Below are 143,889 nucleotides of genomic sequence, written 5' to 3'. Positions count from 1 at the left end.
ACAAATCCGACTAGGAACCATGAGGTCGCAGGTTAAATCCCTGGCCTCGCTCAGTGGGTTAAGGATCCGGCGTTGCCACGAACTGTGGTGTAGGTCGCAGATGTGGCTCAGATCTGGCATTGCTGTGGTTCTGGCGTAGGCTGGAGGCTACAGCTCCAATTCGACCCCTAGCCTGGGAACCTCCATATGCTGCGGGTGCAGCCTTAAAAAAAAAAAGAGAGAGAGAAAGAGAGAGAATAAGTACTTTTATTCTCTCAATACACAAAAGTCCAGCAGTTAACAAAAGCACAGTTAGAGGTGTCACCAGGTGTCAACATCAGGGGAGATACCCTAGGAGTAGGTGGGCTTGGCACCCGGCATTGGAGGGTAATGGGTAAGCTACCAGGCCTGGAGTCTGGCTTTCACGCTGCTTCCTGTCTCAACCACCAACAGATGAGCGCCATTCCTGACAATGGTCTGGAAGATGCTGCTTGTAGAAAAGAGCTTAGAGAGTAGGGCCCCAAATTCTGGGTGTTAGGTAAAGTGTATTAACTGGGAGTTTGGCTTAATTGTGTAGCTGAGATCAGAAGGATGAGACCAGGAATTAAAGCACTGCGTAGGGGGTGTATCCAGGCAGAGTGAACTGCAGGTGCAAAGGTTCTAGGGTAAGAGGGACGGTGATGGTCACCAGAGCTGGGAAAAAGCAATACGGAGCCATGGAGCCCATGGAGAAAGAGCAAAGTGTGGCCAGAGGCCGCTGCCCTCACCGAGGGTCACGTATTCCCTTGGCTCTAACTTTTGACAACATTTGGCACATGAACACAGAGGGGGCTCCATGCCATGATGACTCAGTCCAGCTCAGTGGGAGACCATGGCAACGGGATGGAGCAGGTATGGAAGGCGATGATGGTGTCCATGACAGGAAGATCAGGGACCACCTCCACAGCAGACACAAAGAAAGAAAAAGGAGAAGAGCTGAATTTGCAACAAGGAGAAACCAAGGGCAAATGGAAGCAATAAGAAAAAAAGCTTTGCAAATAACTGGCCAGAAAGCAAAGCAGCGCAGCTCAAGAGGAAGAGAAAGCCAAAAAAAGCCTCCCGTTCCTAGAATTTACTCTCTTCTGCCCCATTGGAATCCCCTACTCCAAGAAGGCACCTTGATCCACGCTTCCCGCAGCTCGGGACAACCTTTGCTCAAAATATTTGGTTAACCGTCACCAAACTCACAATGTACTTGCTTCCTAAGCCCACTAGGGGGCCTCCAAGCTCCGGGCCTCAGTCCAGCGGGACACCACTGGCCGCCACTTCCGCTCCTCCGCATCCCAATGCGCACCCCCGATAGTGTTCTAGTTCTTACCGTCCGGCTCCCTTAGATGAATGAACCTACAAGTAAAAAGACCCCACATCTAACAGTGGGGAGAAAGGAGGGCAACAGCAGTAGCCAAGAAGCGGTGGTTCAGTTCTCATAAGAACAAGTGTACTAAAAACCACTGTGATGGTCTGTCGTGATTCGAGGTCTCCAGCGGCGGGGCCATCCGCAAGTGCAAATCCAACATAAGCCATCAGTGAGAAGCCCAAGCTTCCCAATCTTGATGTGTCTTTCAGAGGGGGTAAAAAAATCTACATTTCCACATACCACGTTTCATTAGGTCACTGCTCTCACGACACCAACACAAACAAAACCCCATGCTATTCTAAAGTCTGAGAGGCAAACACATATTTTGAGATTTCAAAGGAATTTATACAAAAATAGTTAGACTACAATGTTTTACCACTTGAACATTAGCTATATGATATACAAATAGGACACTTGTGAGTTTCTTGTACTTTTCCTAAGAAATAACAACCGTGGACCAAGTTTTTAGAAGAAAACTATATTCTTTTAAAGAAAATGAAAATATTCTCAAAGGAAAAACTTAATTTAAGTCAAATCATATGCTTTTGTCGTGGAGCCCAATACACAGTGCTTTTCTGCCAACAAGTGGGCAGGGCGCCCCCTCGCGGTCTCTCTTGTCCGAGACCTGAGGCTGGAATTCTGCCTGAGGTGTTCTTTTCCCGGGGAGGAGGAAGGAGGAGCCAGGGATGGGAAAGACCCAGGCAGGACTAGGGTTAGAAACACCCGTTAGAACCCCGGGGGCCAAACCCCGAAGTGACCACAACGGCCAAAGGCAAGGCTCCTTCGCTGGCTCCACTCCCCAAGGGTGTCATTCCTCACCTCCTCCAGTGACCCCAGCCAAACAAGGCACCCTCCCCACCTACCAATGGGCAAGACGCTTATGAAACAAACACGCGTGCCCTTTGCAAACCCCCGCCTGCCAGACCACACACTGCCCCGCCCCGCCCCGCGCACTCTTGAAAGGAGTCCCAGGTCCCACCTATACAGGGAAACTGGCTCCCGCCCCAGGGCCCGTGGGAGGACGGCGGCCGCCCCCTGCACTCGGTAATGGCCATCTTCTACCCCGAGACCCTCAGCGGGTCTGGGAGCCTGCCCCCGAGGATATGGGGCACAGGGCGGGGTTCCGAAACAGAAGGCTGGTGATGGGGTGGCGGCGGGAGGCAGGCAGAGCCCGGGAGGAAGAAGCGGCTTGAGGAGGCACAAACGGTGAATAAATATTAGTAGCTTCGCCGCGGGGCCAGCCCCTCGGACAGCAGCTCGGTGGCGAGTGGGGGGAGGGGGCGGGGGGGAGCCAGCGGCCGCGCCCGCCGGCACGAAGCCCCGACACTGACCTGCTTCAGCCATCGGCCGCGCGCGCGCGCGCGCAAAAACACACACGCAAGAACACGCGCGCCTGCGCACACACACAAACACGGGCGCCTGCGCGCACAGACGGCCCCAGAGTCTGGCTCCCCGCCCCAGCTCGGAGCTCCAGCTCAGAGCTCCGTGACGTGCACAGCAGGTGAGGGAAGTGGCCCGGGTCGGAGGCGCCGCAGGTGGCAGCGGCGGCACAGCAGGTGGCCCTCCAGGGGGTAGCAGCGGCGTCCATCCTCCCCGCTCAGCTGCAGCCCGCAGTCCTAGGGAAGAACACAGCCCCGGCCGGCCCCGGAGTAAGCAAGGAGGGGGACATCAGAGATTTAGGACCCTGCACCCCTTCCGGAGGATTTCGGCCTTTATTCTTTGGCAGAGGGGGTCAGGAGCCCAATGTGGGACACTGGAGGGTGGGAGAGCCTCCTACACATCCAAAGGAGCCAGCCACGAGGGAGACAGTTGAACACGAGCCTGGAGTCTGGCCGAGAGGGCTGGGCAGTAAATTGGGGTATCAGCAAAAAATGTGATAGGGGTTTTTCTGTTTGTTTGTTTTTGTCTTTTTAGGGCCGCACCCGCAGCATATATATGGAAGTTTCCAGGCCAGGGTTGAATCAGAGCTGGAGCCACTGGCCTAGGTCACAGCCACAGCTGCCAGATCCCAGCCATACCTGTGACCTACACCACAGCTCACGGCAACGCCGGATCCTTAACCCACTGAGGCCAGGAATCAAACCTTCGTCCTCATGGATACTAATCAGATTCATTTCCACAGAGCCAGGATGAGAACTCCAAAATGTGATAGTTTTTTAACAGAACAGCAAGAGTTTCTCTCTCGGTGGGGGGAGGGGCAGATAACTAGAAAAAGAAGAGCACCTGCATCTGAGCTGTGGAAGCTCTAACCTTAAGAGAGGAAAGAAGAGTGGGACTTTATCCAAGATATCAGGGGAAAATAAAAGGAAGACTAAAATCAGCCTGCCCTAAGGGCACAATGTATCATCTTGGAAAGTTGCTGCAGACTTAGGACAGTGACAACTGAGAACAATCTCCTAGTCCCCAGTGGGGATCACTGGTGACCTTGGGAAGAGGGGGAGGTCAAATGCTTGAGCTCAGTGGCCTTAAGAGACAATGGAAGAGAAGAACTGAAGACATCAAGTAAACATTCGATGTCTGAAGGATATTTTATAGGCTAATTTGTTTAACAGGTTATATGACTGGAGTTTGACTTCTGTAAATAACAAAGTGTGAAGGGCAGCCACAGAGGGTGTGGACAACATTTTCTTTCCTTCTGCCCCCACCCAAGGTGGCCCTTTTGGCCACACTCTCACTGCATCCAGGGCTGAACTCCAGCCTGGAAGCTTCAACACTTGTTACCCAAAGGCCCTGAGACCAACACCTGCCCTGCCCCGCCCCACACAGGGGATGGAGCTGGGCTGCTGCTGCGATGGAGCCTCATGTCCCAAGCAACTCAGGTCCCAGGTGTTCTCCATGTCCTGTCCAGCCACAGCCCCCTGACCTGGCCTGCTACTAACCACCACCTGGGGGGTGGGGGCCTGGAGATCTCAGTCCCCATCCAAGGGTCTTCCTGGGGACAGTGGCACCACATCTCATAGCCCCAAGGCTCCAACTGTGATCCGCAGGGCAGCCTGACCTGCTCTTGGACTCAGCATAAGCCCAAGGGGACAAACACCACGGTCCCCAGGACATCAGAGCAGGATGCCCTCCTACTGTTGCTGGGGAAACTGTGGCCCCTCTGCAGCCCATGCCTGCCCCCCATCCTCCTTCCCTGGTCCCCAGCAGGATTCCTGTTCCTACTGGGCCACCTGCCCCATAAAGCCACGTGGTTCCAAGCTGACCCTTGAATCCTATTGAAGATTTCTCACTTGACAGGCCTGCTCTTCCCTGGGGCTCTGAAACCCAACATGCTTTCCTTGGTTTCTCTCCTACCTCTCCAGTCTCTCATTCTAGGCCTTCCATGTGGCTGCTTTGCCTCCGTGCAGCCCCCTGAATGTTGGAGCTCGTTGGGTTCCTCCCTCCACAGCTCTCCCTGGAAGACTCATTTGCTCCCCTGGCTTCAGTGGCCATCTATGTGCCCAAGATGGGACTCCGGCTTCTGGCCACGACCCCAACATTTCCTCCAGAAAGCCTTCCCTAATTTTCCAAGGCCTTGGTGTGCTCTGAAAACTCCCCCCGATAACTTTAATAACCCTGACCCTGTATAAATACGGCCTGAGTGTCGCCACAGTGGCAGCATAGGTCTCAGTTATGGCTGGGATTCAATCCCTGGCCCCAGAACGTCCATATGCCACAGGTGCAGCCATTTAAAAAAAAAAAAACTACTGCCGAGTATTTGTCTCTCCCATGAGGGCAGGGACTGTCTTTATCCTCTGTACATCCACAATGCCCTCACCCTGTAAGTCCTCAGGAAATATTTCATTGGATGAGAAACGAGCCGAGAGCGATCATATCTTGCGGGGGAAGGGAGAGCTCTCACTGGAGGAGGACAGGCAGAACGGGGTAGAACCCACAGCACACCTAAGGAGAGGGGCACCTGTGTGGGAGGGCGACTGCCCCGGCCACATGGGGGCGCAGGCTCACCTCACAGTGATAGCATTCCACATGGTAGTCTCTGTCCATGGACACCACACGGATGGTGGTCTCACAGCCCTGGAGAAAGAGACAGGGTTTGAGGCGAGTTGTGGGGGGGAGGGAGGGCACACACCTATACCACGTGCTCCTGTCACGGGGATGTGCATTCACACCCATGTGAGCACTGACCCGGGCACTTCCACTGGGCGGGCACAGGTGCCACAAATGAATGTGGCATCCTGCCATGGCCGCAGGGCATCACGCGGGGGTCGGTGTGAGTGTGTACTTGCTCTTTTCAGTTCTGTGGAGCCAGGGAAAACCGCTGCCATCCCTGCTTCCCAGGCCCAGCAGGCTGGGATAGAGCCTGCGTGTGTGGGAGACCCAGCGCTGGAGAGAGCTGCGCCACCCAAGGGTGTCTCCTGAACAGACAGCATCCCTTTCTCACCTGTTCCCCCATCACCTCAGCTGCAGAGCTCACAGGCCCAGGGGGCAGTTCTGACATCCATGGGCAATGGAGCTAAGGGGGATGTGGGGCATCCCAGCAGCAGGGGCCACCACTACCCTCTAACTCATGCAGGGACACTTGCACCCAGTATGCACTGGGCATAACATGTCCCTCAGCTGGGAGGGACATGGGGCAGGAGCACCTGCTCATCCCTCCCACTGGGGCCCAAGACCTGGGGCCAACCCGGGCAGGACCGGCAGGGCCGGGTGGGGCCAGGCACCTGATCATCTCCAGGTGAGTGGTTCCTACCTGTGCAGGGAGGATAGGACGGGCACAGGAGGCACACTTTGGTGCAAAAACCCTGGAGGAATAAAGGAAACCAGAAGTGACCAGCTGAAGGGCCAGAGGCCAAGGGCACAAGGACAGGTCCATCCATAGGAGCCCCATGATGTGGCCTGAGCATCAGGCCCCTTTTCCTTGTGTGGACACACTGGGGTAGGAGCAGCCTCTGCCATGCCTTCCTGGCGCTAGCCTTTTGTGTGGCTCCCCAATTCACCTCCACCCCATCACCTCCTGCAGGATGGCTTCAGGTTCTGCCCTGGCCTCTCCCTCATGCTTCCTGCACGTCCTTGCCCCCTAACATCCAGGCTTGGGCCTCCCCTAGCTGAGACCCCTATGAAGCCTGGCTCCACAGTAAGTACCAGAAACCAACATCCAGCACCAGCCCCATGCAAGGCAGCACAGGACCAGAGCTCTGATGAGCCACAGCAAAGGAAAATGGATCACTTTCTTGGGGCAGCAAAAGACTCTGCAGAGACCCCAAGTCCCCATCCCAGGCAGAAAGAGTCCTGGCCTGGCCGTTAGAGCAGAGGGACAGATGCTGGGTGGGACAGCCAAGAGTCCCCACCACCAGGAGGAGGGGGCCCTGGCAAAGGCAGGGGGGGAAGAGGACCATGAGAGAGGGCTCCAGGCAGAGATCCATGCCTCACCCCAACCACCGAGCACCCAGCAGAGCCCAGAGGTGAGCAGGCCAAGACTGCACAGCACACAGAGGCAGGCCAGGAAAATGCTCCCAAGGGAGGCAGAGGACCCACGGGAGTCACACTCGTCCCTGGCACCAGCTACTCACGAGTGGTAATCTCGGACACAGTAGATGTTGTTCTCCACGTCCACAGTGAAGGGTACCCCGTCCAGGCACTCGTTGCACACAGAGCACCGGAAGCAGCCTGGGTGGTAGGACTTCCCAAGGGCCTGAAGGATCTGGGGGTACGAGGCACTGAAGTGTCAGTGCAGGTGGAAGGCTCAGCACTGCCCCCAGAAAACACTCTGGCTCTGAGCCTCTGGCAGGTGGACAACAGGTGAGAGGTTGGGGTGTTCAGACTCCACCCATGTCAGAGGGGCTCCCGGAGCCTGGGGGAGGGTCTCACCATCTCCATGATGAGGTGTCCACACACGCTACACTTGTCAGCCGTTTGCTGGAACCCGGAGTACTGGGAGGGGACACAGGATCCAGGGTGTTACATGACAAAAGGGCACTTGCTGCCCAGCCAACAGCTGCCTCCTGGCCTCGGATCTCCATGTGATTCGGAAGGAGGGTCCCCGCCCCTGTTCCCACCCATGGCAGCAGCCAGGGCACAGCTTTGACTCACCAGGAAGTCCTCCTGGCAGTACACTTTCTCACCCACATTGTAGAATGCCTTCCCGCGAAGCCGTCTCCCTGCAAGGATGAGGGTCGAGAAGTGGGGTTCCTGGACCACTGGAACCAAGAAGGACACCCCTGCTGCCATTCTCGGCACCCTCCTCCAACAGATGAGTTTTAGACAAACTTTTCTTTTTTGGCCGCCCCATGGCATATGGAGTTCCAGGGATCAGATCTGAGCTGTAGTTGCAACCTAAGCCACACCTGCAGCAACGGTGGATCCTTAACCCACTGTGCAGGCCAGAGATCGAACCTTTGTCCCAGCACTCCCAAGACACCACCAAGCCCATTGTGCCACAGTGGGAACTCCAGCAGACAAATTTTCTAATTCCCCTATAATGTTATGTTATTATCATTATACTAACCAATATTTCTTTTTTTTCTTTCTTTTTTTTTGTTTTGTTTTTTTGGTTTTTTGCCATTTCTTGGGCCGCTCCTGCAGCATATGGAGGTTCCCAGGCTAGGAGTCGAATCGGAGCTGTAGCTGCCAGCCTACACCAGAGCCACAGCAACGCCAGATCCAAACCGCGTCTGCAACCTACACCACAGCTCACGGCAACACCGGATCCTTAACCCAATGAGCGAGGCCAGGGATCAAACCTGCAACATCATGGTTCCTAGTTGGATTCGTTAACCACTGAGCCACGACGGGAACTCCCTAACTAGTATTTCTAAAAAATTAACCTGGAGTTCCTGTAGTTCCTGTTGTGGCTTAGCAGAAACCAATCTGACTGGAATCCACGAGGACCCAGGTTCGATCCCGGGCCTCCCTCAGTGGGTTAGGGATCCGGTGTTGCCATGTGCTATAGTATAGGCTGCAGATGAAGTGCAGATCTGGCATTGCTGTGGCTGTGGCTCAGGCCAGTGGCTACAGCTCCAATTTGACCCCTAGCCTGGGAATTTCTATGTGCCGTGCATGCCGCCCTAAAAAAAAAAAAAAATTAAACTGAATATGTTGTTGTCAAAACTGTTGTTAAGAGATTGTCAGAGCAAATATATGAAGACTTGCTTTTCGAATGTAAATTGAAATTGTAATAATTTTTTAAAAATTGCTTTTAGTTCAGTTGAATTCAGAATAGACTTTGCAAATGAGCTTTTTTTTTTTTTTTTTTTTTTTTTTTAGGGCCGCACCAGCAGCATTTGGAGGTTCCCAGGCTAGGGGTTGAATCGGATTTATAGCTGCCAGCCTATACCACAGCCACAGCAACACAGGATCTGAGCTGCATCTTCAACCTACACCACAGCTCACAGCAACGCTAGCTCCTTAACCCACTGAGCAAGGCCAGGGATTGAACCTGCATCCTCATGGATGCTAGTCAGGTTCATTAACTGCTGAGCCACAACGGGAACTCCTCTCATCACCTCTATTCAACATAGTATTGGAAGTCCTAGCCAGAGAAATTAGGCAAGAAAAAGAAATAAAAGGCATCCAAATTGGAAAGGAAGAAGTAAAACTGTCACTATTTGCAGATGACATATTACATATAGAAAACCCTAAAGACTTCATCAAAAACTGCTAGGACTAATAAATGAGCTCAGTAAAGTTGCAGAATACAAAATCAATACACAAAAATCTGATTTAATTTCTTTAAACCATCAGAAAAAAGAAAATAAGAAAACATTCCATTTACAATTGCATCAAAAAGAATAAAACACCTAGGAATAAATTTAACCAAGGAGGTAAAAAGGCTTCTATATTGAAAACTCTAAGACATTAATAAGGGAACTTGAGGATGATACAAATAAATGGAAAGGTATTCTATGCTCATGGATTAAAAGAATCAATATTGTTAAAATGTCCATACTACCCAAAGCAATGCAATTCCTATCAAAAATTCCAGTGGGAAGTTCCTGCCGAGGCTCAGCAGAAATGAACCTGCCTAGTATCCATGAGGTTCAATCCCTGGCCTCAGTCAGTGGGTTAAGGATCTGGCGCTGCCATGAGCTGTAGTGTAGGCCACAGACGTGGCTCAAATCTGGCGATGCTGTGGCTGTGGTGTAGGCCAGTGGCTACAGCTCCGATTCAATCCCTAGCCTGGGAACCTCCATATGCCACAGGTGCAGCCCTAAAAAGACAAAATACATGCATATATACATATATACATACACACACACACACACATATATATATAATTCCAATGGTATTTTACACAGAAATAGAACAATCCTAAAATCTATATGGAAGCACAAAAGACCCCAAACAGCCAAAGCACTCTTGACATAGAAGAACAGAGCTGGAAGCATCATGCTCCCTGATTTCAAACTGTATTACAAAAGCTATAGTAATTAAAAAGTATGCTGTTGGCATACAAACAGACACATTGATCAATGGATCAGAATAGCAAACCCAGATATAAACCCACACATACATGGTCAATTAATTTACAACAAAGGACCTCACACCTGTCAGAATGAGGCAAGAAATCACAAGTGTTGGTAAGGATGTACAGAAAAGGGCACCCTCATTCACTGTTGGTGGGAATGTACATTAATCGAACCACTGTGGAAAATGGTATGGCGCTTCCTCAAAAAATTGAAAATAACCAGTCAGAATGGCCATCATCAAAAAGTCTACAAACAATAAATGCTGGAGAAGGTGTGGAAAAAAGGGAACCCTCCTACACTGTTGGTGGGAACATGCATTGGTGCAACCACTATGGCAAACAGTATGGAGGTTCCTTTAAAAAGTAAATGTAGAACTACCATACGACCCAGCAATCCCACTCCTTAGCATCTATCCAGAGAAAACCTTAATTCAGAAAGGTACATGTGGAGTTCCTGTCATGGCGCAGCAGAAATGAATCCGACTAGGAACCATGAGGTCAAGGGTTTGATCCCTGGCCTCACTCAGTGGGTTAAGGATCTAGTGTTGCTATGGCTGCGGTGTAGGCTGGCAGCTGTATCTCCAATTGGACCCCTAGCCTGGGAACCTCCATATGCCGCAGATACGGCCCTAAAAAAAAGCAAAAAAAAAAAAAGATACATGCACCCCAGTGTTCACTGCAGCACTGTTTACAATAGCCAAGAGGTGGAAGTAACCTAAATGTCAATGGACAGAAGAGTGGCTAAGGAAGATGTGGTGTGTGTATGTATATATATATATATATATATACATATATATATACACACACACATATATATACATATACACATATATATACACACACATACACACACATACACACACACACACACATATATATATATATGATGGAATAGAAAAGAATGAAATGCCATTTGCAGCAACCTGGATGGACCTAGAGACTATCATACTAAGTCAGTCAGGGAAAGACAAATATCATATGATATCACTTTTATGTGGAATCTAATAAAAAAGGATAAAAAAGAACTCATTTACAAAACAGAAACACGTATTTTGAAATCAAGATTCTGGTTACCAAAGGAAAAACTGGCAGGGAAGGATAAACTGGGGGGATGGGATTGGCATATACACACTAATATGTACAGAACAGGTAACTGGCAAGGACCTGCTATGGAGCACAGGAAAATCTACTCAATATGCTGTAATAGGAGTTCCCTTCGTGGCTCAGCGGTTAACAAACCTGACTACTATCCACGAGGACTTGGGTTCAATCCCTGGCCTCCCTCAGTGGGTTAAGGATCTGGCGTTGCCATGAGCTGTGGTGTAGGTTAAGACTTGGCTCAGATCCCACACTGCTGTGGCTGTGGTGTAGACCGGCAGCTGTAGCTCTGATTTGACCCCTAGCCTGGCAACCTCTACATGCCATGGGTGCGGCCCTAAAAAGATAAAAAAAATTCTGAAATCATCTACATGGGAAAAAAAAGAATGGATATATATATATATATATAACTTATTCACTTATTCACTTTGCTGTACTTCTGAAATAAATATAAGTCAACTATATTCCAATAACTCTTTTTATTAAAAATAGAACTGGCAGACCTCGCATCTTGGCTCAGTGGTTAACAAACCCGACTAGAATCCATGAGGTCGTGGGTTAGATCCCTGGCCTTGCTCAGTGGGTTAAGGATCTGGCGTTGCCGTGAGCTGTGGTGTAGGTCACGGACGTGGCTCAGATCACGCACTGCTGTGGCTGTGGTGTGGGCTGGCAGCTGTAGCTCCGATTCGACCCCTAGCCTGGGAACCTCCACATGCAGCCATTGCGGCCCTAAAAGACTAAAAGACCAAACAAAAAACAAAAAAATAGAACTGAACTGGTATATGATCCAGTAACTCCACTTTTGGGTATTTTTCTAAAGAAAATGAAAACACTACTTCACAAAGATTTGTGGGAGTTGCTGTTGTGGCTCAGCAGTAATGAACCCAACTAGTATCCATGAGGATGTGGGTTCAACCCCCAGCCCTGCTAGTGGGTTAAGGATCTGGCTTTGCCATGAGCTGTGGCACAGGTCGCAGACGCAGCTCAGATCACGAGTTGCTGTGGCTGTGGTGTAGGCTGGCAACTGCAGCTCTGATTTAACCCCTAGCCTAGGAACTCCCATAAGCCAAGGGTGCAGCCCTACAGAGCATGCGCGCGTGCACGAAATCTTGCCATTTGCAACCACACGGATGGACCTCAAAGGCATTATGCTAGGTCAAATAAGTCAGACCAAGAAACAAATACACCATATGATCTCTCTTATATGTGTAAACTTTAAAAACAAAAAAAAGGAGTTCCCTTGTGGCAGGTTAAGGATCCAGCTTTGTCACTGCTGTGGCACAGGTGGCAACTGCAGTGTGGGTTTGATCCCCAGCCCAAGAATTTCCACATACCATGGGTGCAGTCAAAACAAACAAACAAGTTCATAGATACAGAGAATGGTTTCATGGTCGCAAGACACAGGGGGTTAGGGATGGGAAAATGGGTGATATGGGAGTTTTTTAGTTTTAAATAAATTGAACAAAAACTTAAAAAGAAAAAGGCATCCTTGTCAAAACCACAGGCCCAGCAGACTAGGCTGCTGCAGTGACAACTGCCAGATCTTCAATTCACTGAGCCACCAGGGAACTCCAATGATCATGTCTTCAGTCAGCACCTGAGAAACACTGGCAGGCTCTCCTGTCGGCGTGCATGTAGGGAAAAATCTTAAACCTTGTACAGTTCCTGAGAACCAGCTTCATGGCTTCAAATGTTCTCATATCAATTCTCCCCAAGCTGATCTACACATTTACTGCCACCCAATCAAGTTCCCAGCACCCATTTTTTGTGTGGAAACTGGTGTGCCAATTTTTTAATTTATATAAAAACACAAAAGAAACAAGAATGGCCAAAATGATCTTGAAAATGATCAACAAAACTAGAAGACTTACACTACTTATTTTAAGACTTACAGAAATCATGACTATAATACTATGGTAAAGAGAGACAAAAAGTAAGTGGAACAGAGCCCAAAAATAGACTCATAAATGCTTCAACAAACATACAAGTAGTAAAGCAAAGTCTTTTCAGCACATGGTGCTGGAACAACTAGATATTCATATGGGGAAAAAAATAAGATTTAATGATTATCTCATACCATACACAAAAATTAACATAAAATGGGCTATCGACCTAAACATCAAAATGAGAAACCTAGGAAGTCCTGTCATGGCTCAGCTCTAACGAACCCAACTAGTATCCATGAGGAAGTAGGTTTGATCCCTGGCCTTGCTCAGTGGGTTAAAGATCCAGCATTGCCGTGAGCTGTGGTGTAGGTCACAGAGAAAGCTCGGATCCTGCCTTGCTGTGGCTGTGGTGTAGGCCGGTGGCTACAGCTCTGATTTGACTCCTAGCCTGGGAACTTCCATATACCACAGATGTCACCCTAAAAAGAAAAAAAACAAAACAAAAACAAAAACCCTGACTATTCACAAAACATTTGAAAAGACCTTGTTAGAAACACAGGCTTTCCCACTGTGGTGCAATGGGATCAACAGTGTCTCTGCTACAGCAGGGACATGGGTTTGATCCCCAGCCCGGCACAGTGGGTTAATGATCTGACATTGCTGAAGCTGTGGCATAGGTCGCAGCTCCAGCTCAAATTCAATCCCTGGCCAGGGGCAGCCAAAAAAGAAGAAAAGAAAGAAACACATGCATACATACACACACACACATAAATAACTTCTGATTTTAAAAATGGACAAAAAGGGAGTTCCCATTGTGGCGCAGTGGTTAACGAATCCGACTAGGAACCATGAGGTTGCGGGTTCGGTCCCTGCCCTTGCTCAGTGGGTTAACGATCCGGCGTTGCCGTGAGCTGTGGTGTAGGTCGCAGACGCGGCTCGGATCCTGCGTTGCTGTGCCTCTGGCGTAGGCCGGTGGCTACAGCTCCGATTCAACCCCTAGCCTGGGAACCTCCATATGCCGCAGGAGCAGCCCAAGAAATAGCAAAAAGACAAAAAAAAAATAAAAAATAAAAAATAAAAAATAAAAAAATAACAAAAAATAAAAAAATAAAAATGGACAAAAAACTTGAACAAACTTCACAAAAGATATATAAATGGCCAAGAAACAGAAAAATGTTCAACCTCATCAGTCATCAGGGAAATGCAAATTAAAACCACTGTGAGACACCACTTCACATCCATTAGAATGGATAAAATTAAAAAAGACTAAAATACCTTAATCAACTAAAATAAAAAAAATTAAGATTAAAGTACCAATTGGTGGCAAATATGTAGAATAAACCAACTCTCTTACATTTCTAGTGAGAGTATAAAATGATACCAGCCCCTTTGGAAAATAGTTTGGCAGTGTCTTATAAAGTTAAACATACACTTAGCCTATGACCCAGAAATTCCATTCCTTGGAATTTACCCAAGAGAAATGAAAACATTTGTCCACAAATGACCTGTACAAGAATGTTCATAGCACAACCTAGTATCTATCTACAGTTAAATGGATAAGCAAACTGTGGTATATTCATAGAACAGAATATCTTATTCAGCAACAAAAAGGAGTGAGCTACTGATGTATGTAACAACACATTTTAAAAAAAAGACATGCTTAGCAGGAAAAGAAAGCCACCTTTTTTTTTTTGTCTTTTTAGGGCTGTACCCGCGGCATATGGAGGTTCCCAGGCTAGGGGTCCAATCAGAGCTGTAGTCGCCAGAGCCACAGCAACTCACAGCAACACCAGATCCTTAACCCACTGGGCAAGGCCAGGGATCGAACCCGCAACCTCATGATTCCTAGTCGGATTCGTTTCCTCCGCTCCAGGACGGGAACACCCAAGAAAGCCACTTTTTAAAAAAGAAATAGTACATACTATATGACTGCATTTATATGAAGTTCTAGAATAGACAAAACTAATCTATGGTGGTAGAAATCAGAGCACTGGGTGGATGCCTATGATAGAGGAACATATGAAGATCAACTGAAAAAAGGCAAGACAGGAATTTCTCAGGGGGGTTAAAATTTTCTGTATCCTTGTTCAGCATGCTATATAAATATACACATTTATCCAAACTCTTTTAACTATATACTTAAGATCTATCTGCTGTACTGCATGTAAATTATACTCAATTAAAAACAAATAAAGAAAAAGTGAATACATCTTGTGCCAGAGTAAAGAGGTGCTCAAAAAGGAGTTCCCACTGTGGTGCAGCAAAAACGAATCTGACTAGGAATCATGAGGTTGCCAGTTCGATCCCTGGTCTCACTCAGAGGGTTAAGGATCTGGTGTTGCTGTAAGTTGTGGTGTAGATTGCAGACACAGCTTGGATCCCAAGTTGCTGTGGCTGTGGTGTAGGCTGGCGGCTACAGCTCTGATTGGACCCCTAGCCTGGGACCCTCCATATGCTGCAGGAGCGGCCCTAAAAAGAAAAAAAAAAAAAATTGAGGTATGGAGTTTCTGCTATGGCACAGTGGGATTGACCAACATCTCTGCAGGGCCAGGATGCAAGTTCAATCCCTGGCCTGGCCTGGCATGGTGGGTTAAAGGATCCAGTGGTCCCACAGCAGCAGCGTAGGTCACCATGAAAGATCAGATCCCTGGTCTGGGATTTCCATATGCTGCGGGGTGGCCAAAAAAGGAAGAAAAAAAAAAATTGAGGTAGATCTGAAAAGAGAAACAAAGAAATGTTTTTTAAAATCCAATCACTGAAATGAAAAACTTGATGAAAGTGTTCAATGCACAATTAAACACAGCTGAAGAGAAAATTCAGTGATCTAGATTCCAGCTTCTGGAAGACAGATCTGAAGAAATTCAACAGAATGCAGCAAAGAGAGACAAGAAAATGGATAATATGAAGGAGAGGCTAAGACACAAACAGAATAGAATTAGAAGCCTAATTTTTTTTTTTTTTGCTTTTTTTTTTTTTTTTTTTGCTTTTCTGGGCCACACCCATGATATATGGAAGTTCCCAGGCTAGGGGTCAAACTGGAGCTGCAGCTACCAGCCTACACCACAATCACAGTAATGCGGGATCTGAGGCAAGTCTGCAACCTACGCCATGGCAACACTGGAGCCCCGACCCGCTGAGCAAAGCCAGGGATCCAACCCTCATCCTCATGGACACTAGTCAGATTTGTTTCTTGCTGTGACAGAGTGGGAACCCCCAAGAAGGCCTAATATTTCTAGTTTGAATTCTAGACATAAATAATAGAAATAATGGCTGAGAAGCAAATTTTTGAAAATAAAATAGCTAGGATTTTTCCCAAATTGATAAAAGACTTCAATTTTCAAATTCAGGAGCCAATACGAACCCCAAGCAGGACAAATAAGAGAAAACCCACACCTACACACATCAAACTATAAAAGAACACCTTAAATTATCTGTACTTTTCTTCTAAGTAATACGTGTAAGTATTTTAAATATCCTGGAAAATAATCCTTGGAAGTTATGTTTATGGCATAGTATATAGTTTCTTTTCTCACATGCTTCATGGAGTCTCCCTATGAATAGAGTTGTTTTTTGTTGTTTTGTTTTCCATGTAGCACATGGAAATTCCTAGGCTAGGGGTTGAATTGGAGCTATAGCTGCCGGCCTCCACTACAGCCACAGCAATGCCAGATCCAAGCTAGCAACCTACACCACAGCTCACAGATCCTTAACCCACTGAGCAAGGCCAGGGACCAAACCGGCATCCTCATGGTTACTACTCAGGTTCACTACCGCTGAGCCACAGTGGGAACTCCATGAATAGTCTTTTAATTCCAATGTAGACAAATCTGGCAATCCCTCTTTTAAGTTTGGCACTTTTTGTGTGGGGAAAAAAAAAACACAAACTTTCTTAACCAGAAGATTGGTAAAGATATGCTTCTTTATTTATTCCTAAAATTGTCCAAGTTTTTCTTTACACCCTTAGGTCTTTGGTCCACCTAGATTTGATTTCAACTTTTTTTATATGGATAACCATTTTTCCCAGAACCATCTGTGATGTCATCTCTATCATCTATCAAGTTTGCACAGGGCAATGGGTCTGTTTCTGGACACTCCGCTCTGTTCCATTGGTCTATTTATCTATCCTTGCTACATGAAATTAACTAATGTAACTATAAAATACATATTGACACATGGTAGTGGAAGTTTCCCCAACTTTTCTTCAAAAGCATCTTGGCTATTACTAGCCTTTTACTTTTCCATTTAAATTTTGGAATTAGTTTGTCAAATTCGTGAAACCTACTTCATTGGAATTACAATGCATTACAGATCAATTTGGAAAAAACTGCCATCTCTACACAACTGAATATACTCATGTTCATGTTACTGAACATGGGTATATTCATGAACATATCCGTGAATACGGTATATTTATTTTTCTTGCCTTACTGCAATGACTAGGACCTCCAATGCAATGTTGAATAAAAGACATGATTGCAGGCTTCATTGTCCTTGCTTCTTCTAAAAGGTCCATTTTTCTTACATTTCACCACTGAGTATGATGTTTGCATAGATTTTTGATAACCAACTTTTATCAAGTTAAGAAAGTCCCCTTTTACTTCTAGTTTGCTAAAAATTTTCATAATGAATAAAAGTTAAATTTTATTGACTGCTTGGTCTTCTCCTATTGAGATGACTGTATAGTTGTTCTTCTTTAATTGTTAATGAAGTAAATTACATTAATGAATTTTCTACTGTGAATCCACTAGTATTCCTCAGATAAGCTCAATTTGGTAATAATGTATTATCTTGATCATACACTGCTGAATTCAGCTCCAGTGGATAAAAGAATGGAATAAAGAAACAGTGCAAGAAAAATTCCCAGAATCGAAGGGCAAGTCTCCAGTCTAATAAAGCTCTGTGTGTGCCCAGCACAACCAATGGCACAATGCCTACACCAAACATAAACAAAGTATCCGAAGCCAGGCTATTGCATTGCACAATTTCAGAAGAACCATTCCTGCTGCATCTACGTAAATGGCACCTCCTGGAACTATGCGGTTCACAGCCTTTTCCAGAGGCCATTACAGTGCAATGAACTGCCCTCTCCCCGAGAGCTCCCAAAAGGAAAACACGGATCATACACGCAAAAATGAGAATCAGAATGGCATCAGTATTTAGCAACAACCATGGTTTCTGGAAAATAAAATTAGGACTTCAAAATGCTTAGTGAAAATTATTTCCAATTTGGAACTCTATTCCCAGTCAAACTATAAATTCTGAGGGTAGAATAAAGGCGCTTTTTCTTTTCGGTTTTTTTTTTTTTTTTTTTTTTTGGCCATGCCCGTGTTATGCAGAAATTCCTGAGACAGGGACTGAACCCATGCCACAGTGACCCAAGCCACAGCAGTGACAACACTGCATCCTTAACCTGCTCAGCCACCAGGGAACTCTTTTTTTTTTTTTTTTTAAAGGCATTTTAGACACACCAGAATTCAGAAAATTTACCTCCCACATGCCCGTTCTTAGATAACTAAAGCAAAATGCTGGAGACACTTCTGTTTGTTTCACAGCTTTGATTCCTCCCTACTTCTTCAAGTTGTGTTCAGTATCCAACCTTATCTCAGACAGCCTGGTATTTTTAAAGGAAACCTGAATCCACTCCCCTTTTCCATGAAAGGGTTGATTAGTCTAAAGATAGTTCTTCTTGGAGTTGCCACCATGGCACAACAGGATTGACAGCGTCTTGGGAGTGTTAGGATGTAGGTTCAATCCTGGGCCTGGCACAGTGGGTTAAGGATCCGGCGTTGCTGCAGGTGTAGCTTAAGTCACAACTGCGGCTCGGATCTGATCCCTGGCCAGGGAACTCCATATGCTGCCAAATGGCCAAAAAAAGAAAAAACAAAAAATAGGGAGTTCCCTTTGTGGCTCAGCGTAAATGAACTGGACTAGCATCCATGAGGATGCAGGTTTAATCCCTGTCCTGGATCAGTGGGTTAAAGACCCAGTGTTGCTGTGAGCTGAAATGTAGGTTGCAGATGCTGCTCGGATCCCACGTTGCTGTGGCTGTGGTGTAGCCCAGCAGGTGAAGCTCCAATTCAACCCCTAGCTTTGGAACTTCCATATGCCATGGGTGGGCCCTAAAAAAAAGCAAAAACAAACAAAAATAATAATAGTAATTCTTCCCTTACTATGATAATGGTTTGGAGACTCGGGCAAGTTAGTCAATCAAATCAGAGAACTCCCCCTACAGGGATTGATTCAGAAACAGATGTTTGCAACGATCTGGCCAATGACATAGGAGATTTTTACTAAAACTAAGTGTTTTCTGGAAAAGAAGCTTCCCCAACCCAAAAACATGACCAGAAGAGATACCCCCTCTTCCTTCAGATTGGTGATGTGCCAGTGGAAGAATCAAGCTACCGCAAACATTTCACCACCATCAGAGAAGCTGCCCTAAGGATAAAGCCAAACCCAAGGGAAACTCTCCCAAGCTATTCATAGGGTCTAAGCCACTAGATAAATCTGAACTTGAAGCCAGCCCTATCTCTGGGCTCCCAATTCATGGAGTCAAGAAATATTCTTAGAATTTAAGCCTCCATAGCAGCTTGTCTGCTACCTGCAGCTGCAAGCTTCTAGGAGACAGCGGATTCAATACAAGGGGTATACATCTCAAGGCAGAGAACGAACACTCCACAGGGTTCCAGGGGGCAACCAGCGCAGCCTAAGGAGAAGCCAAGGGCTCCAAGGGGGAACGCAAATGAATGCCTGCTAGCAGTTCCTTGCTGGCTCAGTGGGTTAAGAATTCAGTGTTGTCACTGCTGTGGCTTGGGTCACTGCTATGGCACAGGTTCGATTCCTGGCCCAGGAACTTCTGCATGGCCACAGGTGTGGCAAAAAAAAAAAAAAAAAAATGCCTGCTAGAATGGAGTATCTGGCTGGGTGGAGGGTGGGAGACTGAAGATATGATTAAAAAGACAATGCAAGGGAGAAAAAAGTGAACAAGGAAAAAATTTGAGGAAACGTAAATAACTATAGAAAAAAAGGAGATACAATCACAGCATAATTCTTAGCTCTGCGGTGACCCATATTTACATAGTCATATAATATATTATAGTGATATAAACCTGGTTTATTGACCAAACCACAGCTTACAATGGCCACACTGAGAAGATGAAAGGAGAGGAGGGAGTATAAGAACCTGCTCCTCATTTGCCACAGCAAAGGTACGTAAATCATTTCTTTTTTTTTTTTTTTGCTATTTCTTGGGCCGCTCCTGCGGCATATGGAGGTTCCCAGGCTAGGGGTCTAATCGGAGCTGTAGCCACCGGCCTACGCCAGAGCCACAGCAACGCTGGATCCAAGCCGCGTCTGCAACCTACACCACAGCTCACAGCAACGCCGGATCGTTAACCCACTGAGCAAGGGCAGGGACTGAACCCGCAACCTCATGGTTCCTAGTCGAATTCGTTAACCACTGCGCCACGATGGGAACTCCGTAAATCATTTCTAAAACTGATACAACAAGAAACAGTGGTGAACACGGAGGTGTCTACTAGAAGAAATTGCAAAAAAAAATACCAAGCAGCAGCCCCGGGAACGGGACCAGAGACAGAAAGATAAGCAGTTTTCTGCTCTTTCAAAAATAGCTTCTCATGGGAGTTGTCAAAAAAGACAAAAAGACAAAAGACAAAAAAAAAAAAAATAGCTTCTCAGGACCATTTGATTTAACACTGTGCATATATTATATTTTTATAAAATAAAATGTTAAAATATTTTGTGTGAAGAAATAAAAGACGTCTCTTCAGGGACAAAGCCTAAAAGAACAGTAGGAAACAAGAGCGCAAACTTATTATTAGGCTGATTGGGTTATAGTTATTTTTTTCTTTTCATGACTTTGTCTAGGTTAAATTATAACATTAATAGTTTATACCATTAAAAAATAGCTTATACCATGTGTAAAATTAGAACAAAAATAATTTTTTTTTTTGTCTTTTTGTTCTTTGAGGGCGGCACCTGCAGCATGTGGAGGTTCCCAGGCTAGGGGTTGAATCGGAGCTGCAGCCACCGGCCTTCGCCAGAGCCACAGCAACGCGGGATCCAAGCCGCGTCTGCAACCTACACCACAGCTCACGGCAATGCCGGATCCTTAACCCACTGAGCAAGGCCAGTGTTCGAACCCACAACCTCATGGTTCCTAGTCGAATTCGTTAACCACTGAGCCACGACAGGAACTCCAAAATAAATTGCAGGGAAAAAAACATTAGCACCCTATCCAGGCAGGCAGAAGGCACATCGGTGGTTCCACAATGTGCCAGGAGAACCAGAAGACATCAGTACCCCGAGCAGGACAGAGGCTCCAAAGCCAAGGGCTAGCGGGGCAGCCTTTCCCCGTGGCCAGCAAAAGTCTCCTCCCTGGCCCCGCCCCTCCCAGCAGATCTCCCCCCAGCCTGGGTCTCTCAAAACAGAGCAGACCAGAGGGAATGGGGCCACAACACATCCTCCTCCACACTCCAGCCTCGTCCCGGGTCTCTGCCTGGGACCTAGGTGCAAGCGGGGGGAGGTCCATGGTGCCAGGGGGACAAGGGAGAGGTTACCTACCACAGGAGTTGCAGGTGAAGCAATCAGTGTGATACAGGCTCCCCATTGCCTGGCACGCCTGCCTTGCTCCGTAGATGCCAAGCCCACACTTGATGCAAATGCCTATGGGAGGAGAGGCAGGAGAGCAGTGATGAGCACCAAGACGGTGGAGCTGAATGGACATGCATCTGATGCCCAGTCCTAACGCTGCCGACCCACCTGGTCTCAGGCAGGCTGCCATCGCTCCGTTACTAACGGCTAAGGTGGGAACGATAAGGGCACCACTGCTTAGCGTCGGCTGCTGCTGTCTGAGGATTGGGAGTTAGCAGAGCACCTCACAAGTCAGAGATAATTGACACTGTCCTCGCCACCCAAATGACGATGCCATGTTTACACCTAGAAAGTTGTTCTGGAGTTCCCATTGTGGCTCAGTGGTTAACGAATCCAACTAGGAACCATGAGGTTGCGGGTTCGATTCCCCTGGCCTCGCTCAGAAGGTTAAGGATCCGGCATTGCCATGAGCTGTGGTGTAGGTCGCAGATGCGGCTCGGATCCGGCGTTGCTGTGGCTCTGACGTAGGCCAGCAGCTGTAGCTCCAATTGGACCCCTAGCCTGGGAACCTCCATATGCCGTGGATCGGCCCTAAAAAAAGGCAAAAAGAAAAAAGAAAAGAAAAGGAAAGAAAGAAAGTTGTCCTAAGCCCCTTCACCTTCAACTGAAGGGGAATCCTTGCAGCTGTCTATGAACCAAAAAGAATGAAGACCTCACAGGCACCGCCAGGGCAGAGTCACTGACCCTCGGAGCCCCACCTCCCTCCTCTGAACCATAAGGTCAAATTATTCCCTTGTTCAGTCAGCACACTGACACTGAGGCCCTGCAGCGTTTAGGTGCCAGAGAGGGTGCAATGCACCAAACAAATCCCCACCCTCAGGGAGCCTGTGTCCAATGCAGGGGGGTGGACAACAGGTAAATCACAGCTCAGGTGGGAACAAGTGCTATGGAGGAAAAGAAGGCTGATTAAGAATACTTTTGAGGAGCTCCCGTGTGGTGCAGTGGAAATCCAACTAGTAACCCCGAGGATCCAGGTTCGATTCCTGGCCTCGCTCAGTGGGTTAGGGATCTGGTGTTGCTCTGAGCTGTGTTGTAGGTCACAGACATGGCTCGGATCCTACGTTGCTGAGGATCCTACGTTGCTGTGGGCAGGCAGCTGAAGCTCTGATTGGACCACTAGCCTGAGAACTTCCATAACTTTTTAGGGCAGGTGAGGCCCTCAAAAGAAAAAAAAAAAAAAAAAAGAATAACATCTGAGTGTATGATTTTTAAAGAGGGTGGCGAGAGAAGGCCCCACGGACAAGGTGATATCTGAGCAAAAGCCTAAAGGAAATAAGAGAGGGAAATCACTCGGCAGGGATAACTGAGCAGAGGTGGGGACCACTCCTGGCAGCACAGGGTCGGGGGCTCAGCAGGCAGGGGAGGGGTGGTAGGGAGAGGGGTGACCACCAATGCCAGGGTGAAGGCCAGCACCAGGCTTAGGGAAGCCCTCCAGGAAACCCAGACATCAGAAGTCCTCCCCAGGAGTTCCCATCATGGCTCAGTGGTAACAAACCTGACAAGTATCCATGAGGATGCAGGTTTGATCCCTGGCCTGGTTCAGGGGGTTAAAGACCTGGCATTGCTGTGACCTGTGGTATAGGTCGCAGATGTGGCTCGGATCCTGCATTGCTGTGGCTGTGGTGTAAGCTGGCAGCTGTAGCTCCTATTCAACCCCTAGCCTGGGAACTTTCATATGCCATGGGTGCAGCCCTCAAAAGAAAGGAAAAAAAAAGTCCTCCCCAGACTCACCCAAGGTCTCCCATGCCACAAAGGGCCTGAAGATGGGCCCCACCTGCCCCTGGACCCCGATTCTTCTGGCTGCTCCAGGACACGCTGCCCTCCTCCTCTCCCTCCTGCTCTCCCCCACCTCTCTCTCCTTAACACTTGCCACAGTTGAGCCTCTCCCTCCATAAAACCCTCCCGCCCCATCAGTCAGCCCATTTTCCCTGTCCCCTCAGTCAAGAAAGAAAGCCTAGTCCACCTCCAGTCATCTCCTAACTGTGCAGATCTAGGGACTTTCTGTTCTGACCTTCTAGAGGGGACCCCCTCCTCCTCCTGGGGGTCCATGATACAATCTGCACCTGGCTTTCCGGGTCTTCTCTCTTCCCAGCTTTCCCGGGGATCCCCTCGCTCAGTCCTGGGCCTCCCAGGCCGCAGTCTCCCCCGGGGGAGGGAGAGCTGATTCAGATGCCCTCGCACCAGGCAGGAAGGTAAAAGTGGCTGGTGGGGACCCAGCTGAATGGAGAAGGGAGCTGTGGCCGCCAGAGGTCGCAGCCACACATCAGCTCCGCCGATGGCTACCTTGTGGGAATGCAGGGCCCGAACAGCTAATGATTTGGATTTTTCATGCAAAGGCTAGACATCTAGGTTTGTATATGAAATCTTTCCATGCTGAAATTAATTACTAACGTCCATGTTTTGAGAATTCAGAAACCAAACACCTCTGTCTGCAGGTCTCCACCAGTGGCTTTAACCCATCCCCCCAGGCAGTCCCACCTGCTCCCAGCTGCTCCCCACCGCCGAGGGCTCCTGGTACTCTGCTCAGCCCCGGTCCCTCTCCTGATCCACCTCCCCGGTGACCCCCAACCATGGCAGACCCAGAAGAGCTCCAGCTTCCTGCTCAGGACACAGCACTTGATTCAAGCAGCCAGGTTTCAGGAAGCACCCACATCCACCCTCTCTTTCTCACCTCCAACTCTGAATCTTGGCTGCTCCGTGCACTAATCTGGACTTCATTCTCTCCCCTCACTTCCAGGGGCCTGAGTCAGTGTCATCAATTCTTAGGCCACCTGCTCTTTCAACACCGTTCTCACAGCGTCCCATCCGGGCCTCCCGTAATCTATGCCCCAAATTGCAGCCAGTGAGAGTGACCAACCTCCATTCTTTCATTCTTGTCCATCAACTTTGAAAACCTGACACTGTTCATTGCCTAAGTTATCAGAAAACACGGTGAAAGGAACAGAGGTCAACTGCCTAAGTAAGGGAAGCAGAACAGAAGGATGGGCAAGAGGGGAAATGATGACCTGGTGTTATTTGTCTTATTTGGTTCTGCTTGATTTTTTTTCCCTCTATGTGAGCTTGTACCACTTTAATAAAAGCACACTGAAGAATGACAACCAGCAGCATGAAGTACACCAAAATTCAGGGAATAGAAAGTTTCAGAGCACAGCTGACTCCACCTGTGGGATGCAGCAGGGAGATCCAGACCAAGACCTGACAAACACCTCGGGGGCTATGATGTCACCAGGGTGCTGCATAAGAGCTGGGTCAGTCCACCGGAAGGAGACAGCAGAAGGCTAAGAGGAGATGGGAGGTGAAGCAAAGACAACGCCAACCAGACACTGGGACGAGAACACGGGATAAAAGAAATGCTGAGACCCTGTGGCCATATAGGTTTGTTTTTGTTTGGTTGGTTGGTTTGTTTTTTGTCTTTTGTCTTTTTAGGGCCGCACCCTTGGCACATGGAGGTTCCCAGGCTAGGGTTCGAATCGGAGCTACAGCTGCAGGCCTATACCACAGCCACAGCAACACCAGATCCTAGCCGCATCTGCAACCTGCACCACAGCTCACCGCTATGCCAGATCCCCAACCCACTGAGCGAGGCCAGGGATCGAACCCACAACCTCATGGTTCCTAGTCAGATTGTTTCCACTGCACCATGATGGGAACTCCTGGGCTTATTGTTTTTTCTTGTTTTTGTTGTTGTTGAATGAAAAACCTTGTACCAAAAGAAACCCTTATAACCAAAAGAAAAGGTCCTATGGAAACAGGAAAGCAGAAGATGGGAGGAGGAAGAGGCTGGAGATGGAAGGACCTTCATCCTTAGAAATGGACATGGACTTGAGAGCCTGCAGGAAAGGGACAGGAGGCCAAGACTGCAACTGCTCACCCAATGTTGTCAGCAAAGTAGAAAGCAAGGGCAGGGGCCAAAGAGAGAGGCAAGCTCTTAAGGGACTAAAAGAGGGAACTGACCAAGGCTTAGAGTGACGACGGCTGTTGCCCAGGAGAGCACCGAGGTTAAAGACCATCATGCTGCCACCTATTACAGCAACAGAAAAGGGGGCTGCAACGGACTTGGAGCCAGGGTTCCACAGGGCAGAAGGCGATTAGAGGAATCGGAGGTGCTGGTGAGACGCCAGGTTGCAGTCAAAACTGAGGACTGCTGAAGTGGGGCAAATCCAGGGTGTGCCCCTGGGAGTGGGAGGCTGCAGAGAAGGCAGAGAGGTCACCAAAGGTAATGGGGTTCTGGAGGCCTGAGGCTGGTGGCCGGCTCTCGGCACTGGAACTTGATGGGAGGGGATGCCCATGAAACAGAGGGACCAGGAGTTGAGCAGGCACCAGGGCCAAGAAGAAGAGGTGGACAGAGAGGAAGCAACACACTCTGAGGAAGAGGTTTATCAGAGATCACTTGAGCTCGTACTACCTGCAGACTTCCTTCCGTAAAAGTCTGTATTATTCAGGCTGACCTCTATGAAACTGCCACTTTTATAAGTTCAAAAGGTGGAATATCAACAATAAGGTAGCTGCAGTTCAAGCAAATAGCTGGGGGTTTTTTGTTTTGTTTTTTGTTTTTTTCTTTTTTGGCCACCCCGAGGCATGTGGAGCTCCTGGGCCAGGGATCAGATCCTAGCGGCAGTTGCAGTCTACACTATAGCACTGGATACTTTAACCCACTGTGCTGGGATCGAACCTACGTCCCAGTGCTGCAAAGATGCTGCCAATCATGTTGCGCCACAGAGAGGATGCCAACATTTTCCTGATTTTTAAAAGATACGGGCAGGAGTTCCCGTCGTGGCGCAGTGGTTAACGAATCCGACTAGGAACCATGAGGTTTCGGGTTCAATCCCTGGGTTAGGGATCCGGCGTTGCCGTGAGCTGTGGTGTAGGTTGCAGACATGGCTCGGATCCCAAGTTGCTGTGGCTCTGGTGTAGGCCGGCGGCTACAGCTCCGATTCAACCCCTAGCCTGGGAACCTCCATATGCCGTGGGAGCGGCCCAAGAAATGGCAAAAAGACAAAAAAAATAAAAAAATTTAAAAAATTAAAAAATAAAAAAATAAAAGATTTGGGCAGCTTAGAGTTTCCGATGTGGCACATGATCAGCAGCATCTCTGCAGCACTGGGACACAGATTCAATCCCCACCTTCCCACAGTGGGTTAAGGATCTGGAATTGCAGCTGCGGTGTAAGTTGAAACTGCCGCTAGATCTGATCCCTGGCCCAGGAACTCTATGTGCCAAGGGTCGGCCAAAAAAGAAAAAAAAAAAAAAATCAGGAAAAATGTTATCTAGATCTGGCTCCTCTTAAAACACATACACACACACACACACACACACAGACATCTGGAGTTCCTGCAGATTCGATCCCCAGCCCGGTGCAGTGGGTTAAGGATCTGGTGTTGCAATGCTCGGATTCAATCCCTGCCCCAGGAATTTCCATATGCCATGGGTGCAGCCAAAAGAGAAAAACAAAACAAAAAACAAAAATCTATCATCACTCACCTCCCCATCCCATGTGGCTTCAGTGGGAGCAGCAGGTTCCCTTGGAAAGGATGACCCACCAGCCCGTGTGGCCTTGTACCTCCAGCCCCTTCACTTTTCCCACTACCTGCCCAGGTCCGCCACCTCTGATTCACTCGAAGATTCCTGAGCAGCCTCAGAGGCCCAGAGAACAACCGCCCCACCCCACCTCCACCCCTCCAGGCAGTAAAAGGGACAGTCTCCCATGGGGAGAGTGCTGAAACAAAGTCCTTCTCATCATAAGACAGCCTGAGCTTCAGCTCCTCACACCTGCCTGACAAGAAAGGAAACAGCTTCTTGCTCTCTCCCTGCTCCCAGGCCGCCGTCTGACAGCAGCCACAGGACCTGTTCTCACCCTACTGACGCTCCCAGGGGAGCCTGAAAGCCTGCAGCAAGTCGCCTCCCAAAGGCAAGTTGACCCTTTGGCCTACACACTCCCTTGACCACCTGGACCTCTCCTGAGCTGCCTGGGAGCCTAGTGGAACAGCCCGCACTCTTGGTTGCTCCCTTCTCCCCTCATTCTTCCCTCTGCCTGGAATGCCCCCACCGGCCTGTCCCCTACAACCTTCCTTCTCTCTCAAGATCCAGTTCAGGGCAGTCCTGCGCTGCTAGCTGGAATGAACCATAAAAGACAAGCCCCAGGACGGCCTCCCTCCCAGACATGATAACTACCATCCAAAGCCGGGTGTCTGCTTATCAGTAAGGGGCGGGGGGGGGGGGGGGGGGAGCCCCTCCCAGCCTCCTCTCAAGCCTAAGAGTCTGAAGCCCTGTCTAAAGAACTAGGGATCAAAAGGCCAAGGTCAGACTGGGAAAGAGAGGCTTGGAGACCGGTGGTTTTCTTTGCAAAGGATGTGAAGCAGGATTCCCTTCGGAAACATCCCATATCCACTGCAGGGTCCAGAGCGAGGACAGCCCAGTGTGACCAGCTCCGTTCTCTCCCCCTCAGGGTGGCCTCTCCTGCCTCATGGACTTTACATCCAGCAGCTACCATTATCAAAGCCTCAGGTCAGGCGGCGTCTGGAGGCATCTGGACCACGCCACCTCCCTGCCCCTGTCCACACCCGGTACTGCTGGGGAAAGGAAACACCGGGACCGCGAGGCCCCTACACGGTTTCGGCTGACTGTGCCTGTATGACAAATTGAAGCAAGTGCCAACGGTTAAGGAGACATTAAAGCTTATTCTGCGTATTAACGTGACTTCTTCTCTAAATCAGGAAAAACGCATCCACTGACTTGGCCAGAACTCCCAGCTGGAGACCCAGAGTCTGAGCCGCTAAATAAACCTCAGACCTGGAGGTTCGCACATACCCACCGACGGTGGAACACACTTAAGACACACGAAAGAGAGAGACGCTCTTCCCATCCCGGCCCCTGGTCCAACACCCAGCCTTCGGCCCACCCTTCGCTCCCCTCCACTGAGCCCGCCGCCTATCCAGAGGCGGTCCCCGACCCCCGACGAGGACGACGGAGGCTTGGGGCCCCGGCGCGCGGGCGGCAGGGACAGGCTTGCTCACCGAAGTAATCCCGCGCCGTGCGCGCCTCCAGCGCTCGCTCCAGCTCTCGGGTCAGCGCCTCCAGCCGCCGCTCCGCCGCGCTCGGGCCGCCTTCCCGGCCCGGGGGCAGCTGGAGCGAAGGCAGAGCGAAGGGGGCCGGCCCGGCCGGCTCCGGGGAGCGAGCCGGCGCGGGACAGGCGCCGGGCAAGAGCAGGTCAGGGTAGGCGCCGGCCGAGCCGCGAGAGCCGAGGCTGGACACGCTGGAGCGGGCGCTGCCCACCGACGGCGGCCCGGGGCCCGGGCGCGGGTCCGAGCGGCCCGAGCGCGGGCTGCCGTGGCGTTGGTCGTAGCCCAGGCTGATGCCGCTGGAGCGGGCGCTGCCACTGCCGCCGCCGCCGCCGCCGCCGTCGGAGCCCGCCAGGCTGGCCCGCGGGCTGCCCGCCGGCTGCGTGCTGAGCTCGGGGACCGCCGCGCGCCGCGGGCCTCGCTCCCCGCGGCTCAGTCCGTCCGCCCCGGCCTCGGGGCCGCCGCCGCCGCCCTGCCCTCTGCGGCCCAGCGCCTGCGCCGCCTCGTCTCCCGGCCCGGGCCTCGGTCCCCGCCGACCCCGGCCCAGAGAGTCGCCGCCCGGCTCCAGCTCCCGCAGGGCCAGCCCGGCCAGGAGCAGAGCCGCCTCGTCCGCAGCCGCCCGGGAGCGCTGCATGGCCCGGCCCGCCGGCCCCGGCGCGTCACCTCCGCCTCCGCTTCCCGCCGCCGCTCCGGCCGCGCCGCCTCATCGTCCGCCCGAAGCCCGGAGCCCGCCCCGGGACCCCTGGGCGCGGGGCGGGGCGGGGCCGGAGCCGGGCCGGGGTCGCTCCGCCGGCCACGCGCGGGCCGGGGGCCGAGGCGCTCCGCTCGGTGGCGCGCACGGCGGAGGAATGTGCGCTCGGAGGCGCCGGGCCGCGCCCCCTCCTCCCCGCGGCCGCGCGGGGGGCGGAGGGACTCCTTTGTGGGGGCAGGAATGCGAGGAAGGAGACGGCGCTGCGGCCTCTGGAATGTGGGGGGAGTGGCGGCGGCGGAGCCGTGGTGTCCGCGCTTAGCCGGGAGCTCGGAGGGGCGCGCAGCTTGGGCCGAGCCGCCGGGGCGTGCGGCTTGGAGCTGGCCCACGGATGGCAAAGCGGCCAGCCGTGGCGCCGCGGAGAGGGTCCGGGCTCCGTTGCGCGCCCCGACAGTCGGGCCTCTTGAAAGATCCCAGATTCCCGCGGGCTGAGCTAGAGGCGGCTCCCGTAATCCCGGCCGTAGAAATATGAGCAGTTGACAAACGTTTCCCACATCCTCCCCCATTTTACTTCCCGGCGCCGCCAGGATTTCAGGAGCTGGGCCGGACAAGTTCGGCCTTGGGCAGAAGCGCTGCGCCCGCTCCAGGACCCTGGAGAACACTGTGCGTCTCGGGCGGATGCGCCCCCAGCACTTCGCGTGACCCTAAAACCCCAGCCTGTCCCGAGGCCATGTGGCCGCGCACTGGTTTCTGCAGCCCCAACCTGCCTGGTGGGGAAGGCGCCTTGTGCTAGCAGAAGATGGGGCTGGATGGGGACTGGTCCCCCATGCCCGGTCTCGGCTCATAAGCGCCCAAGGCCAGGCGAGGCCGGAAGCAGGCCTCAGGCTATACCAGTGGGCAGTGAAGCCTCAGTTGTGACCGCCGCGGGCATTCACCAAGAGATGTGAGAACTCCTTTCTCCAGCACCTGCCCACAGGGTCTTGGGCGAGGTGCCCAGGGAATGCTCCTGAAAGCATTTGCGCAGACATAGGACGGCATGGGGTCTGGGGGCCCTGTGGTGAGGGAGAGGAACAAGAGGTGACTAGGGCTTTGTCTCCAAAAACACAGGCTACAAAGCCCTTATATATTTCAAACAGCTTGTGAGGGAAGAAGAGCAAAGTATTATCTGTCAGGACCTAGTGGATCCCGGCAAACAACCTTGAGTGAAAGAGTTCTCTTATTCCACCCCCTTCCTCAGAGAATTCCAGGAAGGCATCCCATGGAGCAGGGAGCCTGGACGGGGACTCGTCCTGGTGCAGACTGACCAGGGCATTTGGCCTCAACATCGCTTAGGAGCTCGCTGTGGCCCATCCTCAGCTGGCAGGGGAGCAGTATCTGACCCAGCTACTCCTCCCTAGCACCTCTCAGAGCTACAAGAAGAATTCCAATCTTCTACTCCCCAGGCTGGGTGGCGGGAGGGGGTGGGGGTGGCGGAGGCGGTGGCGCTGGGAGGCACAAGTAGGGGCAAGCAGTTGGAAGGGAGCGAATATCCAGAGGAGGCAGCTGATGAAAACTGATCTTACTCTCTGAGAAAGGAATATAAATCAACAATAAGGTATCATATTTCAGTGATCACATTATCTACAATTTAAAGATGGAAATATTGGCAAGATGGTGGTGAAACTTTTGTATATTTTACCGGTAATGAGTGTAAGTTGGCACATCCTGTCAGGAAGAGCAATTTGGTATTATTAACATCCTCAACATCCTTTGTGAGGATATTAATAATACCAATCAACAAACAAAAACACTCTTGAAAACAGTAATGCTCACGGAAGTAATCCCATATGCAGACAACAACGTAGGCACAAAAGTGTCTATCACATTATTTGTGTAATCCATACAGCTTTAGGATCTCCAGCCATCTGAATAGGAGCTCAGAGGGAGCTCTCTGCCCTCAAAGGTAATTCATTTTTAACTCACTGTCCCATCCCCACCTGCTGGCATAGAGTTTTCAAGACTGAAACAATAAAAGGCATTACTTATTCCAATGATAGATAGATAGATGATAGATAGATAGAAAGAAAAAAAAAACACTCAGAAACAACCTAAAATATCTCTCTCTCTCTCTCTCCAGTTGTCTTGGCGGCTGTTCTTGGCTAGGGCCGTCCCACACATAAGACAGGAAGATAGTGGCAGCAAAGAAGATGAAAAAGTTGCTGGAGTTGAGTTGATGGACTCTAGGCCTCTAATCATTATGAAAACTGGAAAGTACTGTGGGGGTACAAGCCAACTCTGAAAATGACCAGACAAAGCAGAACAAAATCTGCCTAGCCTTGAGGAAATCTGAAATAGAGTACTATGCTTTGCTGGCCAAAACTGGTATGTAGCTGCCAGTCTACGCCACAGCCATACCAACGCAAGATCGGAGCCGTATCTGTGACCTACACCATAGCTCAGGGCAACGCCAAATCCTTAACCCACTGAGCGAGGCCAGGGATCAAACCTGAATCCTCTTGAATCCTAGTCAGGTTCCTTCCCTCTCTGCCTCGAAGGGAACTCCTCAGTGGCAATACTATAGAACTGGGCAGTAATTCAGTAACATCGAGGTGCTATAGAGTACACACACTGGCTATCATTGATCTTAGTGATTTTGATATCCTTAGGAGCATGCCAGAACAGGTTGGTGAAAAGACAATCACACAAAGTTTTTTTGTAATAAAATTAGCCAGATTAAAAAAATAAACAAATACTAAATTAAGTGATCACTATTCAACACTGAAGTACTTCCATGAAGTGGGAAATACATTAAGCAATTATAAATCCATTTAAAATATTTCATGAATACTACTCAGCCACAAAAAAGAACAAAATAATACCATTTAGAGCAACATGGATGGAACTGGAGACTCTCATGCTAAGTGAAGTAAGTCAGAATGACGAGTACCATATGATACCACTTATATCCGGAATCTAATGTATGGCACAAAGTAACCTATCTACAGAAAAGAAACAAACTCATGGACACGGAGAACAGACTTGTGGTTGCCAGGGTGTTTGGTGTTAGCAGATGCAAACTATAGCATTTGGAGGATAAGCAATGAGATCCTGCTGTATAGCACAGGGAATTATATCTAATCACTTGTGATGGAACTTGATGGAGGACAATGGGAGAAAAAAGAACATATATATATATGTATACATGTATATGTATATTATATACATAGATGTATAACTGGGTGACTTTCCAGCAGAAATTGACAGAACATTGTAAAGCAACCATAATAAGAAATAAATAAAATATTTAATGATGTGGGGAATCCTACCCTCATACCCTTAAGTGGATACAATGTACTATTCGAAACTGTGGGCTCTGGGTGTGCCTGTTGTGGCTCAGCAGTCACGATCCCAACTAGTATCCATGAGGATGCAGGTTAGATCCCTGGCCTCATTCAGTGGGTTAAGGATCTGGCATTGCTGTGAGCTGTGGTGTGTGTTGCAGACGTGATTTGGATCCCACGTTGCTGTGGCTGTGGTGTAGGCCAGTGGCTGCAGCTCTGATTCAACCCTTAGCCTGGGAACTTTCATGTGCCACAGGTACAGCTCTTAAAAAAAAGCAAAGAAAGAAAGTGTGTGCTCTCACCTATATATTACTTGAGCGTGTCCCAGACCTCATTTTCTTTTGTATCTTCACTAAAGGGTGTTTTTTTGTTTGGTTTTGTTTTGTTTTTTTTTACAGCTGCACCATAGCACATTGAAGTTCCTGGGCCAGGGGTAAAATCAGAGCTGCAGTTGAGGCCCAGGCCACAGCCACAGCAACACTAGATCCTCGATCCACTGAATGAGGCCAAGAATCAACCCGCATCCTCAAGGATACAACGTTGAGTCCTTAGCCCTCTGAGCTACAACGGGAACTCCTAAATGTCGTATTTGATCTCAGTTTACTGGCTCTTTCTGCCTGAAAAGCGCAATGGGGGCCTCTCTGGCCTTTTTGCTCCTAGGTCTAGGGGTGTGCATAACAATTCAACAACCAGCGCTTTGGGGAGATTTGTACAAATCGGGAGCCCTGAGTTATAGGAAACACCCAAGGCTCATGTTACACCTCATCCACTGGAAGTTATACCCAAAAAGATTTTTCCATTCTCTTTTCTTTTTCTCGTTTTTTTGGCCTTGCCTGAAGCGTGGGGAAGTTCCTGGGCCAGGAAACAAACCCGTGTCACAGCAATGATGTGAGCCACAGCAGTGACAATACTGGATCCTTAACTGCTAGGCCACCAGGGAACTCCCTCCATCCCTTTTTCTGAGCCCCAGCTCTTTCTAGCAGATTGAGTCCACCACCTTCCCCTGGTCCTAGTCACCTCTTAGGCCTCTCATTTCAAAGCATGGACAGCTAAAGCCATGGATGCTTTGGGTTCCCCAATCTAGGAATTAGGGTTAGGGGAGTTCTCGTTGTGGCACATCGGAAACGAACCTGACTAGGAACCATGAGGTTGCGGGTTCGACCCCTGGCCATGCTCAGTGGGTTAGGTATCCGGCGTTGCCGTGAGCTGTGGTGTAGGTTGCAGACACGGCTCGGATCTGGCATTGCTGTGGCTCTGGCATAGACCAGCAGCTATAACTCCAATCAGCCCCCTAGCCTGGGAACCTCCGTGTGCTGCAGGTACGGCCTAAAAAGACAGAAAAAATAAAAATAAAAAAAAAAGAATTCAGATTAGGATCTGATAATTACAGCTGGCTTCCTTCATCAGGGAGCAAGTGCCATCTTAGAAGGACCTTCACTTTCCTGCCCTAAACCCTTACCCTACACTCAGGAATGGAAATTTGTGCACAAACTTTACATGGCAAAAGCCCCAAGCCAGTCTGCAACTCCATGGGGAGGAGCTATCTTGGGAATGTCCAGATTCCTAGCTTTTAGAATCACAATTTTGAACATGACGTTGGTACTCATGGCTTTCAGTGCTACCGGAAGATGCTGCTGGGACCAACTGGGAACCTTGGCGATCCCCATTCCTCCACCTACCATAAGATGAGAAATTGGGGTTTTGTGCATACCAGTCCTTAGTGTCTTATTGCTTTCAAATTCTACCAGGCAGAGAAGTTTGGCAAGGTTTTCCAAGTGCAGCACAGTGCAGAGAAGGGATGCCCTGTGTTTGTAGAATGAGTGAATGACGGTGTGCACAACACCTACATTCTTCTAAGACTGATCTTCTGAGGAGTTTCCATTATAGCTCAGTGGTAATGAACCTGACTAGTGTCTACGAGGAGGCAGGTTCTTTCCCTGGCCTCCATCAGTGGGCTAGGGATCCGGCATGGCATGAGCTATGGCGTAGGTTGCAGACATGGCTCAGATCTCATGTGGCTGTGGTGAAGACCGGCAGCTACAGCTCCAATTCAACTCCTAGCCTGGGAACTTCCATATGCCTCGAGTGTGGACCTAAAAAAAGAGAGAGAGAAAAAGAAAAAGAAAGTGAATTTTGAAAGATTTCTAAACTAAAAGCCTGAGGACTTTCTTGTGCTCTAGGAAATTCTTTGCTCAGCCATTCCCTATGCAATAAGTATCATTTGGTGCAAGGTTTAAAAAATTTAAAGCTATTATAAAGAGACATTTAGCAACACTTCCAAAAAAAAAAAGACACATAAAGGAGTTCCCTGTTGGGCTAGCGGGTTAAGGACCTAGTGTTGTCACTGCTGCAGTGCGGGTTCGATTCCTGGCCCAGGAACGGCATGCCTCAGGTGTAGCCAAAAAACAAATAACCTTCCAAAAAATGTTACCAGGAGATAATTGTCTTCAAAACATAAGCAAGTTGCACAATGGCACCAAGAGCCCTATAGCTCAACCCAGTTTTTTTGTTTGTTTGTTTTTTGTGTGTGTGTGAGAGCAGTTCAAAATTTTCTCAAATAAGATTTTGGCTAGAATTTATTTTAAATTAGATGCAGGGGAAAAAAATGCTTCCTCTGTGGGCAGAATGCAAATAACATATTCCCAGTATGAAAGTGTCTATAAAAATACGTCGCTAAATATATCCTGGCAAAACGGTCAAAAGGGTTTTGGTCCTCAGGAACATTACTTTATGATGCAGGGACATGGGAAATCTTCACCACATCTCCAAGCCACAATGACTAGAAACATTTGCCAACGTTTTTTCTTCCCTGACTTCTTTGGGTTTTTAAATAGTTTTTACTTTCCGTATTTTACAAGGGGCTAACAGAAGGCTTAACTTTGCCCATGTTCCTTGGCTATACAGCAAATCCACTTCAAATGTGTGTGCCACCAACAGGCAATTTTCGGGAACAGAAGGTTGATTATGAACCAAATGCCTTCTGGTAGCTTCTAAGTGGACGATTAATCTACTGGGAACCACCTGGTCCTCTTCTAAGTTGCCTGGAGGCTCAAACGAAAGAAACTTCTTCCTGAATCACGGCCTAAAGGCAATGATGAGCAAAGCTGGTTTCATCAAGGCTGGACCCAGGAATTGCTGTAACACTTTCTCATTCCAATGGATAGTTTTCATAATTTTTACTCCCTGATTCCAATCATAGGATATACTCAAAACTTGAAAAATTCACATAGGCACTAAAGGAAGATAGAGAATATATATATCTCCACTTTTATTTTTTTCATTGCTTTTTATGGCTGCACCTGTGGCATATGGAAGTTCCCAGGCTAGGGAGCGAATCAGAGCTGCAGCTACTGGCCTACGCCATAGCATCAGCAACTTAGGATCTGAACCGTGTCTGCCACCACACCAGAGCTCACAGCAACGCTGGACCCTTAACCCACTGAGCAAGGCCAGGGTTTGAACCCTCTTCTTCATGGATACTAGTCAGGTTCATGACAGCAGAGCCACAACAGGAACTCCCTGTACATCCACTTTTATTATGAAAGTTTCCAGAGAATAATTAGATGGCACAATGAATAATGTATATAGGCTCCATCTAGATTCAGTTAATTCTGTTCTTCCTCTATCTTGCTGAGGCATTTAAAAGTTGTATTTTGAGCTTCCATCCCTTCTATATCCCAAGAATAAGGACAATAGCCTACAAAACTACAAGATCATCATCATAGCTAAGAAAAATACCATTATCTTTTTTTTTTTTTTTTTTTTTTTTTTGTCTTTTTACCATTTCTAGGGCCCTTCCCATGACATATGGAGGTTCCCAGGCAAGGGTAGGGGTCCAATCGGAGCTGTAGCCACCAGCCTACTCCAGAGCCACAGCAACTCAGGATCTGAGCCGTGTCTGCAACCTACACCACAGCTCACGGCAACACTGGATCCTTAACCCACTGAGCAAGACCAGGGAACGAACCCACAACCTCATGGTTCCTTGTTGGAATCGTTAACCACTGAGTCACAATGGGAACTCCTCCATTATCGTCTAATTTATTCCATTACCAAATTTCCAACTGTTCCAGGCATTGTTGTATAGTCACTTTTTCACACTTGAGTTCTACAATGTCATGCATTCTGTACTTGTCCAATTATTTCTTCTTAATGTTTAACTTGTTCCTCTCTCCCTTCTACTTCTTGTCAGGTGGAAATCGAGATGCTAGGTTAGACTCAAGCTCACTTTTTTTTTTAATGCAGGGGGGCAGTGGTGCAGTATTCTTCACATCGTCATCTCATCAGGAAGCACATACCAGGCTGTCCCACTAGCGTTGCTCGGATTGATCACTTGATTACAGTGATGACTGCTAAGTCCATTGCCAAGATTGAGTTTTTCTCTTTTGCAAGTTTTTCTGTACAGCAACATTGGAGTCCTCAGCAAAGACTCTGTTCCTCGGTAGTCTTTTACTAAAGGTTTTGGCATCCACTGATGACCTCTGCCTGATCAGTTACTCGTTAATGGTTCAGGCTCTATGTTAAAACACTGAATCCTTTCAAGGTACGTGCCAAGTATGAAGATTGATCTTTGGATTCTCCAGGTAAACTCCAGTTGCCAGACTGTTCCCAATGAGACTGGTAGTTTGTCAGACGAGATTTCAGGCTGGAGCTGCTGGGGAAACACCTTTGAAGAGCCCAGCTTCCAGCCACCACCATCACCCTGCCCCTTGAGAAGACTCATGTGAGAAAACGGTGAATGCAAGACCAGATCTAAAACATCTCTATGTTCCAGGGACAAGGAGACAGCTTGAATCTTAGTCTGGTTGAAGAAGACCCCTTGTGGTAAGAACTGCTTTGTTGATTTTAAAACCCAGATTTTATAAATACAGATAAAAGATGGTTTTATTATTTATTTATTTAGTTAGTTAGTTTTTTTAGAGCTGCACCTGCAGCATATGGAGATTCCCTGGCTAAAGGTTGAATTGGAGCTGTAGCTGCCAGCCTGCATTACAGTCACAGCAACCCCAGATCCAAGCCATGTCTGTGACCTATACCACAGCTCACGGCAACACTGGATCCTTAACCCACTGAGCAAGGCCAGGGATCGAACCCATATGCTCATGGATACCAGTCAGGTTCGTTACCTCTGAGTCATGATGGGAACTCCAAAATAGGTAAAAGATGGACAGAAACCGTTGGAAAAAGTAGTAAGAGTTGTTGCAAGATAAAAACCACTGGTCTGCCAAGACAAAAGCATACTCCTGCACATCAAACTGGCACTTAATACCCATGCATTCAAATGCAAAAGAAAAAAAAAAATACACATGCCAGAAACACATTGTTGACAATTATGTCAGAAAAGGCAGGTAAAGGATGAGGTTTTAAAGAATGGGGAGATTTTCAAAATTTAAATTTTCTGGAAATCTCTTCAGAATTCAAAATTTCAGAAGTTCCCATTGTGGTACAGTAGAAATGAATCTGACTAGGAACCATGAGGTTGTGGGTTCGATCCCTGGCCTCGCTCAGTGGGTTAAAGATCTGACATTACCGTGAGCTGTGGTGCAGGCTGCAGATGCAGCTTAGATCCTGCGTTGCTGTAGCTGTGGCATAGGCCAGCAGTTGTAGATCCGAATGGACCCCTAGCCTGGGAACCACCATATACCCTAAAATGCAAAAAAAAAAAAAAAAAAAAAGAATTCAAGATTTCAAAATAGCAGATGACTATCAGTGATCAACCAGTCAATCAAAACTTACTTCTGAGAGGTGGTATTCCAGGAGAGTTCGTTTTTATCTGTTACACAGTTCTGTGATTTTGAAAATTTTTTCTAGAGGAAAATGAAACCTGAAAAATCTAAAGGCAAAGTGAACCTCACAGGCTTCAAGCTGTGTGTGGGGATCTAGCTTGCTCGTGGTCGCGGATCAGAAGGCTGGGAGCCAGTTCATCCTGGCGGCATCAAGCAGCACACTCCTGAGGGCTGAGTCTTGCTCAGCATTATTTGTTGAAGGCTTTGATTACATGCTGAATTTATATATTTTAATTTATTTATTTAGGTCTTTTTCCTAAGGCCGCAGTGGAGATCTTTCAACCGTCACATCCATTTCTCAGTTAATTTTCTAAAAGGAAAGAATTTAGCATGCCTGCAGTATAAAGAATGTGCAAACCTAGTAAAGCAACAGAAACACGAACTGTACAGGCATGTATAACAAGTATGCAGATGCCATTTATTTGGTCCAGGAGTACAGTATAATCGTATTTGAGTTTTACAAAACATCAAATATAAATAACCTGAAACTGTAACAATACACAAAATTGGCTTCTTACAGACATACCAGGCAGTACAAGCTGAAAACTTGAGTAAATTAACAATTGTTTTACATTAATATACATAGTGCCAAGTTAACATTTAAAAACAAGTTTCAATGCATAGCACTTAATACTTCTTTGAATTTGTTTCAGTCAGTTAAGAGTATGAAAATGGTTAGATCTAGGCTAAAAATAATTCTTCTTCTAACCAAAAATAAAGGCATAATATTTATAACCAGGTATCAACTTTACTAAACCACAATATTTTAAAACTGTTAAATGATACCTAAAGGTATTTACATTAAAAAGGCAACATGCACTGTGTTGTTTCATCTCATGACTGGTTATGCACACACTTTGTTCAAAGGGTTTTAAAACTATATTCCTACTTTCAATACAGCATACTGCAATGTTTCTAATAGTTCTAGCAAAATGAATGCTTTCAAAGGGAGCAGAATCATCTTTAAGTCACTGGTGTCAAATTTTTCCCTTTGGAACAAAGGACATAACAATGAACCTGGTTCTGCCCAGAAGGCCTAATTCGGACAAGGGTTCTGTTCAGAGGCATTTCTGTTCAATCTAATGCTATAACGTCGTCGAGTTCTTCTGTCTGTTCTATGCGTGACCTTTTTGCACTGACGTTCTCTTTCTCCTCTAATTTCCTCTTGCGACTTCTTTCTTCTTCACTGATGTCAGCATTATTTGAGGGACCTTCTTCATCTGAATCAACTATGAGCACATCATCTTGCTCTTGTGCTTATTTCAGAAAAAAAGACAAAAAAATGGTTAAAAGTATGGAGGTTACCAGCAGCTAAGATTTTTATGTAAGTGAAAAGCTAACTCTTCTAATACATCAAACTTTAGAATGGCTACCCTTAGGGAGCCTTTGCTTTATGTATTACATTAAACAGGCACCTATTTCTTTTCTAATCAAAACAAAAAATTGCAACAAGCATCGTGTAACTCAAAGGAATTATTACAATTCCTTTCTACTTCTCCAACAAAAAAGGAGTGGGTGCGTATCCTAATATTTGTAGCAGTGGTAGTAAAAATAAAAAACAACAATAACAACAACATATACATAGCACTTACAATGTGCCAGGAACTGTTCTGAGCACTTTGCATATAACAACTCATTTAATCATCACAACCACCCTATAAAGAAGATAATATTATTATCCATTTTCCAGAAAAGGAAACTGAGGTACAGAGACTTGCCCAAGGTCACACAGTAGAAGATAGGTCAGGATTCAAACCCACAGAGTGGGGCTCTACAGTATAGGCTGTTAACATTAAACTACAGCTGCATTTTGGGTCTCCCCCCCGTACTCCCCTAAATCAGAGGCAGAGTACCTACCTTCCACATTGCTATAGTCTCCAATCCTACCCACAGCAGTGGATCAATAAATGCACATTTTTTGTTTTCGGCTGCACATGCGACACGCAGACATTCCCAGGCCAGGAATCGAACCCCTGCTACAGTAGTGACCCAAGTCATAGCAGTGACAACACCAGATCCTTAACCCACTGAGCCACATGGGAACTCCTGATAAATGCACATTTCAAATTACGATTTTTTTTTGTCTTTTTAGGGCCGCACAGCAGCATACGGAGGTTCCCAGGCTAGGGGTTGAATCGGAGCTAGAGCCCCTGGCCTACACCACAGCCACAGTAATGTCAGATCCGTGCCACGTCTGAGACCTACACCACAGCTCACGGCAACAATGGATCCTTAACCCACTGAGTGAGCCCAAGGATTGAACCTGTGTCCTCATTTCTGCTGAGCCATGACAGAACTCCTCAAATTATGATTTTTGAAAATCTTCCAGTCCTTTCCTCAAAGGACAATGATAAATTTTCTATTTTCAGAGGGGAGAAAATATCATGAACCCATGGCCCACACACTCTAGTCTCAAAGTCTATCTTTAAAACTCAGAGAAAATCTGAACCAAAGAAACACCACATTCCAAAGAACACCAAACACAGGGTCAAAAAATAAAAACAGAGAAGTAAAAAACTGCTTTTAGTTTCTGGATATTAAACAATGTAGAGGTATGCGTGTGTTTGGGTTTGGGGTGAGGGTGGCTGGTAGTACACATTCACATGAGAGCATGATAGAGCACCAACACTGAAAACCCAGGGCTTCTGATGCACCTCAGCAAAGTCATATTAGTTCTGAGAAAACTGTGAAATGCTAAAAGGCTATACTTACCTACCAAGAATCTGCTCACTCCAAACAGATGCATTGATTCACTGCCCCTTTATAAGCAGGCATATAAAATCCAAAGCTACTACTACTACTAAGAATGAACTATCTTTACATACTAGGGAAGCTGACATTTCTAGCTGTAAAAATGAACAACAACAACAAAAACCTGTCTATTTTCCATAAAAATTTTACCCAGTCTTAAGTCTCCATGGTTTATACATTCAAAGTTCCATTAAAACAATAATGCCTAATCAACACACCCTTTTAGTAGTCCTGTGGATTTCTATTTTATGGTTAATGTTGATAAAATGATCAGCTTGTTTCTAAACAGTCCGGCTTGGTGGGTAATTAACAACCTGCTGGCTGGGGCTGTGACTCACCTGTGGATGTGGAAGGCTGAGCTCCGTCATCACTGCCATTGGTTATGCTTTTGGCAGCATCTTCAGTTTGTTTGGGCCCCACTTTTTCTGGGGCATCACCAACAACTTCAAATTCAACATCCTTTCCTAGGTCTTCGCTGTAAGAGAAGAATGCACTATAAAACTGGACCACACCTACGACTACCTATAAACTACTCACAAAAAAGCAAAGGTGTACCGGAGAGAAACTGTCCTCAAAGCTCAAGAAAAGTATACTGCGCACACACCAAATATTTGGATTCTGATTTTCAAAGAGTTAAAGAAACTGTACATAACGGATTTTTTATGGTAATTCAAAACTAATTCAAATGGTCAATACCACTGCAAATTCAATTCAGGGAGAGGGTTTGGTTTTGTCTTTTTAGGGCGTTACCCATGGCAGTTCCCAGGCTAGGGTCCAATCAGAGCTATAGCTGCTGGCCTACACCACAGCCACAGCCACACCAGATCCGAGCTGAGTCCACAACCTACACCACAGCTCACAGCAATGCCGGATCCTTAACCCTCTGCGAGGCCAGGGATTGAACCCACATCCTCATGGATGCTAGTTGGATTCGTTTCTGCTGAGCTATGACAGGAACTCCAGGGAGAGGGTTTTTTTAAAAATGTTAAATAACTTTAATTGCTAAAGCAGAAAACTTGAGTCCAAAACAGTGAGGCCCAATGTAACCTTTAGGCATTATTTCTTCAGCTACTATATGAGATGATTCTATACCCTCTACTCAGATCATGAGTATATACAACATAATAATTCTCCAAACAACTAAAATCATGAGTCATGAGTCAGGGCACAGTTTAGGGGTATCAATGAGCGAGTACCAAGATGCGCCTTGTTCAACAGATAAACACACCGAAGTGGAGGACCACCCGTACTTTAATTGTTACGCAAATATCTTGTATCATAGGCACTTTGGATGCTTTTTGTAAAGTGGGCAGGATGTAAAATCAAATAAAAAGAAAAAAATACATGATTCAGGAATCTATATAGGATAATTTTTTTTTTTTTTTTTTTTTTGTCTTTTTTGCCATTTCTTGGGCCGCTCCTGTGACATACGGAGTTTCCCAGGCAAGGGGTCGAATGGGAGCTGTAGCCACCGGCCTTCACCAGAGCCACAGCAACACGGGATCCAAGCCTCGTCTGCAACCTACACCACAGCTCACGGCAACGCCGGATCGTCAACCCACTGAGCAAGGGCAGGGACCAAACCCGCAACCTCACGGTTCCTAATCGGATTCCTTAACCACTGCGCCACGACGGGAACTCCAGGATAATTTTTAATTCTGTTATTGTTATTGTTACAGATCACAATGAAGTATCTTTTATGAGAGAAATATTTTTATCAAAATGAACACATTCCTGACTATAACTTTTCAAACATCTGGATTTCTATCCTGTCTTTCTGATGAGCCACCACTGACGAGTTACTTTTCTTGGGGTTAAGAGATGCAAACCATTAAATTCTGAAAGGATAAGCAATGAGGTCCCACTCTATGGCCCAGGGAACTCTATCCAATCACTTGTGATATAACATGACAGAAAATAATATGTGGAAAAAAATGTATATATATATATATGTATGACTGGGTCACTTTACAGTACAGCAGAAATTGACAGAACAATGTAAATCAACTATAATAAAAAAATTAAACAAACACCCCCCCACCCCTTTTTTGGCCACACCATTGGCATGCAGAAGTTCCCAGGCCAGGGACAGAACTTGCGTCACAGCAGTGACGACGCCAGATCTTTAACCCACTGAGCCATGAGGAAACTCCAAACATTTCTTGCTTCTTTTATTTCTAGATTCTCCAATTTTTTTGTAGGTCAGACCTCAGGGAATTTAGTGGCCAACGTGAGTATACATACTGTGCAACTTCAAATGAAGAGTAGGCATTAAGGGCAAGAAAATGTTTTCTCTCCACTTTAAGTGTGTATAATTAAATTATTTCTTACACTTAAAATATTAATAGTGCCTACCTATGAAGGATGTTGATCAATAAAGTGTAGTCCTGAAGGAAGTCATCTGCTTGAAGTCGGCTCCCATTTCTAATTCCAAATTCTGCTAACTTCTTGTGATTATTAGCTAGGAAATTTGAAAGAAATTTAGATGCTTTACTTAGTTTTACCTCCATGGAGCAGTCACCTTAGTTTTGAAAAGGTAAAACCCCTGCTATAAGCGGAATTACAACTCCCCAAAATTCTTAAGTTGAAGTCATAACATCAGTGCCTCAGAACATGACTGGACTTTAAGACAGTACTTTTAAAAGAGGTGATTATGTTCAAATGAGGCTGCTGGGTTGGACTCTAAGCCCATCTAATTGGTATCCTCAGAAGAAGCCAGGGGAGAGGCCTCAGGAGAAACCAAACCTGTCAACAATCCCCCCCCCCACTTTGATCTTAAGATTTCTAGCCTCCAGGACTAGGAGAAAATAAATGTGTAATCACTTTTTCTGTGTATTCAAGTATGGCACCAACTTGGGCACTTAGGAACTTGGCCCTGAAAACTCAACTACCAAAACTACATCAAGACAACCAAATTACAAAGTTTTGAAAACCTTCTCTCCTTCAAACCAAATTAATCTGGAATCTCAGAGGAGTCAATGACAACTTTTAGAATTGTTCAAAATATATTCTATGTGCAAAGAGATTATCCAAAACAATGTCAACGAACTACTTTCAGGGAGTTCCAGTTGTGGCTCAGTAGGTTAAGAACCTAACTAGTATCCATGAGGGTGCAGGTTCAATCCCTGGCCTCATTCAGTGGGTTAAGGACTTGGTATTGATGTGGCTGTGGTGCAGGCCGCAGCTGCAGCTTAGATTCAACAGCTAGCCTGGGAACTTCCACATGCTGTAGATGCAGCCCTAAAAAGAGAAAAAAAAAAAACCAAAAAACCTGCTTTCATCAAACTTCACAAGTCAGAAATATGAGCAAATCGTTTATTTCAATAAAATTTTCAACATAAATTTCCATTATTTCTCAATGAAGAGCTTAGTGGGATCTCTAAAAACTAATCACTCCCACCCAGTTCTGCTTCGTCTGAATGTCCCCAGTATGTCGTGTACCATGCCTGGTATCTACTAGCACTTTGCTACGTGGATTATAAAGAACAATCCCTCCAACCAAACGTGGTGTCATCACCTCCTCCTACCTACTCTAGGGCCTTCCTGCCTTACCTATCCTTTCTCTCCTGCACATTCAAATGCTCCCCTCTCCTGACCTGTAAAAGCACTCAAGTTCTACTTAAAAAACTGTTTCTTCGTGAGCTCCACAACACTCAGTCCGATTTACTGAGTATCTGCTCTGTGTCTATAGACTGTTTAGAACCTGTTGACCTATACCCACAGAGTCTGGCGTACAGCAGGTGGATTATATTTTAAGTTCTACTTAGTATGGTTTTTATGGTTTTTCTTGTTTTGTTTTTTTTCTCAGCCACACCCATACCACAGTAGTGACAATGCGAGATCCTTAACTGCTGGACTACCAGGGAACTCATATCATGCTTAAATTTAAGTGATTTTCTACATATTCTAACAATCTTTTTTTTTTTTTTTCTTGGCCATACCCAGAGCATATATAAGTTGCTGGACCAGGAGCTGAATCCAAGCTGCAGCGGTGACCTATGCCATCAATGGCAGATCCTTAACTCACTGCACCAGGCCAAGGATAGAACCCAGGCTGCCACAGAGACAACGCCAGACCTTAACCTGCTGCACCACAGAGGGAACTCCTCATTTTCTTTTAGTTATTTCTTATTTTACCTTCTTAATCTACCCGGACTGTCTCTGGAGAACAATAGTTCCTCTCCAGACTTACATCCCCAAGCCCTTTTACACTCACTAAAACTTCTCAAACCCAACATGTTTAAAGAGAATCAGTTACTGAGCATTCTATCCTGATAAATTAGCATCATTTCTGAAGCTAGAATCTTAGCAACAATCCCGCCCAAGGCTAAAAATGCTACTCTTCCTCATGACCACTGTGGTCTGACAGAGGCATAACCAAAACACAGTTCTCACTTAGAAAGCTTTAATAGAATCTAATGCATTTTGTACCTTAATAACAAATGCATTAACAGAAGTGGAGTTCCCGTTGTGGCTCAGCTGTAAACAAACCTGACTAGTATCCATGAGGACACAGGTTCAATCCCTGGCCTTGCTCAGTGGGTTAAGGATCCAGGGTTGCTGTGAGCTGTTATTTAGGTCACAGACATGGCTGTGGCTGTGGCCTAGGCCAGCAGCTGCAGCTCCAATTTGATCCCTAGCCTGGGAACTTCCATATGCCATGGGTGTGGCCCAAAAAGAAAAAAAAGAAAAAAAAAAAAAAAAAAAAAAAGGGTGTGTGTGGGCGGGGGGATGACCTCTTGAGCTTCTGAAAAGGAAAGCCAGGAAAGCCAAGAAAGCCAAAACCGGCCCCAGATTTTCAGCAATACTTTCTGCTCTATCACTAGAGCAGATGTCAAGGCTTCCCCACTTGGTCAAAACACCTAATAGCCTTAGATCACCCTCTCCACTCTGATCTATGACTCAGAGCCATCCTCCTGTTACTAATTTAGCTCCCAGGATCCTTGATACAGGTAAGGCAGTTCCTTGGAAAGGCACAAGAGCACTGTGGTTGCTGTAGATAGCAACTATGCACTGGGTTATGGAGAAATAGTCCCAAGATACTCTGACAATATCAAGTTCCCAAATCTGCAACTGTGGTGACCCCATCAAGGCAATGCCACCTTGGGACAGCACCTCCACGACCAGTATCACTTGTCTCAGTGAGATACTAAGAAACGTATACAATGAATGGATAAACTAACATGCACTTCCTCAACCTAGTGGTCTCCGCCCAAAGGAAAGGAGTGAACAAAGGCAACGTATAATACCTTCTGTCTCTCCCTCTTCTGAAGATATAAGGATTGTTCCTTTTCCATCTTCAATTTGGACATCTGGTGCTACCATAGCAAACTTTTCCTTCACTATCTACAAGAAAAAAAGTTTCAAAACATTAACATATGGAATTAAAGATCATAAAAAAACCTAGACTATTTTTCATAAAGGATCTTTACTTTCCCTTTCCACCGGAAAGGGACCACGTTGTTCTTTAAGGTACCTAAGGGCAAGCAGGAAAGCAGAAGGAATTCACCCAATTATCTCACGCTCACATTCCATCCCCATGTTTGACCAATGATAAAGATCAGGTAAAACTTCCTTCAAAAGGGGACTGAAAGGCTTGAAAGGCTCTTGGTATTTTGTCTTTCCCAGCAGATTAGACTCTGAGCTAGACATCTGACAGATTTTATCTCAGTGTCTATACCAACCCCGCACTGGCAGATGTTTTACAGATGGAATTCTCATCAATCTGATCCTATGTTACATAGTCTTTCAACTCCGAAGTTCCGTCTTTATTTTTGTATTTTTTATTTTGTCTTTTTGCCTTTTCTTGGGCCACTCCCACGACATATGGAGGTTCCCAAGCTAGGGGTCGAATCAGAGCTGCAGCTGCTGGCCACACCAGAGCCACAGCAACGTGGGATCCAAGCTGCATCTGCAACCTACACTACAGCTCACGGCAACGCCGGATCCTTAACCCACTGAGCAAGGCCAGGGATCGAATCCGCAACCTCACGGCTCCTAGTCAGATTCGTTAACCACTGCGCCACCACAGGAACTCCCCAAGTTCCATCTTTAAATTCCAAGACAGATCAGGAATGATGATACTGTTAAATCCTACCTGGTCTTAAACACACACACTGGAGAAACTCTCTAAAGGTTCAATTATCCTATGACAGTCCAATTACCCTACCTTTAGCTCAAGAATGAGTAGATACCAACTATAATCATTTCTTTCCTAAGAAAGAAGATGGGGCAACTACCCTTTGATGGCCAATATATCAAGTCTTGCTGCTTCTCCATCTAAACATAAGCTCCAGTAAACTCGCCCTGTGTAACCAGTCCTAGGAGAAAAGCCATTCATTCCTAAGTGGCCTTTAGAGCCACAAAGGTCTACACCCCCACACCAGGAGGTATGTGAATATGTAACATCAAGACCAACATAATCAGGGAGTTCTCCTCATGGCGCAGCTGAAATGAATCTGACTAGGAACCATGAGGTTGTGGGTTCAATCCCTGGCCTGGCTCAGTGGGTTAAGGATCCGACATTGCCGTGAGCCATGGTGTAGGTCACAGAAGCGGCTTGGATCCCAAGTGCATGTGGCTGTGGCTGTGGTGTAGACTGGCAGCTGTAGCTCCGACTGGAACCCCTGGCCTAGGAACCTCCATATGCCTCGGGTTCAGCAAAACAAGCAAAACAAAAAAAGACAGACATAGTCAGAAGAACTAAGTGAAGTGATACCCAAGGTGGGGAGTGGCACCCATATGGGCCATTTTTAAAATGTGCCCTAATTTAAACAGCTAGGAGGAACTGAAGGACCAGGCTATAGGATCAGACCATATCCTAACCCTCTACCTCCCTCACTCCAGAGCTCTAAAGTGAATCCAGGTGTGCAAATGACACACATCCTCAGGAACTAACTTAACACACCAGAATCAGAACCATCACTTGACCATTTAAGGATACCTCTTATTGGACAAAAATACAGAATTTATATACTATCTGAGAAAGAAGAATTTGCTTGCTAAGATACTATGCCACTTACGAACCACCTGTAGTCCATATTCTAACTAGATACACCTATTCCTTTTTGGGATATGAAACACTTATTCTGGAACCAGAGAAAAAAGCCAGCAGGACCCAGAAAGTGGAGCAACCCAGGATATCAGAGCAACACACCTCAGTAATCAGAGTAATTAACTGCTTATAGTTTGTTACCATAGTAACACCGTAAAAGGCAAATGGGAACTTGTTTTTTTCCTATAAAAAGGAAAATGAGCAGCCTGTGGGAGGGAACCAGGCCTGCACTTACCTTATCCTGCAACGTGAGAACGGTCACTTTGTGGACGTTCAGCCGCACGGTCACCTCTGGCTTGCTGGCACATACGTAACAGTTGGGATTGGGAGGATCCAGTGCACAAGGCACAAGGAGCTTCTTTTTTGGGTTTGGTTGTTTATTCAAAAAAATCTTTGAGAAAAAAAAAAAAAACATGCAGAAATTAAAAACTCAAGTTAGGATTTTATACACCACATGGCATGCACTTAAATATGGCCTTCCGGAGTTCCCGTCGTGGCACAGTGGTTAAGGAATCCGACTAGGAACCATGAGGCTGCGGGTTCGGTCCCTGCCCTTGCTCAGTGGGTTAACGATCCGGCGTTGCCGTGAGCTGTGGTGTAGGTCACAGACGCGGTTCAGATCCTGTGTTGCTGTGGCTCTGGCATAGGCTGTGGTTGCAGCTCCGATTCAACCCCTAGCCTGGGAACCTCCATATGCCGCGGGAGCGGCCCAAGAAATAGCAAAAAAAGCCAAAAAAAAAAAAAAAAAAAAAAAAAAAAAAAAGGCCTTCCAGGCGGCAGAATCAGGTAAGGGTAGTCATGACCTTCTTGAGAGACTGATTTGCCAACCCTCTTCTCAAATGAGGTACCATGTAAATAAGACCGAGCTTACTGAAAAGGAATCTCCTTATACTGAAGACTCTAGACAATTCTACAAACTAACTCAGCATGAATAAGGGCCTAACCATACTCATCTCTGGTCTCCTCATTAAATCAGTGTTTGAGTGCTTTCCCAGCAGTTATTAATTTTAAGCCAACTTCTAACAAGACCGATACACTAATTTTTCTAATTAATGACAATGTTTTCACAGATGTATGGAACAAATGAGCTGCCTTTCTTTTCAAGTTTTCCATGATTATGACATTAACGTTTATGTACTAAAGGAAAAAAATAATGTATGTCTGGCACTATACAAACAAAGGCAAATAAAAAAAAAAATGGCACTGAGGTTACAAATGTCAGGAGAACACTGGAAGCCGATACAAAAATTCTCATCCTCTAGGAGTTCCCGTCGTGGCACAGTGGTTAACGAATCTGACTAGGAACCATGAGGTTGCGGGTTCAGTCCCTGCCCTCGCTCAGTGGGTTGACGATCTGGCGTTGCCGTGAGCTGTGGTGTAGGTTGCAGACACAGTTCGGTTCCAGCGTTGCTGTGGCTCTGGCGTAGGCTGGCAGCTACAGCTCTGATTGGACCCCTAGCCTGGGAATCTCCACATGCCGCGGGAGCGGCCCAAGAAATAGCAAAAAGACAAAAAAAAAAAAAAAAAAAAAAAGTGAAAAAAAATTGCAAAAAGTTAATATAAAGACTCACACAATAAGTTCTTCCAAGAATTCAGTAAAACTAGAAATGTTAGAAGCTAGCTAGCTTCCACCTTAGACAAAAATAAGAGAAGCAAATTATGTTTTCTTGTCTATTGTCATTCCCAGGAAGCTTATTTAAACATGTAAGTCACAAGGTAACATGAACAATTACTTTTCCACTGCTTTAAACCAATTTTGTTTTAATTATAAAATTACAAATAGAAACACTCACTGTTCTACACTGGTCTATTTTTCCTGATAAAATCTTCAATCCTTCCAATACTATCAACCCAGCAATCACTGCATTAGTAGTAGCGATAGCAGGAATAATGTTCCCTGCCATTGCTGGAAAAAAAAAAAAAGAAAAAAGTTTAGCTGTTAAAAAAAAAAAACCTTAGAATTTTAGATGATACAATTATAGTACAAAACAACTTACATTTGATATCAAATCTGCTCTTCATATTCATACTGAAAATATGCATCCTGAGATTTGCAGCAGAGGTGACAAAATCCATTGCAGAAGGATCATCCTGCCAATAATTTAAACAATTTAACAAGTCTTCTCACAAATTTTCTAATTTGGCTAGTACTGCTTTCAGAATAGCACTTTCTCACGTTTATAACAAGTCAACCAGAACAAGAGATGGCCTTGAGGGACAGGCCAGTCTGGATGAGAAGCAGGCAGGGGCTCATCAACAGCTCTTGGGATCCCGGTATGTGCTCTGACCAAGAGTCACCAGGAATTCACTTCTGCCCGAATGAATGCACTGGAAACTGAGTACAAACTATACCACCAGTTTCATTCATTGATGATGGCAATCCTTCCCTGGGCCCCGCCAGTCAACAATCAGAAGGCTGGTTGACAAGCAAAGAACCCAGGGAAGGAAACTAAGGCTGTTTTGAGAAATGTATCAATCATTAAAGGCTCAGAAACACTTGGTTGATTCCTTTTGGCTTTCCTTCTCCAAATTCCCTTCACACACCTACACTCCTATATTTGCTGGTTTTTTTTTTTTTTTTCCCTCAAATGTGGCAGGACAGTAAGCTTTCCCTTTACCATTCACATTCTTCCTGAGCCTATACCCTAGACTTTCTAATCAAATTTCAGCAAGGTTTCCAGCTCTGAACTGAGAAGAAATTACCCTAAGCCCATAAATCAGAAACACCAAAGTTTAAAAGAAAAGCAGGAGTTCCTGTTGTGGCTCTATGAGGACGCGGGTTTGACCCCTGGCCTCACTCAGCGGGTTAAGGATCCAGCGTTGCTGTGCGCTGTGGTATAGGTCGCAGATGTGGCTCAGATCCTGTGTTGCTGTGCTGTGGCGTAGGCTGGCAGCTGCAGCTGGGGTTGGACCCCTAGCCTGGGAACCTCCATGTGCCAAGGGTGTGGCTCTAAAAAGACAAAAGACAAAAAAATAAAAAGATAAAAAAATTAAAGAAAAAGCACTGACAGCATGTGAGTTCTTTACATAATTATTTGGCTGACTGTGTAACCAGAGGCAAATCAACTTCCCGGACCCCAAATTCCTTAATCTGTTAAACAGGTAAGGTGGTGGTGGGGATTAAGTAAGACTACTGAGAGGTATCCAACAGTGTCCACGGGGTACTTCTCCCAGGCAAACTGGCTCATCACACTCATTAGGTATAAATTTTACCCACAGGGGATAATGATTCCCAGTTCCAGGTTTTGTTATTTAGACCCTGTATACAGATGAAAGCCTCCCAAACCACTATTATGACAATAAAAATGAAAAAGAAAATGTTTAAGTTACAGCACACAAACTCTAAAGACTGTTTACAAGACCCCTCAAAAATCAAAATTTACCAGCTTCATTGTAGATGTCTGATTTAACCCCAGTTCCAAAATTTGCACACATAAATCTTAGTTTTCTAAAACTCAAACTTTCCACCTTACTTTAAGACGTATGGCAAATCTTTACAAGCACGTGAACAAGCTTTATCAGATAAATCACTTACAGCCATAGAAAATACTGACTACAAGTAAAATAAGTAAAATTAAGTCAACGAACCTCAAAATATATTTTATAAACTACAAAATACTACTAAATACTGTTTTAACTTATAAGAATAATTACATCCCATTTTTGTATTGAGAGGTCTCTCAGACTTCTAAGAGTTATATTTCATTAGAAAGGCCAAATTATTATTACTTTCAAGGCCAAAGTAGGCCAATGAGCTGTTGGCTCCAAAAGGATATTTTGACTTCTGGTAACAAATTTCTATTACATAAGAAGTTTTCTTAAGACTTTACTTTAGTCAGAGAAATATTTTACTCCAATAAAATCACATTATTAAAAAAAGTCACGTTATTTCTCTTATCAAGTTATAAACGATGAACACATTACTAGAATTTAAAATGAGGTTTTATGGGGAGTTCCCGTCGTGGCGCAGTGGTTAACGAATCCGACTAGGAACCATGAGGTTGCGGGTTCGGTCCCTGCCCTTGCTCAGTGGGTTAACGATCCGGCGTTGCCGTGAGCTGTGGTGTAGGTTGCAGACGCGGCTCGGATCCCGAGTTGCTGTGGCTCTGGCGTAGGCCAGAGGCTACAGCTCCGATAAGACCCCTAGCCTGGGAACCTCCATATGCCGCGGGAGCGGCCCAAAGAAATAGCAAAAAAAAAAAAAAAAAAAAAAAAAAAAAAAAAAAAAAATAAAATAAAATGAGGTTTTATGGAGTTCCCGCTGTGGTGTAATGGGTTAAAGGGTCCTTTGTTGCCAGCACAGGTCACAGGTGTGCCTCAGGTGTGGCCATAAAAAAAAAAAGTAATTAAATAAAATGTCTTATGATACTGCCTGAATTCACACATACAAAATTCATAGTTCAATGTACTAATTAGAGATACAAATATCCAAACAAAATCAACACATCCTCAGAGTTCCTGTTGTGACTCAGGAGGTTAAAAACCTGACAAAGTGTCCATGAGGATGCAGGTTCGATCCCTGGCCTCACTCAATGGGTTAAGGATTTAGTATTGCTGTGGCTGTGGTGTAGGCTAGCAGCTGCAGCCTCGATTGTACCTCCAGCCTGGAAACTTCCATATGCCTCGGGTGTGGCTCTAAAATCAAAGAAAACGAAAACAAAAAAAATCTGGTAGAATAATATACAGTTGATATATAAGTAACTGCTACACATTTTCAAAACAAACCTTGTCCCATATGAGCTCAGCTCCATCCCCCTTTTCTGCTAAATGAACTCTCAAAGTCTCAATGCTCTTTGAAAAAAGACGTGCATAGCTCTTTACATCTAGAACCTGCTGGTCTTTCAGACCTAACTGGGGTTCGTTTTGTTGATCTGATGCATTGGTTTCTTCTCCTAAAGAAAAAAATATTAGAAATTTCACCATTAACATCATTCCTCTACTCTATTTAATGACAATAAGAAAATGAAACAGGAGTTCTCTTGTCACAGCAGGTTAACGATCCAGCATTATCTCTGCAGTGACTCAGATCACTGCTATGGCAAAAAAAGAAAAAGAAAAAAAAAAAAAAAAAAGAAAGAAAATCAAATAACCTGAAACAAATTCCATTAATTATCACGAAGATAATCATGTGCACAAGAAAATCACCAAAATTGACATGGGGAAGGTGTGAGACCATCTCAGAACCTCATAGTTTACTAAAGGATTTACTAAAGGATTCAAAAATATGGTGCAATTGAAACGAATCTGACTAGGAACCATGAGGTTGTGGTTCCCGCGTTGCTGTGGTGCAGGCTGGCAGCTTTAGCTCCAATTAGACCCCTAGCCTGGGAATCTCCATCTGCCATCGGTGTGGCCCTGAAAATCAAAAGACCCCCCTCCCCGCCAAAAAAAATAAATACATAATATGGAAAAGATAAGAAGCATTATGCCCAGAAGAGAGTTAGTATTCAGTAAGTGTAAGCTTTTAAACCAAGACTTGAACTGATCCGCAAAGCATCTGTTACTATAGAAAACTGCTCCATATTGGAATTCCTATTGTGGCTCAGCGGCAACAAACCTGACTAGTATCCATGAAGATGCAAGTTTGATCCCTGGCCTGGCTCAGTGGGTTAAGAATCCAGTGTTGTCATGAGCTGTGGTGTAGGTCAAATATGTGGCTCCGACCCTCTGCTGCTGTGGCTGTGGCGTACGCTGGCAGCTGCAGCTCTGATTCAACCTCTATTCTGGGAACTCCATACACCACACATCCGGCCCTAAAAAGCAAAACAGAAACAAACAAAAAAAACATTTCATACAGACATCCTAAGTCTCCTGGGACCTTTTAGGGTCCAATATGTTGACCACTGCTGTGCAAAAAAAGTCGACACACAAAGTATTGAAAAGAGAGTAGGGTAAGGAAGCAGTCACTATTACAACAGTTTTACTTGCACTTAAAAATTATAAATATATTACTGGAGTTCCCGTCGTGGCTCAGTGGTTAATGAACCCAACTAACATCCATAAGGACACGGGTCTGATTCCTGGCCTCACTCAGTGGGTTGAGGATTCCGTGTTGCCCTGATCTGTGGTGTACGTCACAGATGTGGCTCGGATCCAGTGTTGCTGTGGCCTTGGCGCAGGCTGGCGGCTACAGCTGATTCGACCCCTAGCCTGGGAAACTCCATATGCCACAGGTGCAGCCTTAAAAAAAATTACATATATCTAAGTATGTTCCTAGGTTATATCTTAAAGATATAATCCTACAAAGATACATATACATTCAGTACTTTATGTCAAGGAAAATATACAACAACTAAGTATTACCTGATAAAGGACTAGTTAAATAATACTGACTGAAAAGAACAAGTCAGAGAATATAAATAGTATGATTCCATCTACGTAAAGTGCATACACACTGCCTACATGCATGGAGTTATCACCAAGACATTCCCTACAATGTTAAAAGTAATTATTTCTCTAGGTGATGAGATTTCCAGTGACCTTCCTGCATCATACTTTTCTGAACTGAGTTTCTTACCACTGTCAGGAAACCACAGGGGTATTTAAAAGGCTTTAAGTGAGAGAATTTCCAATTTAGGTATCCCAAAGATGAAAATATATTCTTTACCTTGACTTTGCACTTCAGCCCAGTCCAAAGGAACCGGAGGTTTCCTTTTCCTCCATAGTTTGTCCATTGTCAACAGATACCTGATATCATCTTTAAAAGCTTAAAAAAAAAAAAAATTCCATGAACTTTATATACCTATGCTGATAAAACAAAATTTCACTGTTGATTTTAAACATTACACCATAAAATCTGATTTAAAGGGGAGTGTGGTGAAAAGCTTAAACTAGAGATTCCCTGGTGGCCTAGCAGTTAAGGATTTGGTGTTGTCATCCCTGTGGTTCTGGTGTGGGTTTGATCCCTGGCCCAGGAACTTCTGCACGCAGCAGGTATGGCCAAAAACAAAACAAAACAACAAAAAAGCTTAAATCTTAGTGTAAAAGGAAATTTTACACACGACCCTTAGATTTCAAACAGTTCAAATGAGAGAGGCTGAGGAAAGCAGAGTAAGAGAAATCTGAACTGTGCTGGCCAAGCCTGTCACCCCTCCCTAGTTGTCGTCCCCCACCACCCACCGCCACCGCAAAGCTCCTCAGATCAGTCTGATACACAGTCACATCAAAGGACTAAATAAACACACACACCAACTCCACAAGAACTGAATACAATCATTGAGCCTAGAAGTACCAGAGAGCAGTGTCTCCAAGTCTGTGGGTACATACCAGTACATACCAGTAAATCATACACATTTTAGTTTTAAAAAATCAAAAATTTTTTTTGGCCATGCCTGTGGAATGCAGAAGTTCCCAGGCCAGGAGCTGAACTTGTGCCACAGCAGGAACCTGAGCCACAGTCACACTGCTGGATCCTTAACCTGCTGAGCCACATGGCAACTCCCAAGCATACACATTTTAAAAGTGCTCAAAAAAACAATTTCTTAACCATCTGTGACATCTTTGAAATGTGCTCCCCTCCTAAATAATCTCAAACACACAAAATAACTATTTCAAAAGTAAAAACATTACCATGTGCAGACTTACAGACTATCTCAAGATAGTCTGCACAGTTCTAAATTAGAATACTATTTAGTGAGAAAAATCATACAGCTCTGAGTACTATGACTTACTTTTTTCTAAGGAATAGGAAGAGAATTGGTAACATCTGAAATGGGTACACAGGCAAGTAAATGAGGTGTCCTGTATAATCTGGATAACAAATGTAGCTAAGGACATTTTACAGAGGATCTTCAGCATTGGCTAAAATGCCTGCCAAGTGATGGAGAATTAACATGGTTCTCCAAAGAACAGCTCCACGGCCTTCTTTTTTAAAATTTTTAAAATTTTTCATTAAATTCATTTACAATGTTGTGCCAATTTCTGCTGTACAGCAAAGTACCATGGCCTTCTTTATTCAATGATTAAATACCAGGAGTCCCTCGGAGTTATGTACTGAACCATCTTCATACTCTTCTTTCTATAAACCTATGAATCTCAACCACAGCTCTAATTTAAACTATTCTACTTACCTATAGATTCACTTGTTATCTACTATTTCGTAGAGGAATCTCAAAATTAATTCTATCACCTCCCTCTACTCCCCAAACTTTATGCCCACATCTGTTCCCCCTGCTCTCTCTGAGAATGGCTCTGCTCACCTGCTGCTCAGCAAGAAACCAAGTATTAGTCTTGGCTCCTCACTCAAAACATATAGTCCTACTGAGTGAGTCTACTTTTCCTCCACACTCCACTGGGAATGCAGATGAGTTGTACTTTAGATTACTCTGGCACTGCGCAACTCCAGAAGGTATGGTCCCATATCAGTTACAAGAGGAAAAGCAGGCCCTACAAGCACTGCATACTCTCTATACCTTACAGTGATCTTATAGACTACCCTTTAATGGATTCCCACTGTCTTGGTATAACATCTTTACCATGACCTAGAGAGCCCTTTCCAATCAAGCTTCATCTTATCCTTCTAGTCCTCTTTCCACTCTCCCCTTTAATGGCAATATTCCAGTTCTTCAACCTGACACTTTCTTTTTTATGCTGCATTGTCATCCCCACTTATTCTTTAATGTCTTGTGTTGAAATGTCAACTTCCTCTGGACAGCCTCTTCTGAATCCTCATACCAAGTCTAATAATAATAATGTTTAATAAAAATGGGAGTGGAGTTCCCGTCGTGGCTCAGTGGTTAACGAATCCGACTAGGAACCACGAGGTTGCGGGTTCGATTCCTGGACTCCCTCAGTGGATTAAGGATCTGGCGTTGCCGTGAGCTGTGCTGTGGGTCCCAGACATGGCTTGGATCCCGCGTTGCTGTGGCTCTGGTGTAAGCCAGCGGCTACAGCTCCAATTCGACCCTTAGCCTGGGAACCTCCATATGCCGCGGGAGCGGCCCAAGAAATGGCAAAAAGACAAAAAATAAAACCAAAAAAAAAATAATAATAACAATAAATGGGACCATCTACTTATTGTTAGAGGGTTCTAAAGCATCAGAACTTAATGTCGTAACATCCTGAACTTGAAATTCCTTGTTCAATGTTTGACTTCCTCTCTAGACTACTGAGTTCCCTACAAGAGCTGGGACCCTATTTTCTGCCTCTTTCATCACCAAATCTTCTGTAATTAATGTGGTGTCTGTCACATAGCAGATGCTTAACAACAGACTGGAGATATACTTCAGATTATGCTGGGATTCAACTGTTGTTCAGACTGGAATGGAAACAGATACATTACACTGCTTTAGAAAATATTAACATCCATATCGGAGTTAATGGCATTTTAAGTATGATCAAAACAAAAAACACTTTCCAAGGAAAAGGCTGTCATGAAGAAATAAATGTAGTAGGTTTAAGAAAGTCAATCTGTGACATCTGTTGCCACCGAGGAAAGATGAAACAGAAGCTGGAGGAAGCAACAGGCCGTTTGCTTAGGACAACCAGACCTATGCATGTCAGAAAGCAGACGTAAGGCAGAGTGAAAATACTATTTGAAGAAAAAGCTACAAGAAGGAAAAACAGCAGGTGGAAGTGTTAGTCTTTACTCACACAGAAGAAAAAGAGTTTGTAATGAAGGGGGACATCCTCTGAACAGGTCAATTACATTTACTGGCTTCAAACCGTTAATACATCTTTAAAACCATCTGCTAAGTGAGGGTGGCAAGAGTATATCAGGCAATTTAAGATGATTAGATTTTAAATCATCTATACTTTAATTTAAAAATAAAAGCTGAGTTGAGAAAGCTTCAAGTACCTATTATGATAAACTTGTAAGGAACAAAAGCAGAAAAAAAAAAGACTTCTAAAATACAGACCTGAAGAACTAGCTGAGCTGTAATTAGGTAGATGTAATTAATCTTATAATATACTTCTCTAAAAATATTGAGCAAATAAAGAGTTCCCTGGCAGCCTAGCAATTAAGGACGCGGCATTGCCACTGCTATGACATGGGTTACCCCTGTGGCCTGGGTTCAATCCCCAGCCCGGGAATGTTTGCACACGATGGGCATGGACAAAAAACAAATATATAAGCAAATAATACACAAAATGAAGAGGGATCCAGCCAAGAACAGAGGCTTAGGAATTCAAGAGCAATTGAGAACATGTCAATCAAACTGTCAACACAAGATGTGAGCAGGGAAGGGATGTAAGATAAGAAGCAACAGGAACTGTTGAAAGTGAGGGAAAGATAGACAACCAGGAGTATATAATTGAGCTTCTATATTTTACCTTCTGCAAAGATTCTATACTGATTCGTAATGATGCTACCATTTAAAAATCTGTTTATCCCAACTCCATCAGTGAATTTATTTACTAAGACACATAAGACATAAAATAAGTGTGATTCAACCATGTACTACTTTAAAACCGAGTAACAAAGTATCTAACCACAATTATAAAGAAAGTAAATCTAACCTTGGTAAAAAGTTTAACTGGATCATATCCAGTTGATTTAGCCCATTCCTTAGTGGAAATACGTTTAATGTCACCATCTTCATTAGATGCTCTGGCTCTGGCTTCAGCTTCCATCGGTTCCCCTATAAAATAAATACCATTCTATTTAACTCAAGTTATAAACTCTCATCTACCTGTGAGGGACGAAAAGAGTCACTCATGGAAGTCACCCGCATGTGATCCATTCAGAGTTCAAAGACAAAGAAGTTGTAACATGTTTATCAACATCTTTTTCTACCTGTTTTTTTGTTTTTGTTTTTGTTTTTTTTTTTTTTTGCTTTTTAGGGCCACACCCATGGCAAATGGGGGTTCCCAGGCTAAGGGCAGAATCAGAGCTATAGCTGCCGGCCTACACCACAGCTCACGGCAATGCTGGATCCTTAACCCACTGAATGAGGCCAGGAATCAAACTCGCATCCTCATGGATACTAATTGGATTCGTTTCCACTGAGCCACGACGGGAACTCCCTCTACCTGTTTCTAAAGGCAATATGTAGAACAGTTCCCAGTATAGATCTATACTCAGATCTGGGAACAACCCCCGGCTCTATTTACGAGATTTGTGCAATTTCTCTGCACCTTGTTTCCTCACAAGTAAAACAGCACTGCCCATTTTTAAAAACATTTTCTTGGAGTTCCCGTTGTGGCGCAGCAGAAACGCATCTGACTAGGAACCACGAGGTTGCGGGTTCGATCCCTGGCCTCACTCAGCGGGTTAAGGATCTGGTGTTGCCATGAGCTGTGGTGTAGGTTGCAGATGCAGCTCAGATCCTGTGCTGCTGTGGCTGTGGCGTAGGCCAGCAGCTGTAGCTCTGATTGGACCCCTAGCCTGGGAACCTCCGCCATATGCTGTGGGTGTGGCCCTAAAAAGCAAAAACAAAAAACAAACAAACAAACAAAAAACAACAACAACAAAAACACCCCACATTTCTGTGAAGTTCCCATCATGGCTCAGCAGGTTAGGGACACAATATAGTGTCCGTGAGCATGTGGGTTTGATCCCTGGTCTTGCTCAGTAGGTTAAAGATGCAGCATTGCTGTAAGCTGTGGCCTAGGCTTAACTGTGTGTAACTGTGATCCAACCCCTAGCCCAGGAACTTCCATATGCCATAGATGTGGCGACAAAAAGTAGAAAATAAATAAATAATTTTTTAAAAATTTAATTTTATTTAATTTAGTCTTTTTAAGGCCACATCCAAAGCACATGGAAATTCCCAGGCTAGGAGTCCAATCGAAGCTGTAGCTGCCAGTATACACCACAGCCATAGCTCTGAGGGATCTGAGCCATAACTGTGACCTACACCACAGCTCAAGGCAATGCCAGATCCTTAACCCACTGCTCAAGGCCAGGGATCGAACCTTCGTCCTCATGTATACTAACTGGATTCGTTACTACTGAGCCCACGACAGGAACTTCAAAATAAATAAAATTTTACAATAAATAAATAAAAATAAAACATTGTCTTAAACATGATATAATACATCTTAAGCACATAATATATTATTTAGCATTTAACAATTATTTTCCCTCTCAAACTATCTTATTAAACTAGCAAGATAAAGACAGTACATACAAATAAGAAAATATATCCCAAATACTGTACTCACAGGAAGCTTCAGGGTCAGCTCTGTCAGGAGATACTTCTTGATCAGCATCTTCTTCCCCAAACAACTGGCTATAATTTAAGAGTAATAAATATTTATATACAACAAAATATTCTAAACAAATGTTAACTTTTCCTATTTTCCTCGAAAACAACTAATTCAGAACATCTCAAATCTGGAATAAGGATGTAAAATAAACAATTCATAAATTACACTCTATAACCCTAAAAGTATTAAAGCAATCTGTTTAAAACAGCTTGTTGGGACTTCCTATCATGGCTCAGCAGAAAGGAACCTGACTAGTATCCATGAGGATGCAGGTTCAATCCCTGGCCTCGCTCAGTAGGTTAAGGACCTGGCGTTGCCGTGAGCTGTGGTGTAGGTCACAGACGCAGCTTGGATCCCGCACTGCTGTGGCTGTGGCCGGCAACAACAGCTCTGATTTGACCCCCAGCCTGGGAACCTCCATATGCCATGGCTGCAGCCCTAAAAAGACAAAAAAAAAAAAAGGTTCATATCCTCATTTCAACCACATCACAGGCCAGGTTAACTTTTAGTAGGCATAAATTCATTTCTGTCAGCTAGGCTCTGCAAATTCCTATTTAAAATCTTTGATTAAGAGGCAAGTGAAGAGTTCCCGTTGTGGCGCAGTGGTTAACGAATCCGACTAGGAACCATGAGGTTGAGGTTGCAGGTTCAATCCCTGGCCTTGCTCAGTGGGTTAAGGATTTGGTGTTGCCGTGAGCTTTGGTGTAGGTCGAAGATGAGGCTTGCACCCCAAGCTGCTGTGGCTGTGGTGTAGGCCAGCAACTACAAGCTCCGAGGAGACCCTAGCCCGCCAAGAACCTCCATATGCTGTGGGTGCGAAGCCCTCAAAAGCCACCCCCCCAAAAGAAAGAGGTGAGCAGTTTTACATTCCAATGTGGATAACATTTTGCTGCCAGTACAGTGCTTGTGAAGTATACCTGCAGCTAGCTGTTAAACAAATATTGACATACCTATTATGTGTCGGGCACCACACTGGGTGCAGGAAACTCAGCAGTGGAAAAAAAAAGACACTTTTTTCATAGTAGTACGTAGAGTCTCACAAAATCATAGAAAAGTATTAAGCTGAAATTCCCTTTTGTTAATCAAGTTATCCTAAAAACTGTTTAATAACTTTCAAAATACATGACTTATAATAAAACTATCTTGAAGAAATCCTTTGTACATTTAAAATCTCAAAGATCCTGATACACCTTTCAAGAAAATGGCAATTTATTTCTCATACTGATTATATACCCAATACACTATAGGCCTATAAGAGTTCCTATTGATTTATTTACTCTCTAGATTTAATGTTTTGCCAAACTAGCGAGTATAAAATTGTATGTGGAGCTCCCACTGTGGCTCAGCAGTAACAAACTCAACTAGTATCCATGAGAATGTGGGTTCGATCCCTAGCCTCACTGAGTGGGTTAAAGATCTGGTGTTGCCATGAGCTGTGGTGTAGGGCAGCAGCTGCAGCTCTGATTCAACCCATAACCTGGGAACTTCCATATGCCACAGGTTCAGCCTTAAAAAGAAAAAAAAGTATGTTACTGTGGTTTTATTCTTAATCTTTCAGGTTAATCATTAAGTTAAACATTATATTCATTTGTTTATTGCCTAATTAGGTTTCCCTTTAAGGGAAAAAATGTATTATTTTGTCAGGTTGTCTTTTTCTTACTGATTACAGAAATACATTCAAGATCATAATTTTAGTTGCTTATGTTGCAGATATTTTGTGCCATATAATAGTTTATTATCTGTACATTATTTGTAATGTCTCTTAATGACAAAATATTTGGCGAATTTGAATGTATAAATCCTTTCTTTTATGATTAGCACTTTTTTTTGGCCAAACCCACAGGCATGTGGAAGTTCCCAGGCCAGACATCAAACCGAAGAAGGTCCTTAACCCACTGTGCCACAAGAAGACTCCACGGTTAGCATTTTTTTGTATCTTGAGAAACTATTCCTTAACCTCGAGGATAAAGATTTTCTAATTGAGAACAATTTGAAGTTTTGCCTTTCACATCTAATTAATCCACTTGGACTTAATTTCTATTGTTTATTTACACATTGTTTGAACTAGAGAATATAATTTTTTTCACATTGATAATGAACCGCCTTCTCTTTTATTTAGTCCATTCTTTCATCAGGCATCTATTATGTAACCTCAGCCATGGTCTGTTTATCTCTGCACTGGTAATTCACTGAATTACTTGCAGCTGATATTAAATCTTGACATCTGTTAGAGCAAGTCACCTCAACTTTTTTCCAGGAATGTTTTGGTTCCACTTAGTCTTTATTCTTCCATATAAATTTTAGAATCAGCTGAAAAAGTTCCAATAAGATTCCCAGTTTTAATTAGAATTGCACTGAATCATATTATACTGAATATACACAAATTAGTATAAATATACTTTTTGCTCCGTCAGCTATGAGGGCACCACAGTAACATGCCTAAGCATTCATATCTTGGTTCCTAATATCACTCTTCAATAAACAGAACCAGGGCTGCTTGGAGAGATGTCTAATTGTAGTGCTAGAGCAGGAAATATACAAGATGAGCCTGGAGTATCCTGAAGTACCAGAAAATAAACAACTGCTTCCCCCCAAAATTACACATCAACGGTAACATATTAAAGAGCGCAAAGGCAACTGGAGAGCTCCCAATGGCCCAAGCTGGAAAAAATAAAGTAGCATTAGATTATAACCCAAGCTATAAAATATATACAGGGAGTTCCCTTGTGGCAAAGTGGGCTGAGGACCCGCTGTTGTCACTGCAGCAGCTCAGGTCACTGCTGTGACATGGGTTTGATTCACATGCTGTGTGCATGGTCAAAAAAGGAAAAAATTCAGTATCAACGAGTCCACACTGATAACAGCAAATGGGTGAGAAGAGACAGGACAATATACAGAGAGGAAGAGGGAATAATCACAGCTGGAGAAACCAAACACCTTGAGTGACCAAGGCCTACATTAATAGTCATAAATCATGTTGATAACATGTACCCATCATATGATATGATGAAAATGGCACACTACCTCTGTGGTCTTCCTCTCAATAACCCGTAACACCACTGTATTATCATGAGAAAAACATCAGATTCCATTAGCGGGACATCCTATAAAATGCCTGGTCAGTACTCATCAAAAACGAGTCAAGTTCCCATTGCAGCACAGTGGGTTAATGATCCAGCTTGGCTCTGTGGCAGTGCTGGTTTGATCCCTGGCATGGCAAAGTTCCATATGCTGCAGGTGTGGCCAAAAAAGGAGAGAGAAAAACAAGAAAAAAATAAGACTGAGAAACTGTCACGGCCCTCTTAAAAGAGGGCCTAAAAGAGACATGATAACTAATTATAAAAGACACTGGGGGAGTTCCCGTCGTAGCACAGTGGTTAATGAATCCGACTAGGAACCATAAGGTTGCAGGTTCCGTCCCTGCCCTTGCTCAGTGGGTTAAGGATCAGGCGTTGTCGTGAGCTGTGGTGTAGGCTGCAGACATGGCTCGGATCCCGCGTTGCTGTGGCCCTGGTGTAGGCCGGTGGCTACAGCTCCGATTAGACCCCTAGCCTGGGAACCTCCATATGCCGTGGGAGCGGCCCAAGAAATAACAACAACAAAAAAAAAGACACTGGGTAAATATGTAAATAATGTATCAACATTGGTTCCTTAATTGTTGTGTGTGTATCATGGTAACATAATATGGTTACAACAGAAGAAACTGAGCACTGGGATCCCTGCGCTACCTTCTAATTGTTCTGTAAATCTTCAATTGTTCTAAAAAGTCAAGTCTATTAAACAGGAAAAAAATGCCTGCCAGGAAATAAAGCTTGTAAGTTTATCTCTTGTGAAATTCTGTCATTATACCATTCTATATGTACTTTTCTAAGTGAGTATATCATACCTTAGTCAAAAAATAAAGAAAGCCAAGGTCTGCTATAGATTTCTAGAAGGTATCAGGTTGATAAAGGTCTCTTCCTAATTTACTGAGAATTTTTGTCATGAAAGGGTGTTCACTAAATTTTACCAAATGCTTTTTCTACATCTATGAAGATTATTTAGTTTCCCTTTAATTTTCTAATGAAGTAAATAAAATTTATAAATTTTATTTTTTGCTTTTTAGGCCACACCCACAACATATGGAGGTTTCCAGGCTAGGGGTCGAATCCGAGCTACAGCTGCTGGCCTAAGCCACAGCCACAGCAACAAGGGATCTGAGCTGCATCTGCAACGTATACCACAGCTCAAAGCAATGCCGGATTCTAAACCCACTGAGCAAGGCCAGGAATGGAACCTGCAACCTTAGTGGGATTCATTTCCGCTGCACCATGACGGGAACTCCTATAAATTTTTTATTGTTAAACCATACTTGCATTCCTGGAATAAATGCACCTTGGTCATGATATACTTTTGTTTTATACCATTTTAGATTCATATGCTAATGTTTTGTATAGGATTTTTTCATCAACATTTATGAGTAAGAATGTCTCACAATTTTCCTTTTATCTCATAATGAATGGCCTTAACTGAATTTGCTGTCAAAGACATGATAACCCCATAACATGATATATTCCTTTTAAAAGAAATTATGTGAATTTTGGAGTTCCTGTCATGGCTCAGCAGTTAACGAATCCGACTAGCATCCATGAGGACGCAGGTTCAATCCCTGGCCTTGCTCCGTGGATTGTTGCCATGAACTGTGGCGTAGGTCGAAGACGCAACTTGGATCCTGCGTTGCTACGGCTGTGGTGTAGGCCAGCAGCTACAGCTCTGATTCGACCCCTAGCCTGGGAACCTCCATATGCTGTAGGTGTGGCCCTAAAAAGCAAAAAAAAGCAAAGAAAAGAAAAGAAAAAAAACACTGAATTCATGTAACATTAGAATGATAAATTCCTAGCAAATTTACTGGAAATCACCTGTAAACTCACGTAGATTTGGCACATTATTCAGAAGAATTTAAACCACTGATTAAGTTTCCCCAAGGGACAGTACGATTTCAGGTTTTTATTTCCTTTAAAGTCAGGAAATTTTGAAGTATTTTAAATGAGTTTATCCAATCATTAAATTTTTAAATATCCTGGCATAATCTTCTCTTATTATCATCCATTCTTTTCCTTATTATCATTGTAATCTATGCTGAGATTACACTCCCCACTTAGTTATCTATCTTTCCTCTCAACCTGCCAATTTTTATTTTTTGCTCATAACTCTATTACACCTTCTTTCTAATTTTTTGCTTACGACGTTGTTCTTTTTCTAACATAAGTTGAAACCTTTGCTCTCTATTAATGTTCACCTTTCTTCATGTGTGTAAGCCTCTCACTTTTCTTCCAACTACCACATTCAATGTATCCTACAAGTTCCACACGTGGTATTTTCAGTATCATTACAAAGTTTTGTGGAGTTTTTTTTGGTCACACCTGTGACATCGAAGTTCCTGGGCCAGGGACTGAAACAGCAGTAATGATGCCAAGTCCTAAACCATTAAGCTACCAGAAACTCAAAAGTACTTTTAACTTCCATTTTTTTTAAACAATGAGTTGCTTCTCTTACTGGGTTCTTAACTGGCTGTGCCACAAGAAAAACTCCAATGAATTACTTCTAAGCATGCTTTGCTTTATTTTGCTTTTAGGGCCGCACCCTCAGCACATGGAAGTTGCCAGGCTAAGGGTCAAATCAGAGAGCTACAGCTGCCAGCCTACGCCACAGCAACTTGGATTTGAGCCGCATCTGTGACCTATACCACAGCTCATGGAAAGGAGGGACCCTGACCCACTGAGTGAGGCCAGAGGTCGAACCCACATCCTCATGGATACTACTCAGATTCGTTTCCGCTGAGCCACAACAGGAATTCCTAAGTGTGCTTTTATATTTCCAATACAGATTGTATTCATTAGTTACATGCCTGTCTAATCAGACTAAGCTTCATCACAATTACAATTTCCCCAAGGTATTAAAATAAAATGATCCCACTGTCCATCATCAGTCTTAAAAGTATGCCCATAAATATATATATACTCTTACTTGAACAAATATTTCGCCCAAACGATGCAATGAATAGGTTCTGAAGGTGTGTTACGAATTGTACAGCCGGGAAAAGTTCTCTGGGTTGGTTTGGGATGACATTCGTAACACTCAGTCACACCCTGCAAAGTCAGGATATGAGAAAAACATTTATCCCATGATGGTACCTAATATTGTAAGGTAATATAATCATAAACATTTTATTCATTCATCTACATACCAACTGTCAAGAAAATTTAAAAATATAGTGACTCCAAAATCCTTACTCTGTAGATAAGGAACTATAATTGTCATAGTCACAGCTAAGGTTCAGCCAGGACTACTCTGACTACTGGCCCTGTGAACACCATTACAATAAGCCAAATAAAAATTACTACACCTGAGGAGTTCCCATTGTGGCTTGGCAGTAATAAACCCTACTAGTATCCATGAGGACGAAGGTTCAATCCTTGGCCCTGCTCAGTGGGTTAAGGATCCGGTGTTGTTGTGAACTGTGGTATACGTTGCAGATAACCATTCAGATTTGGCATTGCTGTGACTGTGGCATAGGCTGTAGCTGTAGCTCCTATTTGACCCTAGCCTAGGAACTTCCATATGCTGTAGGTGTAGCCCTAAAAAAAAAATTACTGTACCTGAATATTAAGCACAAGTTTACCTTGATCACACCAACAGATTAGAAAGACAAATAAGTTTTCCAACCAATTACCTCTCAAAGTTGTGAAACCCAATTATTTAAATATTTTGTATAGCTTTATCCTTCTAAGTTCCTAAAGATTAAGTGAACTTAAAAAGTATTAATTTGGAGGGAGTTCCTGTTGTGGCTCAGCAGTAACAAACCTGATTAGTATCTGTGAGTCCACAGGTTCGATCCCTGGCCTCACTCAGTGGGTTAAGGATCCAGCATTGCTGTAACCTGTGGTGCAGGTCACAGACACGACTCAGATCTGGTGTTGCTGTGGCTGTGGCTTAGGTCAGCAGCTGAAGCTCTGATTCGACCCCTAACCTGGGAACTTCCATATGCTCTAAGTGCAGCCCTAGAAAAAAAACAGAAAAAACAACAACATCCACAAAAAACTAACAACAAGAACAACAAAAACAGCATTAATTTAGGAGCAGGAGTAGAATAAACTGGAAGGTTAGGATTAACATATACACACTACTATATATAAAATAAAATAGATAGGAGTTCCCGTCGTGGCGCAGTGGTTAACGAATCCGACTAGGAACCATGAGGTTGCAGGTTCGGTCCTTGCCCTCGCTCAGTGGGTTGACGATCCGGCGTTGCCGTGAGCTGTGGTGTAGGTTGCAGACGTGGCTCGGATCCTGTGTTGCTGTGGCTCTGGCGTAGGCCGGTGGCTACAGCTCCGATTCAACCCCTTAACCTCCATATGCCGCGGGAGCGGCCCAAGAAATAGCAGCAACAACAACAACAACAAAAAGACAAAGACAAAAAAAAAAAAAAAAAAAAAAAAAAGATAGATTTATAGTATAAACTGAATCACTGTGCTGTACACTTGAAACTAACACAACATTGTAAATCAACTATACCTCCATTTAAAAAAAATTTCTAGAGCTATCCAGATACATGGAAAAATCCTGCGTATTGTTAACCAAATACTCTTCGTTTTGTTGCTAAAGGGTTTTTTCTTTTTCTCTTTCTTTTTTTAAACTGGGTTTTACTTTCTTCCATTTTAGTTGATTTACAGTGTTCTGTCAATTTCTACCGTACAGCAAAATGACCCAGTTATCCTTTTCTCACGTTATCCTTCATCATGTTCCATCACAAGTGACTGGATATAGTTCTCATAAAGGGTTATTTCTAAAGCTACACTTTAAGGAATCCCAGAAAGAACCTTACAGCACCTGAGACGATTTTCTTTTCTTTTTTCTTTTTTTTTTTTTTGTCTTTTTGACTTTTCTAGGGCCGCTTCCCATGGCATATGGAAGTTCCCAGGCTAGGGGTCCAATCGGAACTGTAGCCACCGGCCGAAACCAGAGCCACAGCAACTCAGGATCCAAGCGAGTCTGCGACCAACACCACAGCTCATGGTAACGCCAAACTGAACACAAGCCACACCAGTGACAATGCCAGGCCCTTAAACCACTGGAGCCACCAGGAAACATCCTCAATCTCAGTCTTAATACATACTAGTGTCTCAGAATCATGCTAATGAGCAACGTCTTTCTAACAATGCTTAAAGACCCCAAACCTGCAATCTTGTTTTAATATACACTGCAGCAGATCCAGGGTTTTCTCCATGATGCCATTTCTGGTGTCCTTCCAATATGCTCTCTTGGGGCAGCCATATGGCAAGCAGTCATCCCTCTTACACTGATATTTACATGACTTTGTTGAATGATATAAGCTTCCAAACAGTAATATTAAACAGTAGAACAACTGAAGCAGAGCCAGAATTTTAACATGGGTAAACCACCAAAAAGCAGACCAAAAAAAACAAAAACAAAAAACCCCACAAATTTAAAGTAGGATTTAATTCTGTTTAGTTTCAAATCTGCAAAATGATTCTTCAAATGTATCTATGTTTAATTTCTTACAAGAAAAAAGATCTGAGCAGTGAATGAATAACAATGCTGAGACTGGAGTTCCCATCATGGCACAGTGGTTAACGAATCCGACTAGGAACCATGAGCTTGCAGGTTCGGTCCCTGCCCTTGCTCAGTGGGTTAAGGATCCAGCGCTGCTGTGAGCTGTGGTGTAGGTTGCAGACGTGGCTTGGGTCCTGAGTTGCTGTGGCTCTGGCGTAGGCTGGCAGCTACAGCTCCGATTCGACCCCTAGCCTGGGTACCTCCATATGCCAGGGAGCAGCCCAAGAAATAGCAAAAAGACAAAAAACAAACAAACAAAAAAAACCCAAATGCTGAGACTGTACAAACAGGGTTATGAACACACAGGTATACTCACTCTCTAGTTCTATCTAAATATTTGAACCATTTCACAACCTCATCGAAAATTGTTTCATAGTACTCTTCACATCTATATATCCATACTTTTTTTTTTTTTTTTTTGTCTTTTTGCCTTTTCTAGGGCGGCTCCCGCGGCATATGGAGGTTCCCAGGCTAGGGGGTCGAATCGGACCTGTAGCCTCTGGCCTACACCACAGCTCAGAGTAACTCGGGATCCGTAACCCACTGAGCAAGGCCAGGGATCGAACCCGCAACCTCATGGTTTCTAGTCGGATTCATTAACTACTGCGCCAAGACGGGAACTCCTATATCCATACTTTTTTAAAGTAACTTTTTACCAGACTGGTTTACCATATATCAACTACAGCATGACATGTCTACTAAGAATTTTAAAAGGCAAGCTTATTATGATTGCCAACCTAAGGATTTTAATCACAAGCTACATGACACAAAGTAGCAAAGAGCTCAAACACCTCTGCCTGTACTCTTTTGGGTACCTTTATAGCATCCTACCATATCACATATATCCAAAGTTTACTTTTTCCCTCCTTAAGGTCCCAAATAAAGAAAAAAAAAGTTCTTTACCTTTTTGATAGTGGTTACTTGCCCAAGATAACCAGCAGTTCCACTCTCAATAAGAGGGACATCAGCTGCTAGACACATTCTATTAACATGGTTGCGGGCAGCTGGAAGAAAGATACTAATTAACAGTTTACAGGAAAAAAACAAAGAAAAAAGTTACAGTTACCTTTAAGTAGGATGAAATTCACCCAAACTAAATTTTTTTCATGTTTACTTCATATACGATTTCCTTATAGCTATGACCAAAGTAATACAGATGTTACGTATATCTAAGATATTTACCAAAAAAAGTTATTTACCAGCAAAATTTTAAACTTAAGAAATTCAGATCACAAATTTACTCCAGGAAAAGCACTGCATACATATTATTTTAAATTCCAAAGTGTGATCTGCCTCTTCTACTGCTGTGCCTACTTCTATTAACCTTGGCTAAAACAATGTTTCAATGTTCTCCAAGTCCTGAACTTGCTCTTATTCTGCTATCATTATCAGCTAATATACATACGTGAATGGAGAATGTGGAATATCAACTTGGAAATATTAAGGCAGTTTAAGGTTAGGGGAAAAAAGATGAGTCTAGTTAAGTGTTATCCTGACTCTCATGCTAATTTGTCTGTTTTCTCACTTGATTATTTCTGGCCCAAAAATGTTAGAAACTCATATATTATTTGACAGATGTATTTTACATGTGGAAATAATTATAGAAAAAGAGTGTTATTAAGTATTTTTACTCCACATTCCAGACATACAGATTTTATAAAAATAACTGGCTATACAATATTGATTATATGAAACATCACCACTACTGTGTAAAATTTAAATAATCTACAATGTGTGCATGCCATAGGATCCCATCTGATACCTTACAGCACCAGATATACTGAAAATAATTCAAGAGCCATGACTCCAACGCTAACTTTGGCATCCTGTTGCCTTATTGTCAAAATAGTAGTTTTTGGCCCTAATTACCCTTTAGATCATTTGGGGAACTGTGAAAAAATATGATCTTTACATCCCATCCAGAGTCTAATTTAATTAGTCTTGGGTAAAAAAAAATGGGCACTGATATTTCTTAGATCTCCACATAAATGAAGGATGTCACACTGTGTTTAAGTGCTGGGATAATATGAAACATACACATGCATGCAGCCCTATGCAGTCATGCTCTTCAACGATTTTAACTTCCCCTACATTCACATTAGTTCTAGTTAAAATTATAATCAACCGGTTAGCTTTAAATCTGATCTTACTTCCCTTTAGGTCTTTGAGGGTCTAACTCATAAGGAAATATTTTTGTTAATACTAAATGTGTAAATAACCTTGTTATGGAGGAAGGGGAAAATACTTAAAAATATTAAAATAATCTCACCTCTGTTATCTAAAGCATTCATAACCAATATAAATTGTCGAAAAATTCCACATTATAGTCAGGGCTACAAAGTAAAAAAAAGAAAAGAAAAAGAAAAAAAAAAAGAAAAGAAAAAGAAAAAATGGTCACCAAAATAACTGGCCTTACACATGAGCTTCATAATACAATACAGGGTCCTAAAAAGCATATTAAAGTAATAAGAGTGCAAAAATAACAGATATTAGGGGTCTCAACCATATAGAAAGGTTTGCCTTTTCCAAACACCATAAAAAATTTAAAAGAAATTATTTCCCCCTAATTCCTATGAGTGATTACATATCCTTTTTGGCCAGTTACCTCAGGCACAAGAGTAGAATCTCAAACTGGCATGACTTCTACTAGTCCCACCAGGCCTTCTTGGGGCAGCAAGTGCCTGGGAACATGCAAAGAATACATTCCCAGGATCAGCCTGGCCTCTGGCTTCACCTCACATGGTCAGGATCAGGCAGGGGTCAGGCCCCTAGGGTCCCTGCTTTTAGCAGCACTGGGAAAGCAACACAGGCTAAGCAGGTTGTAGGGCTATAGGCAATCTTATAGAGCAAACTAGCAGAGAATAAAAAGGAAGATATAGGCACAAACTCCCTGAAAAAGCATAAGACTTTTTCTAATTCCAGGCCTCAAACAAGAACATATTATTTTTAACACCATTTACTTGTCAGCTGGAGAACAACGACAGATAAAGGATATTTTAGACCCAGAGTTCCTTTGACCCAACACCTCCAAAGCTATATATCCACTCTATCTTTACTGAGATCAGAGCATATTTAAGTACCATCCAAACTACTGCCCCATCACAATTCTCACTGTTATATTACAGAAGTGACAATCCCAGTAAATTATTTCGGGAGAGAATCTTTTAAACTGAAAAAGGGCACAGCTAAAATCCAACAGAACGAGAGCGATATATTTAAAAAGCCCAAATCACCACATATAATTTCTCATAGTTTAGAATATCTTTTTATTTAAAATAAGACTATAAGTTCCTTTTAGGTTTCCAAGTAACTTATTTATTGAAAGTATTAAAGTAACTCACCTCTTACCTAAATCATTCAAATCATATAAATATATAAAAATATGTATAACTTAAATGAATGCCACTTATGTGGGCACAACCTATCACACAAATTATCCCCCCCCAAAAAAAAAAATCTTAAAAAGCAGAATGACTTTTGAGTTCATACATTTAGCTAATAAAAATATCTTCCAAAGGTTTAATTAAAAATTCACAGCAAACATAATTTTGCAACATAATAATCAGAGCATACTTCATGATGCTGTCATGGTAGGCTATGATATTAGCTTTCGGGTAAAACTGCAGTACACTTTCTTTGGCAACCTGGAAAAACAAACAACACTAAATTACTAATTTACTAAGTTACTACAACATTTCTCTCTGTATGTGAAATATATTTATGGTGCACAACAGTTGTTTCACCTACTTACATAACACTACCTTATTAAAACCTAAAGAAATATAAAAATGTTAACAGAAAATTTTATTAAGATTAAGCTATTACACATACTTAGAAAATAACCAGAGAGCTGCCCCTCTCATACACACCTGTTCATGAATGGCAAGCTTCAGCAAAAGTATCAAATGCAGTAACCAAGTAGTCATTTACCCAAAGAATATCTACTAAGCATCTTCCATATAAGAGAATCTGCATAAGGCACTTGGTGAGCAAAAGTGACATTAATCAAATAATCACCTAGATAAATTTAATTACAAACTATGATAAATATACACAGAAAAAGTAGAAGTTGTTGGAGTTCCTGTCATGGCTCAATGGAAACCAATCTGACTAGTATCCATGAGGACACAGGTTCGATCCCTAGCCCCGATCAGTGGGCTAAAGATCTGGCATTGCCAGTGAGCTGTGGTGTAGGTCACAGATGTGGCTCGGATCTGTTGTTTCTGTGGCTGTGGTGTAGGCTGGGAGCTGTAGCTCCAATTGGACCCCTAGCCTGGGAGCCCCCATATGCCGCTGGTGTGGCCCTAAAAAGACAAAAATAAAAGTAGAGGTAGTTATGAGAGAAAGATCTGACTCAGTCTAAGAGGTTTAGGAAAGCACTCCTAGAGAAAATTTGAAATGTGTAAAGAAGAGTGGAAGTTTGCCCAAAAGCCTAGAAGAGAAGAAAAGGGAAAAAATGTTTAAAAACCTGAATCAAGATGGACATTCAAGGAACTAAAGATAAGTCGGGGAGACTGTCTTTTAAAGAGAACAACAGCACAGGGTGTAGCTTCTCAAGCTCCCAAGTACAGGAGCAGCCAACCAACCTCCAGGGAATATAGGAACACAAAGCTCGTGCCAAGTAAATAATCAGAAATTTAAGTAAGAGAGGGACACCATTTACAGGTTTGGGTAGAGTACTTTTATTTCCCCTGCAGACCGAAAAATGAGGACAGTCTTCAGTCCTTTACTGGACAGATCTTACTTGTCACAATCCCTCAGGTACAAGGAGATGGCTTCCCCATGATCTCCCTCATACCAGAGTCCATAAATAGAAGAGCCACCAAAGGGCAGAAATATAAACGGCTAAACAGAAAACGATAGGAGAAATACAAAGTTACCTGAGCCTTTGATCTTCCAACATGTTTCTTTTGAAACAAAAACTGTCTGTTGAGGTTGCTGACATCAATAGTATCCAGATCAATCTACAAATGCATAAACTCCAAATAAATCACAAATTTCCTCTATGTCTGAACAATAAGTATCACTACCTCAGCATCCATAACCCAGAACTTCTGATATTTTCTACATTAGTGGAGAAAATGCTTTTCAACCAGTAATACCAAAGTTGCTAAGTTGATAAAAATAATTTCATGCAGGCGTTCTCTTGTGGCACAGGAGGTTAAGACTCTGGTGTTGCCACTGCAGTGGCTTTTGAGTTGCTGCTGTGGCTCAGGCTCAATCCCCGATCTGGCAACTTCCATATGCCACAGGCACAGTATGATGCATGTATAAATAAGTAAATAATTTAATGTATGTTTTTTAAGAAAAACCAGGATTTAATTTCAGAGATAACTTTTTCAAAAATGTTATTTATTTTGTGATTTTCATTTTTTCCATTATAGTTGATTTAGTGTTTTGTCAATTTCTACTGTACAGCAAAGTGACCCAGTCATACACACACACTCTTTTTCTCACATTATCCTCCATCATGTTCCATCACAAGTGACTAGATATAGTCCCCTACATCTATACAGCAGGATCTCATTTGTTTCTCTACTCCAAATGAAATAGTTTGCACCCATTAACCCCAGACTCCCAGTCCATCCCACCCCTTCCCCTTGGCAACCACAAGTCTGTTCCCAAATTCTATGAGTCTCTTTTCTGTGGAATCAAAAATATTTTAGGATACATTTTGCTCTTTAATCATCCTGACAAAAAATTAAGAAATTCCTTTTTTTTTTTTTGGGCTACACCCATGGCATACGGAGATTCTCAGGCTAGGGGTCGAATAGGAGCTGTAGCTGCTGGCCTACACCATGGCCACAGCAACGTGGGATCTGAGCCATATATGCAACCTACACCACAGCTCATGGCAACACCAGATCCTTAACCCACTAAGTGAGGCCAGGGATCGAACCTGCAACCTCATCGTTCCTAGTTGGGTTTCTTAACCACTGAGCCATGACCAGAACTCTGGAAATTCCTTCTATGCCCTTATATGCCATAAAATTAGTTGAAAATGTGTTATACTGCCATCATTTCTTCATCAATCTAGTTACTCTCTCAAATAAAACATAATAGATTTAACTGTGCCCTGTTTTTTTCTCACATGACACCTGGCAAACAGATTACTGAATTTTTGCTGCTTTAATTCAAAAGTCTTTACCTATGACATAATTTCATTTACAATTATTACCTGAGGGCTATAGAAGTAAAATTCTACACAAGGTTAAAAGTGTTACACTTTGGAGTTCCCACTGTGGCACAAGAGGATGGGTGGTGCAACATAGGTTGCGACTGCAGCCTGGATCTGATCCCTGGCCCACGAACTCCATATGCCAAAGGATGACCAAAAAAGAAAAAGCAAGGAAGAAGAAAAAGTGTCAGGTTTTAAGTCTTAACTAATTGCTGCTTAAAAGTCAATATAAGCAGAGAGTTCTCTTGTGGAGCAACAGGTTGTCACTACAGTGGCTCAGGTCACTGTTGTGTTGAAGGTACGATCCCTAGCCCAGGAACTCCCACATGCCAAGGGCATTGCCTGCCCCACCTCCAACCAAAAAAAAAAAAAAAATATATATATATATATATTTATATGGAAATATAAGATATAATAATAACTAATACCACTTTCATTCCATCTCAATAAAATATGAGAAATGAAATATTTGTGAAATCACCAAAACATATACTCACCTAACATTTTTTATTTGTACTTCCTAAGTTTATATTGAAATTAAACCAAATAAAAAGGATCAGCATTCATTTTTCAGGTGCCCAAATTCACTGTCTTGTCTATTACAAAATGGTCCTTTTAAAGAAGTACCAGGAGTTATTAGCAATGCAACAATCATATTTGGGATATGTGATACAGAACTGAATGGAAAGACTAACTCTATAAGAACCAAACAAAAATGCATAGTCTTTTCCCCTAGTCACTCATTTATTAGTTCAGTCAGCCACTTTTTTTTTTTTTTTTTTTTAAATTCCATGTCTTCACTACGCCTTAAGACACTGTAAACTCACATCCAAACTCCAGGTTACAACTCCAATTACAAAGTTCACAGTAATAGAAATAACTTGATTCTAACTACAGTAACTTCCTGTCATTGCAAAAGTTAAAATCCTAAACATCCATCTTTAACGAAATAAGCGAGCATACGATCTAAGGTGACAACAATGATTGTAACGCAGATTATGTGCCCCCAGAACAGAGGAGCGCGAGTGCCAAAGGAGTTCTACAACTTGCTTAGCGATCCAAGGTAAGTTACTAAACTCCACTGCATCTCCTTTTTCCTCTTATCTGTTGAAAATAAACTGGAATGAAAGCAGCGTTTACAAGCCTATGAGAGTAGTGAAGAGTAAATGCGTTAAGGCGAGTAAACCACTCAGGGCAGCACGGGGGCTCCAGACAAGCGCTCAGTAGGTCCAGGTTGCTATTACCGCCATACTCTGCTCTGGATCATTATTTCTGAGTTATGGGGGACTTCCGAATTGAACATTCTCAACATCCATAAGGGACACAAGACAATCACCTTCTGCCTCGGGTTAAAGCTGGGGAACTGTTCTGAAGCGGGGACACCAGTCCGCTTCCACACCCTATAGCCGCCACAAATTGGCGCTTCCCGGGAAGCGGGGGGCGGCCCGCCGCGGGACGCCCGGAAGACCCGGGCCCTCAGCCCCCTCGGCCTCCTCGGCGTGCGGAGCCGGCCCGGGATGCGGCGAGGCCGGCCCCGTCCCCGTCGAAGAGCTTCCTCTACGCAGGCAGCCACGACCCCGGGGCCTCTTGGCCCAGCCCCGCGCCCCAACTCCGGTCCCGACCCCCGGGCCACGAACCCCCGGCCCCGTCTCCACGGCCCGCCATTCAGCCCGCGCGCACGCCTGGCCCTCACCAGGTCGATGTGTGAGAAGCCGGTGAGCACAAGGTTTTTAAGGAGCTCGCAGCCGATGCCTCCCGCGCCCACCACCAGGACCCGGCCGCCGGCCACGGCCTCGGCCAGCTCCCGGGGCAGCCCCCGCGACAGTGCCATGGCGGGAAGACCACGAGCCGCGGCGGAGGCGGAGGCGGGAGAAATGAGCCGCGGCCGGAAGCAGGTGGGGGAGGGGCGCCTCAGCTTCCGTTCCTGCGCACTGCGGCCGCCAGTGGGCGCCGAGTGGGCGGGGCCTTGGGAGTCCCTGGGCTGGTGGCTCCAGCTCAGGCTTCAGTTTAAGCGGAGTGTTCACACCTCTGGGCGTGCTAGAGACTGGGAGCCTTTCAGGGACGTGTGTACTCCTCTATCCGGCTTCCGGCTTAAGACGCCTAAGGGTCGTCCTGTAGCCTGAGGTTTGGACTCCCAGCCAAGGCTTGTTACAGGTTAGAAAACAGAGGTCCTTCTATGTAAAGAGCTCTTACATATTAACAAGATGACAAATGTCGGAGTTCCTGGTGGCTCAGCAGGTTAAGGATCCCGTGTTGTCACTGCTGTGGCTTGGTTTGATCCCAGGCCCAGAACTTCCACATGCTGCGGGTGTGGCCAAAAAAAAAAGGGAAGAAAGAAAAAAGAAAACAGATGTCACCTAGATAAAATATATAGGCAAAGGATGGGAAAAAGCACTCAGACAATGGATGATATGCTCAATATTGAAATTTAATCAAGGAGTACCTATCCTGGCTCAGCAGTAACAAACCTGACTAGTATCCATGAGGACTCGGTTTCCATCCCTGGTCTTGCTCAGTGGATTAAGGACCCACTGTGAGCTGTGGTGTAGGCCATGCTGCAGCTCCTATTAGACCCCTAGGCTGGCATCTTCCATATGCCAACAGTGCAGCCGTAAAAAGACAAAAAAGAAAAAAATTTCATCAAAGACATGCAAAATAGTATTCAAATTCTTTTCACCTATTAAACTGGCAAAAAGAAAATTTATAACACTGTTTTTGAGCACTGCAGATAAGAATACTAAAGCAAAGCTTCCTAGAGACTAAAGCAGCAGTACGATTACAAAAACCCAAGTAGGAGTTCCCTGGTGGTATAATGGTTAGGACTCTGCACTTTCACCCCTGTGACCTAGGTTCGGTCCCTGGTTTGGGAATTGAAATCCCACATGAAGCCCCTGCACATTGTAGCCAAAAGTGGGAGAAGGAGGGTTGGAATTCTCAATGTGGTATACTAGGTTAAGAATACAACTGCAAAGGCTCAGATTCAATCCCTGGCCCAGGAACTTCCACATGCTGTGGGTGCATCCATAAAAAACAAACAAACAAGGAGTTCCCATCCTGGCGCAGCAGAAATGAATCTGACTAGAAACCATGAAATTGTGGTTTTGATCCCTGGCCTCGCTCAGTGGGTTAAGGATCTAGCGTTGCTGTGAGCTGTGGTGTAGGTCGAAGACATAGCTTGGATCCTGCATTGGTGTGGCTGTGGCTGTGGCCAGCAGCTGTAGCACCAATTAGACCCCTAGCCTGGGAACCTCCATATGTCATGGGTGTGGCCCTTAAAAGACAAAAGACAAAAAAAAAACCTAAAATTGTGCATAGCTTTTTTTTTGCTGCACCTGCAGCATTTGAAAGTTCCCAGGCCACAGAAGCAGCCAGAGCTGCTGCAGTGACAACTGCCAGAGCCTTAATCCACTGCACCACAAGGGAACTCTGTGTGTAGCTTTTTTTTTTTTCTTTTTTTCTTTTTTCCTGAGATATATGGAGGTTCCCAGGCTAGAGGTCAAATCAGAGCTGTAGCCGCAGCCTACACCACAGCCACAACAACGTGGGATCCGAGCCACATCTGCAACCTACACCACAGCTCATGGCAATGCCAGATCCTTAACCCACTGAGCAAGGCCAGGGATCAAACCAGCATCCTCATGGATACTGGTCAGGTTTGTTAACTGCTGAGCCACGACGGGAACTCCTGTCTTTTTAGGGCTGCACTCTGGGCATATGGAAGTTCCCAGACTAGGTGTTGAATCAGAGCTACAGCTGCTTGCCTATGCCGCAGACACAGCAACTCGGGATCCAAGCCACATCTGTGACCTACACCACCTCTCACGGCAATGCCAGATCCTTAACCCACTGAGCAAGGCCAGGGATTGAACCTGCATCCTCATTGATGCTAGTTGGATTCATTTCTGCTGAGCCAGGTTGGGAACTCCCCATTTCTAACATTTCTTTTTTTTCTTTTTTTTTTTTTTTTTTGTCTGAGTGTCTTTTTTTTGTTGTTGTTGTTGTTGCTATTTCTTGGGCCGCTCCTGCGGCATATGGAGGTTCCCAGGCTAGGGGTCAAATCGGAGCTGTAGCCACCGGCCTATGCCAGAGCCACAGCAACACGGGATCCGAGCCGCGTCTGCAACCTACACCACAGCTCACGGCAACGCCGGATCGATAACCCACTGAGCAAGGGCAGGGACCGAACCCGCAACCTCATGGTTCCTAGTCGGATTCGTTAACCACTGCGCCACGACGGGAACTCCATTTCTAACATTTCTTAATCATAGTTTTGGGAGTAGGTATAGCTTACAATTCTTTTGCCTGGTGGTCCATGGTTCAGGGGTCTATTAGTTCATCTTGCCCCCAAGAAACCACATGAGTTTGTATGTTGATTATATATATAATAGCAATTTTAGGACATTAATGGTATTATCAACAACAGCAATTTTAATCATCCAGCTGTGATTGATTAGCGTTTAGTGAGCACAGGATTGAGGTCAGAGGAGATAAGAAAGGGAATAAAGTTTCGGACAGAGAGATTGATCATAAACTCCATAAGGGGACTTGATATTGTGGGGGATGAAATCTGAGCTTTTAACTGCTTACTTGTCTAATGAAGGTATCCAGATATTTGCCAGAAATTCAAGATACTTATTGCATTTATCCTAATATAACTCATGATAGCCTATTTATCACACCCTTACCCTAAAACAATTCATTACAACCATTCCTTAAGGACACATATTTCCTTTCTTGTGTCAAAATACGGCCTCATGGTGTTTGCCTTTGTAAGCCCCTTTCTCTTCCCTATAACGCTCTGTTTTACTCAAATCCATGTCTCCAGAATTGCAATTCAAGTCCCCATATACACTTTTTTTTTTTTTTTGCCTTTTTGTCTTTTTGTCTTTTTAAGGCTGCACCCGCAGCATGTGGAGGTTCCCAGGCTAGGAGTGTAATTGGAGCTACAGCTGCCGGCCTATGCCACAGCCACAGCAATGTCAGATCTGAACAGCGTCTGTGACCTACACTATACCTCACAGCAACACCAGATCTTTAACCCACTGAGGCCAGGGATCGAACCCACAACCTCATGGTTCCTCGTCGGATTCATTTTTGCTGCGCCTTGACGGGAACTCCTCCCATATACACTCTTATTTGCAGCCTTGTTGTTTTGGTTGACAGTGGAAAACAGGAAAATGCTTTGACTTCTGTGGTCTTTCTCATCCATTGCTTGGCTCACCACCCACACACCAAGCCTTGTCTGTGAGGCGTACTCAGGCTGTTGCCCTGATCCTTGAGGTGGTGAAGTGAAAGGGTCAGAGTACCCAATCATATGGGGGGTGGGGGACACCCTTAACATAATAGGGTGCTGATGTTGCTTCTTTACTCTTGGCTCAGCTCTCACAAAGGCTCCATTCACCAGCTAAAGCTAACAGAGGCCCTCCACAGAGTGGCAGCCTTCCTCTTCCCTCTAGACACTCAGTGAATAGAGCCACCTTCCTTTGCTTCTCTCCTGCCTCCTTCCTCTTCACTTTGCCTGGGTTGGACTAGGCACCTGACCCTGAGACTTTGCTTTTCTTTGTGGGTACGTGTTAAAAAATAAGACACAAGCTCAAAATGGAGTCGCTTGTGCTAAGCTCCACATCACCAAACTGAGACCATTACAGTTTCAGCTTTCCCAGAAATGGAATCTTAAACTATCAATCAGGAATCGTCTGATCAGCACTAGTTAGGTCATCTGCCTGACAGACCCCTGTCACCGCTACAGGAAAGTAACTGTGCAATAAACAACCCCCTTTTTTTGCTTTAGTATAACTTTCTTGTCTCTGCCCCTTTCTGCCTATAAAAGTCATTTTCTTCAGCTCCTTGGAACTCCTTTCTCTCTGCTAGATTGGGTGCTGCCTGGTTCCAGTTGATTTTCACTCGAACTCTTATGCCTCAGTTTATCTTTTAACAGTGTGTATAAAGGGTAAATTGCTTGCCCACCTTAACAAATTCAAATAGGACACAAATGCAGGAAATAAAACCTGAAAGGTCCCACCCACAGTGCACATTTAATGCAATGCAAGGCCTTGCGGGTGTTTCTATTTCCAGATCTAGCTCTTTCACACAACACTGTGCAGTTTTACAGTTAAATGGGTTCACACTGGACTTTTCTCCTATCTTGCTTCCTTAACAATATGTCTCTACAAACATATTTCTATTGGATCACGGCCATGCGCCTGCTAATCTGTACTCTATTTAGGCAAGACCCGATATAAACAGGTATAACTAGGTGTTTGATTGGAAGCACAGGAAGTTGTCTCCACCTAAAAGTCAGAAACCTACACTCAGTTCAGATATCTGAAAATCTATCAACAGTTTAAAGCAATGGTTCTACCTCATCCTCTCATCAAAGGAGAAGATGTTCTGGCCATTTAAATATATCGAAAGTGATGTGTACCTGCAAATCTGAGCAGTCTGTTTTTTGTTTCTTTCTTTTTGGTCTTTTTAGGGCCTCGCCCATGGCATATGGAGGTTCCCAGGCTGGGGGTCAAATTGGAGCTGTAGCCGCTGTCCTATGCCACAGTCACAGAAATGCCAGATCCAAGCCACGACTGTGACCTACACCACAGCTCACGGCAATGCTGGATCCTTAACCCACTGAGCAAGACCAGGGATTGAACCTACATCTTCATGGATACTAGTCAGGTTCATTTCTGCTGAGCCAGGACGAGAACTCCTAAGCAGTCTGTTTTCTGCTCTAGCTGGAGTGAGTGGTCTGATTGGTGAATGCTCCACCCACAACAGAAGTGCCACAGGGAAACTGGTCACTTCTCCAGCATGACAGAGAGAAGAGGGAACCAAACTCTCTCTGAGGTCCATGCTCATCCTCAGCCCTGCAAATCCAGTGTTCCTGAAATATCACTGATCGACCCCTTCACTCCCTCCTACACAGCCAGCCTTTTTCCCTCAGGTGCCTTGCACCGTCCGGGAAGAGGGGAGGGGGCAGGGAAGCATCACACAGAATTCTCACGAGCCACACACTGCCCAGGAGAACCACCTCTCAGAATAACATGGGCCATGTGTGTTATTTACCTGTTAATGGGGTTTTTTTGGTCTTTTTAGGGCTGCACCTGCAGCATATGGAGGTTCCCAAGCTAGGGGTCGAATCAGAGCTGCAGCTGCCAGCCTACACCACACCCACAGCCACAGTCACATCAGATCCAAGCTACGTGTGCAAATGACACCACAGCTCACAGCAACGCCAGAGCCTCAACCCAATGGGTGAGGCCAGGAATCGAACCCACGACCTCATGGTTCCTAATAGGATTTGTTTCCACAGCCCCGATGGGAACGCCCCAGGTTGTTTATATTACTACTCAGTGTCCTCATCTACGCAGGTCTGTACGCAGTGGGTGGGTGTTTTCATGCTGCTGTCAAGGGGCAGTGGAAAGGAAGCAGCTGGTAACATAAAAACTAAATACAGAAAGGGGAGACTGGACACGTTTACAGGTATGGAGGGACAATCCAGAACAGAGAATGAGTCCCCTTCCTGTGATGCTTCAGAGGCAGAAGGTTCAAGCGAGTGAGGGCGGGAGCCTGGGGTGGGGGAACATGGGGCATGCCTGAACAGCTCACGTCACAGGGCAGGAGCCTCAAGCAGCTGGAGCAGGTCCAGGAGTTTGCTGTGTCAGCATCCAGGGACAGCAAAAGTGCAGTGAAGTGCCAAGGCAACATGGCTGGCTGCTGCTCATGGCTCTTTAGATGCCCTCCCTTCTAGAATGTCCTCCAGGCTGCATACATGGGATCACCTGCCCTCTGGGCTACAGTGGAGGGACATTCCGAACTGCCACTGTGGAGACTGGCCACTGACCCTGCAAGGGTAAACCAGTCCCCAGCCAGGAGGTTCTAAGTCCTGGCTCTAGTCCCATTATGGGTGCCAAAAGCAAAAAGGGCCACACTTAAAAACAAGAGCTAATAAGCTGTGAGTCAAAATGAGGTAAAAACACAATTTGAACATTAAAATTTGTTTTAATTTATATAAATAAAAGAAAATGCACTACTTAAATAATAATTCATCTGGGTCTTCTTGTATAATACAAAATTCTTCCATGGGAGTCTGATGGTTTTGAGGCCAGCAACTCTTCTCACATGTGTAAATTAGAATGGTTCCAAATTCCACAGAAAGACCTGAAAAATACAATACATTCGGGATTACAGCAAAGAGAAAGTATTAAGAGATATACACCAATATCTAAAGTTTGCTTAGCGGATAGAGAGCAGACTGGAAAAAGACTGCGTGAATTCCAAACCTGGCTCTAATCACCTCGAGCAAGCAATTTCACTTCTATGTAATAATGACTGTATTTATCACGATGCTAAGATTGTTGTAAGGAGAGTAAATGAGCTGATATAGGTAAGAGGCTTAGAACAGAGCCTGGCATATCTTAAGATGTTCACTGTGAAACAGAAAGTTAAGCAGTTAGAAGATAATAGAAATTCCGGAAGGAGAAAGATGACTCAACACCAGGATAACTGGTGTTGCTACGCAGAATGATTTTATGTTACAAGCTGAAAAAAATAACTACATAAAGCAAAACAGTGCTCACTTGGGGAGTTCCCGTCGTGGATCAGTGGTTAACGAATCTGACTAGGAACCATGAGGTTGAGGGTTCCATCCCTGGCCTCGCTCAGTGGGTTAAGGATCTGGTGTTGCTGTGAGCTCTGGTGTAGGTCGCAGACACGGCTTGGATCTGGCGTTGCTGTGGCTGTGGTGTAGGCCAGAGGCTACAGCTCCGATTAGACCCCTAGCCTGGGAACCTCCATGTGCTGCGGAGGCGGCCCTAGAAAAGGCAAAAAGACAAAAAAAAACCCAAAAGCCACAAACAAAAAAAACAAAAACAACAGTGCTCACTCGGGAATTCCCGTTGTGGCACAATGGAAACGAATCCAACTAGGATCCATGAGGATTCAGGTTCGATCCCTGGCCTCACTCAGTGGATCAAGGACCTGGCGTTGCTGTGAGCTGTGGTGTAGGCCAGCAGCTGTAGCTCTGATTCAACCCCTAGCCTGGGAAACTCTATATGCCACAGGTGCAGCCCTAAAAAGCAAAAAGGTAAAAAAATAATAATAACCCCCCCACCGCCAAAACAGTGCTCATTCAGTAGTTTATAGTCACAACACAGTCATAGTATTTCCTACAAAGTGAACATTGACAGCCAAAAACAAACTTACTAGGAACTATATTTATTTATTTTGTCTTTTTGACTTTTCTAGGACCGCACCCATGGCATATGGAGGTTCCCAGGCTAGGGGTCGAATCGGAGCTGCAGCCGCCAGCCTCCGCCAGAGCCACAGCAACACAGGATCCGAGCCACATCTGCAACCTACACCACAGCTCATGGCAACGCCGGATCCTTAACCCACTGAGCAAGGCCAGGGACTGAACCCACAACCTCATGGTTCCTAGTCAGATTCATTAACCACTGAGCCATGACGGGAACTCCAGGAATTATACTTTAAAAATAAACAAAAATCTCGAAGTTCCCATTCTGGCACAGGGGAAACAAATCTGATTAGGAACCGTGAGGTTGAGGGTTTGATCCCTGGCCTTGCTCAGTGGGTTAAAGATCTGGCGTTGCCAAAAGCTGTGGTGTAGGTCACAGACGTGGCTCAGATCCTGTGTTGCTGTGGCTGTGGAGCTGTAGCTCTGATTCTACCCCTAGCCTGGGAACTTCTATATGCCGCCAGTGTGGCCCTAAAAAGCAAATAAATAAATAAAATAAAATATGTCACACTAATAGAACACAAGACGTTCAAGACAGGGTGAAGGCAAAAAGGAGAAAATAAATCCAAAGAATTTACAGAAATTTATCAGTGGATAATGTCATGAAGAAAGGCACTACAAAAACATGAACAGCAAGAACTCCTGCTGAAATCATGATCAGAAAATAGGAGTCAACAGGATGATCTGGACAGCTGGTTTGGAGCAACAAAGGAAAAATACTTTTTTAAAAATGTAGGCAGGGGAGTTCCCCTCATGACTCAGTGGTAACGAACCCAACTAGTGTTCATGGGGACTCGGGTTCAATCCCTGGTCTCACTCAGGGGGTTAGGGATCCGGCGCTGCCGTAAGCTGCAATAGGTTGCAGGGGCAGCTCAGATCTGGTGTTGCTGTGGCTATGGTGCAGATTGGCAGCTGTAGCTCTGATTTGACTCCTAGCCTTTGAACTTCCACATGACGCAGGTGAGGCCCTAGAAAGAAAAAAAAGAATCCGACTGCAACAGCTTGGGTTGCTGTAGAGGCTCAGGGTTGACACCCAGCCAGCGGAGTGACACAGGTCATAGCTGTGGCTCAGATTCAGTCCCTGGCCCAGGATTTTCCATATGCTGCAAATATGGCCATGAGAAAACAAACAAATGAAAAAAATACCCCAAACAGAGGACCTTTTAGAAACGAGGGCCTTGTGAGTGAAGAACCCATTATCTCAGTCCAGCAACTGCTCTGCTTACACTTAATTTTTTTACGTTAAATATGCATAAATTTATTCTAACATTTTAAATTAGTATTACTAAATTTTTCCCATTTTCAAAAAATTTTCTTCTAGCCATTCATCTATCTATGTAACTTTCTATCTGTATTTATGCTAAGAATGAAGACTGGGGGTTCCCACAGTGGTTCAGGGGAAACGAATCTGATTAGCATCCATGAGCATGCAGGTTCGATCCCTGGTCTCACTGAGTGGGCTAAGGATCCCGAGTTGCCGTGAGCTGTGGCTCCGCTCAGACGTGGCATTGCTGAGCTTGTGGCATAGGCCAGCAGCTACAGCTCCAATTCAGCCTCTAGCCTGGGAACCTCCATATGCTACGGGTGCAGCCCTAAAAAGACAAAAAAAAAAAAATTAAAGAATTAAAAAAAAAAAGAATGAAGACTGGAATGATCCTTACTAATGTGTTAGTAATGGTGATTTCCAAGGTTTGCTAGATATTTACAGAAAATCTCCAACATAAAATTCAAGGATCAGAGAAAGATATCATATGGTATCACTCAGATGTGGAATCTACAAAAATGATACAAATGAATTTCATTTACAAAACACAGACTCACAGACATAGAAAAAAAAAGCCTTATAGTAGGGGAGAGGCATAAATCAGGAGCATGGGATTAATAGATGCACACTACTATATATAAAGTAGATAAACAACAAAGGCCTACTGTACAGTACAGGGAACTATATGCAAACCTTATAATAACCTATGATGGAAAAGAGACCAAAAAAGAACATATGTGTGTGTGTGTGTGTGTGTGTGTGTGTGTGTGTGTGTATGTATGTCTGCGTCACTTTCCTGCACACCAGAAATGAATAAAATATTGCCAGTCAGGAGTTCCCGTTGTGGCGCAGTGGTTAACGAACCCGACTAGGAACCATGAGGTTGCGGGTTTGATCCCTGGCCTTGCTCAGTGGGTTAAGGATTCAGCATTGCCGTGAGCTGTGTGTGGTGTAGGTTGCAGATGTGGCTCGGATCCCGCGTTGCTGTGGCTCTGGCGTAGGCTGGTGGCTACAGCTCCGATTCGACCCCTAGCCTGGGAACCTCCATGTGCCGGGAGAGTGGCCCAAGAAAATGGCAAAAAGACCAAAAAAAAAAAAAAAAAAAATTGCCAGTCAGCTAAACTCAATTAAAAAAAAAAAAAGAAAGAGAAAATTCAGGAATCAAAATAAGCAGAGAAAAAAAGATGAACCACAAGAAATAGACAAGGCAAGTAAGAAGTGAAAACTTCAAAAATGGAACACTCTTTTAATCTTTTGCTTTTTAGGGCCAGACCCGTGGCATATGGAAGTTTCCAGGCTAGGGGTCAGATCGGAGCAACAGCTGTCAGCCTACACCACAGCCACAGCAACACCAGATCCAAGCAGCATCTGCGACCTATGCTACAGCTCACAGTAATGCCAGATCTTTAACCCACTGAGCAAGAACAGGGATTGAACCCGAGTCCTCATGGATACTAACAGGGTTCATTACTGCTAAGCCTTGATGAGAACTCCAATTAAGGAAAAAAAAAAAGATGGCTAGCTAAGGAAAGAAGAAATATAAAACTATCATCATGACATGATTGTCTATGTTCAAAATCTGATATAATCAACAAAACAGTAAATAGAACAGTTGCAGGGCACAGATCAGTACACAAAAGTCAACTGGCCATAATGCCAAGGAAGATGGCAGAGTAAGAAGCTCCTACTCTGACCATCCACTAAAGCAAACACTGAGCTGGCAGAACTATCTGAAAACTATCTATTTTGGACCCCTGGAGTTTATTCAAATACTTCATCATCTAGGTAATAGCTTGATTAAGATACTGGTAAATTTTAGAGATTCAAAGTTCCTGCTGTAGCACAGCAGTTTAAGGGTCCAGCATTGTCTCTGCAGTGGCTTGAGATGCTGCCCAGGCACGGGTTCAATCCCCGGCCTGGTGCACTGGGCTAAGGATCTGGAGTTATCTCAGCTGAGGCACAGGTCATAGCTGTGGTTTGTATTCGATCCCTGGCCCAGGAACTTCCATATGCTGTAAGTGTGGCAAAAAAAAAAAAATTTTTTTAATTAAAAAAAAAATATATACACATATATATTCAGAGATTTTCCTTGTTTCATTAAGCAACTAGCTCCCACTCCTCATCCAAGAAGCTCAATAAACTTCAGGCAGGAAAAACTCAAAGGCATCCACACCAGACATAGTATAGTCAAATGTTAAATGGACACAGTTAAAACTCAAAGACAAAAGGTAACTTTCAAGCAGCAAAACAGAAGGAACTAGTTACATACAAGACATCCTCAATAAGATTTAACAGCTGATTTCTCAGAAACCATGAAAGCAGTGGGCAGTGAGATGATACATTTAAAGTCCTGAAAAGACTATAACTAAGAACTGTATATCTGACAAAACCGTCTTTTGAAACTGAATGAGAATTAAGATATTATCAGATTTTTTTTTTTAAAGATGAGAGATTTTGGAATTCCCTTGTGGTGCAGTGGATTAGGACCTGATGTTGTCACTGCAGCAACCTGGGTCACTGTTGTGGCCCTGGGTTTGATTCCTGGCCCAGGAAATTCCAAATGCCGTGGGCATGGCCAAAAAAAAAAAAAAAAAAGGTGAGGGAGTTTACTACCAGTAGAGCAGTCCTACAAGAAATAGTAAAAGGAGTTCTTTTTTTGGCTGCACGAGAACATGTGTAAGTTCATGGGCCAGGGGTTGAACCTGCACCACAGCAGTGACAACGCCGAATCCTTAACAGAGAGGCCAACAGCAAGTCCAGAAAAAGGAGTTCTTGACATTGAAACTAAAGGACATTAGACAGTAACTCAAAGACAAGCAAATAAGAAATATTATTGAAGGTAATTTCACAAAATATTATTGAAGGTAATTTCACAAAAGACAGCTTTATTGAACTTTTCGGTTTAGTTTTTAACTTTTTTTTTCTTCTGCTTTTTAGGGCCATACCAGCGGCATATGGAAGTTCCCAGGATAGGGGTCCAATTGGAGCTGTAGCTGCCTGGCCTACACCACAGCCACAGCAACGTGGGATCCGAGGCATGTCTGTAACCTACATCCACAGCTCATGGCAACACCAGAACCTTAACCCACTGAGCCAGGCCAGGGATGGAATCTGTGTCCTCATGGATACTAGTAGGGTTCATTACCACTGAGCCATGACGGGAACTCCAGTTTTTAACTTCTTTCTCCTATATGACTGAAAAAGTGAATGCATAAAAACTGTGAATCTACGTTAACAGATGTACCAAGTATAGAAATATAATTTGTGACAATAACAATATAAAGGAAGGAGCTCCCGTCTTGGCTCAGCGGACACTGTACACACACACACACACACACAAGGAAAAGAACAGAGATGTACATAGCAGAAGTATTTGGTTTACTAGCAAAGGAAAGTTGGTATTATTCAAACTATACTGCTAAAATGTTAAATTGCCAACTGTAATTCACAAAGAAACAACTAAGTAAATAATTAAGAGAACTCTACCCAACATTCTGTGATAATCTATGTGGGAAAAGAATGTGAAAGAGAATGGATATGAATCACTTTGTTGGTCAGGAGAAATTACTGCAACCTTATAAATCAACTATACTTCAATAAAACTTTCAAAAAATTTTTTAAACAAAAAAATATACAGAAAATGAAAGAAGAGAATCTAAACGGGTATATTACAAAAAACTATCTAAATACAAAAAAGGGGCAATAATGAAGGAATTGAGAAACAAAAACATTATAAGGCATACAGAAAATAGCAAAATGGCAGAAGTAAATCCTTTATCAGTAATGACATTAAATGTAAAATGATTAAATTCTCCTACTTTATTATTTTTTGTCTTTTTAGGGGCAAACCTGCAGTACATGGAAGTCCCCAGGCTAGGGGTCAAATCAGAGTGGTAGCTGCAGGCCTACACCACAGCCACAGCAATGCCAAATTCGAGTTGTGTCTGTAGCTCGTGGCAATGCCAGATCCTTAACCCACTGATCGAGGCCAGGGATCAAACTGGCGTCCTCGTCGATACTAGTCAGGTTCATTACCGCTGAGCCACAATGGAATTCCCTAAATTCTCCATTTAAAAACAAGCATTGGCAGATTGGATATTAAAAAATATAAAACACGAGTTCCCTGGTGGCACAATGGATTAAAGATTTCAAGCTGTCAAACTGCAGTGGCTCAGATTGCTGCTGTGGTGTGGGTTTGATTCCTGGCCCAGGAACTTCCGAACACTGCAGGTGCAGGCAAAAACAAAATAATAAAATAAAACTAGATCCATCTATATATATTAGAAATTCTCTTTAGATATAGGAACACAAAGAGGATTAAAACAAAAAAACAGAAAAGATATTATAGGAAAACAGTAACCAAAACAGAATTGGAGTTACTATCTTATTGTCAGACCAAAAAACTTAAATCGAAAAATAGTTGTAAGAGACAAAGAGGGATATATAGTATGTTGTCAAAAGGTTTAATAAGAAGATAAAATAATTATAAACATCGAAGCCTTTATCTACAGAGACCCAAAATATATGAAGCAAAAACTGACGGATTTAAAGGGAGAAACAGACAATGCAACAATAATAGCTGACTTCAATAACTCATTTACAGTAATAATTAAAACAACCGGACAGAAGATCAATAAGGAAACAGAGGATTTGACAATGCTATTAATCAATTAGAACTTACAGACACATATGGAACACTCCACTTATCAACAGGAGTACACACGTTTTTTTCAAGTACACATGGAACATCTCTCAGGTATACCATACAGTAAGAAACAAGTAAGTTTCAACAGGAGCTCCTGTTGTGGAGCAGCAGAAACGAATCTGACTGGCATCCATGAGGATGCAGGTTTGATCCCTGGCCTCCATCAGTGGGTAAAGGATCCGGCATTGCCAGAAGCTGTGGTGTAGGCGGCAGATACGGCTCAGATCTGCCATATCTGTGAAATAGGCTGGCGGCTATAGCTCCAATTAGACCCCTGGCGTGGGAACCTGCATATGTCACGGGTGTGGCCCTAAAAAGACAAAAAAAAAGGTAAGTTTCAATAAATTGAAAAAGACTGAACTCATGCAAAGTATCTTTTCTGATCACAATGAAATGAAATTAGAAATCAGTTATGGGGGAGTTCTCATCTTGGCTCAGCGGTAACGAATGCAACTAGTATCCATGAGGACGTGGGTTTAATCCCTGGCCTCGCTCAGTGGGTCAAAGATCTGTGTGGCAGGTGAGTTGTGGATCTCAAGTTGCTGTGGCATAAGTTGGCAGCTGTAGCTCCGATTTGACCACTGGCTTAGGAACTTCCATATGCCACAGGTGCGGCCCTAAAAAGACCAAAGAAAGACAGACAGACAGAAAGAAAAATATCAGTAACAGAAGTAAAACTAGAAAATTCACGAATACGTGGAAATTAAACAAAACACAAATATCAGTAACAGAAGTAAAACTAGAAAATTCACGAATACGTGGAATTAAACAAAACACAAAAAAGAAATCACAAGGGAAATTTTACAATTCCTTGAGACAAATGAGAACAAAAACACAACATACCAAACCTTATGAGATGCAGTGAAAGCAGTGCTAAGAGGAAAATTGACATATATAAACTCATATATTAAAAACGAAGAACTCAAATCAATGACCTTAACTGTATACCTCAAGGAACTAGAAAAAGACTAATCAATCAAAGCTGGCAGAAGAAAGGAAGAAATAAAGGCTACAGTGAAGATTTTTAAAAGGGAGAATACAAAAACAATAGAGAAAACTCTACAAAGCCAAAAGTTTGTACTCAACAAAATTGACAACTCTTTTGCTAGAAAGACTAAGAAAAAAAAGAAGACTCAGAGTTCCTGTTGTGGCACAGCAAAAAGGAATCTGACTAGCATCCATGAGGACATGGGTTCGTCCCCTGGCCTTGCTCAGTGGGTTAAGGATCCCGCGTTGCCGTGAGCTGTGGTGTAGGTCGAAGACACGGTTCAGACCTGTCGTTGCTGTGGCGTAGGCTGGTGGCTACAGCTCTGATTCGACCCCTAGTCTGAGAACCTCCATATGCCGAGGGTGTGGCCCTAAAAAGACCAAAAAAGAAAAAAAGAAAAAGAAAAAGATGCTCAAAATCATTAGTCATTAGAAAAATGCACATTAAAACCATGAGACATCACTACACACCTATACAACTAGCTAAAATGAACACGACAGAGCATACCAAGTATTGAAGGGTGAGTGACACAACCTTTTTGAAAACAATTTGGCAGTGTCTTAAGAAGTTCCTGCTGTGGCACAATGTGATAGGCAGAATCTTGGGAGTGCTGAGACTCAGGCTGGAACCCCAGTCCAGCACAGTGGGTTAAGGATCTGTGGCTTAGGTTGTAATTGCGGCTCCAACCTATTCCCTGGCCTGGGAACTCCATATGATGCAGGGTGGTCAAAAAAGGAAAAAAAAAAAAAAAGTTAAACACATATCTACTTTATGATTCAACAATTTTTTCTCCTAGATGTTTACCCAAGAGTAATAAAAGCCTATGTCCAGACTTGAACACAAATATTCAGGGCAAACTGTATTTATAATAGCCCTTAATGGAAATGACACATAATGTCCACCAAAATGTCCAGCGATAAAAGTGATGCAATAATGTTCAGCAATAATAAGATATGAACTATTGATACTAAGGACATGGGTGTATCTCTAAATAATTACTAATGAAAAAAGCAAACAGAAGTATTTATAAAACTTCCAGAAAACTCATGTTCACAGAACATATAACAAGTGTTATATGTTAACTCTGTGAAAACTAATCTATAATGACAAATTAGATCTGGGGTTAGTAGAAGGGGGAAAATCGAACACAAAGGGACTTGAGGAAACTTCTGAGAGTGAGAGACATATTCATTACTTTGGTGATTATTTCATGTGTATTCATATGTCAGTACTTATGAGAGTGTACATTTTAAATATACATAGTTCTTATGTTAATTACATCTCCGTAAAGCTATCCGCAAAAAATTCTAATATATTACCATAAGAAAAATTCCCCAATATAAGAAAGAGTATAAAACTATGCATATTTTTATCCAAAAAAAATTTTTACAAGTATATTCGTGTGTGTGTGTGTGTGTGTGTGTGTGTGTGTGTGTGTTTGCATAGAGTATGTTAGAGCGAAGTACAGAAAAATAAACTCACCATGAAAAGTTCCGTCTAGAGGAGTTCCCGTTGTGGCTCAGCAGAAACGAGTATGACTAGCATCCATGAAGATGTAGGTTCAATTCCTAGCCTTGCTCAGTGGGCTGAGGATCTGGTGTTGCCATGAGCTGTGGTGTAGGTCACAGATGTGGCTCAGATCTCAAGTTGCTGTGGTTGTGGTGTAGGCCAGCAGCTGTAGCTCCAATTGGACCCCTAGCCTGGGAACCTTCAAATGCTGAGGGTGTGGCCCTAAAAAAGACAAAAAAAAAAATTTCCTCTAGTAACTGAAATTAGAAAGGCTTTTCTTTTTTTTTTTTGGAGATGCCCAGAGCATATGGAAGTTCCTGGGTCAGGGACTGAACCCATGCCATAGAAGCGACCCAAACTGCTTCAGTGACTATACCAGATCATTAACCTGTTGTGCCATGAGAGAACTCTGAAAGGCCTTCACTTCTTATTGCATATACTTCTGTACTTCTTGAATTTTGCACCACGACATGCATTATTTTTATTGTAAGAACGCTGAATTTTTCTTTCAAAAATTCTAAAAATAAATAGTATAAAATTGTAATAGTAATAGTCATTTGTTAAAGAATACATTTTGATTATATGATAATGTGATGAAAATAATTTTAAGGCAGAAAATAGACTGGTCTTCAATCAACCAAAAGTATCCTGTATGTATTAAATACATTGTATTATAAATATCCTTAAAATAATTTTACTATCCCAAATTTCCAATAATATGCTTCTATTTTATAAGTAAACAAATCCAAAATGATAGGTTTTCATTTTATTTTACTTTATTTTTTTGCTTCTTTTAGGGCTGCACCTGCAGTACATGTAGGTTCCTAGACTAGGGGTCCAGTCAGAGCTACAGCTGCTGGCCTACACCACAGCCACAGCAACTCAGGATCTGAGCTGCACTGGCAACCTACACCACAGCTCACGGCAAAGCCAGTTCCTTAACCCACTGAGCAAAGCCAGGGATCGAACCTCAACCTCATGGTTCCTAGTCGGATTCGTTAGCCACTGAGCCACAATAAGAACTCCAATTTTTTTAAGGCCATTTTAGTGCAGCAGAAACGAATGTGAATAGTATCCATGAGGGGGGGTTTGATCCCTGGCCTTGCTCAGTGAGTTGGGGACCCCATGTTGCTGTGATCTCTAGTATAGGTCGCAGACCTGGCTTAGATCCCACATTGCTGTGGCTATGGTGTAAGCCAGCAGCTGTAGCTCCAATTTTGATCCTTACCTGGGAACTTCCATATGCTATGGGTGTGGCCCTAAAAAAAAAAAAAAAAAAAAGATTCCCATTGTGGAACAATGGGCTAAGGATCTGACTACAGTGGCCTGGGTCACTGCTGAGGCATGGGTTCGATCCCTGGCTTGGAGCAGTGGGTTAAAGGATCCTCCTGCATTGCAGCTGTAGCTCAGATTCAATTCCTAGTCCAGGATCTTCCATATGCCGCAAGAGTGGCCATAAAAAAAAAATAAAATAAATTATTCCAGAGAGTTCCCTAGTAGCTCAGGAGATAAAGGATTTGGCATTGTCACTATTGTGGCTATGGTTACCGCTGGCCTGGGGACTTCTGCACGCTACAGGCATAGCTAAAATAAAATAAAATAATTCCAAATTCATGCCAGAAAACCGCAAGCTCTAATAAATAAAGGGCTTATTACCTAAATTAGCACTTCTGAGCATGCTGACCAGCGCTGGCATAAGCTGAAACTCAAATATCCTTCGAACACCACAGTGGCTACAGGCTGGGATCTCAGTGACTTCTGATGTAGGACAAGTCAAAAAAAGTGGTTCTCCACTCCAGGAATACCTAGGGCAAGGAAACAAAGAACCCTGAATCAGAGCCACATACAAGTCACATTCCAACATCCAATACCACACTTGGCAAATTTTGCTTCTTTCTTGCAAAACCAGAGCAAAACCAGAGAGCAAAACCAGAGAGCAAAGAAAATCCAAAGGCCCAGAAAATGAGACGCAAGGATGTAAATCATAGCTAGATCTCTGAATTTTTATCAGTGCTTGATTTAAAGTCTAGATGAAGGTACTAAAGTCAGTGCTGAATTGAATCTAACTAAAACTGCAACAAAGCCCAGACTCAGCTCAACTGCAGATTAAAAAGACTCAGCCCTTCACAGTATTAGCCTTATAGAAGAAGACTAACATACAATTTCCAGTAAGTAATTATTTTAGGCTATGAGATGTGCAAAGAAGCAGGAAAAAACACTGACATATAAGGAAAGTGAATACAAGGAAACCCATAGCTAAGGTGAAGGAATTATCAGACAGACCTTTAAAATACCAATAACAGAAGTTCCTTGCTGGCCTAGTGGTTAAGTATCTAACTGTGTCACTGCTGTGGCTCTGGTCACTGGTATGGCACAGGTTCAACCCTGAGCCCTGAACTTCCGCATGCCTTGAGCACAGCCAAGAAAACTCAACGATAACAACAACACAACACAACAAAATAAAATATAAAATACCAAAAACAAAAAAAAACAAAAAAAACCCATGTAAAAGAATCACTTGGATGGGGCGAGGGATAAATTGGGAGGATGGGATGAACACATAGGCACTATTACATATAAAATAGATAACTAACAAGGACCTACTGTACAGCACAAGGAGGTCTACTCAATGTTCTTAATAACCTACATGAGAAAAAAGAATGGACACGTGTATGTTTACCTGGTTCACTTTGCTATAAACTTGAAGCTAAACACAACACTGTAAATCAACTATACCCCATTAAAATTTTTAAAAAAGAATCATGTGGAAAAGGTAGACATGCATAAACATATGACGAATTTAGCAGAGATGTGGAAACTAAAAGAGATCAAGACAGAAATGATGGAAAGGAAAAGCCCTATTTCTGAAATAAAAGAACTCCATTCAATAAAAATTAACAGCAACTTGTGGCACAGGCTGGCGGCTACAGCTCCAATTCAACCCCTAGCCTGGGAACCTCCATGTGCCGCGGGGGCAACCCTAAAAAAGACAAAAGTTAACAGCAGCTGGAAATAACAAAGAAAAAGCTATGAATTTAAGGAAAACAAATACCAAAGTGAAACAAAACATGAAAAATTTAAAAAAAGAAACAGAACATTTTTAAAACCATGGGATTTCAAATGGTTTAACATAAAGTAACTGGAGTTCTAGAAGAAGGAAAGAAGACAGAAGAAATTTTAAAGAGATATGGCCAAATTTTTTTTTAACTGACAAGAAGATACCAACCCACAAATCTAAAAAGTTAAGCACATCCCAAGCAGGATAAATTAAAACACACATGCTAAAGTATATTACAATTAAATACATATATACATACACACATACAGCATAAACAGAATAATAAGAACTACATCTATAAACAACAAGGTCCTACTGTATAGCACAGAGAACTGTATTCAATATCCTGAGATAAATCCTAATGGAAAAGAATGTAAAAAGGAATATAGGGGTTCCTGTTGTGGCTCAGTGGAAATAAATCTGACTAGCATCCATGAGGACACAGGTTCGATCCCTGGCCTTGCTCAGCAGGTTAAGGATCCAGTGTTGCTGTGGCTGTGGTATAGGTCAGCAGCTACAGCTCTGATTGGACCCCAGCCTGGGAACCTCCATGTGCTACAGGTGTGGCCCTAAAAAGACAAAGAAAAAAAAAAAAAAAAGAAAAAAGAAAAAGCAAAGTCATTATATGACTTAAAGCTAAAGGAATGTCTAAAGCTGGAAAATTTAAAGCTAGTAAAGGGTGGTTTGATAATTTTAGAAAGAGGTCTGGCTTTAAAAATGTCAAGATGGGATTCCTATTGTAGCTCAGCAGGTTAAGAACTTGACACAGTGTCTGTGAAGATGCGGGTTAGATATCTGGCCTTGCTCAGTGGGTTAAAGATATGGTGCTTCTGGGGAGTTCCCGTCGTGGCGCAGTGGTTAATGAATCCGACCAGGAACCATGAGGTTGCGGGTTCGGTCCCTGCCCTTGCTCAGTGGGTTAAAGATCCGGCGTTGCCGTGAGCTGTGGTGTAGGTTGCAGACGCGGCTCGGATCCCGCGTTGCTGTGGCTCTGGCGTAGGCCGGTGGCTACAGCTCTGATTCAACCCCTAGCCTGGGAACCTCCATATGCCGCGGGAGCGGCCCAAGAACCAAGAAATAGCAACAAACAACAACAAAAAGACAAAAGACAAAAAAAAAAAAAAAAAAAAAAAAAAAAGATATGGTGCTTCTGCAAATTGTGGCAGAGGTCACAGACACAGCTTAGATCTGCCGTTGCTGTGCTGTGGTGTAGGCTGGCAGCTGCAGCTCCAATTTGACCCCTAGCCTGGGGACTTTCATATGCCACAGGTGTGGCTTGTAAAAAGGAATAAAAAAGTCAAGATGGAGTTCCCACTGTGGCACAGTGGGTAAAGTATCCTATGTTGTCTCTGCAGTGGCTCAGGTTCGATCCCCAGCCTGGCACAGTGGGTTAAGGATCTGGCATTGGGGCAGCTGAGGCACAGGTCACACAGTTCCTAGCCCAGGAACTTCTACATGCCTCGGTGCAGCCAAAAAAAACAAAACAAAACAAAAACAAAAACAGAGAAAGAAGAAAAAAGTCACTGTGCAGAAAGGATATCTGCCTGAACAGGGCTTTGATGCAGATTAAAGTACCCTACTCTGGTGAAAAAAATGACACAAAGGACATTCATCAGTGAGGAAGAGAAGCAAACATCAGGATGTAAAGCGGAAAGGACCAGGCTAACTACGGTTTTGTGGAAATGTGGCTGGTTTATGGTAAGGACAACCCTAGTCTATAAAGCTGTTAACCCCCAAGCCTTGAAGAGAAAAGATAAATGCCAGCTGCCAGTCTCTTGGTTATACAAGGAGGCCTGGACAACAAGAACACTTTTTATGGACTGGTTCCATCAACGCTTTGTCCTTGAAGTCAGAAGTACTTTGTCAAAAAGGGACTGTCTTTTAAAGTTCTTTTGGCACCAGACAATGCCCCGGGCCACCCAGAACCCCACGAATTCAACACCAAAGGTGTCAAAATGGTCTACGTGCCCCCAAATACAACATCTCTAATTCAGCCTCTAAACCAGGGGGTCATAAGCACCTTTAATGCTCATTATACGCAGTTCTCCATGGAAAGGACTGTTAATGTTCTGGAAGAGAACCCAGACAGAGCGCTGTGAAAGTCTGGAAAGATCAGACCGTTGACGATGCCGTTGTTAGAGAAAAAGCCGTAAAAGCCATTAAGCTCGAAATAATAAATTCCTGCTGGAGAAAACTGCGTCCAGATGTTGAGCTGACTTCACAGGATTTACAACAGAGCCAATCAAGGAAATCATGAAAGAGATTGTGGGAAAGGTAAAAAAGGTGGGGGTGAAGGGTTTTAAGGTACGGATCATGGAGAAACTCGAGAGCCAGTGGCAGTGCCAAACAATGAAGAAGATGCAGAAGAAGCAGTGCCAGAAAACAAACCGACACCACACAATCTGGCAGAAGGCTTCTAATGATTTGAGGCTGCTTTTAACTTTTTTACGACATGGACCCTTCTATGATAGGGGCAGTGAAACTAAAACAAACAGTGGAAGGAGAATTGGTACCATATGTAAACATTTATAGAGAAATGAAAAAGCAAAAAAGTCAGAGAAATTATGATGTGTTTCTGTAAAGGTACACCAAGTGCCTGCCTTGCCTGCTCCCCTCCCACCTCCTCCACCTCTTCTGCCTCTGCCACCCAGATGCAGCCAGAAAAACCCCTCCACTTCCTCCCCTCAGCCCACCCGACATGCAGATGATGAGGACGAAAACCTTTACGATGACCCACTTCCACTTCATGAACAGGAAACACTCACCATGCCATAAACTTAATAAACTTAGTTTACAAACTTTGCCATTTTTTTAAGGGCCAAACTGTGGCATGTGGAAGTGCCCAGGCTAGGGAGCGAATGAGAGCTGCAGCTGCTGGCCTACACCACAGCTCACGGCAACAATGGGATCGACCTGCAACCTCATGGTTCCAGTCGGATTTGTTTCCGCTGTGCCACGATGGGAACTCCACACTAGAACTTTTGAGATGGTGAAAAATGTCACTATCTTTTTCTTTTGAGAAAAGTAAAAGATATCCTTTACTTTTGAGACAGTCAAAAGTCACTATCTGAAAAGTTCTTTTTGCTTGTACTTCTACTTTTGAGATAGTGAAAAACATCTTACATGATGGGAGAGATGTCACTCTAACCGAGGAGAAATGGCCTTGACTTCCCTATCATTACTGTAACCCATCATGGAACCCAGGCACTTTTGCATGTAATAGGCCATTCCTAACTCCCTGTGCCATTGCCCACCACGCTTGTAGTAGCAGGGGGTCACCGTGAGCCATGAGTCTCACTGGTGAAGAGCCCTCCCAAGGGATGGTCTCTAGCTGAGAGTCACTGCCACCACTGAGGGACCACATGCTTAAATATACGTGTTCGATGTGAAAAATTCTGTTGAAGGTATCATAATCTGGGCATGTTTTCATGACGGCATCTCTAGTTGCCATGCCTAATTAAAACAAGGAGAAACAAGATAAATTGCAAATAACAAGAAAAAAGATATGCAGAAATAAAGAGTAAAGTCTGACTTTGTACTAAGGAGTAAAAACAACAGTCAGGGAGTTCCCGTTGTGGTTCAGTGGTTAATGAATCTGACTACGACCCATGAGGTTGCAGTTCGATCCCTGGCCTTATTCAGTGGGTTAAGGATCCGGCGCTGCAGTGAGTTGTGGTGTGGGTTGCAAATGCGGCTCGGATCCCGTGTTGCTTTGGTGTGGTGTAGGCCAGCGTCTACAGCTCCAATTAGACCCCTAGCCTGGGAACCTACATATGCCATGAGTGTAGCCCTAGAAAAGGCAAAAAAACAAAACAAACAAAAAAAACACAGTCAAACAACACACATCAAGAAACTTTAAACCTCAAACCTTCCAATTCTGAACTTCACTCCTAGAACTAGATTAAGGGGAAATCACTAAAACAGTGAAGATTTGTGAAGGAGATATGTACTGCAGCACTACAACTGTGCAAAACTAAAAGAAACCAAATGGAAGCAATTAAATACTCAACAACAGAGCCGCAAGCAAAATCAAAAAACAAACATTCCAGGAGTTCCCGTTGTGGCTCAGTGGAAATGAATCTGACTAGCATCGGGGAGCAGGCAGGTTTGATCCCTGGCCTCGCTCAGTGGGTTAAGGATCCAGCATTGCCATGAGCTTCGGTGTAGGTTGCAGACGTGGCTTGGATCCCGCATTGCTGTGGCTGTGATGTATGTTAACAGCTACAGCTCCGATTCGACCCCTAGCCTGGGAGACATCCATATGCTGTGGGTGAGGCCCTAAAAAGACAAAAAAGACCATATACTGCCAGCAGAAATTAAAGTCCAATGGGAGACAATCTGTATCCTACAGATAAATCTGTATGAATGCAAACTGACACAGGTATAAGACTGCTGGTTAGTATAATCTGTAACAGCAAAAGTTTGGAAACAATACTAAATATCCATCAATAAGTAAAATGGATTACAGCATTATAAAGCTTTTTTTTTTTTTTAGTTCTCAATGTACTAAAAAGATACATTACCACTAGATAGAGTGTAGTTTAAAAAGCAGGACACAGTCGTGGTGCAATGGTTAATGAATCCGACTAGGAGCCATGAGGTTGCAGGTTTGATCCCTGGCCTCACTCAGTGGTTAAGGATCTGGCACCGCGATGAGCTGTGGTGTAGGTCACACATCGGCTTGGATCCCGTGTTGCTGTGGCTCTGGTGTAGGTCGGCAGCTACAGCTCCGATTGGACCCCTAGCCTGGGAACCTCCAAATGCCATGGGAAGCGGCCCTAGAAAAGGCAAAAAGACCAAAAAAAAAAGGACACAAAATGTTTCTAGAATGCTTCCTTGTGTTTAAAAAAAGAAAAAGGGAAGTAATGTGTAATCATATTTGCTTTGACCTACATAAAGAAACTGTATAAGCACACTAAGGAAACTATCAACAGTGATCACCTCAGTAGGTTTGAATGGTAGGGAAAGAATTATTTCATTATATTTATATATATATGTGTGTGTGTGTGTGTGTGTTTATATTTTTTAATGTTTTTGACCCTTATAAATGTATTACTACTGAAAATTTTAGTTAAAAAAAAGAAAAAATCATTTTGAAGAATTTTTTATACATAGGGAAACCCTCAATACCAATGACTGTTTACTGAAAAGAGATAAATTATAAATACTCCATGACCCCAATTATTACTTTTTAAATACACAATACCTACTTACATACGCGCATCCTAATGTTCACATAAAAACTAAGTTCCCTTCGTGGCTCAGCAGTTAACGAACCCAACTAGGATTCATGAGGATGTGGGTTCAATTCCTGGCCTTGCTCAGTGGGTTAAGGATCTGGCGTGGCTGTGAGCTGTGGTGTAGGTCGCAGATGCGGCTTGGATCCTGCTGTGGCTGTGGCATAGGCCGGGAGCTGTAACTCTGATCTGACCCCTAGCCTGGGAATCTCCATATGCCTTGGGTGTGGCCCTAAAAAGACAAAAGACAAAAAAAAAAAAGAAAAACAATAAAAGAAAATGTGTCTTTACCTCAAAATCTGCTCCTGACAAGCAGCAATTCTCTTCATGAATTTGTAAAACATCTTATCTCCACTTTTAATTACAGTCTTCTCATATTTTTCATCACTATCACTAGAAAGACTAAAAAAGAGAAACAGAAAAACTTTGGCATGTCTATATCCAGAGAATTACAGTATTTAGAACAGTACACAAGACAGTTTTTTTAAAGCTTTACCAAAGTAATATGTGCACATAATCTAAAGATCATAAATTTATGACTTTATAATGAATAACGGTAATGCCCTGCCCACCCTTCTGCCACACCCTGATTCCTATTCAACTCTGGACAATTATTTGCCATTTAAAAAGTCATTATGCCCATTGACGTTCTCCACTTCTTTCTCCACTATGGATTATTTTCAAATACCATTACGTCTTCATACACTCCAACACTCTTCTGAAAACATTTATAAATGAGGCAGCTCTGGTCAAAAACCAGGTCAACATCTCTCCAAATATCCTGTTGTAATTCTGCTGTAATAGCAAAGGGATTATTCTCACCTCTCCACTTTATTTATTTATTTTTATTTATTTAGGTCTTTTCTAGGGCTGCACCTGGGGCATATGGAGGTTCCCAGGCTAAGGGTCCACTGGAGCCATAGCTGCTGGCCTACACCACAGCCACAGCAACTCGGGATCCAAGCCATGTCTGCAACCTACACCACAGCTGCATCAATGCTAGATCCTTAACCCACTCATGGATACTAGTTGGCTACTTAACGTGATAAGCTACTTAACTCTCTTTTCTTGCTTCTCTTGAGGGCTTTGATTTATAATGCCTTTCAAGACCCATTCACTCATTTAACTCCAAAATCCATCAAAAGAGATACATACCAGATATCAGAATCACTCCCATTTTACAGGGGAGAACTGAGGCCCTGGGAGGGTCTCTGAGGTCCTAGGCCAGTTTGTGAGCCACAGTCAAGAGTCAATAAACAAATGGCATTTTTTTAACTTGCCTGCCTCTAATATACTTTTTTTTTCTTTTCTTTTTTTGGCATATGGAGTTCCCAAGCTAGGGATCAGATCTGAGCCGCGTGATAGATTCTCTAACCCACTGTGCCAGGCTGGGGATCGAACCTACATCCTGGCACTGCAGAGATGCCACTGATCCCATTTGTGCCACAGTGGGAACTCCTTTACTATACATTTTTCTTTTAATTTTTAAAATTTTGCGGCCACATTCATGGCCTATGGAAGTTCCTGGGCCAGGGAGTTGTGGCAATGCTGGCGGAGGGTTGAACCTACACCTTGCAGAGACCCAAGCCACTGCAGTCGAATTCTTTTTATTTTTTTCTTTTTTGGCTGCCCCATAGCATATAAGTTCCCAGGCCAAGGATCAGTTCCAAGCCACAGTCAAGACGGAAGCTGCAGCTGCAGCAACACCGGATCCTTAACCCACTGTACCATGACAGGAACTGCTCTACTCCACATTTAAAGACAGAAAAGTCTGAGTGATAGTAAACACATCTTCTATAAATACTTGCTATCCCCAACTTGTGTCAGTTCGTTCTCTGGAGAATCCTTATAAGAGAAAAAAGTGTTTTCAAGCTAACCCCTGGGGTGGCTGATAAGATCTCCTTGTCTCTGTCTTCCTTTCTCATCCATGAAGAGTGAAGCAGAAAGGTCCTACACACACAAGCTATGCCTGAAAAAGTTTCCCGAGATATGTAGGTAAAACCAAAGGGTACCTTCTGTGGCAGCGTCCTGATCAAATCACCACTCAACCTCCGCAGCACACACGCTCACCTCTGGGAAAGCAACTGTTGCATATCCACGCCTTCTCTCTGCTGATACTCCCTCAGAAGGCTCTGAGCATGATCTAGACTGACAACGTCCCTGTAATCGTCCTCATCTACAACACAGATGTAGTAGGGCAGGAACTGCGGCACCACAGGAGGCAAGGCCAGCCCTTCCCCCGAAGGCGCAGGAGGCACAGCACCCGGGACAGAGTCCTGCAGGCAGAGGTCTTGGAGCTGGGCGGTCCAGTCTTTGTCTCTGGCAATGTTGGAATCATTTCCAAAACCTGAGGTAAGCTGTGGCGAAGGTGTCCCCTCACCGTCACTTCCCCAGTCATCTGCACCTTCACACCAATCCTCAGCTGTGAGGCCGTTTTCCTGTTTCTGGAAAAACACCCAGTGAATGAGGTTCAAGCACACCTGGATGATCTCACCTATTCCCTTGGCTTCAGCTACCCATCCCTTCAGCTTTCTGCGGGAGCCCTAACACCAGCCTCCCTGTGTGGCACATTCAGATTCAACTTCCTGGACCCCATGTACTCAAAAGCATGGTGAAGGTGAAACATACTGTGTTTCCTTTTCAGGGGCACTGTGGCAGATGTGATACAGCGATTTCTTCAACACCTCTTTGCAGAAGCTGATAGGAAAGAATTACATTTCCCAGTCTCCTAAGCAGCTACAGCTGCAGGTATGATCAGGGAGCCTGCTAATCAGGTCCACTAGAAACAAACGTGAGATGGAGTGACGTGGAAAGAGCGGCCATGAAGCAAAAGGTAGTCAGTCTGTAGATGGAGACAGGAACAAGGCTTTGGAGTTGGCGCTTCTGACAAGGGCAGCTTCACTTTACCAGAACACATCTCAGTATCCTGACTGTAAGAGATGTAGCCGAGCAGCTCCTTGACAGATCGGTTCTGAGATGTGGTTCTGGAGGTCATTCCTGCAGGCACCTCCTCCAGCCTATCCAGTAAGTTGGTAAAAGCCCTATTTTAAACCTGTCTCAGCTTGAAAATGTCAAAGTGGCAGTTTCCATTGTGGCTCAGACGGTTAAAAACGCAACCAGAATCCATGAGGATTCGGGTTTGATCCCTGGCTTGCTCAGTGTGTTAAGGATCCTGCGTTGCCTAAAGGTGAGGCGTAGGATGCAGATGCAGCACGGATCTGGCATTGCTGTGGCTGTGGTGCAGGCCAAATAGCTGCAAGCTCTGATTTAATCCTTAGCCCAGGAACTTCTACATGCCAGTGTGGCCCTAAAAATAAATAACTAAATTCTTTTTAAAGTAATTAAAAACTCAAAGTGTTTTCTATTATCTGCAACTGAACCCTGATAAATACAGGCAGATACCCATGTTTTTATTCCCAGTACTATCCTTGGCACACATTAAGAAGACAGTGCAGGAGTTCCCATCGAGGCTCAGTGGTTAACGAATCTGACTAGGAATTATGAGGTTTTGGTTCGATCCCTGACCTTGCTCAGTGGGTTAAGGATCCGGCATCGCCATGAGCTGTGGTGTAGATTGCAGATGCAGCTCGGATCCTGAGTTGCTGTGGCTGTGGCGAAGGCCAGCAGCTACAGCTCTGATTAGACCTCTAGCCCGGGAACCTCCATGTGCTGATGGAGCAGCCCCAGAAAAGGCAAAAAGACAAAAAGACAAAAAAAAAAAAAAAAAAAAAGTCAGTGCATATATAAAGTGACATGTACAGGCAGAGGGAAGTTGCATTTTGTTCTGCAGCTACCAATCTGCCTGCAAGAAATTCAAGAAGTTCCGATTGTGGCTCAGCAGGTTACAAACGCCGACTACTATCCATGAGGATGAGGGTTCAATCCCTGGCCTCAGTGGGTTAAGGATCCCGCATTGCTGTAAGCTGTGGTGTAGGTTGAAGACGTGGCTCAGATCAAGTTTTGTCTTATTAAGTATGCTTGTTATATACACATACCCCTATTTCAGTCAATGTGCTTACTATAAACAACCATATGCGACAATCACATATATATATACAGATACTTTTTCCCCAAATAGAAAAATCAGTAAGCTGTGTGCCTCCATGTCTTCAATGTATCATTAAAACAACTAACAAAATCTTAAGGAGATAGTATTTTATGGTTCAAAAACGAGCAAAAACCATTCCAACCTACTCCAAAGACCATGGCTTAAAGTCTGTCTTAACGGACATTCTGGAAAATACTGTAAAATTACAGCAAATTATAAGACAGTCACAACCGCTTTACCTGAATGTCCTGTGGCTCTTCCTCTCGCTTCTGCAGGCACTGGGAGCGGAACACCTTCCAACTTCAAAGTAAAGAAAAATTTCGGTGAGAGTTCCATCGCCGACTGCCAGCCGGCTGGCCAGTCCCCTACAGGTGTGCCCCTTAGCGGCCCTCCACTCCCGCCCACTCGGTATAAAATCCCGTGGGCAGCTTCCCCGCCTACCTGCGCGCCCCGCCTCTACGGCACTCAGGGAGGGAACAAGCGAACACGTGCAGGAGCCGATGAAACGGGGAGCCTTCCAGCGGGCAGTACACCTGCACGACCAGGGCAAGCGGCTGTCCGCACACTTCACACACTGGCCTCGGCGCTGCCACGGCCGGCAGGGAGTCCTGAGGGCAAGGGAGGCGCTCAGACCCTGACTCTGTCCCGGGACCTCGCCCACTCCCTCACCCGGTAGCCCTCACCAGCACCCCCCGATACCGGCTCCGGCACCCCACCTCACCGGAACGCCGCCTAGCTTGCTTGCAGTCCAGGCCCCCGGCCCCGTCGGGTGGCCCTGCACAGCAGCATCTCGAAGTCCCAGAAGAACCGGCTTCCGACAGGCCGCCATGACGGGCGGCGCTCAGGTGCAGAGGCGAACTACGGCGGCCGAGATGGTGCAGCTCTCTGCGCACGCGCACCGCCTCGGCCGCTACACGGCCCCGCCCCCTTCACGTTGGCTCCGGGGGATGCTGTTCTGGGCCTGAAGGTCAAAATTCGCGAGCGACAAAGGTTCTGTACCTCGTGGTGCGCGGAGAGAGGAGGAACGCACCATCTACTGCAAAGTCGTCCTGCCAAAAAGTTTTATCTGAAACACGTGGGATAATAGTGCTATTATTAACAACTACCACCCCACCCTACTCCCAGAGAAGCCGGCAAGAAAGTCCTAAATTTTTATTTTTTTAAACTTACTTTATGTATTTATTTTGCTTTTTAGGGCCGCATCCTCGGCATATGGAGGTTCCCAGGCTAGGGTCCAATCGGAGCAACAGCTCCCAGCCTTCGCCACAGCCACAGCAATGACAGAGCTGAGCCGCGGCCGGCACCTATGCCACAGATCATGGCAACGCCAGAGCATTAACTCATTGAGCGAGGCCAGGGATCGAACCCACAACCTCATGGTTCTTAGTCGGATTCGTTTCCCTTGCTCCATGATGGGAACTCCAATCCTAAATTTTTAGAGAAGACACATCAAAATGCCTATAGATGAAATGGTATATCTGAGATTTGCTATGTGATGGGAGGGGGCATAGATGAATTAAGATGGGCCCTGGGTTGATGATTGTTCAAATTTGGTGTTAGGCACAGAGTGGTCCATTATTGGTATTTTACTTTTTTTTTTTTTTTTTTTTTTTTTTTGCCTTTTAGGGCTGCACCTGAGGCGTATGGAAGTACCCAGGTGGAATCAAAGCTACACTACAAGTCACAGGAATGCAGGATCCCAGCAGAGACTGCAACCTACAACACAGTTTATGGCAATGCAGGATCCTTAACCCACTGAGTGAGGTCAGGGATCAAACCTATATTCTCATGGATATTAGCCGGATTCGTAACCCGTTGAGTCACAATGGGAACTCCCTATTTTTTAAAATTTTTATTTATGTCCCCACCCAGCACATGCAGAAGTTCCTGGGTCAGGGATCGAACCTACGACACAGCAGCAACCCAAGTCACTGCAGTGACCACTGAGCCACAAGAAGCTCTAAACCAATTTTTTTGTTTGTTTTTGTTTTCTGGGCTGCACTCCAGGCATACGGGAGTTCCCAGGCTAGGGGTTGAATGGAAGCTACAGCTGCTGGCCTATGCCAGAGCCCAGTCAGATCTGAGCCGTGTCTGCTACCTACACCACAGCTCACAGCAACCCCAGATCCTTAGCCCACTGAGCAAGGTCAGGGATCGAACCCATATCCTCATTAACTGCTGAGCCATGAGGGAACTCCTGAAGAACTATTTGTGATGGTTAACTTTATGTGTCAACTTAACTGGGCTAAGGGATGCCCAGAGGGCTGGTAAAACATGTTTTTTTTTTGTTTTTGTTTTGTTTTGTTTTTGTCTTTTTGTTGTTGTTGTTGTTGTTGTTGCTATTTCTTGGGCCGCTCCCACGGCATATGGAGGTTCCCAGGCTAGGGGTCGAATCGGAGCTATAGCCGCCGGCCTACGTCAGAGCCACAGCCACTCGGGATCCGAGCCACGTCTGCAACCTACACCACAGCTCACGGCAACGCCGGATCGTTAACCCACTGAGCAAGGGCAGGGACCGAACCCGCAACCTCATGGTTCCTAGTCGGATTCGTTAACCACTGCGCCACGATGGGAACTCCTGTTTTTTAATTTTATGGCTGCAACCATGATATATGGAAGTTCCCAGGTCAGGGATTGACTCTGAGCCACAGCTTTGACCTGTGCCACCAATGCAGTCATGCCAGATCCTGTAACCCACTGCAGGGGATGGAACCTGCATCTCCACAGTGACCCAAGGTGCTGCAGTCAGATTCTTAACCCTCTGTGCCACAGTGGGAACTCCTGGTAAAATATTTTTTCTGGCATTGCCTGTGATGGTGTTTCCAGATGAGAATAGCATTTGAATCAGTAGACTGAGTAAAAATCTGCCCTCAGCAATGTGGGCAGGTATGGTCCAATCTGTTGAAGGCCAGAAGAGGACAAGGTGGAGAAAGGGCAAATTCTCTTCTGCTGGGACATGGATCTTCTCCTGTCTTAGGACACTGGAGCTCTTGGAGCTCAGGCCTTCAGAATGTGGGACTGACACCAGTGGCCTCCTAGTTTTCAGGTCTTCAGACTCAAACTGGCTTACACCCCTGGCTTCCCTGGGTCTCCAGTTTGTAGACAGCAGGGGATTGTGGGAAACATTGTGGGATTTCTCAGCTTCCTTAATCTCATGAGCTAGTTCTCAATAATAAATCTCCTGATGTGTCCATATAGAGACATACAAACACATCCTATTGTCTCTGCTCCTCTGGAGAAGTCTAATACACCATTCAAGACTTAACAGAGAGTTCCTGTTGTGGCACAGCGGAAACGAATCTGACTAGCATCCATGAGGATGCAGGTTTGACCCCTGGCCTTGCAGATGTGGCTCGGATCCTGTGTTGCTGTGGCTGTGGTGTAGGCCAGCAGCTGGGAACCCCTACCCTGAGAACTTCCATATGCCTTGGGTGTGGCCCTAAAAAGCAAAAAAAAAAAAAAAAAAAAAAAGACAACAACCAGCAGCTGTAGGATAAGTGGAAGCTGCAAGTGACAACAGCAGTGGTGCTGAGAGGAACAAGACAGGGACCAGGGACATGTGGCCAGTTGGCATGTGCTAATTCCTCCTGCCTAAGTGAAGATATGAGACTTGGAAGCTGGCCTAGAGGAACTCTGGTCCTGTTGCTACGAGATCTTTTGTGTGAAGCCAAGTTAGCCTGAGAGGGTTCACCATCTAGAATTTTCCTCTCTACAGACTTTTTTTTTGGCCTCACCCAGGGCATGCAGAAGTCCCCAGGCCAGGGATTGAACCTGTGCCACAGCAGTGACAATGCCAAGTCCTTAACCAATAGGCCACAGGAGAACTCCACTAGAGACTTTTTTGTGTGCTTGCTCCCTTGTAATAGAGAAGGTGCTTCTGATGAGAAAAGGCCTTCACTTTTCATCAGCTATGTGAAGAAAGGGGGTGGGTCAACAGGGGCTTCAACAGGTTTGACTGTTAGAGCATCTTTCCATCACTGCTACAAAAGTGGGGAGAAGTGGGCATTCACTTTTGGAATTAAAACAAAAAACAAAGCACTTCACCAGCAGGAAGATAAGACGTGCCGACAATTTCTGAGTATTATCTATTTTAAGGGGCCATTTGCACCTGTATGGTCACTTTCTACAATTAGAGTATGCCTTTGAGCATTCATGTGTGCAGTTTGCCTTCTCTTTACAGGAGCAGAAAATACACACAGGTCCTGGCTTCCCTGTCTTAAGGAAAGCATGTGACCAAGCCAGAGGACAACTCCATGTAGACAGCCCAGGAGATGGGGCCAAAACTGAGGACAGCATTGAGAGGAGCAGGGCCTTGTGAAAGGGGCAGCAGGTTCCTGGCCCAGATCATTCTGTCATAGAATAGGACATAGGTCTAGAAAGCTCAGCTACCACCATGTGCATCAATTCTGCACATCAACTCCTTTTTTTTTTTTTTTTTTTTGGTCTTTTTAGGGCCGCACCCATGGCACATGGAGGTTCCCAGGCTAGGGGTCCAATCGGAGCTGTAGCCACCAGCCTACACCACAGCCACAACAACGCCTGATCCGAGCCACGTTTGCGACCTACACCACAGCTCACGGCAATGCCAGATCCCTGACCCACTGAGTGAGGCCAGGTATAGAACCCGCAACCCCATGGTTCCTAGTTGGATTCGTTTCTGCTGTGCCATGATGGGAACTCCAGAAATAAATATCTTCAATGGAACTACTTTAAGTAGAAGATACAAAGGTAGTTTGTTCAAAAATCCTGTTTTTCGGTATCTACCTTATAAAAGAATTACCCAAGCCTTTGGCCAGGAGTTAGTAATCACCCTTGATCTGGGTTAGGAATTCACCCAAAGACAAAACCTCAACCTGCCTTTTATTTTTTTCTTTTCTTTTTTTTTTTGCTTTTCAGGGGCACACTCGTGGAATATGGAAGTGCCCAGGCTAGGGGTCAAATCACAGCCACAGCTACATCGGATCTGAGCCTCATCTGTGACCTACACAACAGCTCATGGCAACACCGGATCCTTAACACACTGGGATTGAACCTGCCTCCCCACAGATCCTAGTCAGGTTTGTTAACCACTGAGCCATGACGGGAACTCCAGCATGCCTTTTAAAAACCATCCAGCAGGGGAGTTCCCGTCGTGGCGCAGTGGTTAACGAATCCAACTAGGAACCATGAGGTTGCGGGTTCGATCCCTGCCCTTGCTCAGTGGGTTAATGATCCGGCGTTGCCGTGAGCTGCGGTGTAGGTCGCAGACTCGGCTTGGATCCCGTGTTACTGTGGCTCTGGCGTAGGCCGGTGGCTACAGCTCCGATTCGACCCTAGCCTGGGAACCTCCATATGCCGTGGGAGCGGCCCAGGAAATAGCAAAAAGACAAAAAATAAATAAATAAATAAAAACCATCCAGCAAACAAAAATGTACAACCCTCCAAAGTCCCAGGGTGAGAAGTGTGGATGGAGAAAAGATCTTGCAGAGGCCACGGTGCCCTCCCGATTTGACCGTGCCCTGCCCCACCTCTCTCTTTGAAAGGGACCATCCTCCATTCTGGATCTGCTCACCAATTACAGTCAAGCCTCAATCAAGGCAACCACTGCTCCTACTGAGCACTCTGACTCCTGCAGAGAACCCCACCTCAGGACAAAGAAGCAGCTAAGCCTACATCCTCCTTTATGGCATCTTTATTTTTCTACCTGGTATATGAACAGTGAACATGGGTCAGAAAATTCAGCTGCACCGAAACACTTCAGCCAACTTTAAAACAGAGGGGGCATGAACATGGAGAGGGCAGGGGTGGCAATTCCAGACCAGCTTCCCCCAAAGGTCTTATGGTCCAAACCCAAAACCAGAGGGCAGGACCATGCAGTGCAGACTCTGGGCAGAAGGGACAAGAAGGACCAGTCACAGTGGGGACTGCAGTGGGGCACCAGTTTATTGGCTTCTGGCCTCACGCTCCTGCTTGATGAAGTTGATCAGCCCATTGGTGGAAGAATCATGAGAAGTCACTGGGCTGCTGCCATCAAGCTCCGGTTCAATTTTCTTAGCCAGCTGCTTTCCCAGCTCCACTCTGCCAGGGAGAGGGGAATGGTATGAGCAAGCTTCCGGCACTGCTCGTCAAATCTACCCGCCAACGTGCAGGCCTTTCCCACCCTCCCCTTGAGTCAGCAACTCACCCCCACTGGTCAAAGCTGTTGATGTCCCAGATGACGCCCTGGACGAAGATCTTGTGCTCGTACATGGCTGCAGAGGGGCACAGGTTGGGGCTCTAGCAGTCCAGTCTGACCTCCCCCAAGCCAGGACCTTCCCCGCTCACTCACCAATCAAGGCTCCAAGGATGAACGGCGTGAGCTTGGTGAACACAATAGAGTTGGTGGGGCGATTTCCTTCAAAGACCTTCAGAAAACACCCAGGAATGTCCCCCAGTTAGTCATGATCTCCAAATCCTCGGAAGGGAAGCACACCCTGCCCCAGAGGCTGGGGCAGGCAGGTCTGTGAGGACAGTCCCGCTTACCGTGTGGGACAAGCCACCCCCAGCCCCTGGCCTGGCGACATGACGTTATCCATCCAATGCCAGCGTGCGCCCCCAAAGCCCACTTGAAGAGAAGTGCTGACCTTGTGGGGCAGCAGTTTCTCAAAGTCCTCTGGACTCTTCCCAGCGGCCTGCAGCTCCTTCCGGGCCTCTTCCGTCGACTTCCCCTTCATTAGGGCCTCAGTCTGGGCCAAGAAGTTCGCCAGGAGGATCTAACAAGAGAGACATCAAGTACCATCTTTTTAAATTTTTAAAATGATTTTTTTTTTCTTTTTAGGGCCGCCTCTGCAGCATATGGAAGTTCCCAGGCTAGGAGTCGAATTAGAGCTGCAGCTGCCGGCCTACACCACAGCCACAGCCACGCCAGATTCCAACTGCAAGTGTGACTACACCACAGCTCACAGCAACACTGGATCCTTAACCTACTGAGTGAGGCCAGGAATTGAACCCGCATCCTCATGGATGCTAGTCAGGTTCTTAACCCACTGAGCCACAATGGGAACTCCTCTAGTACGATTATTTTATTTATTTATTTTTTATTATTATTTTTTGTGTGTTGTAGGGCCATACCTGCGGCATATGGAGGTTCCCAGGCTAGGGGTCCAATCGGAGCTGCAGTTACCAGCCTACTACACCACAGCCACAGCAACGCAGGACCTGAGCCGTATCTGCGATCTACACCACAGCTCACGGCAATGCCGGTTCCTTAACCCACTGAGCGAGGCCAGGGATCGAACCCGCAACCTCATGGTCCCTAATCGGATTTGTTTCCACTGTGCCACAACGGGAACTCCTGAATATATTTAAAAAAATTTTTTTGGCCATGCCCATGATATGAGGAAGTTCCTGGGTCAGGGACTGAACCTGCACCATGGCTGCAAACTGCACCACACCATTGACAATGCTGGGTTCTTAACCCATTGTACCATGAGGGAATGTCTCCAGTACCCTTCAGAAGTACTATCTGAGCTTCAGGCAGAGGGACAAGATCATCTGGCACTATCTAGTCAGGGTTAGTCTCAGTCTGGGTCAGGCTGCTCACCCCTACTCTAGAGCTTATTTGGAGCGAGGGGTGGAATGGCAGCACATCTGATGACACCGGAGAGCAGGTAACAACCAGAACTACCCTTTAATGGAGTTCCTGTCGTGGCGCAGCAGAAATGAATCTGACTAGGAACCACGAGGTTGCGGGTTTGACCCTGGCCTCCCTCAGTGGGGTAGGGATCTGGCGTTGCTGTGAGCTGTGGTGTAGGTTGCACTCGTGGCTCGGATCAGGCCTGGCTGTGGTGGCATTGTAGGCCAGCAGCTGTAGCTCCAGTTGGACCAGCCTAGGAACCTCCATATGCTGTGGGTGTGGCCCTAAAAAGGCAAAAAAAAAAAAAAAAGAACTACCCTTTAATGACTATGTACTGCTTGCCAAGGGCCCTGTTAAGAAATTTACCAAGAGCTACCTTTCAGATCCTGAGGGGGAGAGGGCATCATCTCTCTTCTAGCTGAGCCTCAGTTTCCTCAGGTCGACAGCACCAAAACCTCTGTCCTTCTGGACAGAAGAATCAGAATTCAAACCTGGGACTCTGAGTCCAAAGCCTGTGCCCACAGTAACCCATGCTACTCTGCACACCCGAGATAAGGCATGATCAGTCCTTTTTGAGGACTTTGTCAGGTCAGGAGTTGGGCGGGTTCCCCTTTGCTGCTGTGGTAGGCAAGATCTTGGCTCCAAGAGCTTCACCTCACCCCCCACCCCCCTGCTGTTAATGCTTGTGTATATTCCATGGCATGGCCAGGCAGGTTGGATTGTGCAGAAGGTGCTAAGGTTACAGACCTTAAGATAGGAGTTATCCAGGCGGCCCATTGTAATCATATGGCCCTTAAAAGTAACAGAAGATAGGGAGTTCCCATCATGGTGCAGTGGAAACGAATCTGACTAGAACCATGAGATTGCGGGTTCAATCCCTGGCCTCGCTCAGTGGGTTAAGGATATGGTGTTGCTGTGAGCTGTGGTGTTGCGGCTTGGATCTGGCATTGCTGTAGCTGTGACGTAGGCTGGCAGCTGTAGCTCCAATTGGACCCATAGCCTGGGAACCTCCATGTGCCGCGGGTGTGGTCCTAAAAAGGAAAAAAAAAAAAAAAAAAGTAACACAAGCAGAAGGCAAGTGAGTCAGCCAGAGAGATGCAACAGAAGAAGAGGCAGAGGAGAGGCAACCTGCCCTCATTGGTTCTGAGATTAACAGCCAAGGGGACCTCTAGAAGGTGAGAATGACCCCCAGCTGCCAGCAAAGAAACCAGACGTTGGTCCTGCAACCATATGGAACTGTATCCTGCCGACAATCTCGATGAACAAGGAAAAAGATTCCCTGCCCCCGTCCAGAGTCTCCAGAAAGGACATGTCCTGGCGGTACCTCGACTTGAGCCTGTAAGAACCTGAGCAGAGACCCAGCAGAGCCTGCCGGACTTCAGACCCACAAAAACCGAGATAATAAATGGGTGTGGTTTTTAAGCCACCAAGCTTGCGGTGGCAGGGACAGAAAATTAGTATAACTGCTGATTAACATATGAATATTAAGAAGTCTGGGTGGAGTTCCCGTTGTGGCTCAGTGGTTAACGAATCTGACTAGGAACCATAAGGTTGCGGGTTTGGATCCCCGGCCTTGCTCAGTGGATTAAGGATCTGGTGTTGCTGTGAGCTGTGGTGTAGGTGGCAGACGTGGCTCGGATCTCGCGTTGCTGTGGCTGTGGTGTAGGCCAGTGGCTACTGCTCCAGTTGGACCCCTAGCCTGGGAACCTCCATATGCTGCGGGAGCGGCCCAGGAAATAGCAAAAAAAAAGACAAAAAAAAAAAAAAAAAAGGTCTGGGTGTGATGTGACCCTAAGCCAACATGAAGACAGTCCAAATGAGGGCTCTTACCTTGTGATGCAAACCCTTCCGTATCGGGTGCTGTGTCTGGACCGGGATAAGGAAGTCACAGGGTATCATCTTGGTACCTGTGAAGGGCACCATGGTCACTCAGGCATCTACCTCCACCCACAGGAGCCACCCCTCTGGCCTACGGGAGAACGCTGACCTCACGGAGGAGTCTCTGCTGCCCAGCGGTACTCCTGCCCAGGCCAGATGGGCCCTACCTTGGTGGATGAGCTGGTAGAAGGCATGCTGGCCATTGGTCCCTGGCTCCCCCCACACAATGGGGCCCGTCTGGTGGTCCACACGGGTGCCGGACTTGGTGATGTACTTCCCGTTGGACTCCATGTCACCCTGGAACGGGGCCAGAAACCCAGCCCTCGATCTGCAAGTCTTGCTCCTTTGTGCCCCACACCCCACGCCTGTCTGGATGCACCGGGCTCACCTGCCCTGCCCTGCCCTGCCCCTGCGAGATGTCCACGGGCACCATCCTGGTATCCCCCTCATCTGTGAGCGCACAGCCCACAAGCTTGCTGGTGTAGGCTGCTCTGAAGGACCCATGAGCAGGAGAAGGTGGGTACGGAGGTCCAGGGAGACCCTCCCTCAGAGTAGAAATTGGTCACAAAATCTTCAGCTAACTTAAGGGAGAGGCAGGCTGGGGTCCAGAGGCTACAGCCTTTGAGGATCGTCACCTCAACTAGACTCTGGGCCTGGGGGGCCTTGGCCCCTCCTCCCACCCCAGGACCCACCTTCCAGTGTTGGTGAGTCTGCTGTTTCTACCCAAGGGCTGCAGAGCAGGGACAGGACTGTGCTCAACAAAAGCAGAGACAGACACGGATGGGCTGTCCACAGCTGAATCTGGCCCAGGAGAGGGGCTGCTCCAGCAGGGAGATGCCAGGGGCAGAGGGCTGTGAGGGCCAAAGATGCACCACAGACTGGGTGCAAATCCGCTTTTCTGGAGGGACCCGTAGGGGTCCCAGGTCCCTACTGGGGGACTCCAAGAAGGAAGTGGCCCAGCTGAGGCTCATGCCCTGAGCCAAGCCACGGCCTGACTGGTCAGGGCCCATGATAACTGGTCATGCCCTCTTCTGGGAGCCAAACTCGCCTGACAAAGATTCACCACGAGATGGGGAGCACAGGTGGGCTTTGGACATGGCCAGGGGTATCGGGAAAACGGCCCTTGGAGGAGCTCCAGAACCTGGGCCCCCTGACCCGGGGCCTGGCCTGGCCTGGCAGCTGATACCTGCTGGAAGTAGGCAGCAAAGCGGTGCAGGTACTGGTCATATGGCAGCATGGCGTGCGTCTCACACCCAAAGAAGTTGATGTACCAGATACCCAGCAGAGCCAGCAGGACGGGGGCGTTCTTCTCCAGGGGTGTCGTGCGGAAGTGCTGGTCCTGAAATGAGAAGGGGGCCAGGGCACTGAGGGGCGCCAAGGAGCTGCCCCAGAGGGACGGAGGCGGGGTGAGGTGGGGCGAGCTGGACCAGCCGTGTGCCTCCGGCCAGTGCCTGGCAGAGGACACACCTCTCGTCACTTACCATCCAGTGAGCCCCCGAGAGCAGCTGCTCGAAGTTGTCAAACCCTATGACACAAAAGCAGCGTCAACAGAAATGGCCATGCCCTATGCCTCCTGGCCACAGACGCAGCTTCTTCTGGAATCAGGGAGAGTCTGGCGGTGGAGCCAGAAGAAACAGGATCCGGGAGAACCTGGGCCGGCAGAAAGCCTCTCTAATCAGTCAGCTCTGTGCACACAGGCGGCTCTAACGCCACCTGGCATGGGAATGAACAGGACCACGGCTGTGAGGGGCAGGGAGACAGGCCAGCCTGCAAACCTGAAAGAAAACTCGGCCCTGCCCCCCTGACCCGGAAGAATGGTGCCAGCCCAAGGCAGAGTGGCCAGCATTTTGTGGGGACTGGGAGGTGTTCAGGGACACAAGCCCCCACCCTGACCTTAGACTGCGGCACTGTCTCCCAAGACAGGAGCACACACACTCACCCACGTGCAGGGCAATGGAGAGTCCGATGGCTGACCAGAGCGAGTAGCGGCCTCCCACCCACTAGGAGAGACAGGAAAAGGTGCTGAGGAAGGGTTGGCGCACCCCGCCCCCCCTCCCTCCTGCCGTGAAACCTGTCCCCTGAGAGCCACGCTTGAGGTGCAGCTTGGAGGGCCTGGGCCCAACCCACCTTTGGGAAGCAAGACAGCAGGCCAGGCGCTGGCGCTGAGCTGACCGACAGGGCAGACTACACATGGGACTGACCAGAACCACAAGACTCAACCCAAGACCTTACCGTGGCAGGCCCCACCTCCTCAGCCACCGACAGACCCAGCGCCTCATACCTGAGCCAGATCGGGCCACCTCAGCCACCGACAGACCCCACAGCACCTCATACCTGAGCAGCCAGATCCGGCCTCCTCAGACACCAACAGACCCAGCGCCTCATACCTGAGCCAAGTCCAGCCTCCTCAGACACTGACAGAACCAGCGCCTCATTCCTGGGCCACCTCCGGCCTCTTCGGACACCGACAGACCCACCTCCTTGGACCCACCTCCTTGGACAGTAACAAATCTGAATCCCATACCTGCGTCTGGCCGTGCCTCCTAGGACACCAAGAGACCTCAGGACCCATGCCTGTGTCAAACCCTAACAGACCCAGCGCCTCATACCTGTGCCTACACACACTCCCTTTGAACAACCAAAGATCTCCTGCCCGGCCTTGGCCCCCACCTCCTCCGATACCGACAGACCCAATGCCTCATACCTGGGCCTGGAATTGCCTCTTCTGATGACGGATCCCGAGCCTCATACCTGTGCTCATTCCCGACTCCTCAGGCTGTATTGACAGATGCAGCCCTGCCTCCCAGGACACTTACAGGCCTAAGGGCTCATACCTGGCTTGACTGATCTTCAGCCTTAGCCGGAGACACACTGAGGTTGACCACTGACACTGTGCCAGCTCCTGCCACAGTGCAGACTCTACTTTGTATCGTCAGAGTCCTAAGAACTCCATTCACATCTTCCTGAAAACTATTGAGGGGCACCGACTATGTGCCCAGCATAGGCAATGGAAACAATCCACGGGGTGGGGGGGAGTTACAAATGAAACAATCATGCCAATAAATGTGAAACTGAGATACAAGTGCTTGGGAGAAAGGAAATACAGTACTGAAACCAATTATAAAGGACCCTGCGGGTGCATGAGCCTAGAGCTGAAGCAAGAACAAGCATTACCCAGAGAAGCACTGAGGGAGGAGAAGCATTCCAGAAGCCAGAACAGCACATGTGAAGGTGCTGTGGCAAGAGCAGGCTTTCTCAAGAGTGAGAGAATTAAGCCCCACAGACAATACTTTGAGTGGCTTTATTTACGATACTCCCAAGGTTGGTCCAAGGTTAGTTTCCAGATGCAAAGGAGAGATGCTAATTCATTGTATCCAATGGGTGCCTTGGTGCACTAGTGCTTAAATTTTTTATTTTTTTATTTTTTTATTTTTAGGGCCGCTCCCACAGCATATGGAGGTTTCCAGGCTAGGAGTCCAATCAGAGCTGTAGCCACCAGCCTGCGCCAGAGCCACAGCAACAAGGGATCCGAGCCGAGTCTTTGACCTACACCACAGCTCACGGCAATGCCAGATCCCCAACCCACTGGGTGAGGGATTGAACCCATGTCCTCATGGATACTAGTTACCACTGAGCCACAACAGGAACTCCCCATTAGTGCTTAATTCTCTTCTGAGAGCCCACTGAGATAGGCTGGGCAGGAAGAAGCATGGTACAATCTGGAAGGTGAAGGAAGGAGTGAGAACTGGAGGGTAGAAGCTGAGAGGCAAGGCTGGAGAACAAAAAAGTCTGTGGGTGAGATGAGAATGGAAGCAGGACACCACATAGGAGCCCCAGTGGTCATTCGAAAAATGATGCTACCCTGAATAGAGGGGTGCAGAATGCTGATTCAGGACGTTCAACTCAATAGGATGAACTGGAAGAATGAGAGGATCAAGTGTGGCCCAGAGGTTCTGTCTTGGGTAATGAATGACGGGGCTCTTTACCTGGAAGGGGTCTGGGTTTGGAGGAACCTTACCTGACAGTCATAGTCCCACAGACCATACCATGCCTGACACAGGCTCTCAGATCTCACCTAACACACTCAATTCCAGAAAATGGACTGAACGGATGGCCAGCCCTCAGACTGAGAGATTCCAGGCTGCTACGTTCAGGTTCTCCGACTTCACTTTTGTTTTGGGAGAGCCCAAAGCCCTGCAGAGCCCAGCAAAGCGGGCGTCTGATTTGAGCCTCTGAGACCTCAAATCAGCACCAGGGATCTCTAGACCTCCCTCTTACCTGCAGTCAGTCTCTCAGACCACACCTTATCCATGGACCTCCTCGGTCAGTTCTATATTCTATGCCTCACCTGCTCCAGAGCCTCAGACCTCACCCTGTCTCACCAGGTATAATCTAACCTTTTTCCTCACTTGGTTAATCCAGATCCTGCCAACCAGACTCCAATGCAACAGACCGCTCCTTGGACTGGTTTCAAGTCCTCAGGCCTCTGCAACACCCTAAGCTCTGCCCATCACACCTGAGTGGGGTGCTAAGAACAGGTGGCTGACTGGCTCAGTGCATTCTACCTCTCCTACCTGAACACAAGACCTCCCCAGGCAGTCCCAGATGTACATACCTGTGATGACCCCAGCCTTCCCTCGATTAGAGTCCATGCTACTCACCTAACTGTGCCTGATCCTGACCACCAAGGGCCGCCCCTGCACCTGACCTACCTCTTCAGGCCTTACCAGCCACAATGATTATGAATTTATTTTTCTTCTTTTTTTTTTTTTTTTTTTTTTTTTTGCTTTTTATGGCTGCACCCGAGGCATATGGAAGTTCCCAGGCAAAGGGGTCGAATCAGAGCTGCAGTTGCCGGCCTACACCACAGCTCATGGCAACGCTGGGTCCTTAACCCACTGAGTGAGGCCAGGGGTCGAACCCATGTCCTCATGGATGCTAGTTGGGTTTGTTACTGCTGAGCCACGATGGGAACTGCTGTCCATGTGACCTCGATCCAGAAACTCAGTGACAAAGCCAGGTCAACATCGCAGCACTGGGTACAGACGCAGTGGCTTCACCTGGGAGGCAGGCTCCCACTCCGGTACCTCACACTACAGGGTTCCACACCTGTCAGAGGCAGGCTCCAGACAGCTCAGCTAATAAGCCAGGCTTCACTTACCTTTCTGTGCTTAACCCTGACTCCTCACATCTCAACCAACAGACCCAAGTCCACCTCCCTGAGCCCAACTCAAGACTCCTCCCATCTTCCTGAGAGATCTGGCTCTGTCTCCATGGGCCTGATTTCTGCTCCAGGCCTAACATGAAAGACCCAGGTCTATCGTCTATGTTGGACTCGGCTTTTCATGTCTCGCAAACAGAACCTAAACTACCAACCTCTGCTTAACCGCGGCACCAACACCTCACCAAGGAGCCTCAGACCTCATCAGACACAAGTATCTCTGCATATCTGTGCTCAGCAGACCCCACCTGAGAGATGTGGTTCTACTACCTGTGACTAACCCATGCCCCCCAGGCCTAACCTCTAGGACCTGGGTCAACACCCGAGTCAGATCCATGCTCCAAGGACTTCGTCTGTAAGACTCAAGTGTACATAGGTCTGGCCTCAAAGTATTTCCTTGACAGCCGCATCTACCGACCCCAGCTAACTTAGGGCCCCCAGATCTCCTATAAGCCCAGTATTCTGCCTACCTACAGAAGACCCCATGGCACAGGCCTGAACTGGGGCTGCTCTACCCACCAGGGCTTTACTATGGTTCTTCAGGCCTCACAAAAAGACCAGGGGTACATACCTCTGCCTGAATCCAACACCTGAAAGAGCCAACTCTACCCACCTGCATTCAACCCTTACGCCTTAGGCCTCCTCAAGACTACACTTGGCAGGAGTTCCCGTTGTAGCTTAGTGGTTAACGAATCCGACTAGGAACCATGAGGTTGCGGGTTAAGGATCCAGTGTTGCCGTGAGCTGTGGTGTAGTTGCAAACGTGGCTCGGATCCTGCGTTGCTGTGGCTCTGGCGTAGGCCGGTGACTACAGCTCCGATTCGACCCCTAGCCTGGGAACCTCTATATGCTGTAGGAGTGGCCCAAGAAATGGCAAAAAGACAAAAAAAAAAAAAAAAGACTACACCTGGCAGACAGGCTTGGCCCGATGGACCAATTCTACCTACCTGTGCGACTTGACCCTGGCTCTTCAGACCATACCTAGAGGACCAGTCTGTATATGACCCTGGGTCCTCAGACTGCACCTAGTGGATCAGCTCTGCCTACCTGTCTCTGAGCCTGGCTCTTCCGACCATACCTGATGGGCCAACTCTACCTACCTATACATGACCCTGGGTCCTCAGACCGTAATTAGAAAACAAGCTCTGCCTACCTGAACTTGACCTTGGGTCCTCAGACCATACCCAGGAGACCAGTTCTACCTACCTGTACATGACCCTTGGCTCTTCAGACCATAGCTGATGGGCCAACTCTACCTACCTGTACATGACCTTGGGAGATCAGACCATAATTAGAAAACAAGCTCTGCCTACCTGTACGTGATCCTGGGTCCTCAGACCGTACCTGACAGACCAGCTCCACCTACCTGTACATGACCCTTGGCTCTTCAGACCATAGCTGATGGGCCAACTCTACCTACCCATATGACTTGACCCTGGCTCTTCAGACCATACTTAGAGGACCAGCTCTGCCTACCTGTACATGACCCTTGGCTCTTCAGACCATACCTGGCAGACCAGCTCTATCTACCTGGACAAGATCCTGGGTACTCGGATCATACAAAGCAGACCAGCTCTACCTACCTATCTCTGACCCTGGCTCCTCCAACCATACCTGATGGGCCAAGCCCACCTACCTGCGTGGCTTGACCCTGGCTCTTCAGACCATCCCTGATAGGCCCACTCTTACCTACCTGTACATGACCCTGGGAGATCAGACCATAATTAGAAAACAAGCTCTGCCTACCTGTACATGATCCTGGGTCCTCAGACCATACCTGGTAGAGCAGCTCCACCTACCTGTACATGACCCTTGGCTCTTCAGACCATTCCTAGCAGACCAGCTCTGCCTACCTGTCTCTGACCCTGGCTCCTCCAACCATACCTCAGGGGCCAACCCTACCTACCTGTGTGGCTTGACCCTGGGTCTTCAGACCACACCTGATGGGAGAACTCTACCAACCTGTACACGACCCTGGGTCCTCAGACCAGCTCTGCCTACCTGTACAAGACCCTGGGTCCTCAGACCAGCTCTGCCTACCTGTACAAGACCCTGGGTCCTCAGACCAGCTCTGCCTACCTGTACAAGACCCTGGTCCTCAGACCAGCTCTGCAGACCCTAGCCTCTGCCTACCTGTACAAGACCCTGGGTCCTCAGACCAGCTCTGCCTACCTGTACAAGACCCTGGGTCCTCAGACCAGCTCTGCCTACCTGTACAAGACCCTGCCCCCCCCTACCACAGACCCTGGGTCCTCAGACCAGCTCTGCCTACCTGTACATGACCCTGGGTCCTCAGACCAGCTCTGCCTACCTGTACAAGACCCTGGGTCCTCAGACCAGCTCTGCCTACCTGTACAAGACCCTGGGTCCTCAGACCAGCTCTGCCTACCTGTACAAGACCCTGGGTCCTCAGACCAGCTCTGCCTACCTGTACAAGACCCTGGGTCCTCAGACCAGCTCTGCCTACCTGTACAAGACCCTGGGTCCTCAGACCAGCTCTGCCTACCTGTACATGACCCTGGGTCCTCAGACCAGCTCTGCCTACCTGTACAAGACCCTGGGTCCTCAGACCAGCTCTGCCTACCTGTACAAGACCCTGGGTCCTCAGACCAGCTCTGCCTACCTGTACAAGACCCTGGGTCCTCAGACCAGCTCTGCCTACCTGTACCCTGGTCCCACCCTCCCTACCTGTACAAGACCCTGGGTCCTCAGACCAGCTCTGCCTACCTGTACATGACCCTGGGTCCTTGGAGCATACAAAGCAGACCAGTTCCACCTACCTGTCTCTAACCCTGGTTCCTCCAGCTGTTCTTGATGGGCTAGCTCTACCTACCTGTATGGCTTGACCATGGCTCTTCAGACCATACTTAGTGAACCAGCTTGCTTACCTGTTCACAACCCTGGGTCCTCATGCTGTACCTAGTGAACCATCTCTACCTACCTGTATCTAACTCTGGTTCCTTCCACATACCTGATGGTCAGGTCTGCCTACCTGTACATGACCCTGGGTCCTCAGACCACAGCTGGCAGACCAACTCTGTATACCTGTCCATGACGCTGAGTCCTCAGCTCATTCAAAGGAGACTAGCTCTACCTACCTCTCTCTTGACACTGGCTCCTCCAGCCAGAGCTGATGGGCCAACTCCACCTACCTGAATGGCTTGACCCTGGCTCTTTAGACCATACTTAATGGACCAAGTCTGCCTACCTGTCTCTGACCCTGGCCCCTCCAGCCATATCTCAGGGTCAGGTCTGCCTACCTGTACAGAATCCTGGGTCCTAATGCTGTACCAGTAGACCAGCTCTGTCTACCTGTACAGGAGTGATTCTGACTCCTTAGGCTGTACTTAGTAGACCAGCTCTACCTACCTGTACATAATCTTGGATCCTCAGAGCAGGCTTATTGGACCAGTTCCACCTACCTGTCTGACCTGGGCTCCTCCAACAATACCTGATGGGCCTACCTGCATCTTGACCCTGGCTCTTCAGACCATACCTAGTAGACCAGCTCTGCCTACCTGTGCTTGACCCTCACTCCTCAGACCATACCCAGCAGACCAGTGCTACCTACCTATTGATGACCTTGGCTCCTTACATTGTATCTAACAAACCAGCTCTGCCTACCTGTGTGCTTGACTCTGGCTCCTTGGGCCACACCTGGCAGGTCAGTTCTACCTACCTGTGCTTGCTCTCGGCTCCTGAGGCTGCCCCTGGCAGGCTAGCTCTGACTACCTTTACCTCATCACGGCAGGTCACAGCTCATCGAAGACATTTGGTTCTTCTTACCTGGACTTGGCTGTGACTCTGAGATTGCACTGGACAGACCTAGTTTTGTGAACTTGCCCTAATCCTGACTCCACAGACAAACCCTACTCTACCCACCTGTGCTTAACTCAAACTGACAGACCCATGGATAAAACTTGTGCAAGATGCTGATCCATAGACCTTACCTGAGAAATTCAACTGCACATACCTGTGCCTGGCTGCAAATCCTCAAGAAACCTCTACAAGACAGATAGGGATGCAGTTCCACCTACCTACCTCGACCTTACCTGGGAGATCCAGACAGTCTCAACCATGCCCACTGCCAGCTCCTCAGATCTCACCTGAGATACCTACCTCTATCCACCTGTATTCACTCCAGATCCTCAAAGGTCACCTAAGAGGTCCAGTTCTTTCTAGATGAGCCTAACCCTGGCTTGCTCCTCAGGCCTCACCTGACAGATCTGCTCTACCTACCTGTGCCTGACTTCAACTGTGGGATGGACTTTAATGAACCTAACACAGCTTTTCAACCTACCTCTGGCTTGCTCTTGGTTTTATAGATGTTCCCTAAAACAATCAGTTCTATTCCCCTGTGGTGGACCCTAGCTCCGCAGATTTGGAATGCAAACCAGGGACTGACCTCAGCAGCTCTGACCTTACCTGTTTTAAGAACCAAACGGACATACCTGGATCTCACAAACCTCAAACCTCACCCAACAGACCTGTTTTGTGTACCTGAGACAGACCCAGAATTCGTGAACCTTCCAGGTGGATGGATGCAGTGCTCCACCTCTTTACCTGACTCTGGTTTTTCAGTCTTTTCCCCAGGGAACCGAGGACCATCTCCAGAACCATCAACCTGAGCATCACCAGAGCTCCTCAAACAACACCTGAGGACACAGTCTGACCTGGACCTGATCGTGGATTTCCAGTTTCCATCTGTCATACTCAGCTCTTACTGAGTCTGTGCTTACCTTCGGCTCCCGCATCCTTACCCATTTCTGCCTGGATGGACCTAATCTGGCTTCTAGGCCTCCCCTAGTTAAACACACCTGTCTGATTCCAGCTCCTGAGACCTCCGACAGACATGGTCTAGAGATGACCCCTGGCAGACTCCACTGTGCAAACCTAACCTGAAAAGACTCTTCCCTGGGAACTGACAGATTCCCAGCTGCTTACCTCGGCCTGGGGGAAACCTCAGAAGAGCCCACGGGTGCCAGTGTCTGAGTGACATGGGCCTCCGACCCTTCTAGAGACAGAGTCTCTGGATAGTTATCTAACACGAGCCTCTTATTCTGAGTCTTACCGACATGGCTCCTCAGTCAGCTCACCGGTCTGTTCTTCACCTGCCCCAACTCCCTAGTCCTCACCTTTTAGAAGCAGGTGCATCCTGACCTCCCCGTCATCTGGTTCCTCAAACGCCATCCAGTCAGACCCCAATGCCACCTAGCATGCCTCATGCTGGCTATGGATCCTCAGAGGCCCCTACAATACTCTGAGCTCTGCCCATCACACCTGGTCAGGATGCTGAAAACCTGGTGGTTGACCTGGTGGAGGGGACTTACCTATGTTTGCCTAAGCCTGAGTTCTAATCACCTCACTTGAGGGATGAGCCACCCACGGCCTGAAGCTCTCTTTTCAGAACCAGAGAGACTCCAGCGAATACATCTTAAATCAGATTCATGGATCTGGGTTTAAGTACCTGTACATGACTTTGGCTCCTCACACTCCACTCGAGAGAACCATCTCCAAATATCTGAATTCCTCCAGAATTCACAGACCCCACCTGTACCTTTACCTGTACTGGTGCCTCCTCAGAACTCACCTGTGCCTGTCCTGGCTCCTCTTCAGACCTCAGCAGCCCAAATGAGCTCTCCAACATGTGCTGACTCTGGCTGGGCCCTGAAGGACCCCACAGTTTACCACACCTCTGCCTGATCCCGACGCACGAGGCTGCCCCATGACTGAGCCCAGCTGATGGGGCCTCACCACTTACATGTACCTATGCCAGACCAGACTCTTCTGATGGTACCTCAGAGCCAGCACAATATCCTTAAGTCTATCCTGACTCCTCTATCTCACCTGAGAGGCCCTAGATCCAGAAATTTCACCTATCCCTGGATCTTCAGATGTCACTTTCTCAATTCAGCAATATACACCCTTAGTGACCTGGGCAAGTTCCTCCATGTCTGGCCTGGCCCAGGAGGCCTCCAGTGCGCCTACCCTGGCCACTTGGGCCTCACTGGCCAGCCCCTGCCCCACGTTCCTGTGCCCAATTCGCATTCCTAGGTCTTACCTGGGAGACTCAGGTCTCTCCCTAAGCCACACCCCCCACTCAGCTCTGCAGGCTGGGTGGTTACAGGCAATGAAAACCCAGGCTGGGACACAGCCCTGCTGTGCTGGGCTCCTTGGCTCGCGGGAGCCCCCCCACATCCCTGACCACCGCCTGCTCAGGCTCCAGATCCTGGGGAGGAGGTGGAAGGCGCCTCCCCTCCTGTGTCAGGCATGCAACATTTGTTAGACTCTGCACAGTCTCTCTTGACCGGGGTTCCTCATCTGAGCCACAGGATGCAGAAAAGGATCTGAGTGACTCTTCTCAATCCTTCCAAGGATGGTACATTAACTAGGCCCATTCTAGAAAGAAGGTAACTCATTACACACAACAGATGCCTTAGAGCTTCAGGGCTGAATTCTCTTCCAGGCTCCAAGGCCTTTGGGACATTCAAAAGAGAGGACAGCTCCAGATGCTGCCGCCCAGCACAGAGCTTCCAGTATAAAGCCCTGGCAACAGCCCCAGTGGGGAAATCCCAAGTGGATGATGCTCTCTTAGGTACACCTGCCGCGGTCACGTGTTAGAGCCACACTCATTGCATTCACAGCACCCACGCCACACCCTGCACTGCCTCTCTGCACCCCCAAGCCTTCCCTGCACCCTGCAGCTGGAGCCCTTCTCACCCCTCGGCCGCACTCAAGCAAGCTGCAAGGAAAGCACCTGCACACTGCTTGGCACTGGCTCTGGCTCTAGCAGACTTGAGTCCCTGTGACGCCTGTCACTGGAGTAGCCTGCAGTGCTGCCACTCAGGCAATATTTGCTCTGCAAGCTGCCCCGCAGGACCTCTCCCTGGGGCCTGGCACCTCGTCTCCGCAGCCCTCCAGCTGCTCCTGCAGCTCCTTTCCAGGCCTGCCCAGTCACACCTCCGGCCTCACCCTGCCCCTTGGCCTTTAATGACTGCGGCTGCTGTTCAGGGAAAGGTCATCACTGAGAATAACTCAAAACCTCAGCTTAGCGAGGGGGACAGGGTGGCTCTGGTTACTCCATGGTGGGGGCTGCCGGCAGGCACCCAGGGGAGTGTCACCTGGCCTGGCAAGCTTGGCCCTTCCCTTGGAGGGAGTGGAAGCCTGATCCTGCTTCTGAGCTGCTTCTGCCCCACAAGCCTCTCTGAGGACCTCCTGGCTTCTCCCAAGACCAGGCATGCAGCAGGTGCTCAATTACACGCTGACCTGACCTCACAGCCCCTCCTCTGCAGCTTGCCTTGGCAAAGGACATGTAATTCACCCACCACAGGGAAGTGCTTTTACTTACATCCCAGAACTCGAACATGTTTTGAGGATCAATTCCAAATTCCTTCACTTTGGTCTAAAAAAGGGCAAAGGGAGAGAGGGGGAAGGAAGCCTGGGTTAGGGAGTTCTGGGGAACGAGAAGGCGCATCGCGCGAGCCGCCGCGGCAGCATCCCCACCTTCCACAGAGCCCCCACTGGGCTGGGCTGGTTGACCTGGGAGTCCAGGGCGGGACCGGGACCTGCCCACCCCCGGAGCTGGATACCAGGCCAGCTCGCCTCTGGCGCACCTGTGGCACCCGTGGGGCCCTCTCATTGAAGGGGGGCTGCTCACCCAGCGCAAGGACCTGGCCCATACGCTGCACTGCAAGAGCCGCCTTCTGGGTGCGACCCCCCCAAGACTTCTGGGAAACCGAGATCCTAGAGCTGGAACCCTAGTGTGGGCAGGGGCTGCCTCCCAGGACAGGAAACACACAGCCCGGAGCCCGGCCCAGCCCTTCCAGTACTGGGATGGCGTCTCCAGCCCAGGAAGCCTTCAGGGGATGACCGGTCCTGTTCCATCCCTGGGCAGACAGAGTCAGCAACCCCTCCCTAGGCCCCAAGGAGACATGGTACCGGCCAGGCTGAGCTCTACCTGCAGGAGGCAGACAGTGGTCTGTGGCTGGCCACCCTTAAGGCGTCCTCGTGTGTCCTCCCCAGGCAGGTGAGCAATGGAGGCATGGGTGGGGGTAGGGGAGGGTGGCACGGAAGGGGTGGGCGTCGGGAGGACCTGAGTGTGGTTCCAGCACAAAGCCCATCACACAGTAAGCTCTCAGCAAGGTCTGCCTTCCTTGTGACTCATGGAATGCAGCCCCTGCCTGCCCTGCACTCCACCCTACCAGGCACAAGCTGGGCCAGGAGGAACTGGCAGATGGGTAACCACGTTCTAATCCCATGTTCTAATCCTGGCATCACTGACTCACGCAATCACTGGGCAAAGTCATCCCCCTTCACTGGGGCTTAACTAACACCCTCAAGTGAGAAATGGGATGCAGCCCCCCATGACTCAGCAAATCCCATGTGAGGAGAGGCCAGCGGCAGGGAGGCCGAGCACAAGGGAGTCCCGTGCGTGGAATGTTCTGGGTATCAGCCAGGCCTGGGAGAAGGGAGAGGATAACGTGATCTCACCAAAGCCAAGTCCCTTGTAGCGGCAGAGATTTGTCTGCCTCACAGAAAAGGCAAGGATGCTTTGCAGCTCACATCCTCCAGAGGCACCCAACCCTTCTACCCCATCAGCTGAGCCAAGATCCTGCACCTGTGAAGTGCATCTCAGCTTGTGGATTTTGGAAGGCCATGACCCTGACCTGGCCTGGGGCCTCCCAGGGAGCAGTACGGGAACCCCCATGGCACTTACAGTGTTGGTAGACAGGGCGACAAAGTGCTTTGCGACTGCAGAGGGCTGCAAGAGAGGAGATGAGTTACACCACAGCCATCCTGCGGGCCCCCCAAGCGTAGTGACCCTCCTGCCTCTGGAGAAACCAAGGTCCTGAGGTGGGGGATGACCCCACTGCGCCTAGTCCTCGTTTCCGAGGCTGCTAGAGGAGCCCCGTGTCAAGGCAGAGAGGACAGGGGTGGTCAGAGGCCGGCCAGCCCATCCTACCCACGTGCCTCCCCTGTAAAGCTGATGTGGCCAGGGGTGGAGAGGATCCCACAGGACCGGTGGCCCTAAAGAAAGGGTCCTCAGTAGTGCGAGCAGGGTCTGCCACATTTGGCTTGTCTGGGCTGGCAAAGCCAAGTACCTTTTTATTTTTTTCTTTTTACGGTTGCACTTGCAGGATATGGAGGTTCCCAGTCTAGGGGTCCAATTGGAGCTACAGCTGCCGGCCTATGCCACAGCCACAGCCACGCCAGATCCGAGCCAAGTCTAACCTACACCATAGCTCACGGCAACGCTGGATCCTTAATCCACTGAATGAGGCCAGGGATTGAACCAGCAACCACATGGATCATAGTCGGATTCATTTCTGCTGCTTCGCGGACGGGAACTCCAAAGCCAAATATCTTAACCAGAAGGGCTACCTCTTGGTGCCAACTTCAGGAGAAAGAGGGCTACAGGGCTAGGCGTGGCCTCGAAAGGGGATGGGCAGACCCACCCTGCCCCTCCCAGTCCGGGCACTGCCCACCCAGGACTCACATCCTTGGCTGACTGAAGAAACCACTCCTTCGCCGTCTCTGCATTTGTGATGGTCTCCTGGGTGGTGAAGGTCTGCAGGCAGAAAGCACAGCAGTTGGTCCCTCGCCAAGGTCGCTGTGTCCTTGAGCCTGAGCTCAGCCATGGAGGCTGAGTGGGTGACCAGTTATCACACGGAGCTGTACGTTCAGGTCAGTGTTACATCCCCACACGACGTCCCCTCACGTGTCCACAAAGACTCACCCAGTGGCTGTGTCTGGGGCAGGGGCCTGGAAGTAACAGTGTCACTCTGCTCTGTGATTCCAGGACTTCACACACAGAGGAAGGGGAAGGCTAGTAAGAGCCATAACCCCACCTGCCCCCAGCAAACCTGCTAGTGGTCAAAGGCCAGAGCCTCTTTCAGGAGAGGGGCTGCGGCCATGCCTGGGCTCTCTTCAGCCCAGACTAGGCTGTATCTCAGAATTGATGGAATAATTTTTTTCTTTTTCTTCTTGGGGCCGCACCTGTGGCACATGGAGGTTCCCAGGCTAGAGGATGAATCGGAGCTGTAGCCTCTGGCCTACACCACAGCCACAGCAATGCCAGATCCTTTACCCACTGAGCAAGGCCAGGGATTGACCCTACATCCTCATGGATACTAGTCAGATTTATTTCCACTGAGACACAATGGGAATTGACGGAGTTCTTAATATTGGATACACACGGATATGAGTGAATGAGGCGTAAAGGACAAAAACCAAAATGCTTACACTATCTGGACACGGCTCTGGGATCAGAAAGGAGCAGATATTAGGCACAGATCTCTGGGAAAGACGGGAATGGTCCCAGAGGGAGCACAGATTCAACAAAGTGAGTGAATAGAGCTCAAGATGAAGGCTCGTATGGACCAGTTTGAACTGTCACTAGGGAAACTGTCTGCCACCAGATAAGGAACAGTCTGAGGGCAGCTGTGCTGACCTCATCCAAAAAGCACGGCTGGCTCAGGGCAGGGGCAAAGCACCCATGCGCCCTGCCCCCACCCCCCCAACACACACAGGACAGGGAGCCAGGCTGGGTCTGAGGCCCATACCTTGGAGGCAATGATGAACAGGGACGACTCGGGGTTCAGGGTGGCCAGCGTTTTGGCAATGTGGGTCCCATCAATGTTGGAGACGAACCAGACCCGGGGGCCTTCTGCAGAGTACGGCTTGAGGGCTTCCGTCACCATGAGGGGTCCCTGTGGGGAGGGAGATGAAGCATCAGGAAATAAGATCCCAGAGCCCACAAGAGGCAAGGACAGCCAGGGGCCATCCATGGAGAAACAAGGCTCTGGATGGCCTGCCCCCGCCCCCGCGCCAAGGCAGCCCTCTCCTTACCAGGTCAGAGCCGCCGATGCCGATGTTGATGACGTCCGTGATGGACTTGCCCGAGTACCCTTTCCATTCGCCACTCCGGACACGCTGGCACAGAGCAGGGACATGTGATCAGCCCAAACCCCCGAGTATAAACTGCTGCTCACGAACATCTCACTTCCCTATCCTTATGCCCCAGGCCCAACTTCCGGGCCCTGGCAGGGGCCTACTGAGACCCTGGTGTCAGTTAGATCCCTGCCATTCTCAGCCCCAATGAGTTCCTCTCTCTCTCTGTCTCTCCCTTCCTCCCTTTCCTCCTTTCTTCCTTTCCCCACAACGAACAGAGGCTTCCTGTGGGATCTCAGTTCCCAGATCAGGGATTGAACCTGGGCTGCAGCAGTGAAAGTGCCAGGTCCTAACCACTAGACCACCAGGAAACTCCCCTTTTACTTTCTTCTTCCTTTTTTTTTTTTTTTGGTTTTTTTAGGGCCACACCCATGGCATATGGAAGTTCCCAGCCTAGGGGTTGAATCGGAGCTGCAGCTGCTGGCCTACACCAGAGCCACAGCAACGCGGGACCTGAGCCACATCTGCAACCTAAACCACAGCTCATGGCAACGCCGGATCCTTAACCCACTGAGAGAGGCCAGGGATCGAACTCACATCCTCACGGATACTAGTCAGGTTCCTTTCCACTGAGCCACAACGGGAACTCCAACTGCCCCTTTTTCTTTTTTTAAATGGATTTTATTTATTTATTTATTTATCTATTTAAAATCATAGTTGATTTACAGAGTCGTGGGAACTCCCCTTTTTCAACATTAGAAGGTGGGAGGGACAGCCCCCCCTCACAGCAACACTGCCAGAATGTGTAAAACAAGAGTGATCTTTCACCAGAACCTAACATGACAGAGGCCCAGAGATGTGAAATGCCAACCACCGTGACTGCTCTGTACCAGAGACAAGCATGCCAGACATACAGCCAACCTCCACATGGACCCCAGGGATTCTTGCCTCCTGGTGTTCTCACCACTGTCGAGTCCCCCACGCTGTAGAGGGCTGACGTGTGCATCCACTAGGATACTGTGAAAACCAGGGAGTATGACTTCAGAAGCTGATTGTAAAAGACCACGCTGCTTCCACCTGGCTCTCTTGGATTGCTCACTTTGGGGGAAGTCATCTGCTATGTTGTGAGGAGACTTAGTCATATGAACAAGCCTGTGTGGTTGCCTTCTTCCAACTCACCATCCATGAATAGGAACCATCTTGGAAGGGAATCTTCCAGAATCCATCAGACCTTCAGATTACTACAACCCTGGCCAACTTTGTGTGTGTGTGTGTGTGTGTGTGTCTTTTTAGGGCCACACCTGAGGCCTATGGAAGTTTCCAGGCTAGGGGTCGAATTGGAGCTGCAACTGCAGGCCTACACCACAGCCACAGCAATGCGGGATCTAAGCTGCGTCTGTAACCTACACCACAGCTCTCAGTAACGCTGGATCCTTAGCCCACTGAGCGGGAACAGGGATCGACCCCGCATCCTCATGGATGCTAGCTGGGTTCTTAACCCACTGAACTGTAAGGGGAACTCCCAACCCTGGCCAACATCTTGAGTACAACCTTAAGAGAGCCCTCCCCCCCGCCCCCACACCAAGACCAACCAGTTAAGCCTGAATTTCTGACCCACAGAAACTCTTCAAGACAGAAAATTTAACTGCTATTTAAGTTTTGGCGAAATTTGTTATAGAACAATAAATACCTAGTACAGATTTTGGTATAAGAAGTAGGGTATTACCCTAACGAAAAGCTAAAAATGTGGGTATAAACTCAAAGGACCTTGAGAGAGTTAGTGAAAGCCTGAAAAACATTGGAAGAGACTGTTAGCAGAAGTGTAATAGTCCTTGAGGGGGCTGCTGGTGCGGATTTAAAGAAACAGGAGGAAAGCATTACTGGGAACTGTAGCAAAGAGAATTCTTGTTATGTAGTGATGGCCCAGTTTAATAATACAGTTGCCTGGAATTCCTGGGGAAAGTAAAAGACGTATCTAATCATGATCTGGATGATCTACAGAGATTTTTCAGGCTGTGTTATAAGAACTGCTTGGCTTCTTAGTGGTTACAATAAAAATGTAGGAGGAGGGAAATAAGCTTAAGGAAGAACTTTTAAACAAAAAGAAGCCAGGAATTCAGAATTCCCAGACACTCCAGGCAACAACTGAAGCTAAAATTAAGAGGTGGATCCTTGGTCAAGTTCAAATCCAGGCCAAGAAAAGTTTCAAAAGGGGAGTTCCCGTTGTGGCGCAGTAATTAATGAGTCCGAATAGGAACCATGAGGTTGTGGGTTCGGTCCCTGCCCTTGCTCAGTGGGTTAATGATCCGGCGTTGCTGTGAGCTGTGGTATAGGTTGCAGAAGTGGCTCGGATCCCACGTTGCTGTGGCTCTGGCGTAGGCCGGTGGCTACAGCTCCTATTGGACCCCTAGCCTGGGAACCTCCATATGCCGCGGGTGTGGCCCAAGAAATAGCAAAAAGACAAAAAAAAAAAAAAAAAAAAGTTTCAAAAGGTAAAACGTGTAGCTCTAAAACCCTTTGTTGAGACTCCAGAATGAACTAAGGTAATGGAATTCCTGCTGTGGTGCAATGGGATTGGTGGCATCTCTGCAGCGCGAGGGTGCAGGTTCAATCCCCAGCCCAGCACATTGGGTTAAAGGATCTGGCTGTACCTTAGATCTGATCCCTGGCCCAGGAACTCCATGTGCCACGGAGCAGCCAAAAAGGAAAAAAAAAAAAACACCAAGATAGAGAACATTTTGGCCAAAGATAAGGCTTCTGAAAAGCTTGAGAATACTATCTCTGTGGTCTCAGAAAACAATGGTAGACAGGGACTTATCTTGAAGAAATTTGTGGGTATGGCTTTTGTCTACTGCAGTGAACCCCTTCCCCCAAGAAAGCTTCATGAGAGACCCACACAGTTTCTAAGAAACCTGAATTGTCAGAAACACTACCAGCTGAGACTGAAAGGGACAGAGAAAGTAGAGAAGGAAAAGAGGACTTTAAAAACCCACATTTCTACAGGCAGTAAGCAGGCTGAAAAAGCTATGCAGTTGCAAATACAGACAACATTTTATGCAAAAAGTATAAATAAGGAGTTCCTGATGTGGCACAGTGGAAACAAACCCGACTAGGAACCATGAGGTTTCGGGTTCGCTCTGTGGCCTCACTCAGTGGGTCAAGGATCTGAAGCTGCCATGAGCTGTGGTGTAGGTCGCAGAGCTGGCTCAGATCCCGTACTGCTATGGCTGTGGTGTAGGCCGGCAGCTGTAGCTCCAATTCAATCCCTAGCCTGGGAACCTCCATATACCTTGGGAGCAGCCCTAAAAAAAACAAAAAAAAAAAGGATAAATAAAGGCAAAGCCAAAAGCCTCAAGGAATGATTCTTAGGCCTTGAGTCCTAAACAAGCAGCTGCCTACATGTGTTCTGCTGGTTTGTGGAATTGCTTTGGACCAAGGATTCCTGTGAGCCACCTGCTCTCCTCCTTTTGTGACAAGGAATTATTCTGCGTCAGTTATCCTATGCCTATCTCACCACTGTATGGTGGGTGTGTCAGGGTAACTAACTTGTTTACTTAATTCACAGATCTTCAGATCAAAAGGAACTGTATTTGAGTTGTACTAAAGAAAATATAGGAGTTCCTGTCATGGCTCAGCAGTTAACGAACCCAACTAGCATCCATGAGGATGCAGATTTGATCCCTGGCCTTGCTCAGTGGATTAAGGATTTGGCGTCGTTGTGAGCTGTGGCGTAGGCTGCAGACTCTAAAGACAAAAAAAAAAAAAAAAGAAAAGAAAAGAAAAGAAAAATAAAATAGATACATCTCTACCTAATTTAGATTATGAGCTTCTTCTTTTTTTTGCTTTTTAGGGCCACACCCACATCATATGGAGGTTCCCAGGCTAGGGGTTTGACTGGAGCTACAGTTGCTGGCCTATGCCACAGCCACAGCAACAGTCAGATTCGAGCCATGTCTGCGACCTACACCACAGCTCACAGCAATGCCGGATCCTTAACCCGCTGAGTGAGGCCAGGGATCGAACCCGCAACCTCATGGTTCCTAGTCGGATTTGTTTCCGCTGCGCCACTAGGGGAACTCCTAGATTATGAGGTTCTTGACTTCTAGCTGATGTTGTAGGATATGGCCTTAAGAGAAGGTGTATGGGGTGTTTTGCACATGTATGGAAAATGATGAATCCCTGGGAGCCAGAAAGCAGACTACAATAACCAACTTCCAAGAGGGTTCCCAACGAACCTCCCATCCTGGCACTGCTTTCGTGTCCTTGTGTGGTCCCTTCCCACCCTGATCAGGGCTGAGCTGTACAACCAACAGGGTATTACAGAGACAAAGAGTAGTTTTTCGTGCTAGTTCAAGGTAATAAAAAACTTTGAGGCACCATGCCTTACCTTCTCTTGGATTAATTGCTCTGGGAGAAATCAGCTACCTTGTCATGAGGACACTCAAATAACCTCTGGAGGGGTCCACAAGGTGAGGGACTAAAGCCTCCCCAAAGTCAGCACTAATTTCTAGTGAGCTCTCCTGAAAACAGATCCTCCAGCCCCCATCAAGCCTTCAGATGAATACATCATGAAACCTGTACCACAACCTGTCAATAGAAATGATGGCTGCTGTTTCCAGCTGCTAATTTTTCTTTTCTTTTCTTTTTTCTTTTTTTTCTTTTTTTCTTTTTGTCTTTTTTGTTGTTGTTGTTGTTGTTGCTATTTCTTGGGCCGCACCCGCGGCATATGGAGGTTCCCAGGCTAGGGGCCGAATCGGAGCTGTAGCCACCGGCCTACGCCAGAGCCACAGCAACGCGGGATCCGAGCCGTGTCTGCAACCTACACCACAGCTCACGGCAACGCCGGATCGTTAACCCACTGAGCAAGGGCAGGGACCGAACCCGCAACCTCATGGTTCCTAGTCAGATTCGTTAACCACTGCGCCACGACGGGAACTCCTCTTTTCTTTCTTTTTTTTGTCTTTTTGCCTTTTCTAGGGCCGCTCCCCTGGCATATGGAGGTTCCCAGGCTAGGGGTCGAATCGGAGCTGTAGCTGCCGGCCTACGCCAGGGCCACAGAAATGCAGGATCCTAGCCGTATCTGCAATCTGCACCACAGCTCATGGCAACGCCGGATCCTTAACCCATTGAATGAGGCCAGGGATCGAACCCGCAACCCCATGGTTCCTAGTCAGATTTGTTAATCACTAAGACAAAACGGGAACTCCTTGGCTGCTAAATTTTTGAGTAATTTGTTACACATCAATAGAAAACTAGTAAACATGGCTTTGCTCAAACTAACAACACCCAGTAACTTTTATTTCTTTCAATAATAAAGTAATCAATCGCTGAGTTCCCCTGTGGCTCAGCAGGTTAAGGACCTGGCATTGTCACTGCTGTGGCTCCATTCGCTGCTGTGGTGTGGGTTCCATCCCTGGCCTGGGAACTTCCACATGCCTCAGGTGCAGCCAAAAAGACTAAAAAAAAAAAAAAGTAATCAATTGCCATGAGTAATTTTCTGTCAATACAGAGAAAAAAGTTGCTCAGCTTCTCAAGCCTCAATCTCACCACTGATTTTGTTATAAAGCATCCTAGAGGGGAAATTTTGTTTCTATTATAACTGCACACACCCTTTATTTGACCACATAGGGTCTTGTGACACACACTAGTTCTGCAACTTCCTTTTTCAGCTTCATAGTATATCCTGAACAGCAGAGCAGGTCAATGCAATTGCAGCTCCTTAATTCCTAACAGTGCCCAGGATACAGCAGATGAACACACATGGATTTCACTGAGCAGTCCTCTGATAAAGAGCTCAGGCTGTTTTCAGTTTTTGCCACCACAATCGATGTCCCCATGAACATCCTCATCCAATCCTGGTGAACTTTTGAGAGCACAGCCACGGAGAGAGTTGCTTACCAAGGAATTTCGGCTATTCAGCAGCTTTTTTGAACTATAAATACCCCATGGGTCTGAGTCAGGTACTCCAGCAGCCAGCCACAAGGGAAGGCTTTCATGAAATCGGCTCCCCAGAAGGCCAGTGCCACACACACTGCACATGGCAGGCCTGGGCACACCGGGGTGGACCACAAGAGCACCAGGCCTCTGAGGCACATCAGCTCTGCCGCTCACAGCAAACAGCTGGAAATGCTCCTTCCTTCCCTCTACCCAAAGCCCATCACACGCACCAACCGCGGTTCAAGGACATGAGGGAATCCAGCATCCCATCAGGATCCCAAGCCTTCCTCACCCTGGGAAGGCCCACTGACTCAGCTGCCAGCTGCCCTGATCACCTCCTGGCATTTCAGGTCTGAACATGGCTCTCAACCAAAGCAATCGGACTTTGACCAGCCACGTGTGGCGGCCACTGCTCTCTGGGAAAAACGAACCAGCGCCTAAATGATCACTCCCAGAGCACGCATAGCCCACGAATATAGGCACACCCACGCCCACACACCAGGCCAGCCCGCAGATGTCACCCTTGCAGTCCAGGCTAGAAGACATCAACCGACTCTTGCAGAACTGCTCCTGAGGTAGACACTGAGGCAACAGTGGTTGATGTGGGGAAATCTCTAGCTGTCTGAGGTAACCCCTCCACCCCCGTGCAGGGAAAGGAGGCATAGTTATGTGCATTAACACTGACACAGGGAAAAGCTGCAGAAGAGTTAGTGAAAATGAACCTGTATGTGTATGTGTGTGTACACACGTGTGCTTTGTGTTTCAAAGAAAAGACAACAGATATATACAGATGTACATATATGCTGGTACCCGCACAGGTAACTTCTGGACTATTTTAAGTAAATATTATAAAGACTGCTTCTGGAGAATTGGCTGGGGTGCAGTCAAGAAAATTTTAAGATTTAGGAGTTCCCTGGTGGTTCATTGGGTTAAGAATCAGCCCTGTCAATGCTGTGGCACGGGTTCAATCCCTGGCATGGCCAAAAACAAAAGATTCCTGAGCCCCACTTCATTCCTACAAATCAGAATCTCCAGAGCAGGGCCCAGGAATCCTTGTTAGAAAAATTAAAAAAGAGGAGTTCCCGTCGTGGCGCAGTGGTTAACGAATCCGACTAGGAACCATGAGGTCCCTGCCCTTGCTCAGTGGGTTAACGATCCGGCGTTGCCGTGAGCTGTGGTGTAGGTTGCAGACGCGGCTCGGATCCCGCTCCGATTCGACCCCCAGCCTGGGAACCTCCATATGCCGCGGGAGCGGCCCAAAGAAATAGCAAAAAAAGAAAAAAAAAAAAAAAAAAAAAAAAAAAATTAAAAAAGAAAAAAAAGACAATGTTTTAAGTTTTAAATTTTGTCTAGTTCTAGACTAGGCAATATGGGCACATGACTTAAAGAGGTCAGAAAAAGCAAGACCCTTCCCCACAATCCCACCCCCTCAGGGGCCTCACTTTTCTGTTCAGATCTCTGAGCTCGCCAGAAGGTCACCAGGAGCCCACGGGCATTACAGGTCAGGAAGGAGGCTGCTCCACTGCTGCCAGTGGTGGATTCCCTAGGGAAACCCATGCCTCGGCAGAGCCCCCACGACCAGCAATCACACGGACCGCCCCCCTGTCAGGCTGCAGCTACGGCTTGAGTCCTCTCGCCAAGGAGAGTGGCGTGGCGGCCCATCAGGGGCCCGGATTCCAAAATACAAGCACACACACGGCCCAGGGGAAGCCCAGCCCACAGCTGCGTACCTTGCAGAAAGACTTCATCTTCTCCAGGACCCTGTTGACCTCTGGCATCACATCCTTGCCGTCCACTAGAATGGGTGTGTTTGACCGGTTCCTCAGGGCCACGTGCAACACTGCCCGATCCTGGGGGCGAGAGTCAGCGTGTGAAAGGCCCTTCCACCCCCGGGCAGCTGTGCTCCCAGCTGGGCATGATGCTGTGTGGCCCCAAAGGTCAGCTCTGTCCCTTCGCCGCCGGACACGCAGGTCCTAAGGTCTCTGTCAGTACCATGGTTTCAGACTGAGAACCCATCGTGTGCTCATGGAAGGAGCGACCATCCCAGGACTGAGGCGGAGGCAAGGCATGTGCTGTCCCCTCATGTCCCACAGAGAGAGGTCAAGGACCCACAGATGTGCATGGTGGGAAAAGTCAAGGAAAGCTGAGCAGAGTGAGACAAGGCAGAATGGTGACCACACAGGTCAGAGACAAGCGATAAATGGCTAGAGGACCCAGGCTCACAAACCCCAGTCTCACCTTCCTGCTGAAGGTGCATGCTTGTTGGCACCTTTTGAAATGTGTCCTCACCCCTTGGGAGGGGAGCAAAGCAGGCAACTCAAGCTTCCCTCACCAAGGGTCCCATCCCACCCACCATCAAAAAACAAACCCGAAGTCTGTGACAGGTGCCAGGCAGCTGGCCTTGTCATGAGAGTGCAACAATGGTCCCATCCAATTGGAGGCAGCAGAGGAGTCCTTGAAAGAAACAGGTCTGGCACTCCAGGTGGATAGGAAGAGATGCTCTTGGGACTCCAATCCAGGGAGAGGCTCGCTGCTCACTGCCCGACCTCACTCCTGTGCCACAGTCCATAGCAAATGTACCCCTCCAGGAAGCCCTCCTTGATTGCCTCCCTCAGCCTAGCCCAGCAATGAAAGACAGGGTGTGTTTGAATTGTGGCCCTGCCACTTACAGAATGACACTGGATAAGTGACTTGACCTCTGAGTCTCAGGTTCCTCCTGTGTATAAGGAGGATTAAAAACCTCATGAGGCTGACACTGAGAGCTCAGTGATTCTTATGCCTCCAGGCTTTCACAGCACAGGGTGGCCAAGGCCCAGCCCTGCGGTAGCTTCCTGTTGACTCTTCTCACTGAGGAGGCTGATCTTTTAATACAGACCTTCTTTTCATTTATAAAACTTGCAACAAGGACAAAACAGAGTTGATAACAAACTTATGGTTACGAAGGGGAAACATGGGGCGTGGGATAAATTAGGACTTTAGGATTAGCATATACATGCTACTATATGCTACTAAAACAGATGATCAACGAGGAGCTACTGTATAGCACAGGGAACGCTAATCAATATTCTGTAATACCAACATGGGTAAAGAATCTGAAAAAGAATGGATATATGTAAATGTATAACTGAATCACTTTGCTGTACACCTGAGACTAACGTTTTAAATCAAGTATACTCTGAAATAAAATTTAAAAAAGGGACAGATCCAGTTAACTTCTCTGAGCATGCCTTGAGAAGCCCTCTCCCTGCAGGCTTGAGAACTGCTGTTCCCAGCCCACACCGAGAGCTATCCCATGCTCACCAAGGCCCTGCAACTCACTTGAGGAAACAGGCCTTTAGGGCCTCTCATTAAGCAAAAGTATTGCCTAAGAGGAGGGGTGTAGACACAGGGTGATGTTGCTAACAGTCAGATGAACCCCAAAGGGACGGAAGAGGCTATAGAGGGTATGCAGCGTCTGCCGTCTATCAGCCTACTTACCTCGGTGAAGTTGATCTTCTCACCATTGAACATGCGCTCCCGGGCAGCCTCCACACCCCTGGACTTGGCCTGAGAAGAGAAGACACTGAGGCCTGGTCCCACCCACGCTGGCCCCCGAGAGTCCAAGCCCCCAAGTGCAAGGCTTGGTGCAGCCCCCAGTGGGGCTGACAGATGGCTACAGTCTGGGTGTCTTCCCCCCACCCCCACCTCCACCCCTGCCTGGGAAGAGTCTGCTCAGACATCAGGCACTAGGTCCCCTGCTGGTCAGAACCTGAGCCGGGGGAGGGGCACAGAGGCAATTGCTGAGGTCCACTGAGAAAGACGTAAACATGCTCAAGGACCTGGGGGCTCCAGGAGCCCACCACACTGTGGCTCGCAGGTCAAGCCTCCATCAGCCGAATATTACCAGGTCCACCAGCATCTGCATCACAGCCTCCGTCACAAGATTCTTGGAGTAATCCAACAGAATACGGCCATGGTTGGTGTTGAGGTTCAAGCTGCAGAAAGATGGCAGAAGCTGCTGACACCACCCCAGCCTGCTCCCTGACCAGAGATGCTTCCAAAAAAAACATCCTCCCTGTGCCAAATCCAAACATGCCTCAGCTGGCCAGCGCAAGTGGTGTCAACTGTCACCTGCACACCCACCAAGCTGACCTGCTGCAGCAGCAGCACACTGCAAGGGGCCAGCCCCACAGAACAAGATGCAGACCCCCGAGGCACCTTCCCTCTGCTAAAACTGAGCTGGGGGATGGGAAGGCAGAGCTGCGTGTGCCCCCCTGCCTAGGCCAGGGAGTGACCATTCCCTCCCAGAGCTTCCACTCTGCAACTGAGCTTACTCAGCGAAGGACCTAGATAACAGGGCTGGCCATCAGGGACTTCCAGCCTGGAGCCACAGACCTCCCCTCCCCCAACACCTGCACCAGTGACCATTCCTGCCCCTCAAGATTTCTTCCTTTCCTGGGTCCTTCGTGGGCATCTGACCCTAGCCTCATGGACAGGAATCACCCCCCCCGCCTCTCCACCCTTCCACCGCGGCTCCCCACAACCTCCCCCCGCCCCACCCTGTGCACCCCGCAGATGGTTCCCAGTCCAGGACCGGGTGGAAGTGGGCAGCCCTTCCGCCCGTGCTGCGTCAGCGAGGGCCCTTGCTCACGACGGGGAAGGATGGCCTGCTTCAATGGCCTAGAGGGACTGGCGGGGGATGGGGTGAGGGGAGAACGGGAGAAAGATGCCACAGAGGAGGGGAAGCGGCGCAGGGGCCCACTCCTCATGACTAAGCAGCCGGGCCCGAGACCTCCGGCGAGCACCCGGAAACCTGCTTCAAGGAGGCGTCAAGGACGAAGTGCGGCCTGGGCCTGGACCGGGATTCGTCGCCGGGGGGCCCCCCGGGGACCGCCACCCCGCCAACCCGGCCCTGGTCCTGCACAGCGGGACCCCGCGAGCCGCATCCCGCCCCTGGCCGCGAGCGCGCACCTGAAGTGGTTGAAGCGGTCCTTGTCCCCTTCGAAAAGGCGGCGCAAGTTGAGGTCAGAGCGGTGCTCGTGGTACCAGGTCTGCAGCTTCTTGAACTGCGGGTTCTGGGTGAGTGCAGCCATGGCGAAAGCGGCTGGAAACACGGACCCCTGCGGACGCGAACGAGGAAGCGGGGCGGGCGGCGCGCTGCAGGCGGAGGCGGGAGGCGCCCAGCGGACTTTATGGCGCAGGCGCCCGGCCCCGCCCCGGCCCCGCCCCGGCCCGGCCCTCTGCCCTTCTGTCGGCGCCGGCGCGGGGAAGACTTGGTCAGCAGCAGTGGCTCGGGACGTCTCGTCCTTCTTGACACCAGGCGGCCACTTGCGCTGCCTCTCTGCCGACCTCTGCCTGGAAGTGACTGGGGAACAGAGGCCGAGCCCCCTTGGCCCCGGCCTGCTTCATTAGTTCATTCATTCACTCACGCAACACCTTCCATGTTCCAGGCAGTGTTATAGGTGTTGCAGATACATGTGTGACAAGTAAGACGTATGGCATGTCAGATGCTGGTAAGTGCTACTGAGAAAAGGAAAGCTGGGAATAGAGGTTGCAATATTGAATAGAATGGTCAATGGAAAATTCACTAGTGAAGTGGCATTTGAGGGAGTTCCCGTCGTCCCGCAGCGGAAACGAATCCGGCTAGGAACCATGACGTTTGGGGTTCGATCCCTGGCCTTGCTCAGTGGGTTAAGGATCCGGTGTTGCCGTGAGCTGTGGTGTGGGTCACAGACGCGGCTCGGATCCCTTGTTGCTGTGGCTCTGGCGTAGGCCGGTGGCTACAGCTCCAATTCGACCCCTAGCCTGGGAACCTCCATGTGCCACGGGAGCAGCCCAAGAAATGGCAAAGACAAAAAAACAAAACAAAACAAACAAACAAACAAAGGAAAAACAAACCCAAAAGACAAAAAAAAAAAAAAAAAAAAGTGGCATTTGAGCCAAAGCCTAAAGAAGGTGAGGAGGCAAGCCAGCTGGCTAACTGGGGGAGAAGTATTCAGACAATGGGAAGAGCAACTGCAAAATTCCCACAGAGAGCATGCTTAGATGGCTCAGCCACAGAAGGAGGCAAGTGTGGCTGGAGTGAATGAAGGGCAAGCAATAGAAGATGAGGTCAGAGAGGGAAGGAAGGCAACAAGTCATTGTGAGAACTTTGGTTTTTATTCTAAGAGAGATGGGAAGCCATTGAAGGGTTTAAGGAAAGGCGGGACATCATCTGACATGTTTTACAAAGGATCAGATCCACAATTCAGTAGACATGGAAGTACGGACAACAGATGGGACAGTGAAACAATAATTTAACCCAGGAATGAAGGTGTCAGGGTAGGAGAAGTTGGGTGTGGTGACCTAGATATATTGAGTGAAGAATAAGAGAAAGAAAAAGAACAGTCAATAACCGACATCCAGTTTTTTACCCGAGTTCCTGGGAAAATGGAATCACCATTGCATCTTGGAGAAATGCAAGTTTTAGGGGAAAGATCAAGGTTTTTTTTTTTGTTTGTTTGTTTCCCCTTTTGGCCAGGGTTTGAATCTAAGCTGAATTCTGCCACCTACTCCACAGCTGTGGCAACACCAGATCCTTAACCCACTGAGCGAGGCCAGGGATTGAACCCTAAACCTCATGGTTCCTATTTGGATTCATTTCTGTAGTGCCATGATGGGAACTCCCATGATCTTGCTTTTTTGACATGTTAAGTTTTCAAAACATATTAGACATCTTAGTGGAGGTGTTGAGCTGGGTGTTTACAACTGGAGTATGAAGAGAGATGGTTCAAGCAGGAGGAAAAACTTGGGAGTCATGGTGAATAGATAGAATTTGCGTTTTTTTTTTTTTGTTTTTTGTTTTTTGCCTTTTGCCTTTTTGCCTATTTCTTTGGGCCGCTCCCACGGCCTATGGCGGTTCCCAGGCTAGGGGTCCAGTAGGAGCTGTAGCTGCTGGCCTACACCACAGACACAGCAACGCAGGATCCGAGCCGAGTCTGCAACCTACACCACAGCTCATGGCAACACTGGATCCTTAACCCACTGAGCAAGGCCAGGGATTGGACCCGCAACCTCATGGTTCCTAGTTGCACTCGTTAACCACTGAGCCATGACGGGAACTCCAAAAGATAGCATTTGAACTTAAAAGCCTAGATGGAAGTCTGGGTGAGAGGGAGTAAATACAGTCAGAGAGAAGAGGTCCAAGAACTGGGCACTCAAACTGAGATTCTCCATCACCCAGTTCCCCCAGGAAGGCCATCCATATGCATTCAGGAGTGTGCTCCCTCCTCTGCAGTCCCAGGCCTCCCCAGGGCTTCCT

General features: G+C 46.5%; 4 protein-coding genes and 2 long non-coding RNA genes across 8 annotated transcripts; 1 reads left to right on the top strand and 5 right to left on the bottom strand.

Annotated features, from left to right (window-relative positions):
- Positions 1,699-29,202, bottom strand: WTIP (WT1 interacting protein). Of its 2 annotated transcripts, XM_021097104.1 has the most exons (8): positions 28,447-29,202; positions 21,344-21,445; positions 7,406-7,473; positions 7,184-7,246; positions 6,886-7,016; positions 6,066-6,117; positions 5,321-5,389; positions 1,699-2,991 (listed from the first exon to the last, which is right to left on the bottom strand). In XM_021097104.1, exons 1-8 carry the CDS (start codon positions 29,123-29,125, stop codon positions 2,851-2,853), a joined length of 1,305 nt encoding a protein of 434 aa, XP_020952763.1. In that variant the 5' UTR covers positions 29,126-29,202; the 3' UTR covers positions 1,699-2,850. The 2 variants fall into 2 exon arrangements, with proteins under 2 accessions (XP_020952763.1, XP_020952764.1); XM_021097105.1 differs by lacking the exon at positions 6,066-6,117 and having other exon boundaries at positions 2,763-2,991.
- Positions 38,681-76,927, bottom strand: UBA2 (ubiquitin like modifier activating enzyme 2). Its single transcript, XM_021097539.1, is given in 19 exon segments — positions 38,681-39,541; positions 41,375-41,511; positions 43,392-43,497; positions 46,286-46,382; positions 48,326-48,481; positions 49,884-49,996; positions 50,088-50,181; positions 52,816-52,982; positions 54,698-54,796; positions 55,203-55,260; positions 58,549-58,670; positions 60,196-60,263; positions 66,247-66,368; positions 69,757-69,857; positions 71,123-71,161; positions 71,164-71,186; positions 72,427-72,497; positions 73,734-73,817; positions 76,725-76,927. Coding segments are annotated over 19 exon segments (1,977 nt in total). The 5' UTR covers positions 76,863-76,927; the 3' UTR covers positions 38,681-39,359.
- LOC110260980 lies at positions 51,911-52,432 on the top strand. Its single transcript, XR_002344638.1, has 2 exons — positions 51,911-52,030; positions 52,335-52,432. It is a non-coding gene; the product is annotated as an uncharacterized LOC110260980 (long non-coding RNA).
- PDCD2L (programmed cell death 2 like) lies at positions 83,007-105,970 on the bottom strand. Of its 2 annotated transcripts, XM_003127027.6 has the most exons (8): positions 105,812-105,970; positions 105,532-105,698; positions 105,330-105,390; positions 103,306-103,486; positions 103,113-103,218; positions 101,334-101,444; positions 94,404-94,552; positions 83,007-83,185 (listed from the first exon to the last, which is right to left on the bottom strand). In XM_003127027.6, the coding sequence occupies exons 1-8, from the start codon at positions 105,917-105,919 to the stop codon at positions 83,055-83,057; spliced, it is 1,014 nt and encodes a 337-aa protein (XP_003127075.4). In that variant the 5' UTR covers positions 105,920-105,970; the 3' UTR covers positions 83,007-83,054. The 2 variants fall into 2 exon arrangements, with proteins under 2 accessions (XP_003127075.4, XP_005653334.2); XM_005653277.3 differs by having other exon boundaries at positions 103,113-103,486.
- On the bottom strand, positions 110,746-141,703 carry GPI (glucose-6-phosphate isomerase; the record flags this gene model as incomplete). Its single annotated transcript, NM_214330.1, is given in 18 exon segments — positions 110,746-111,147; positions 111,254-111,320; positions 111,398-111,473; positions 111,693-111,821; positions 114,515-114,591; positions 114,730-114,859; positions 115,749-115,901; positions 116,044-116,087; positions 116,502-116,562; positions 127,132-127,185; positions 128,500-128,544; positions 129,280-129,351; positions 130,346-130,492; positions 130,632-130,715; positions 138,341-138,460; positions 140,088-140,156; positions 140,494-140,584; positions 141,561-141,703. Coding segments are annotated over 18 exon segments (1,677 nt in total). The 3' UTR covers positions 110,746-111,011.
- On the bottom strand, positions 119,313-127,125 carry LOC110260979. The gene is made up of 4 exons (XR_002344637.1): positions 122,511-127,125; positions 122,056-122,445; positions 121,917-121,994; positions 119,313-121,862 (listed from the first exon to the last, which is right to left on the bottom strand). It is a non-coding gene; the product is annotated as an uncharacterized LOC110260979 (long non-coding RNA).

Source organism: Sus scrofa, chromosome 6, assembly GCF_000003025.6.
Source record: "Sus scrofa isolate TJ Tabasco breed Duroc chromosome 6, Sscrofa11.1, whole genome shotgun sequence".
Classification (NCBI taxonomy): Eukaryota; Metazoa; Chordata; class Mammalia; order Artiodactyla; family Suidae; genus Sus; species Sus scrofa.
This window is presented reverse-complemented; position numbering and strand designations above follow the sequence as displayed.

What these genes read in the sequence shown, in the direction of transcription:
- WTIP (XM_021097104.1), bottom strand. Translation starts at nt 29,125, where the DNA reads ATGCAGCGCTCCCGGGCGGCTGCGGACGAGGCGGCTCTGCTCCTGGCC. An exon ending in CACGGCGCGGGATTACTTCG is followed by an intron (nt 21,446 to 28,446) that starts GTGAGCAAGCCT and finishes CTCCTCCCATAG; the next exon opens with GCATTTGCATCAAGTGTGGG. An exon ending in TGGAATGCTATCACTGTGAG is followed by an intron (nt 2,992 to 5,320) that starts GTGAGCCTGCGC and finishes GTTCTTCCCTAG; the next exon opens with GACTGCGGGCTGCAGCTGAG.
- PDCD2L (XM_005653277.3), bottom strand. Translation starts at nt 105,919, where the DNA reads ATGGCGGCCTGTCGGAAGCCGGTTCTTCTGGGACTTCGAGATGCTGCT. An exon ending in GCAAGCTAGGCGGCGTTCCG is followed by an intron (nt 105,699 to 105,811) that starts GTGAGGTGGGGT and finishes CCTTGCCCTCAG; the next exon opens with GACTCCCTGCCGGCCGTGGC. An exon ending in CAACAGTTGCTTTCCCAGAG is followed by an intron (nt 101,445 to 103,112) that starts GTGAGCGTGTGT and finishes TCTCTTTTTTAG; the next exon opens with TCTTTCTAGTGATAGTGATG.